Source organism: Chamaea fasciata, unplaced genomic scaffold (assembly GCF_029207755.1).
Source record: "Chamaea fasciata isolate MVZ Bird 193981 ecotype frontalis unplaced genomic scaffold, bChaFas1.0.hap1 SCAF_1, whole genome shotgun sequence".
NCBI lineage: Eukaryota > Metazoa > Chordata > Aves > Passeriformes > Sylviidae > Chamaea > Chamaea fasciata.
Window position 1 is genome coordinate 47,328,843 of NW_027094086.1, and position 142,663 is coordinate 47,471,505.

The 142,663-nt window shown below is 40.6% G+C and overlaps 5 protein-coding genes across 12 annotated transcripts in view; 3 read left to right on the plus strand and 2 right to left on the minus strand.

Annotated features, from left to right (window-relative positions):
• Window positions 1-323: 323 nt before the first annotated feature.
• Window positions 324-28,423, plus strand: ANKRD29 (ankyrin repeat domain 29). 2 transcript variants are annotated; one of them, XM_066205428.1, is made up of 10 exons: window positions 324-344; window positions 5,997-6,107; window positions 7,822-7,920; window positions 9,847-9,945; window positions 16,239-16,337; window positions 19,191-19,289; window positions 25,046-25,144; window positions 25,601-25,696; window positions 26,750-26,848; window positions 28,098-28,423. In XM_066205428.1, the coding sequence occupies exons 1-10, from the start codon at window positions 324-326 to the stop codon at window positions 28,179-28,181; spliced, it is 906 nt and encodes a 301-aa protein (XP_066061525.1). In that variant the 3' UTR covers window positions 28,182-28,423. The 2 variants fall into 2 exon arrangements, with proteins under 2 accessions (XP_066061525.1, XP_066061535.1); XM_066205438.1 differs by lacking the exon at window positions 26,750-26,848.
• Window positions 28,424-39,225: 10,802 nt separating this feature from the next.
• NPC1 (NPC intracellular cholesterol transporter 1) lies at window positions 39,226-66,078 on the plus strand. The gene is made up of 25 exons (XM_066182437.1): window positions 39,226-39,402; window positions 46,077-46,199; window positions 47,430-47,536; window positions 48,128-48,303; window positions 49,209-49,376; window positions 49,969-50,218; window positions 51,453-51,529; window positions 52,183-52,553; window positions 52,903-53,129; window positions 53,498-53,598; window positions 54,515-54,617; window positions 55,569-55,758; window positions 56,159-56,341; window positions 57,025-57,139; window positions 57,944-58,071; window positions 58,161-58,301; window positions 58,878-58,967; window positions 59,081-59,271; window positions 60,062-60,177; window positions 60,707-60,836; window positions 61,522-61,722; window positions 62,464-62,695; window positions 63,756-63,869; window positions 64,641-64,803; window positions 65,453-66,078. Exons 1-25 carry the CDS (start codon window positions 39,325-39,327, stop codon window positions 65,533-65,535), a joined length of 3,858 nt encoding a protein of 1,285 aa, XP_066038534.1. The 5' UTR covers window positions 39,226-39,324; the 3' UTR covers window positions 65,536-66,078.
• Window positions 66,079-66,083: 5 nt separating this feature from the next.
• RMC1 (regulator of MON1-CCZ1) lies at window positions 66,084-82,013 on the minus strand. Of its 2 annotated transcripts, XM_066182448.1 has the most exons (20): window positions 81,745-82,013; window positions 79,029-79,105; window positions 78,153-78,237; window positions 77,738-77,794; window positions 76,555-76,641; window positions 75,222-75,362; window positions 73,529-73,632; window positions 72,960-73,049; window positions 72,218-72,323; window positions 71,235-71,346; window positions 70,176-70,220; window positions 69,711-69,764; window positions 69,271-69,399; window positions 68,812-68,918; window positions 67,984-68,103; window positions 67,726-67,803; window positions 67,458-67,562; window positions 67,305-67,373; window positions 66,940-67,165; window positions 66,084-66,171 (listed from the first exon to the last, which is right to left on the minus strand). In XM_066182448.1, the coding sequence occupies exons 1-20, from the start codon at window positions 81,958-81,960 to the stop codon at window positions 66,092-66,094; spliced, it is 2,088 nt and encodes a 695-aa protein (XP_066038545.1). In that variant the 5' UTR covers window positions 81,961-82,013; the 3' UTR covers window positions 66,084-66,091. The 2 variants fall into 2 exon arrangements, with proteins under 2 accessions (XP_066038545.1, XP_066038551.1); XM_066182454.1 differs by lacking the exon at window positions 79,029-79,105 and having other exon boundaries at window positions 81,745-81,826.
• A 2,486-nt stretch (window positions 82,014-84,499) lies between these two features.
• On the minus strand, window positions 84,500-95,096 carry RIOK3 (RIO kinase 3). 3 transcript variants are annotated; one of them, XM_066182464.1, is made up of 13 exons: window positions 94,927-95,096; window positions 94,046-94,167; window positions 93,078-93,223; window positions 92,845-92,949; window positions 92,183-92,292; window positions 91,328-91,471; window positions 90,318-90,445; window positions 89,229-89,414; window positions 88,602-88,761; window positions 87,519-87,599; window positions 87,341-87,430; window positions 86,927-87,034; window positions 84,500-85,829 (listed from the first exon to the last, which is right to left on the minus strand). In XM_066182464.1, the coding sequence occupies exons 1-13, from the start codon at window positions 94,990-94,992 to the stop codon at window positions 85,728-85,730; spliced, it is 1,548 nt and encodes a 515-aa protein (XP_066038561.1). In that variant the 5' UTR covers window positions 94,993-95,096; the 3' UTR covers window positions 84,500-85,727. The 3 variants fall into 3 exon arrangements, with proteins under 3 accessions (XP_066038561.1, XP_066038569.1, XP_066038574.1); XM_066182472.1 differs by lacking the exon at window positions 94,927-95,096 and adding an exon at window positions 94,659-94,682; XM_066182477.1 differs by lacking the exon at window positions 94,927-95,096 and adding an exon at window positions 94,594-94,610.
• Window positions 95,097-99,870: 4,774 nt separating this feature from the next.
• The window catches only part of TMEM241 (transmembrane protein 241), a 55,662-nt gene continuing 12,869 nt past the window's right edge, over window positions 99,871-142,663 (plus strand). For 2 of the 4 annotated variants that reach the window (XR_010720701.1, XM_066182498.1), the window contains exons 1-12: window positions 99,871-99,980; window positions 103,479-103,525; window positions 105,276-105,353; window positions 109,637-109,718; window positions 112,885-112,962; window positions 114,337-114,362; window positions 116,063-116,114; window positions 117,257-117,305; window positions 119,351-119,396; window positions 120,333-120,368; window positions 126,632-126,666; window positions 127,930-127,999. Coding sequence is in view for 3 of the 4 variants with exons in the window: in XM_066182498.1 (XP_066038595.1) it covers window positions 99,909-99,980; window positions 103,479-103,525; window positions 105,276-105,353; window positions 109,637-109,718; window positions 112,885-112,962; window positions 114,337-114,362; window positions 116,063-116,114; window positions 117,257-117,305; window positions 119,351-119,396; window positions 120,333-120,368; window positions 126,632-126,666; window positions 127,930-127,999 (671 nt within the window). In the remaining variant the exon portion in view is untranslated. Of the gene's footprint in view, window positions 99,981-103,478; window positions 103,526-105,275; window positions 105,354-109,636; window positions 109,719-112,884; window positions 112,963-114,336; window positions 114,363-116,062; window positions 116,115-117,256; window positions 117,306-119,350; window positions 119,397-120,332; window positions 120,369-126,631; window positions 126,667-127,929; window positions 128,000-130,710; window positions 130,805-142,663 lie in introns of all 4 variants that reach the window. The other 2 variants (XM_066182487.1, XM_066182493.1) reach the window with 2 other exon arrangements.

The window sequence follows — 142,663 nt, forward strand, 5'->3', positions numbered from 1 at the left end:
ATGCTGATATAATAAGTATGTGTTTGACTATAATTAATTCTATTCGGCTAAATAATAATAATAATAATAATAATAATAATAATAATAATAATAATAATAATGATAATATGAATGATAAGAATAATACTAATAATATACCAAACACTCCCTTCCCGCCCCAAAAAGAACCTTTAAAGAGCAATAGTAGTCGGAGCCCCATGAGCACAAAGTGCTGCGGGAGGGAGGCGCCGGCCCCGCGCCCCGCCCCGGCCCCGCAGCCCCGGGCGCGGAGCGGTGCGGACCGAGCTGCGCGGGCGGGCGCGGGGCGGAGGCGGAGCGCGGCGATGTGCAGGATGTCGTTCAAGGTGAGCCGGGCGCCTCAAGGGGAGAGGGGCGGGGGGATGCGCCTCTGGGTTCCCGCTCTGCGCTTGTCATGATGCCGGCAGCCCGTGGAGTGCTCGGCCGTATCCGTGGATTTGGGGATTGATTTATTTTAAATTTTTTTTAGGAAAAACGAGGGTAGTGTAGGGCGGAAGGAAAGAAAACAGTCCCTCTCGGGCTGTGGGGTGCCCCGGGAGTGCTGCGGTGGCAGATGATAGAGCGGGCGCTTTTCACAGCTGGCAGCCCCCAAAGGGTGCGTGCCTTGTGTTACATAAACTGCGAGCCCCCGTGCAGCTTTACGCTGGCTCTGGGGTGGCCGGGCTCCGTGCTGTGGGTTTTGGTGCAGTCAGGAACCTCCTCACTTTTACGACCACCTCTGCTGGTGCCGGTTGTGTAATAGTTGGGAGGCAGTCTTTATCCGTGCTCTTCCTTTCAGGCTGTGGTGGCCGCTGAAGCCACACTGGTTCGTTCCCTTTGCCAGCTGTGATTCCTGACACTTTTTGTACTCCTTCCATCCAAACCCACACAAGAGCAGTCATTTCAAAAGATTGCCTTAAAGAAGTTTTTTAATCTAAGGACAGGATTAATAAGATTATTTGGCAAAGAGGGAAGCAAGCAACAATTTACTAACGATGTTAACAGATAATATTTATGATGGATGTACATATTCTCTGTTATGCACTTCCTGGATGCTGTGCTAGCCCTTTTCTTATTGATCAGCAGCTCAGTGCCAGTCCTTTGCCATACTGCTTGTGTTGCATTTTTTGATCTGGTGAATTCTTCCCTGTACTTGCCTCACTCCTGTCAGGGTATCTACCCCCTGGAATGCAGGTGCTTCAGTGGCACCATGTCAGTTCAGTGGTGGCTCAGCAGGTGGTTCCCACCTGCAGGTAAAGCCCTCCCGTGGCAGGCAGCAGAGAACCTTTGCTCCAAGGGCAGCTCAGTCTTACACTTGGTGGTGAAATCATAGAATGCCTTGGGTTGGAAAGCACCTTAAAGATCATCATGTTCCAGTCCCCTGCCATAAGCAAGGACACCTTCTACTAGACCAGGCGTCTCAGAGCTCCATCCAGCCTGACCATGGACACTTCTAGGGATGGGACATCCACAGCTTCTCTGAGCAACCTGTTCCAGTACTTCACCTTCACAGTAAAGAATGTCTTCCTAATATCCACTCTAAACCTACCCCCTTTCAGTTTAAAGCCATTTGTCCTTGTCCTATCACTACATGCCCTTATAAAAAGTCTGCATCTCTCTTGCAGGTCCTGTTTAGCCGCTGGAAGGCTGCTCTAAGGTCTCCTCGGGGCCTTCTCTTCTCCAGCCTGAACAACCTCAATTCCCTCAGCTTGTCTTCATAGGAGAGGTGCTCTAGCCCTCTGATCATCTACATGGTCCTCTTCTGGATTTGCTCCAGCAGGTCCACATCTTTATGTTGGAGGCCCTAGAGCTGAACATAGTACTCCAGGTGTGGTCTTACCAGAGCAGAATTGAGGGAGAGAATCACTTTCCTCAACTTGCTGGTCTTGATTCTTTTGATGTAGTCCAGGATATGCTTGGATTTCTGGACTGCAGTCTCTGTGGTCATCCTATTTTTGGTCCTACATTGGTCTCACACCTCATTTCTTTCTTTTCTTAGTTTTTCTGTCCCTTCATTCTGTCTCTGAGTATTTTCCCATCTTCATTACTCACAAGCATCCATCCTAACAGCCCCATGTTCCTAGTGATGTCAGATTTTTCTTGCTTTCTTATCCTTTATTGGCCTCCTTGTTTATTTAACTTGTTCTTCAGGTCTTACTTTCTGTTCTGTCCCTATCAGCTCCTTTCCTGTGCCCTATTTCTCACATTGTATTCCCTCAAGTATTCCTGTTCAAAGTAGCTCACTGCTTTCCCCTCCCTCTGAGGAATTGCAGACCATACCTTCCTCTCTCCATTTTCTCTTCCTTTTCTGTGACATTTTGTTTGGCATTTTCTCTTTCTCTCAGGAGATCATAAACTTGGATTCTTACTATCTGTTTGCCACTGGCTGTTCACATTTTCTGTCTTATTATCCATCTTACCCATGGCATGGCATTTATCTTTCTTTCTCACACAAATATCCTCTCTTCTACCACATTTTGCCTGACTAAACTTTTATATATTGAACTACCTTTCCTTTTTATCAGGATCCATCATGTAGGATATATCGCTGATTAAGAACTCTGCTCCTAAGTTGCACTAGCCTTTTCCATCATGCTTGATCCTGATTTCCAGTTCTTCTTCTTCAAACTTTTTACTCAATTTCTCCTTCCTATTAGGATTGGTTTGGAAACTAAGAAAGAAAAGGGAATTTTCCTGTGTTTTGCCAGCCCAAGGAACAAGCCAGGGTGAACTAGCATTCTCTTTCTCCTTTCTTTCCTTTCTCTTTGTCTATTGCCTCTTTTCTTTCATCTGCAAGGACCCTGTTTAAGAACTGCACTCTTCTTCCTCCACAGCACTCACCCCACTGTCACCTGCCCTTTCTCTGCAAACAGCAACTCAAAGGCAGGGCAGGGAGCAGGAGCTGGTGGTCACAGCATTTAAATTATACCTTCCCCCTCAATATTCCTGTAATGACAAAGATACATTAGCACAAATCATTTTTTTCTGTATCCCTGAAGAGAAACAGTTTTGTCAGATATATAATATGTATTTTCCTCTAGGCCATTTTTGTAAAAGTGTTTTTTCTAATGTCAATACAGCATGAATATAACGCCAGCTTTTCATCTTTGGGCTCTCAAAAATGCATACAAACAATCAAAATTATTAGCACAGCTATATTTTAAAATAAAGCTTTAGAGAACTTGATGAAGTGAAGGAATTTTTATCCTGAAAGTTGCTTATGCTGGCACAAGTGACATAGTGAAACAAGCAATTTTCATGGAAGCTATTAGCTAATCATTTTCAAATGTTTATTACATTCTGCTCCCAGACTGTCAGTGCTGAGGATCAGTTGTTTACTTAGAGGATGCTCTGGGAGCAGACTAGCTTTTATCATAAGAATTACATGAAAATTTTGTCCAACTAATCTCCTGAAATTCAACATTACCTCTCTCTGGGAAGTATCTGATGAGACAAGGCTGAGTTCATAACCGAATGACAGCAAACACATCCTGCAGCTATAAACCTATTTATTGCTCAAAAATAATTCAATTAATTGGATTATTATCCCCAAAGTGCTGTCTTACAATTTGCCTACCAGTGATGTAAATTTCATTGCTGATGAAAATGAGGAGCACAGAGCTATAGATCCGGAAATATAAACTGCCACATGGTACACAATGAGGCTGTTCTTGTAAGGTGCCCAGATCATCTATACAATTTTGCACTATCATTCACCTTAGCAGGTAAAATAGCTCAGATTTGCATCTGATTTTTTAATCTAATCACTGAATGGTTGATGGTCTGGGTGTGCTGTATACTCTACTTTCAGACAAGGAATCCCAAGCAATGCAGGGGCACAATGGGTAGTAAAAGTGCTTAATAGGAGTCAGTACAAATGGAAAAAAACTTTGTTTTGTGTCCTTGGTGCACTGAAGAGTTCTTCCATTCCTTGGGTCTGATCCAAAGTATAAGGACAACTCTGCTGGACAGCTACTGTAGGACTTACAGGGGAGAAAAAAGAGATAGGAATTTATGACTCATAAGGCCAAAGCCTTTGAATTTCTTCTTCCCATCCAGGGTCACACTGGACATTTAGTTCTTTTCTCACATGAACTGGTGAAGGCAGGTAAGGAATTCCTGAATATGGATTCCAGTTCCTGCATACTTGACCAGTGGAAGTAGTGGTATATGATGAACCATAATAAAATTCAGTCTGCTACTGTGCCCTTGTAGTGAAAAGTGCGGTGTATTAAATAAATCTTCCCCTTTATGGATGTATTGCAATACCTCTAAACTTTCTAAAACTTTAAGGGATAGTTTGGGACAATAAAAGCTAAGGAATTTGATTGTCCATTCTGTAAGGGCTAAACATAATTATTTTGCAATAGCTTTCCAGTGAATATCATCATAACAAAGCCGGTAAGACAATATTCCTAACTGCCAGCTCTATAAACAAATATCTATCTAATAAATCAGGGCAGAAAGGGCAATATGAACTTCTGTGTGTTTCGGTCAATTGTTTGCTTTTATGTAAAATTTTATTGGTTCTAAGGGTAAAGATAGGAACACACTACAGTGTTGCCAGCAAGGAGGGTATAAACTGCTGTTTCTACTTTAATCAACATTATTTACAGATTCTCCAGGGAAATGCAGTAGTTGTGAAAAGAAGATCAGAATTTAGCTTATTGTGCTTGATAAAATTTTCAAACTCCTGCCCCTACGTGTGCTGGTACAAGAAATACCACTATCAATTTAAAGGAAGTGACTTATAATTTATTGAATAGTTGGAACATCTCTTGTCTGAAACGGCTGCCAATTTTCCAACCTATTAATATTAAAAATGCAACCCATGCAAAGTGCTCACTGTGGCAGACCCGAGATAGATTCAGATTCATGATTTTTGTGTCTGCTGGTTTCAGCAGTTTATTGTCTTCATGTCAGTGAAGGAAGCAATTTAAACTGCTGTGTATGTGCATTTTAATTATAAAGCATAAAACTATTGAATCCTGATTCCCTGCCACATTACATGTGTGCATTGACATTTAGACAAGAAGTGCCTATGTCATTTCTGAAGCTGAATGATTGACTTTTATATCCACTTTGCACTCTCTTTGGGTTATCCTGAAGTCAGGGTTTGCTGGAAAGCAACACCCCGGGGTGTTTTTGACTCTGCTTTGGTGTGACTATTGGTGAAGTGATGCTTTACTCCTTTGTACGTGGTTTGGGCCCTCATTAAAAAATCAGCAGCATGAGCCTGCTCTAGGATACGTATCATTGCCATCGCAGTGTTCCCCCCTACACTTCACCCTTGACAGTGTTTACCTGTCAAGGCAGAATATTGGCAGCTGTCTGCATTGATTAGATAAGGAGGGTAGGAGCAAAGTCCATGTCTTTTTCTTTTGTCCTTTTCCTATGCTGGAGCAGTCATCATTCACAGCTACCCAGGAGATATTGCACATGCCCACAGTCATGTGGTGTTAATTCCAGGCAGGATGTAGAACAAGCATCTGGGAGATGCATGAGCAATACTTTTCCTGTATTGGAACTTTGTGTGCAGAAAAGAAGGAGATGACAGAGAGCTAATCTGAAACCCAAGGAGATGTCCTGCAGCAGGACATGGCAGTAGGATGCTTCAGCCTAGCTGTGGCCAGCCCACCACAGAAGCAGACCATACAGACATCCCCGAGTATGTTGTTTTCTGTGATGTTTCCCTGTGGATGTGGCCTAGCATCATCATTTCTCATTACAGAGAAATCTAAGAGACATAGGCTGCTATGGACACAAGGAAGACTTGAAATAACATGAGGAAGCACAGGAAGACTGATGTCTTTAATTCCAAATGGAAATGAAATTAGCTTCCTTCCCATGCTCTGGGTTTGAAAGAACAGCACACTTAGCTGAAACTTGCCTCACTTGAATGCAGAACATATGCAATGTGTATGCTTGTGCAATGTATTTTCCAAAGTGATTTATTTGTGCTTTCTTTTTTTTTTTTCCCTTTTCTTTTTTTCCACCAGAAAGAAACACCACTTGCCAATGCTGCATTTTGGGCTGCAAGAAAAGGAAACCTGGCTCTCCTCCAGCTGCTGCTGAACAGTGGGCGAGTAGATGTGGACTGCAAAGACAGCGTATGCACACAATGCACCTACAGCCACAGCACTCATTCTGCATCACTTTCCATGGCCCACCGTGCAGAGGGTGTAGTAGGGATCTAACATGAAACATATGAATGTCTTATGGTACTTCAGGATGATTTAAAACCTTCTCCTGTCAGTAATCAAGCTTGAAATGTAGGATAAAATAGTGTGATGATTTACATCAGTGGCAAGGGGTTAAGAATTCACCAGCACTCAAAAATGTGTCTTACATTGTTATTTGTGGTGCTGACATTAAAAACACAGATCCTAGAACCTCGGGCTTCTCTTTGCAAAGAAATGTCATTGTAGTAATAGATCACAGTGAAGAGGTGGCTCAACTGAGCCCAGGTAGCAATGATTCTGTCAGCTAACAGACCTTCTCATGATTAGAACAACTGCTGGCCTCCTAAATTCTTCCTCCTCCATCCAATCGCTGGACTGGGCACCAACATGAAGGCTCAAGATTGCCAAGCAAGAGGAGCCCAGACACATGACAAATGTCATGGGAATTTCCTTACTGTAATTGACATGGGTTGAAATTAGTTTTGAGATTAGAAATGGGTTGATAAAAGAGATAATGTTTAGGTCTTTCTATTCTGCCTACAATACATGGTGAGATATTTGATTGTGCTAAGCTGTGTCAAAGAGCAAGGGGAAGAGGAGGTTGAGAAGTTCCAGGTTTCTTTTGTTTGGCATTGGTACTGACTGACATGGAGTCATGCTGGTGTTGGCAAGGATTAATGCCACTTCCAGCCCAAAACATGAACTTGCTGCAGCTTCTCTCACTTTGAATACCTTCAAAGTGTAAGAGATTTTCTAAGCCCATTGACTTTAACCTGTCTTTTCATTTCCATTTCATTTTTGTCCTTTAGGCAAGTATTTGTCCTACAGTAATTCTGGAGCTGGTGTTATGACTGTCCTTCTGACAAGGGTGGGAAGGTTGTTCAAATGGAGGCTTGTAGTAACTGATCAGTGTGAAAAAATAAAGTCACTACTGTTCATTTTTTTTCTCAAAAGAAGGCTAACTTTGGACAAGAACTTTCACACTGCACTGCATTAATAATTGTATCAGACATACACATTTTCTAGACTAAATTATATTTGTACAATGAAGACCGCACATTTGTTTTTGGACTGTCACCCATTCCTTCTTTAAACTGAGCTGTTGTGTGTGAATGGTTTTGAAGGACGTGTTTCATCCTTACGCATGTGGTTTCTGCATATTGTCCATACACTGCATACATATAAATCCTACTTGGTTCACTGGAAGTGACCTTATAGTGTACTTAGGGAGTTGAACACACATTTCTGTACAGAAGGTTCTCTCTTATAATATGAAGAGTCACTGAGTGAGTTTGCTGTCATTATTTGGATAGGGAATTGCTGTTCAAATCACCCAGCCCCTTCTCCTGACTATGACTCAGAGTTCTAAGTGACTCAGCCGAGTCACAGCTCCTGTGTCTGAGGTTATTCTTCTGGAAATGATGCAAACAACTTTGGGATTCTCTGATTAAAAAGAGGGGGGGGGAAAAAGCTGTTTAGAAACAAAACCCATTATTTTTATACTTATTGCACTTATTTTGGGACAATAAGGGATCATAAGCTCCCTCCAGCTTTTTGGAAGAGATGCTGTCTCATCCAGACAGCCTGATTCATTGCTGTAGGTGTCTGTTGAAGGTACTGACTTGTTTTTCCTTACTCCCAGCTTGGCACAACAGCTCTGATGGTAGCATCTTACTATGGCCACATAGATTGTGTACGGGAATTGGTGTTGCAAGGAGCAGATATCAATCTGCAGAGAGAGGTAGGATTCAAACAGGGCTTGTTAAAGTGACTGTTGGTTTGCTACAAATAATAAGAGTGTTGTCTGCTGCTTGTTGCCAATTGTTTCTTTGTCACTTGCTGTATAGTGTATTTATAACAGGTATACCAGGCTCTGTTCTGAGGACATCAGGGAATCAGGTATCTGGAGTTTACAAGAGAAAATCAGATGCCCAAGGTACATTTATAACTCATCAAACATTTTCAGCATATCTGGTTGGTGAGGGTCAGTTACATCTGGGATGTAAGCCTCCAGGTTTATGCCATTTATGTATTTGCAGTTCTACTTTTTGGCACAGCAATTTACAGATCTCCAGAAGGGATAAATCATAAGAAGACCTTTACCTTTTGACTTGGAGCCTGGTTATTAAAACAGAGTGGATGCCATTGCTAGCACAGGGATTATTTTTGACTCTGTATGTTTTGGAGTTTCTGCCTTTTAGTCTGAGCCAACTCACCTCTAGCAGTCACACAGCTTTATCACCCATACCCTTCCCTGCATTGCTGCTTGGCATTCAAGGCATGTCTTACACCATGACATCAGCATGGAAGGGACATCAGCAACTGATTTTTTTGGGAAATTGCCTTTCACTCATACTCCATGCAGGTGGTTGCAAGAATCACAGTTGCTCTGGTCTGCGAGTTGGCTGTGTGAAGAGCAGAATTGCTCTGGGACAACCTCTGGTTTTAAGAGAAGAGCAGTTTAAGGAGGGCATGAAGTTATATGGGATTGTGGCAGGTCATGCAGGATAGCAGTGTGCTCATTGCTCCAACAGTACAAGCCAATGTTTCTTACTTTCCTTGGTTACGTAGAACCAGATCATTAATCTCATTCTGACATCTGCAAGTTACTGATTCAGTGAATGCCATGTTTGATGATGTAGGTGTCTTTGCACTTACTGGCCTAAACTCGCTCTAACCATGATTGTCAGTGTCTTTCAGTGGGGTCCTGTTCTAACAAAGAATGTACTAAAATATGTCCCTTCCCTTAGGTAAACATTGTTTGGAAAGAAGCAACAAAAAAAAAAGTTAAGAACAGCTTTATGGAGCTGCTCTTGATTATCACTCAGGAAATACTGATTCAACAGGCTAACAAAAAGAAAAACAGTGAAAGCCTCCAAAACCACTCTGCTGCAGAAAGGAAGCATAACAGATGATGTTTAACGTAGTTACTCCAACCAGTGCTCTTGTGCTCTGAAGTTGTTGTGAAGCTTGGGGAAGTGAGAGTCCCATAAATGTGCCCAGGAGAGCAGACTCTGAAATGGTCTAAATGAGGCCATGTACTATTGTAAAGGCTTTAGGCACTGGAGTGAATTTCACGTGTAGCTCCCATTTCCTGCAATTTCTGCAGGGGGACAGAGAGCCCTAAGTTAGGAAAGCCTACTCCCCCTTCCCTTCCCTTCCCTTCCCTTCCCTTCCCTTCCCTTCCCTTCCCTTCCCTTCCCTTCCCTTCCCTTCCCTTCCCTTCCCTTCCCTTCCCTTCCCTTCCCTTCCCTTCCCTTCCCTTCCCTTCCCTTCCCTTCCCTTCCCTTCCCTTCCCTTCCCTTCCCTTCCCTTCCCTTCCCTTCCCTTCCCTTCCCTTCCCTTCCCTTCCCTTCCCTTCCCTTCCCTTCCCTTCCCTTCCCTTCCCTTCCCTTCCCTTCCCTTCCCTTCCCTTCCCTTCCCTTCCCTTCCCTTCCCTTCCCTTCCCTTCCCTTCCCCTCAAATGTATGATGCTGGACAGATTTTTCAGTGCAGTGGGAAGAAGATTGAGTTAAGATGCCTGGTGTCCTCTGGAGTCTCCAAATTCATCATGTCTTTTCAGCTGATATCAACTGGTTGAGTTCAATACTTTTTAATTTGAAATGCCTGTATTTCAGTCAAGTGTGTTATGTGTTTGTTATTCTTTTAATCCATTTTTCCTTTACAGTCAGGTGCAACTTCTCTGTTCTTTGCTGCACAGCAAGGCCACAACGACGTAGTGAAGTTTCTCTTTTCATTTGGAGCCTCCACTGAATTTAAGAATAAAGTAAGATGATTGGTCTATTTTTGCATGCTGATACATTCTGACAGTCAAGGCTGGGTTTTTTGTGTTCACGTGAAAAATGACAGGGCAGCGTTAAGATGATGAAATTTCCTCACATGAACATTTTGTGAGTAATATGAGTAATGCAACACATTGTGAAATATTAACTTTGAATGAGCTATGCCTACCTAGACTTAGTGGCGTAAGTTCATCAAGGTCCCTTGACAATGATACCAGTCTTTACTCATAAGCCATCCTTCAATACAAGATCAAAGTGTCTTTTTGTACATAGCAGGTAGGATCCTCATTTAGGTGATAATGTACTCTGGTTGCATAGAACTTACATTTCATCAATGTTGGGATGTCTCTGGATGCCACGATAGGATACAAAAGGGCATAATGCCTTCAGTCCTCCCTAAATTCCCACTTTGCCATCTGGGACAAGAAGATGAAATGCACCTCAGAGCTTTTATTTCTTTGTCTAGGCAGGTCCTTTTCCACAATCTTCTTAGAATAGCCGAAAGCACAAAAGCACAGGCAAGGCCTGGGTTCCTCACCCCTCATGGGGTCAACAGCAGCAAGATCAACAGTTCAGCAATGACAGCAGTACATCAACCCAGTTTCTTTGCCCCAGGCAGTATTAGCACCTCTGCTTTCAGCAAACGGGGGGGAAAGCAAAATATTTATCCTTGACATGCTGGCTACATTTTGAAGCATTGCCATAATCTGGGGAGGAGGACACTTGCCAGTCACTTACCCTGGGATCCCTAGTGATGTCTTTGAAGAAGCAATAATTCTTTACTCTACAGTGATCATTTTCTCAATATATTTTAGTCTATGATTAGAATGATTCTCTCAATCCATACCTGCTTTCTGGAGTCCCTGGAAAGACAGGGTCTAAATACTAAGGGAATTGGTGGAACATCAGAAACTTAGCTCCTTATGCTCCAGGAGCTAAAAATCCAGATTTTTTTGGCCAGAATTCACACATACCCATAGAGTGGGATTCTGATACGCCAGGGAACTGTGCCTGTGGTGAGCCACTCTCTGACCACCGCAGCTATCAGTAATAAAAGCATGAATGAAATTGTGGCTGTTTAACACAACATGGAATGCAGCTGTGAAAGTTGGCAATGCAGGAGGTTGCAGTGTTAAATACAACAGCTGTATCTTAAAGTACTGGATAATCTCATGTGGGACAGATTTATTGGGTAAGGTTGCACATTAAAATAAATGTTGCTTCTCTACCTTTTATTTCAGGGTATGGGGGGGGGGGGTGTTAGCAAGATTCAGAGGGGTCATCTTTCCTTGCATGCAGCTGGCAAGTCAGAGGCTTAGTACCTTATTCTGTCTAGAGGGACAGTTACATCTTCACTCAATCTTTCCACTACCTGTGAACTAGGAGTTTGTGAAGAGGCCAAGATTTGATCCAGGAGATGAACAGCACGCTTGACATTGTCTGATCCTTCACGACAATATACATTGTTCTACGAAGCGTGCAAAATATATTGATGTGAAACACTAGGACAGATAAAAGAGAGTAAAAATCTAAGTTATAAAAGAATATTTGTGTGTTCAGCTGCTCGAAATGGCTTCCATCTTTGGACAAATGCAAGTTTGGGGTCTACTGTTGCTCACCTTGAAACTTCAGTTCTAGCCTCTCTTTTCCTGCCTGCCTCTGCTTCCAAACCCGGAGCTGACTTGCCCCATATGCCAGTCCCAAGTATCTTTTAAGCTGCTAGTTGCTCTTCCTCTCCAGGCCACAGCTTTCTGCTAAGTCCAGACAAGCTGGTTGAAAGATAACACCAGCTCGCCATGGACATAACATGGGAAACTGGCGTGTGATGTGTATGTGAGATGATTTTCCAGCAGCATCACCCAGCATGTGCCTGAGCAGGAGGCACCAGTCAAGTGTGGCCAGTCCACATCTTCCACTGACCTGCTAGTGTGGCTTTGTATCACTTCAATCTTCTGATTTAATAATGTGGTTTTCATAGCTTGGAATAATTCCATCCATCTGCTAACAGGTCGACAGGCTCTACCATCCCTCCCAAACCCCAGAAACAATACAGTTGATAAAATAAACCTGAAAAGGTTAGGGAAAAGGCATTTTCTCACTAAAACACTCATCTGGAGGCAGCACTGGAAAAGATATGGCTGATCCTGTTTTTAAAGGGCAGTGCAAAATTAATCCATTTGCAAAGAATATATATATTTCTATTATAAATTACAACATGGATTTGGAATGAGCATGCAAATTGAATGTATCCCAGAAAACAGAGTCTTTAACTAAGGAAATGCTAAGCCCAACATCTTTTTCATGCACTTATCTGTAAATTGTGATTACTACGTTTGTTACTCATATATAAGAATTCTGGAGAACTATCTTAATACAGGCATGCAATTCTTGTTAAGCCATGCATCATTAGAATTGATACTTGCTATGGCAGGCAAAGTAAAACTATTCTAAAATAGTAATTCTAAAACTATTCTAAAATAAAGTAATTAGCAATAAATGCTGATGTTCTAAAGAGAATAAATAGTTCTATTGATGAGTAATTATTATATCATTATTACATATAATATTAATCATTAATATTATTCTGAATTGTCCCAGTCTGACATCCGTAGAAATATTTAACATAGGTTGAAACTTTTTTTTCTTTTATTCTGATAGATGTGATAAGCATGTGAGTTCTTAAAAAACCTGGTGGCACGTTTTCTGAGCAGTAGTGCAGGTTGAACAGTATGTCAGAGGCTGTTTTTCGACAAGCAGTGATTGCAGAAGATCAGTTCTCCTCCTCTGGTACCATATTTAAGAGACGGAAAACAATGTATAATTCTAAACTACTTTTAGGTGATGATGGCAGAGGAAAGCGGTTGGCAAATAGACAGGAAGTCTACACCACTTAGTGTGGTCTTACCTAGTGCTGCTGGTCCAAGTATTTTCACTGCAGATCTCTTATGTGCTGGCATTGAGGAGGACAGACTCTGGGTAGGGCAGAAAAATGGTTTCAGGGGAAGAATTGCAGCAGTAGCTGAGAAAAGTCCAGCTCCTATCTGAGAAAGGAGTATTTGCAGTGCAGGATTAATAGAGGCTTCATTGTGTCAGGAAAACAGGATATGAGCAAGAAGTGAACCCAAGGCAACGTGCCATCTCTAAGAGGTTGCACAGTGGCCTCCTGCCCACTGCAGAAGGGGTGATAGCCCCAGGAACACCTCAGTGCTTGCTCACAGGTCCAGCTCTCACTTGCTGCCCTCCTCAAAGTTTCCAAGAGGCTTGCCAGTACCAAAGACGCTGCTTCAGCTTTTTACTTATCTCACCTGAAGCCAAAAAGGAAAGAGGTAACCACATGGCTGAAAGGGATGTTAAAACTCTGTCATTTACTTCTTTTTTTTTTTTTATCCCCCACAATTTATCTGCTTTTCCTATGATCTGTAAAATATTGGGGTCTTCAGCTAGAGCTTGCTGGAGTAAAGTGTGAGAGAAAACCAGATGGAAGCTCAATAGAGGCAAGAGGGGGACCGAGTTTTCTCCTACTAATAAATGATGGACCTTCACACTGTTTGACAATTCCTTGATTTAATTAAGTGTTGTTTTATCACATGGTCTGTGGAAAAGTCTCCTGCCCCCAGCTTCCCTTTCTTACAGAACGATGTATATCTGATTTTTCACAGTGGTATCCTCAAATCAGAGCATGCAGAGGAATCCCAATCCCTTCTGTTGAATGGATTCAGCTTCATATATCAGACAAACAGCAGAGCAGGTCTCAGAGCTCAGTTGTCTTTCTGATCAGTGACCAGATCTTTGAGCCCGGGAATTGTTACCCAGTTCTCTCTGGGTAAATATTTGATTCAGAGTGGACAGATGGAACTGGCGCCCATCCAATGCTCCTCTTCTAACCCCTGGACTCTGATCAGATTGATCTAGGAAAACTTGGTCACTTTAGTCTGAAGGATCCAAACGGTGTATTTTGGAATTGTGTTACTCTTTCAAAAAAAATGTATCTGTCTAAAACTGTTCACTGGGTTGAACCAAACACTTGGTCAGGAACCCCTTTTTGAATTAATTAGACCTGTCTTGAGAGAGTGTTGCCATTCTTAAACCCCAAGCTGTCACATCTCCCAAGGTGGGATCACACATTGGGATTCCAAGCTTTGGGCTTCAGCTCTGCTGTGCCATCTGTGGTTAGCTTTGCAGGCCTGCCTTTTATTTGGGACCTGTCACTTGGTTCCTTACAAGAATTATGATAATAACCAAACAATCTTCTAAAAATAACAGGAGTTTGTGGAGAACACAAGAATTTTAGAAAACAAAAGCCAGATCATAAAGCAATAAACAAACTTTTGCCATATGCAACCAATTAAGCATGTCTATAGACCCTCCATACAGAGAACTTTAATAGTTTTAATCTTCCTAAAACTTTTCCTTGCCTGCTTCTCCTCAGAGGACCTTCAGTCTGGATAGCATAGTTTCTCTTCTTAATTCACTAATCTTTCTCTCTCAACTTTGTTCAGGGAAAAAGTCTTTGAAAATTTCTCTGGGGTTTTTTTGTGGGGTTGTTTTTTGGTTTTTTTTGGTCTTTGTTTTTTTTTGGTTGTTGTTGTTGTTTGTAGCCCTTTGATCTGGTAAGTCACCACTTAAGCAAAGTGGCTTTCACCTGGTTGGGGAGAGGAATTAGGTTTAATGAAGCTATTAGCTTTTCCATTGTCTTTTAAGTGTGTATACGGTGCTTATTAATCCAAGCACAACTGTGATTGCTTTTGTGTTTTGTTCAAGCAGTTCCCATTAAATTACAGTAGTTTAATTTGGCAGGAAAGTCTAATTTCTCAAAAGAGGAACTTAACTCCGCTGACCTAATTACACACTGTGTTTGCTCAAATAATCCAGAATTAATAGGCAATTCTTAGACTGTCACACAACAGCCTCACATCCCTGGCTTTGCTGACACCCAAGCCTTCATTTTTTTTCAATGTTGTGGGCAGGAAGGATGAATGTGAAGTTTTGGGGGTAGCCATAAACAGTGCCTCTGGGTTAGTTCAGTCATGTCAGAGCTTGAGTTTTCCAAGGCTATTACAGCCATTAAATTGCACCATTGATTATAAATCTGATTTATACTTCTCATTATAAAAGATCCATTTGGTCACTCAAGCTGTAACTTCTTTTGTGGATATCTGTCTATGTGGAAAATTTCAGACAACTTTGGAGTTGTTTCAGAGAACAAGTCTAGGCCAAAGCAGTCTTGTGTCCACATTAATAACAGCTCTAGAAACCATTTATCTGAAATAGTTTAGATATCGTATCTCATGGAGGAGAGGCTTGAGACTGGGAGAAGGCAGGGGAGGAGAGAGAAGACCTCTGGTGGTGACATTTTGAGGTGTGCATCATCTTTGCACGATGGCATGGTACCATCCCAGGCAGAAGATAAGAACTTCCTCTCCCTAGCTGTGTCTGAAATACTGGTAATTGTTGAGTGGGCCACAGCACATTTAAGATGGCAAGACCCACATTTGCTGTCTCTGTTGTTTCAGCTGGTTTCAAGTCAATCTCAAGTGACACTGAGGTGTTTCCCTTCTCTGTTGGCTCCCAAGGGAAGGTTTCTACAAGCAAGGATTGATGCATGTGCCTAGGTCTCCCTTAAGTGGTGATGTGCAGCAACTCTGGCTGCCTGGGATTGATCCTACCTGCAGGGATTGCTTCTCAAGCAGAACAGCGCTTTCCCTGGGGGTCATGCCTTTGGCCAGACTCACACTTCCACAGTCAGCTAGCACACTTTAAAATACTTCCTCTCTGCTCGGCTTCAGGCCAACAATCCACTGATGAGAGGCAGGACAAAACAGGGCACAAGGTTCTGGCCACAGAAAAGCAGATGATCGATGGACTCTGGAGCAGTGGAAAGGTGTGCTGACCATCCATCAGTGGAGGAGTTTGTCAGGCATGAGGAATTTGGCTGTAAAAGGAAGAGATGTGGAAGAGCTTGGAGTTGTGAAGGGAACAAAGCTTCCTCTAATGGCAAGGCAGAGGATGAGGAAAAAAACCCAGAATTTTCTTAGTTCCTTTCCCTCTCTAAAAAAACTCAGGAGAAAAAATTTATATAGTGATTGAGCCAAGCTGAAAGATTTACATGTCAACACTTGGCATTAAAGTTATGAAAGATTCAGTAGCTACCCATTACAGAACTGCTGTGAGCCAAATTCTGAAAAGTCTTAAAGTTTGGCTTTTTTTCTTTTTTACGGTGATGTTCAGCCCAGCATCTGACCTCTCACCTGACTACCCATTTTTTGCTTTTTCACAGGATGGGGGCACAGCTCTCCTGGCTGCCTGTCAGTACGGGCATGCAAAAGTAGTGGAAACTCTGCTGAAGCACGGCGCCAACATTCACGATCAACTCTATGTGAGTTATTTGACACACACAATATTGACAATGGTGGCGGTGGAACAAATGTGCTGTTGCTTGGACAACAGCAGACACCCTGGCTCCAGCACAGACAGGCATTTGCCAAATGCTGCAGTTTTATAGTACTCTGTTCCTCTAAGATGTAGATTTTGTTAACTGTCTGATTTTCATGATGCTGAGAGAAGTAGCACAGAATCAGAAAACATTCTTTGGCTGCCTTTTGGCTCATGATCTGTATGGAAGATGTGTAGCAAATCTGGAACAGGCTTGTGCTACCTATTAGCCTTGGACAAAAGAGCATATCATGTTCTACCACGATTCGCAGAAGAATTAATAGCTCTACAGCCTCTGAAGTACATTCGTTTTCTGCCAGAAAGAATAGTGAAAATTAAAATCTTTAAATTACTTCAAAGCATTTTTTTAAAATGTCAGTTAAAATTATGTTATTTGGTATTTGTGAATCTCCAGTTTGCCAGTGTTTTGGGCAAAGTAAGGTTAAAATGGCTGAACTGATGTTGTTGAGTTGACTTTTCAGAAAGTTGGATTGAACCGATGAAGCTCTGGATTTAATTTACTCAAACAGAGACACAGATAAGTTGAGTTCTTCAGCATTCAACAGAAACAAGTAGCAGATTTTGCCTCTGCTTCCCACCACTCTTTCCTACCCCAGGGCACTCAAGACTGACAAAGAGGAAGTTGTTTCTCCAAGATACATGAGTTTTTCCAGCTGTTTCTTGGATCTGCAGGATGCTGTTGCACTCCCAGTTCCTACTGGCTTGCAGGGAGCTGAGGGCTGGTGACTGCAGAAACAGTCACAGGGGGATCCCCACTTCAGTGCTGCCTCACCCCTCATTTTTAAAGAAGGTTGTTCCACCCTTGCTGTTGTGCAAATAGGAATTGTCTTTCTGCTCTGAGGGCAGTGATTCATCCCTCTGCAGGGTAATCCCAAGGGCTGCCACTCAGTTTAAAAATAGCTATGCTGCCACACCTGCAGACTCTTACCCAGAGGTCAAGGCAGTAAAATAACTTCCTTGTTGTCTCTCCTGGAAATGAACAACATTAGCAATTGGATTTTAAAATGTACTTTTATTGCTCACAGACATTGGGCAAAGCCAGTCAGAAAGAGTTGTGCAATAAATTAACGATATGATCTCTTGAAAAAAAGTGTTGTCTAGCTCTTTTTGTGGGCCAAGCTGCATTTGTCATGGTACTTGGATGGAAATTTCACCAGCAGCCAGATGAGAGGGGTTTTGAGCACACATTTGGATACTCCTCCCAAAACCATCAAGATCAATGCTGTAATCTAAAATTGACTCATGTGAGGGGTCAGGAGAGCAAGAGACAAAAGAATACCCTAAATAAATAGTATTTCTTGCAGAAATTCGTTATAGCCTCAAATCAGCATTCTCGTTACAGCATCAGTTCAAATCAAATAGGTATCAGTGAATGCAAGGTTCTTCATCTTCATTGATCCTACAATAAAGAGCTTTTTTTAATATTACACAACCTTGTTTACTTTCTAAATTAAAGTGTTCTCTGTCTCTGGAGGAAGCCTGCAAAGGCTCTGGTGCTGCCAGATTTTTTCATATACGCACACAGCAACCAGAGAAAACAGCCCATCAGAAGGCTCAGGAACAGGCATTATTAGTTCCAGCAGACACCTCTTTTGTTTACCAGGACATTTGTCTTGAAATCAATGTCAAACATCCTAAATTCAGTCCCTGGAGCACTATATTCAGCTCATGCTTCACCAAGTCTGAGCTGCATTTTTCAGTTAGAGGAGTAGCTGAGCACACTCTCTCTGCAGATAACAGCATTTAGTCCCAACATAGTGATATGCCAACAAGGTCAACAGCAGGCCTTCACTAAAATGCTCTGTATTTTTTGATAAGCACCTGCCTGAGCTGGCATGAGAGGTGTACTTGCAGATCTGAGGTGCACCAAAGGGGTTAATTCCTGTCTCTGTTTAAACTAAAAGATTCTCACCCCCTGGGAAAACTTGTCCTAGCACATCCTGTGCTTAGTGCTGTGGATGTAGGATGGGTAAACACCTGTCCCACCCTCAAAACAGATTTCTACTTATAGTTGGTTAGATGGATTATAATGCTGTTTGAAAAATTTCCATCAAAAACCTAATCAAATATGACTTTTTTTCCTATGGAAGAGGTTTCTCTGAAGTAAAATTCTGAGAACATCTGCACATGAAAGACATGTCAAAGAAAAACAAAACTCTGTATTTTGTTCACAATTTATTCTTTCACAAGCTTTTTGCAGGAAAATTCTGGTTTCTGATATGGCTACAAAGTACTTTTAGATTACTATATTACAGGTGAAGTCTCTTCTATAAGACATGCCAGAGCAGAGGCATGGTGGTTTTGGGGGTGGCACAGTAGTATGGCACAAGCCTTGCTCCTTCAGCCTCAAAGGCAGACTTTAGCACTGTAGTTTTCAGTCTTGCAAAGTACCTGAAATGTTTCCACCATGTAGCAGAACACTTCTGCATGAACATATAAAAGCTAAATGAAGCTATATTTCTTTACAGGGACTAATTTCCAGTTACGTAGCTCAATGCCTCAATAAACTAGACTCTTAGTATTCCAGACACAGGATTTAATGCTGGATTTGATATATGATGGGAACCAGTATTTGTGCATACCGAATGAAAATGTTGCCACAGTTTATTATGAACTAGACTTGACATTTTGGTAGTTGTTTCTTGAGCATGGCTGTATATCTGCTGTTACAAAGCATAATGACTAAAGACTGAGAACTTAATTCAGTTTGATTTGTTTTTGTGTGGAAAAATGGCAGTACTTCAATGCAGTGTAAGACAGATGTGTTTGTTCTTAGGATGGAGCTTCTGCAATTTTCCTGGCAGCACAAGGAGGATATCTGGATGTCATCCGATTGCTGCTTTCTTCAGGAGCAAAGGTTAACCAGCCACGACAGGTATGATCAACATTTCAGGGCAGAGCTGGAGTCTAATTTTATAGTTACGAAAATTAGCACTGGAATTTTCTCCAGGTATTGGGTTCCTGTGGAGGTGTTTCATTGGAAGGCAATTTGAGGCTGTGAAAACACTCTGTGTTTTAGCTGAGATTGGTAACATGATTTTGAAGTCAATACCTCAGACATTTCTGAAAGAATTGAAACTTGAGAGCTCTGCTCCAGATCTACACGTTACACCCTAAAAGCCACCATCCCTGGAGGTTTTTAAAAGATAGTGTAGATGTGGCACTTCGGCACATGATTTAGTGGTGGACTTGGCAGTGTGGGGTTAACAGTTGGACTCAGAGGTCTTTTCTAGCCTGAATGATTCTATGATTCTAGAGCAGATCAAACCACTGACTGCTCCTCTAAAGCGGTTTGAACCACATGAATGTTTGGGTCAGGCACCAAACTGAATCAAAATAAAACCCTCCAGCTGTATGAAATGTTGATGTAAGGGCCTTGCACTACCTCTTGCAACTACAGATCTGTTTGTTTTGTACCACATTGCTTTTGAGCCTACAACATCCCTGAGTTATTTGAAAATTGTTTGAAAAGCTTTTGAAAATCTGGGATCTCTACGAAGAAGCAGTACTAAAATCTATTTTTTGAAATCTCCAGACCTTTAGAAGTGGTTTTGTTTATCTTTGACAATTTTTTTAGGGTTTTTTTTTTAGTTTTACTTCTGTTTATTTGTTTGTTTTACTTTGGTTCATTCCTGTGCACTGTGAAATTCAAGCATGAGTTTTGCCTTCGTCTCTAGAAGTTCTTGATACATACGGAAAGCTTATCTCCCCATTTCCAGCTAGTCACTCTAATGGGCCTGATATTGCAAACACATACAACCATAGCAGCAGTAAGCATGAAATTAGCTCCTCTACAAGCAGTAGAGCTGCTGTTTGATCATTAAATGGGAAGTGTGAGCTAGCTTTGTGGCTGGTTCAGAGATCCGTGCTAGGGGGTTAGAAGCTGGATCCACTGTGCATTGCTGGATGCTGGAGTTAGGTACGGGTGCAAGAGGCTTTCTAGGTTTTAAACTGACTATGGGATAGGTACATGTTATACAGAGACATGTATGAAAGCTCTCTTGCTTTCCAAATAAAAGAGTTGCTTAATTGTTTAACTGTTTCTTGACTCTAAAATCAGTGCCTAAACAGCCAGAGGTGGAGTTGCACAGCTAGCTTTACACCCAGCACATAGAAATGTCTGGTTTCTCTACCTGCCTTGAGAGACCCTCGCCTGTGGTCTACTGAAACCCTGCAGGCAAGGTTGCTGTCCTGGGTCTTCACTGCACATTTGAAATTGATGGGATAAGGTCTTGTCCCTGTAATTAGCCATGCATGTCAGCCAGGTGGCTGTGATCACTGACTGCAGCAAGTGAAAAAGCAGCAGGCAAGAGCAAAGGAGCGCAAAAACTGTAATAACAATGGACAACATGGCATGGGACAAGCTCTGCCAGGTATTTTCAGTTTTTCCTTTCATCTGCACCAAAAGCCTGACAAATCATAGCCTGGAAACAGACACTGATCTATATGCTTCTGCTCTGTGTGTAGGTTTGTGCACACTCCTAGCTGTGGTGTAAGGGAAAAGGATTAGTATTTTAAGTGCCTTAACTGAAACAGTTTTCCTGCTGCCCCTAGCCCCAACTCTGAGCACCAGAGCTGTACTGGCAGCTACCCTCTGGATTGATGCCTTAGCTGCTCCTAGGTTGCCTCCACACTGTCTCCCTAGAAAAAACTTAAGAAATGCTAAAAGCTATTAATTAAGTCTAAAGTTTCAATGTAGAAGGAGAGACTAAGGTATGCATTAATGCCTTTTAAGTAAGTCAAAATAGGGTTGGGGGGCTTTAGGTCTGGCTGAACTGTGTTGCCATTAAAACTGCATTCTGCTGTCATTATAATGCAGCTAATTCTTTCTGACACTATTTTTTTAGCTCTCTAATTCAATATCTACAACACAGTGTTTCACGAGGCATTTTAAAATCTTAGTTGAGGCAAAGACTTGTCTCTGTGTGAATGTTCCTCCTGGCTCCTCTGTTTCATCTCCAGCAAGACAGACCTTTGCTTGAGGGTACCTCCGATCCCTGCTAAGATTATGCCTGGATAAGTGCATGGCATTTGTATTTGGGCCCACTGTAATCTGAAACATTTCCTTAACAAATGGAACATTTTTAGTGTTTAATTAGTCAAGTAATGGTTGGATGGACTTCAGTCTCTTTCTTACTAACAAATGGATTTGTACTTTGTTAGAAAGTGGTATGTTGGTCATGAGGAATGTAGCTCCAGAAGGGGCAGTTTTGATGCCAGACAACTCTCACTCTCCTTTACAAGCTACATTGCTCTCACTATGGTAGAAAATTTTCCAGGCAACGTCATCTCAAATACAGGGCTGCAGAGTGCCAGGTGTGAGTTCATCTTCTCCTTCCTCGTGGTGTCCAAGTTTTCCTTTCTACCTTGGGAATTTGGTGGCTTAATCCATGGACCTGTGCACATGTGTCTGCCTTCTACAACTCCTGCTGCTGTAGTGGGTACCAGTTCCCCCTCAGTGTGGTGTCCCACCTCCCGTCCCATGGGGGTATTTCTCACACCACAGAGCATTTTGGATGGTGCTGGCTGTTCATGTCCAAGCCCTTCAGCTCAGCTCTCACAAGACCAAATAGTGAAGCTTCCTGGAAGGTTTCTTCCCTGGCAATGTCCTTTCTCTTCGGTTGTAATTGCCTTCTGCTCTTGCCAATGTTGAGGAGCTGGGCAGGAATTCTTTTGTCATCTTTTTGTCTAGACAGAGGTGGGGGCAATGTCTGAAGCCTGCTGCAGGAGATGTTTCTATGCTTCTTGAACTTACAAAACAAAGCTGTAAGATTCTTTGCCAACGCTGTTTTGGCAGTCTATGTCCCAACACAGACCCACAGGCTTTATTCTGGCTGGCTAAGCAGATTCAAAATAATCTGAAAATTAATGAATTTTTTCTTAGTACATGATATGCAATTACACATACATGTAAGCCAGTAAATCTATATAGGGTGCGCTTCAGCAAGCAAGCAATTTGCTCTTTGCAAATTAGGTGAAGTAGTGCAGGTGGACTAATGGGCACAGCAGTGGAGGAGATGACACTGAGTAGCCTGAGAGTAGGGGTTTTCTGCCCCTGGAAATACGGAGTGGAAATTTGAGGGGTCTTTCACCTCCCAGCCTAATCTGGCCTTTTCTAAAACTTCAAACCATAGGCAAAAGTTGAGATTCAAAGCTGCAAAATGAAGTCATTAGTTAATGAGTAAGAGAAAGAGCATTAATAATATCAGTCAGAGTATATTTGGAACTTTTGGCTGCTGGATATAATAAGGTGTTGTCCATATATGCTAGCTTGTAACCAAATGTGGGAAAAAGAACACCTTGCAAACTTATGGGGTATTTAAAATTATTCTAGGAATATAATGATCTGCAGTCTGCTGGGTGGGCAGACGGACAAGAAAAGGAGAGTAGCTTTTGAACCACATCTTTCCCTGTTCTCATTTTTTTCCTCACCCATCTCCAAGCCCTAATATCTAGGGGTTTACACATGAATTCTCATGTGACCTCTTAGTAAAATGTGGCATGTGGTTTGCATCATTCGCCAACATGAAAATGGGCAGAAAGCTCATCTACTCCATATAAATATTACAGATATTTGCATAAACCTGAGTGCTAGATGCTGTTTGCTTAAGAGAAAGAAGCTGACCATAGTTAACGCGAGCTCATCATTATCTTCACTATTTTTCTTCTCTTCAGGCTAAGTCCTTCAATACAGCCACTCTTCCTCATAATGTACTTTTGTCTCTATCCTATAGCTGAAGTGCAGAGGATAATGTCTGACAGCAGTGATATTACCCAACATTTGCATTTGCTATTGCTCCTTTTCATTTAGACCTGAAAATAGGGGTTGTTCCTACAAACTTCATTGTGGGTAAACAAAAGCTGCTTTGTTTCCTATGCTGACCTTGTGTTTTCATTGCTTGTGTAAATACAAGTGTGGATTTGCACAGCATTGGTTCTTCACACAGATTAAATTGTGTAGGCTGCTCTCGGATATTTTCCAAGTTTGACAGGCATTTCAAAGCACCTACTGCTATTTTCTAGAGCCCTCTGGTGGGGGGAGATTAGAAAAATATGAAGTGTCAGCTTGCTGGTAGGGAAAACACTAAAATACATAAATTGGAGAGGGATAGTTTTTGCCATAAAACTAACATCACATACTCTGTATATAAGACAGCCTTTCTTATTTTTGAATCACAAAGAACACTTGTATTAACAGGATATATGCCAGAGTGAGTTCAGTCACTAACTTCCATGAGTTAATTTATAAAGAAGTGATACAAGGGTGGGCGAAGATCATGTTCCTCACCATTTGAGAATACTGAAAAATTCAGTATGTGTATTTATTCCTTCTCAGAATCAGAAAAAGGGGAGTCCAGATTATTATATCAAGGAATAACTTTTCTGTTTCTTTGAAAGGATTAATTCACTAGTCCATGGAAAGCAGAGAACTGATTCAACAATGGTTTTCTGAGTTGCATGAGCAAGTCACAGGAAGCTTCAGCTGGCACTGGGAAGCGAGACTATTTCTTTGATCAAGGTGGCAATATCTTATTTAATGTAATAAGTTGAATTCTCCTGACACTTCTCATTAAGGCTGTTTTTGAAGTCTCAGTTTAGTTTGTCTTCCTCTTTTGAGGCAAGACCTCAGGCTGCAGAGGGTGGTGAGGGGAACTTGCAAGCCCTAAAGGCAGAAGCAGGCACCCTGCTTTGTGGGGCCTCACTTCTGTGTTAACGGCCATACAGGCAAAGCCTTTTTTAAAGATTCATGAGAATCAGTTTGGCACCACATAACTGCTGTTGTCCTCCTGTAGTCTGGGGAATCAGGCCACCTAGAATCAAAGAGAGGAAAAGACACAAAATTAAATTCTACTTGCAATGAGAAATACTTCTAGTGCTTCAACTCACTTTTGCCTTTGGGAGGGAAATCCATCACAAAGTTTAGCTTACTCTGAATGTGCATTTTACTTTCTGAGGTTTTGTGCTCAAATAATGATTGCATAGGACAACTTTTCCAAAGCAGATTGTTTCACGCTGAATCCCTTGATAGCTGCCTTGTTTTCTGGTGGAGTTTTGAAGATAAAATTTGTGAAGAACTCACAAATACTCACCTTCACTGTAAGGCAGAATGTTTTCACCAGATTCCCTGAGGGTGGATAATGTAATTTAATACTGAAAGTTTGTGATCACCTTGCATTGATCCCTAGCTTCTGTAAACAACTTTCACTCCCTATGTGCAGGCACCGAGCTGCAGAATCTGCCTGTGCTTGCTGAGGTTTGTCTGTATCCTCTGTCCCATCTAACCACCTAGAGTTCAAGTACACAAGATACCTTCAGCCCTTACGTTTCAAACTTCTCTGTGTGTTTTAGGCAAGGCTGGTGCCTTGCTGGGCTTTAATTTCAAAGAGCAATGCACATGTCTGGCAAACTATGCAAGAGAAGGAGTAAAGGGGGCTCTGCTCCACAAACTGAAGCAGTTCTAACTTGATACACCAGCCTACCATATGGGTTTGTATACAGCTTTGCATTTGTCTCCCTGTAGGATTTGACTGAGTAATTGAAATACATCGATTCCAGTAGGCTTGGGTAGTAAAATATCAGAGGGCACAGAGCACTGAAGTGAAGCCATCAGCGGTCATACTTTGTTTGCAGGATGGGACAGCTCCCTTGTGGATTGCCTCACAGATGGGTCACAGTGAAGTGGTGCGAGTGATGCTGCTCCGGGGAGCGGAGCGAGACGCCGCACGGGATGTGAGTAGCACTTCCTCCTGCTCTCTGTCTGCAGCTTAATGCCTCATTTGGGGGCTGTAAGTCTGCCTGGATGGAGGCTTGGTATCTCCAGAGTCCATGCTGTTTGTCAAGTTGCAAAGTTCCACCACAGGTTTCATTTTTCCCGATGTGTCTGGGACAGCTTCCTGGAATAAGGGAATAGGAATGTCCACATAGTTGAGAGACAAAGATGGTATACGGTGTCACTGGTTCATTTTATCTTGAATTTTTCACCTGCCAGAGGAACAATCCTCCAGGTACCCTAAAATCAGCAGGACATGCTGTGGAGGTGACCCTCAAAGGTGACGAGCAGAGGAGACTCTCCTCTCAGATGTGTGGGGACAGATGACATTTCCTTCCAGCTTTTTTCTTCTCCTCCAGCTTCCCTGGCAAGGGAAGTGCAGGCAAGGCATTTATGACATTTTTCTTTTTTTAAAGGATGGTACAACTGCTTTGCTGAAGGCTGCCATTAAAGGCTACAACAATGTTATAGAAGAGTTGCTGAAATTCTCTCCCACGCTTGGCCTGCTGAAGGTTAGTAATAAAACACAGAGATTTTTTTAGGCAGAACAAAAGAAGACAAAGGGTCTGATGAAAGACCTGGCATTTATGATTATTCTAGTGGAAGACGGTAGGAGTTTGAGCCAAAAAAAAGTCAAGACAAAAATGAAACTATCTTGTTTAGCCTTGATGCCACTCACAAATCTTTTTAAACAAAACTGTGAATTTAATTCTTGGAATGATGAAGCACATAGTGTCATAGAAGAAATTTTGCTTTTTGTCACTTGATTTTATTTCTACTGTAAGTAGATTACTCTTGACTGTACAGATTTAACGTTATACCCAGCCTTCTATTGCATTTAGTCAGCAAAACAGTGTCCTAAAAGATCTGTTGTGAGCAGATTCTCTACTTGATTTTGTTTTCCTCTGAATTCATGGTGTCTTGAAAAATAACAGCTATTTGGAAGCTGCTTTTTAATGGCCGACCTAATTTTATGTGTCCATAAATCATATACTTTGATAGCCTCTATGCATGCAAATGATTGGCAAACATAATGTACTTGAAAATGTAGGTGGCATCAACTTAGTTATTAATTTTGAGTATGAAATAGCTTCCACACATATTTGAACGGTCAGTTTGCAACCACAAACAAAAGGCCAGCCATAAAACCCCCCCACCAATCAACTGCCTTTCACTGAGGCCATTAATCATCAGTGAGAGAAGATAAAATGCAGAGATGGCTTCCATTACTGCTTGTGCTTCTGTTTCACTTGTTAATGACTGATTTTGCCAGGCAGAATCAAGTTCTGTGTTCATGTCACCTCTGATCTATTGACAAGGGTGATTATTAAAAGGTAATACTGCAATGGTAAAGTGAACTTGACTCTCATTTTTACTAATGCATTTAAAATCACCTCCTTCACATCACACTAGGCTGCCAGCACTCTAAATCAGACCCTATGCTGTTGATGACCCAATCTCTTCCATGCTACTTCTTTCTCACTCATAGGTCTGTTCTTTGTGTTTCACTGCCTTTTGCTTTTCTTCCCATGCATGGTACAAACACCTCCACTGGCATTTCCTAGAATGGGACCTCTGCTCTCCATGCAGCCGTCCTGAGTGGCAACGTGAGGACAGTGGCACTGCTCCTTGAGGCAGGAGCGGATCCATGCCTGAGGAACAAGGTATGTCCTGGCAGACCATCCTCCCAAGTGAGGAGCACAGGGGGAGCACTCAGTGGTACAGTTGTGTGTGCCATCGAGCTGGGGACAGCCCATGTTTCTGTGTAGAATTCAGGGCATTCCTAATAAATAAATAGATAAAAATAAAAAAAATCCCAAATTACACGCATTTCCCCCATATCTTATGTGGATCTGTTAGTTTTTTGAATTAGTTTTGCGTTCTTTTGATAATAGCAACTTTTCTATAGAAAACTTACCATGGTTTTATCCCGTGAAGTGTTTTAACATTACATGTTTGATAATTTCTGTGAATATATCTTCTTCTGACATGTTTCTGAACTATTTGCTGCTGGTTTTGATATGGATTTGTTAAACTGTAAATGAATGGTCTGGCACTGACTTCTGGTTTTTGACTGGGTGAGTGAAAGTTTGTAAACAATCAATCCAGCACATATCTTGTAAATATTTTGGTCATTGAATATAAAATCTGTGGCTGTTAATTTCTGCATCATTCCACTTGATGGCAGCACAGTTAATGCCACTCACACAGTAGTCTCTCTTAATAGACATTTTGGGTTTATACTGTAAACTGAAAATGTACAAGATTTTTCTGCTACTGAAAATGATCTGCAGCAGCACAGTGTGCAGTAGAAGAAAGTGTGTGGCTGAAATCTCTCCTACTGATTTTTTTTTTAATTTTTTTAAATGACATGCCATTTGGCATGACAGAGTATATTTGCAGGACAGAATTACTGAATTTCAGAAGCAGCTTCATCATAAATACTTTGTATTACCAAAATTGTATTCAATAAATAAAAAAACAATAACAAACTCATGTTCTATTACCAACCTTACATCATAAGACTATTTCATAGCAATTTAAATTATCCCATGGAATTTTATGGACATTAGCACATAAGGACCTGCTTCATCTCCCCCGAAAAATCAGCAGCTATGCTCTCCTTTACTTCTGTGGCAGAAACATAGGGGCCCCAAGGGCACTTAGCCTGGGCAGTCAGCACAAAATAAGCTGTCACTCAAATTCCATTCTGGGATTGTTTTGAAGACTTAAGTGAGACTTGAACACTGAAAGATGGTTTCCTAAGGTATCTTCAACAGTGGTGGAGGCAACACTAGAAAAAACCCATGTCACTATAATGACCAGTATGATCCTCTGTAGAGTGTAATGCTTTCAACCATGATTGAGAAATATTCTTTCATTTCCACTAACCTCAAGGGTTTTTTCTTCCAGGCAAATGAATTGCCAGCAGAACTAACAAAAAATGAACGCATCCTCCGACTCCTCCGTGCAAAGGAAAAGCAAAGGAAAAGCTAATGCAGCCCTATGACAGATGCAGTTTGACAGAGATGTGCCCTGACCACAAGTAGCATGACAGTAATCCTAGGTTGGAACAGTTTGCAGAACTGATTAGCCTGTCCAGTACACGCTCCCTGAACGCACCGGGCCCTTCCCACAGGGTCGCCACGGGCTGGGACCTCCGCCCGGCATCGCTGAACGCGGGACCGTGACCAGAGCTGGGGGTGGCTCAGGAGCTGCAAATGCACCGCAGCCCTGCCTGTCCTCCAGGATCCCACCAATCCCAGCACCGACGTTTGCTCCGCATGCATCCCGGCACAGGCAAGCAGGATCCCTGGACCTTGCAGCTGTTCGGATTCAGTAGGTCACGGAGCAGCCCCATGACACCCCTGCCCTCCCTTTGCTGACAGTGACCATTCCTCTCTGCCTCCAAGTGCCACGTGAGACTAGAGATGAGGTGCTGCCTGAGCCATCACAACAGCAAAAGTTCTCCTGTCAGCCCAGGCCTGAGGCAACATTTTTGCTACTACACGAAGCTCCATAAAAATGATCAAGAGTACTACAAATGATGCCAAAAGCTACCAACCAAACAAAAAGCAAGGGGATGTCCTCTCAGTTGCATCATCTTGATCTGCCAATCTGTCCAGCAACAGAAACACTGTGGAGCAGTGATTTGCGATGCTTACGCAGCTTGGGAGGATCCTTCCCCAGCCTTGTGTGCATTTTTGTGGGTAGAGGAGGATTGGTTGCTGAGCAAACCAACCATGCCCAACAGGGTATTTTTTTCCCACAGGTACAAGTACACCAGAAACTCAGCTGTCAGGCACAACAAACTGCACAGATGCTACACAAGTGGTATTTGTATGTTCTGCACCCAGATATGTGACACTATGGTTTAGTACCCACAGCTACTATGCAAAGCGCTCATTCCCCAGGTCTGTGGCAGGAGCTAAGGGAGAAGTGCACAGTGTACAGGTGTTTCAACAGTTGGTGAGAGGGTGAACAGGCCCACTATTTACTGCAGACATGGAAAATGAAGTCTGGACAGTAGTTTTGGCCTTTGTTGTGGTTAAGACACTTAGACATGGTACTAGTGCCTGTGTGGGGAAGGCAGTGCAAATTGCAGATGGTTTGTGAGGAGCTATGTTTTAACCATGTTGTTCTAAGACACCCCATTAAAACCCAGTCATTTCTGCAATATAAACAGTATATACCATGTCCTGTTAGCCACAAAAGCATTAGAGATTAATTTACAGTGAGTTGAGGTAAGTTAGTTCAAGTACATAAATCCAGGCACTTCACTGACTTTCAAACCTTGGCAAATTACGGAAGAATTGCTTTAAAAGTTGAAGACAAGGAAGATTGTAAGGACACAAAACAATTCTTGCTTAAGAAATGTCTGCCTAGGATTCAGCTGAACTGCTGCACTTTTGCTTTGGTGAGTTAAAAGGAAATCTGTAGGTGAACTAACACAAATGAATGTAGTTTATGTATTGCAAATTAGCCATATGAATTATCAAATTATCAATAAGTTATTCTTTTTGTCAGTAAGTTAGGTAAGAAGTCGGTGTTCTGGTGAGGAGAACAGAACCAGGTGTACCTTTTCTTGCATGCTGGAATTCCTATTCAATTTCTATTCTGCATTAAATAGGAAAGTTTTGAGTTTTCAAACAATGTAATAAGAAAAATTTATTTGTTTAAGTAATTTATGCTGCTGTATTTTTAAATTAAAATAATGTTGTGCCTAACAGAAACTTGCAGATGAACTGGTACAGAACCAAAGAATTATGCAAGATGCTTAGAGGATGACTGTATCCAGGGTTAAGTTCTGCAAAAGACTAAAAAATACTGAGCATACAGAAATCTCAAGAGCCTTATTGGGATCTTAAATTGCACAGCATTACAAGGGACTGCACTCTAATTTCTTTAACAAACAACACTGGAGAGGACAGGTTTATTTGGAGCCTCCAGTGGGCTGAAGATGGACATACTATTTTGGAGAACAGTAGAGGGACTCTGGGCAGCCTGGCATCAATTTTGAACTTTCAACCTAAATTTTCTACAAATCAACAACTGGAAACAACCTTACTCTCAAGGTGAAAAGCCCTTTCATATTTGTAAAGGAGGTGAATAATCATTAGAAGGTCTTCAGTAGCTATGCAATAAATGCTCTTAAGATCAGACAGGCTGTAGTAATCACACAGTCCTCCTCAAAATTGTGGAAGCATCTGTTGCTGGTGAGGGTCTCCTATTTTTTCCTGATAGCAGAGGATAGGAGAGAGGACAAGGCAAGCCAACAGTGATCCTGCAACAGCTGAAGTAAGGAAGCTGAGACAACAAATGCAGGTATCCAGTATCTACAGGTGGCCCATCCTTTCTGCTGCGTGTATTTTCTTGGGAGAGTTGTCTTGTCCCAAAAGGAGCAGTTACTCAGCAAAGAGCTTCTTCAACTATGCCTGTCCATGGGAAGATGCATGTCTGCTCCTCACCACTTAGAGTAGGACTCTCCAAGTCCTATGTCCAGCTGCCTCTATGAATGGTCACTGCAGCTGGAGATCTCTTGAAACATGTGAGGAACACCTGGGACCCTGTGTCCCATACAGAGCATCTGCTGACCTTATGAGAGGATGCAGTTACCAGGGGTTTTTTTGGTTGTTTTTTTGGTTTTTTTTGGTTTTTTTTTTTTTTTTGGTTGTTGTTTTTTGTTTTTTGTTTTTTGAGTGATCTTGTGTTATAATGGGTTTTCCTTATTTCTGAACAACATTTGAAATGTGGGGCTAGCACAGGTTGAAGGGAGAGATTTGTTCGTCTCTTCTTGCTCTTGTTAGTGCTGGCTGATACAACACAGGCTGTCTGGGGGATCTGTCATGGAGAACTGGCATTGAAGTCTTTTGCTGCCTGATTCAAGCTGAAGTTGAATCTAGCTTCAGCAAAGACACTATTCAATCAAAATGAGACTTCTGGCATGGAAACATTCTTTTTGGGAGCATTTGTTTCATCTTGGAGCCTTTGGAGAGAGGGATGGTTTCAGTTTTGGGCTCCCTGTAACCCAAAGGTGCTTAAATCTGCCTGTATGTGGGCTCTAAAGTTGCAATACTGTTTATCACCATGCAATTAATGTTTTCACTAAGGAACCTTAATAATTATTAGTATTTATGTAACTGTTGTTATCTTTAAAGTGTTCAGTAGGTACTGCTGTGGTTTGTTTGTTGTATTAAAATGGAAGCCCATTTTCCCTTGGTGGCTGAAGTGATTCACTAATATTGACAGTTGTTCTTTGCATAGTTCTTGTGCCTTTTGTGTAAGGTTTTCCAAGGGCTCTACAGACACTATTATCTTGATAAGTTCCAAAATGCATTGCTGAGGTAAGCAAGGAAGTAAATTATTTCATTCACAGAGCAGTGAACACAGCAGCTCTTCATCAGTTCATGTCAACAGAAAAGAGTAAATTTAGACATTTAGATTTAGAAATTATGGGACACTAAACTAATTTCATAGATGACAGGATGAAGATAGATATAATATAAAGATGTGCAATAGAACTGAGACAGCATAACACAACAAATGTTTCTGAGTTGGGTTTTGGGGTTTCTTTTCCTTTTAAAGTCATCCATATCTCCATCTTAGACCCAAAAAGAATAAGCTCCACTAGCACACTGATTTCAGGTTTGCTTCTCTGCACATTCAGAGTCAGAGGCTCAGCCTGCTGTTCCCTCTACATTTATGCAGGTGCTATTAGCCTGGTGACTTTCCATCAGCTGCAAGTGAGTACAACAGATGTGCAATCAAGCAAGACCACACCAATGAAACAGGGAAAATTATAGGGCATTTTTCTTTTATTTCACTACTATCAAGCCATTGTGTGATAGGGATGAGTGCAAGGAAAAGCCTGCAGGGTCTAGAGTGAAGTGACATCCCAACACAGACATAGTAGTGGTGGAGCCTCAGAGGTTCCAAAATATGTGGAGTTCTTCATTTAGATTATCACTGCAGTGCAGTGTGCAGGGACGTCTATTCAGTAATGATACAAAAGGCAATATTGTTCCACTTGACTTGCACATGCTCTTCTTCTCCTGGTACAAAACCATTTCACTATTGATTCACCCACCTTTGTTTAGCTTAGAAGAGCTGAGAGGATTAGAGCATGAGATCAAATAGCTGCAGGTCATATTTAATGCACTTTACAATGATGATTGTCTGCCTCAAAGTCAGAGTTTATTGCAAGAATAATTCACCCTTCCTTTTTCAGCCGGTCTTAATGACTATTGGAAAATCCACATGTTAACTAAATCTGGTGTCTCAGAAATTTCAGAATTGTAGTACAGAAAATGAGGTAGCACAAACCTCAGCCCATTTGTACTCCATTTGATATGATCACTGAACAGACATGAAATACAGCCCTTGTCTGGAAACCTTGAGTCACTGGTATTAGAATGTTAATGTTTGCTAGGAGCCTAACCAAAGGTAATACACAAGGCTCTTTTTGCCAGCAATGGGATATTGTACTGTACACCTGGGACTAAATGGAGTTGTGCCTTCTCACAGCAGCTCTGCTTTTGGCCCTTAGAAATGTCATGAGAATTTCATACTGTTCTGAATTCCACCTTTTTTTTTTTTTTTTTTTTTGACCTGACCTTTTATGCATTTGATAAAGCATATATAAATTTATGGAACTCCATGAGATACTAATATTCCACAAGAGGAATGTTGCTTTACTAAAATACATTTTTCTATACCATTTTAACAAAAAATATACTACTCAGATAATCTTGTTCTGCATACTTCAATATTTCTTTGCTTTCTTCTGTATTCTACCTTTTTTTCAATATCAGAATTATTTTCCTATGTACACAAAGAGCTCTTTGTTCTATTCCCCTTGATTCATTAGACTGTTATTGTTTTCCAAGTCTTCACAGATGTGATAGCATTCACAAAAGAAAAAAAAATAAAAAAGAAAAAATAAATGGTCTGGCTTGGGAAGAGGAAAACTTAATTTAGCATAACATAACAAGGTTTATTTCAAAGATCCAGACATCACTGACAAACTTCCCTTTACATTAATATCCATTAAGTCAAATCTCTCTGAAGGGAAGATTATAAAAAGTAACCTAGGAACCAAAGGAATAAGACAGTACTTTTAATTAGACAAACATGTCTTGGTGGTTCTGTTGTTCCTAGATGTAAAACTGGCCCTTACACTGATCTGACATATTCCAGCTAAAAAAGTCAAGACCCTGTTTATGTGCTTATTATGGTGTGTGATGGATTATGTGCACTATAAAAAAGAAAAATCTATACTGAAGCCCGTATTTTGACATATTTTGACTGTGTTTGACATCTCAGGTTTTTTGCCTTATTCCTACAATTTTCTATTGTGATGAGCTACATTTTGAGTAAAAAAAAATTCATCAAAAATTCCAATGGCCATAACTCAATAAAGCATCTCACTCTATTCAGAGAATATAAAGGGAAAGTAGTGTGACTTGTTCATGGCCTAAATCACTACAAAGGATGATGTCTGGAAGTGAAAAGCTCCTCAATTTTGCACATGAAAGCATATCAAAAAAATATCAAGAGGCTGAAACTAGACAAATTCAAACTTCAAGCTGGGGATTTTCAAGACTGAGGATAATTATTTCAGAAACAAATTGTTAAGATGGTTCCTTCATCACTTGAGTTAAAAAAAAACAACAATTACTTTTCATTCTGAAAGATGTGTATCAGCTGAAACATTTTGTGTTTGATGCAGGAATTGCTGAATGAAATTATATGACATACAGGAACTCACATTATGTGATCATAATAGTCCCTTTGATCTTAAAATATATGAATCAATACACTTTTTGCTTCACCTCCTCTGTGACTTGGAGAGATGCTAACTCTTATGGGATCAATAACAGGACCATATGCCTAGCAACTGTGGCAAGATGAAATCTGAGACACACCTAAGTTGTCTCTAGATAATCCATTTTGCTCTCACAGTGTTGGGAAGGCATTTTAACTGGACCAATGCTTTAATGTCCTGCTTTTAATGTCAGGTCAGTTGGTTCAAAACTGGCACCAGAGCTGTGTAGTTCTGTACCTTGCCAGGGAACAAGGATCATCAGAGTGATCTGTTGTTGGGGAACATAGCTGTTGGAGAATGTGCTGTTGGGGAACATAGCTAAGTGAGGAAGGAACGTGGGACACAACTTTTTGCTATGGCAAATGGCTTAGATGCACAGATGGAGCATGTCACTAACCTACAGTGCAAACCTGAAGCAGTCTGCAATTTTATATGGGTCGCACAGATGTGTTCTTGTGTGGTATATACATCCACATGTATGCATACATCCAGGATATGGGTATAGGCTCTCATCATCCCCTTGGAAAAGTGATATCACAACCTCATGATCTGCTTGCCTGGAATATATTGCATAAGAGGCAGAAGAATAATCCCACTTTCTGAAGACTCAAGAACAGTTTCCGCAGGTGGTGCCTTGGCCATGGGTACTGCATCAGACCCTACTCACTGGGACAAACAGATACAAAACTGACAAAATATCTTTGAATCAAAATCAGTCTGTTCCCCAAGTGAACTGTAGTTCAGAAACCCATCTCCTGTTCTTCCTTACAAAACAGATTTTGGTAGTGCCCTTAGGCACTCCTCTGTGACAGTTCTGCCCATACTCTCCAATTGGACAGCAAATTGTCACCATGTGGCAGCACGGTGCTATAAGGGCTCAGTAAACTGATGGTAATACAAGCCATACTCAGTTGTTAGTATGTCAAACTTCGAATTTGTCAGCATTTCAGTGCTTATGCACAGGCTCTGGCATGAGGACACACTGCACACATTTGCTCACAGCAATAAGTGCAGAGTGTCTGCAGACTCTGCTGCAATAATGACCTGCACTTTTACAGTGTTTTCCTTCAACAGCTCAGAGGTTGACACCTGGTTTTGGAGCTCTTGGGCCACCTATTGCCATGCAATTGGTACCTCTTTATAGAAGAGGAACTTGCAGTGGCTAGTTTGGGACCTGCCCACTTAATCCAGAAAGTTTGTAACAAAGCTGGAACAAACATTGAGTTGATTCAATTCAAGTCCCAAGCTTTTGCTAGAATGCAATAAATAACTTTGCTTGGTTGTAATAAAAATGAACAAGTTTCAATTACTTCAATGAGAAATGAAGAAAGGATGTGATTTAAGGAGTGACTATAGAACTGTTGAAAGTTAAATAAGGACACACTGGCACAAGCTGGTGGAGCAAAATACACTAGGGCAGATAAAAAGATGAAAAGATGATAAACAGACTTGATTAAGCATCACCTGACACACTACTTGCATGTTTAAGTGAGTACTGGCAGCATCAGACACATTGCTCTCTGCCCCCTCACTCTGATTTGATGTCACATGGTTAATCTGAAGCCAAGAGCATCTGACCAAAATTACAGGTAGATTGAGTTGTGTATAATTTAAAAGCCAAGCAAGCCTCCACAGCTGAGGGAGGCATACAAATGAGAGCTGATCAAAAGAATACCATTAGTTTATAACACCAAAAAGGAAACACCGGGTTTGCTTAGTACTAGCATTATTCTGGTTTAGCTGGAAAAACAGTCTTGGAACAAGCTACAGTGGTTTTGTCTGAGTGAGTCTACAAAAAAACAGAGGTATGAGAAACTGGGTGAAACTTCTCACTCACCTGTTGCAGCTTGTCTGCACACAGATTGCAAGACATCCCCAAGGAGAACATCCTGCTTTCCCATCTGCTTGTGCAGGGTGTTGCTCACCATAGCTCCCAGTCCTTGCAAGTGCCTCTGGGTGTTATTGCAATAGAAATAATTCAGGCTCATTATAAAATATGGAGAATAAACAGCAATCGACATTTTAATTGATTTTGCTACAAAACAGTCACGTACTGTGTTTCCACTGGTAGACACAAGTAACTCTACAGACAGATTGCCATCTAGAAATTGCAAGGTCATTACCACTAGGTGTTCAGTTTCTACTGGAAGTTTTAACACAGGTTTCATTTCTGCATTGAATAAAGGGATGAATACACAGCAAAGCCTACACCTCTGCAGGCAACACCTGAACTTCCATCAAAGACACAGAACACAACAAAGTTATTTCACGTGAGCCTTCTGGCAGGCAACTTTACAGCATTCAGGGTATCCAGTGAGGGAAAGGGCTGATTTGACCCTAATGGAAAATGAAAGGACTTGTTCAATGAATTAGTAGCAGGTTCTTCTTCCAGGCAGGAAAATTTTGTTTAGTATACGCTGCTGAGAACCAGAATAAGTTTGCTTATCCGGTTGCCCATAAACCTTCCAAGTCTGTAACAGTTACGCATAATCCTAGGTTTAAAAGAGAAGCTTATGAAACAGAGCTTGATAAATGACTTTCTGAAGGAGCAGGCAGGAATGGGAATGTTCTCTTTCGGGCCGTGTGTATCACAGGCAAGGCAATGAGCTGTTGTCAGCATGTTGACCCGGGTTAACTATTCAGGGCTACTTTTTCGCTGCCCACAAAGAATGAGATAACCTTAAGGTGACACAGTCAATGGTGCCAGCTTTGTCATTGATAACACTCATGCAACTGTGCTCAAATGCTCATGAGCTGCCAGGTATAGCTCTGCATCCTCATCCCCCAAATCTGGCACAGAACCATGACCAAGACCAATGGCTGCAGCAGGACTGAAGGCATACCCTGCTCTATTCACATGGCTGCCAGGGTACAGAGGCCACATAAAAACAGATACTTGTTTGAGTTTCAGCATCTGCCATTACGCAAGATTTCAGTGTTTGTTAATTGGTCTTCCTACCTTCACCACTTCAGCTTGTGAGTGCAAAAAGGCAGCACTCAGAGGGATTGCACTGAAGTAACGCTGTGAATTTAGTCAGCCATCTAGAGATATTTATAAGAGAGCTAGATAAATATTAAAATACTACCCCTTCTCTCTGTGCTGTAGGTGGTAGACAAGTGATGTTATGGACTTAATTATTTTCTGGTGAAAGTTGTCCTTGTAGTAGCTTCCCTCTTGCTTGTTCCACAACACTCTACATTAGTTCTCTCTCAGCTCTCATTTTTAAATCACATATTCACTATGTAATTTATGAAGAAAGAAAATACCATTTCCGTTCAGTCAGTTTTGCTATCCTTCACTTTTTTTTCCACAAGCTCTGAAACAAGGTTCTTGCATTTTTTTACCTTGCAGCTATGCAAGCTATGCCCACTGAATTCTCTGCTTAAGTGGAGTGCCTGTAAAACGTGGCAACCAGCTCTCCTGCTTCTAGGATCACACTGCATAGGCCTGAATAAATTTATTATTTATGACATGAAAATTAAAACGCAATGTATCTTTAACTACTCTAGCTTTGTTTGGCACTTGCCAAATGCCAAGTCTTGCATTTAGGGTGGAGTAATCCCACAGAAAAATACAAGCTGGGCAGTGGCTAGATGAAAAACAGTTTGGAAGAAAAGAACAGGGTGGTTGGGCGAAATGCTGAACATGAGTCAGCAAGCTGCATCATCAGCAAGAGGGTGGTCAGTAGGTCAAGGGTTAGGGTTCTTTCTTCAGGACATGTCAGACCACAGCTGGAGTGCTGTGTTGAGGTTTAGGCTCCCCAGAACAAACAGGAAAAAACCCCAAAACCAAACAACACACACAGAAAATTAAAAAAAAGAAAAAAGAAAAAAAAGGAAACAAATAAAAAGATACTGATATGCTGTAGTAAAATCTATTTTACTGCCACCACAACAGCCGAGGCTGCTCGAGCTGTGTTTGCTCAGCCCGAAGAAGAAAGCTGTCTCTAGGGACATCTAACTGCAGCTGCAAACGGAAGGATGTGGAGAAAGAGTCGTCACTCTCTTCTCAGTTAGGCACCATGACAGCATCAGAGGCAACAGCTTCCCGGTGGAATAAGAGAAAATCTCTTTAGATGCAGGAAAAACATTTTACTCCAAGTGTGGTCAGTCAGTGGAAGAGTTTGTCCAAAGAAGCTGTGAAATCTCCATCTCTGAAGCTATTCATAGCCGGACAATTCCCTGAGCCACCTGCTCTAACCGGGTTCTGCTCTAAGCGGAAGGTCGCATTGCATGACCGCCAGGAGCTTGCCGTGAGGCTCTGACACCCAGACCAGTCTGCGTTTCCGTCAGCAGATGGCAATATCAGCTAAATTCCAGCAGAGCAATGCGCGTCACCTGTCTGGGAATGCAATAAAGTGTCGGGGAAGGCAATAAAGAGGTGGGGAAATGAGAAACTGCATGCACGGGAATGCCTCACGCCATGCTTTTACTGTGTCTCCTCCCAGCCAGGTCCCGAACTGATCCCAGAGTCCAAACAAGCAGAGCCCAAACACGCAGATAGCTTTGGCAGAGCGCGGCCAGCACTGCCAGAACTGCTGACTGCGACAGCGCTCAGGCCAGCCGGTGGCAGCGCGCCGGGAGCGGACCGGGCGGAGGGCACGGCCCCGGACCGCGGCCCTTGGCCGGGCAGCCCGCGGCTCCCGATCACTGCAGCTGCACGGCCCGCGGGGCTGCCAGACCAGTCCTTAGAAATCACGAATCAGTGACTTTGAAGCCAAATTAAAGCGCTTTTGCCAAATTCAAAGGTTTTTAAAGCGACTTTTGTACATTTACAAACTACGCGATTAACACTCCCGCGCCTGGACGATGCCGCTGCCCGGCTGCGGGTGCAGCTTGGGCGGGATGGTCCATCCCGGAGGGGCACGGCTCTGCTCCCACACCGGGACGAGCTTCCCGCCGGGGCCCCTCAAAGCATCGCCCCTCCGCCCCCAGTGCGGCGCGGAGCAGCCGTGGCGTGATGGGCGCCCCGCCCGGCGCCGCCGGGACAGGCCGTGCTGGGGAGGCGGTGCCGGGGGCGGTGTTTCTGGGCAGGCGGTGCCGGGGGAGGTGGTACCGAGCAGAGTGTTCCTGGTTCGGCCGTGCGGAGTGAGGCGGTGCCGGGGGCGGGCCGGCGGTCGCGGTTGGCGGCGGTGCTGGGGCCGCCCTCGGCCTCTCCTCGAAGGGGCTGGCGACTCCGCCCGGGTAGGCGAGAGCGGTCCTTCCGGACTGCGCTGGCGCGGCTGTCTCGCCGCCCTCCTCCTGCTTCCATCCGCCGCCGCTCGGTGCTGCTGCCCATAGCGCCTGCCGGTCATCCGCGCTCCAGCCTGCCCCGCCATGGGGACCCTTCAAGGCAGCCCCGGGCAAGGCGGCCTCGGCTTCCTCGTCCTCCTCCTGCTTCTGTCGCCCGTGCGGGTGAGTCCGTGGGGTGGAGAATGCCGGGCCTCCTGGCATCGTGGGGAGGAGAGGGATCGGCGGGCGGGCAGCGGGATCCCGCGGGTGTTGCCTGGGGCGGGGGGAGCCGCGGTGTCCCCCCCGCATCCCGCGGCCGGGAGTGCCCCAGGCGGCGGGGCTGGATAAGGCGGCGGCGTCCCGGCTTAGGCCCCGGGCTCGGGGCGGCGCGAAGCTCAAGTGGGGTACCGGGGTGTCCCCTCCTCGCCCCGGTGGGGCTCACCCCCCTTCTGCCGTGCCCCTGGTCCTCGTCGGGACGGGGCTGACAGCCGGGGGCACAGCAGGCCCGCCGGGGAGCACCCGCGAACTTCAGCCGGTGCCCGATCCCCGTCCCCAGCGGTCTCACCCCGCAGCGGCAGCCCCCGGGATGCCGCGTTCCCGTGGCGTGCCCTGGTTATGCAATGCCCAGTGCATGTGAGTGGCCACGCAGTCACATGCTCGGCAGAGGCTTGCAGATGTCCTCGGTGTCTGGTTCGCTTTGCTTGGGGTGTAACTTGCGCTCGGTGACAGCTTCTTGGAAGTAGTGATTTGTGCGGATTGAGAGCTGCTGAGTATTCATGTGCCAGTAGTGAGACAACATATTTCCTTAAAATCGAGGACTAGAGTGTGTTGGACTTCTTGGAAGCTTCAGGAAAAAAAAAGATGGTAAAACATTCACTCAGTCATGTTTTGTTTTGCTGTAGTGCAAGATAGGAGCGGGATACTCCACATTCCTCTGGAGAAACTAGGAGTGTCTTGTAAGCCTTAGTCGTTGGCTTTCACTCCCTCTCTGCCTACTATGAAAACATACTTTCTAGGTCAAGTTTTGTGATTAGCCCTTTATAAACACAGAAGTTTGTCATCTTGTGTATGTACTATTCTCATATCTTCTTCAAAAAAAATTTTAAGAGCTTGAACATAAAACGAGGAATTCATTCTTCTATTACCACTGGAGAAGGTGATTGTTAGTAGTGACTCATGATCCTCAGGTGAGGTAGGTAATGATACTTCACACCTAACCAATGTGCCTTTATGTAATGTTTTTTGGAGGGAGGTATCATCTTGGAGCAATGAGTTGTGTCCCAGGCTGGTAAAGAAATGACAGAATGCTTTCCTTATCAGGCGGATACTGACCTTCAGGAACTTGAAACAAGTTCCCCAAATATTTAGGGAAATCATTGTAGTGGCTTTGTGGTGCTTCGAAGTAAACATTGCAAAATTACTCTAACCGTGCAGGTCTTAGTTGTGTACTGTAAGAAGGCAGAATCTGGTTTTAGTGGGGATTTTTGCCGTTAACTCTTATTTGCAGTGTGACGCTTCACAAAGATGACTCTTGATTTCTTTCAAAGAGAAATTGGTCCTTCAGTTAGACTGAGCCTATATAGCATTAGATGCTTGCTGAAGAGAAGCATTGTGAAGGTAAACTGTTCTCTCTCTCAAGTGTGCTGGTGGTGTAATGGGGGAGTTCGTGCTTTCAGTTGTGATGTTTGTAATCCAGAGAGCCATATGTCATGGGGTTTTTTTCTGTTTCAAAGCAGTCAGTGGACTGGAGTGGCACTTCAGCTCACAGTCCGTCCATTACGTACACAATGAACTTGAAGTGTTCAGCCTGTATCTTTCACTCTGAACTCGTGGTACAAGGTTTCTGCCAGCTCTCCATTACTATTTTATTTTCTTATGAATGTCCTAATGCACTAGATGGTATTTGTGGGCTTAATGGCCACTATTGCAATTGATCTTTGTAAAATTGTACTAAAACACAAGCAGTTAAATCACTGGCTAATCAAGGTTGGATATGGGTTTCCTATCAGCAGCTGGGATCCCAAGCTGTAGGTTATATTTGATTTTCTGAAATCCCATAGGAAAGTGTTAGTGACAAGTGGCCTGTATTGTGGTGTTACCTGACTTTGGACACGAAGTTCTGAAATGTCTGTTTGGAGCAGTTTCATTGTTGGGAATGGCAGTGTAGCTCCAGAGCAAGACAGTAATCACTTCACTTAAATTACTTCCTGGAAAATCAGGAGTGACTTGTTCAGCCTTTCTGGATGGAAAGTTGAGGAAGCTGCCTCGGAAGGGAAGAGATGTCTAAAGGGAGTGACTGGTAGAACTGAGCAGTACCTAGCTGGGCAGTAGCCGAAACAAACCAGGTGTTGTGCAGTATTATTAACCTGCAGGACATCAGAGCTGTTTTTGGTGCAGGTGGACTTAGTTGCAGACAGGTGCTAGCTGGGGCTCTGCATTTCCTGGTCATGCATGCATCCTTGCAGGTAATATCAGCTTGTCCCCACAGATATTGAATTATTACTGTTATTGCAGTTTTCTCTTCCTACTTGACTTTGACTTTCCTGTGACATCTGAAATGAGCTGGGATAACTCCAGAACTGTGGCTTGCTCTGCCTAGCCAGGAGTACTAATGCTTTTGCTGGTGAGCAAAGGAACAGGAGGAGCTTGGCAGATAAGGCATGGCTCTGAACTGGCTGCCTCTAAACAAGTTACTGAAAGAGACAAAGAACTAAACCTGTAAAGCTTCCTTTAGTCCATGGACCTCTTTCCCCCACAGGAAAGGTTGTGAGGTAATATGCAACTTCTGGGGCAGATCTTTGAACTTGACCTGGTCACCTGTTCCCATAAACCAGTCTTCCCATTTATTAAGGATGGTGTAGTGATTCCTTAGAACTCTCAACCTAGTTGGCAATAGCAGATATTAAGGGAGTGCAGGGGAAGAGTGTGCTCTTTCCTGGATTGATCTTCTTGCCCTGCAAGATCCCAGATGCATCATCCTAGATGAGGGAAAGGGAAACAGCTGTATCTGCTGCTCTTGCCTTTTCCATACATTAGTAATCCAAGTCTGAAGAATCAGACAGTGTTCACTTGTCATCTGGTATTTGTAAGATCACAAACAGTTGCTGTTTTTGTGTACAGCATTGTCATTGTTCTTTGTCTCCTTAACAGCTATGTATTCATTGGTGGTGGTGGCAGCAAATGCTGCTGGAAGCATCAAAATTACTGGTTTGTTTCAACTTGCAGTTGAAGAAACTTGGGCTGAAGTAAATGTGTTTATGATCTGTTGGAACACTAGTTCTATTGCAAAGGTCTAACAGAACTTTTGTTGAATGCCTGTACTTGTGCATGTGCAAGTTCTTTGTAGGGCTCCTGGAGCCTTGGCCTGAGCTGAAATTTCTCTTCAAGAAGACTAAACTTGACGGAAATAGGAATGCAGTTTTCTGAACTCTGAGGATATACTGAGGACTAGTGTACTGACAAGTGGTTTCTAAGATATGCTAGAGGAAGGAAGGAACAGCCTTAATCTAAGGTTGTGTTGCTGTTGCTTTATGAAGTACTTAGGAAAGTCCCATTTTAATAGATGAAGTACTTAGTCATGTGATCTTAAAAGGAAAACACACAGAAAAAACCCAAAAAACATTAACCAAAACCATGACCCCTGTGTTACTTATGGAGTATTTTAAGTATTTTGCCTTGTTTAGAAGACAGTTGGGTTCAACACAGCTTTTCTCTGTTACTTTTGGGGCTAGGCTTTCACCCACTTAAGAAACTTAGTACCTAGGTAAGCAATTATCTGACCTAAAAGTCTGACTCTGCAAGCAGCAGCTTTGTTAACTATGACTTATTTACAACTACACTTACTCATCCCTATCTCACCCTGCCCTCACAGGAGCGTTCTTCTGAAAGAATGGAAAGAGCAAAGTGCCAGTCTTACTCTGTAACTTAATCTAGCTTTTACTAGAGGGTTTTCAGGGGGAAGAGCTGTCAGCTCTCTTATCTGTGATAGTGGAGTAGTTACTTGTATCCCTGAATGTTGCCTCAACCGTAGGAGACCAGCCCTGTCCCATATTTTGGGGCTGACTCAATGGTAAGTAGGCTGTTAACTTGTTAATGTTCAGGAGCTGTGTTGTTCAATTTAGGCTGTTGATGTCTAATGATTGGGTGTTTTTTAGGCTTATTGACTTGGTTCAACCACTGTAAATCAGGTATCCCCAAAGCTCACTGGTTCAGGGAACAAACTCACACTTTTGTTAGGGAAATCCTGCTTGGTCATGGCATAAATGTGAAATCTTCAGCTGTTTCTGAAGCTGCGTTCTTGGTGTTAACACTGAAACAGAGTATTCAGATTTGTAGTTCTAGGCCTAAGTGCTCTTCTCATAGTTTGAAGCACCTGACCTGTTCAGTTTTTCTTAAACAGGCTGAAAGTTTGAGTGACATTGTTTTTTCCATTGTATGTTTTATTGCTGTGGAACTTCAGGAGTGTGATTTGAAATACTTTATCCACAAATTCAAATGTAAAGGCCAAATTTTGTCTTGCTATATTTTGCTTTTGTGTTTAGCTGGATACCTTTTGGTACATTACCAAGTGTCATGTGCAAGTAAGTTGTTTTATGTTCTGTCCTGAAAATGATGACAGCCTTGTAGGTAAATTTATAGGCATAAGAGAGATTGTATTTTGTTTTGTATCCATGTAGCTATAACCAAGGAATTGCTGCCTTAAAACACAGATAATGTTTTTAAAACAATTGAACTATCAGTCAGACTGGCATGATAGCTGAAATTTACTCAAGTTTTTCTATGCAAGAGGTGCCCTGATAAGTTTTTTGTAACTGTTGACTGCATTACTAGTTTTCCCACACGTTCCACTCTAGAAGAAGCTAAGTCTTTCTCTAAAGAGTAGGTTGATGAATTTGTGTATTTGAAAAATAAGAAGTGCTAGATAACAAGATGTAATGAAGCACAGAAAGTGTTTTTTTAGGAAGGATGATTACAAACCATTCTAGACTAAACACAGAAGCCAGCCTGATAATGAAGAAAAAACTCATCCTTTTCTCACGGGCAGTGCGAAGCAGCTCCAAATTCCTTGCACTTTTGCAAGAATAGTGGTGAATCTGTGCTTCCTCTTGAAGAGACAATTCACTTCTGATGCTGCTACAAACAGTAGAACAATTTTCACGGCTAGTAGATTGTTTGCTATTAAAACTGGGGCATATAGATGTGAGGAAGCAGAGTTGAAGATGATGACTTCTAAATATGCGTCAAAGTAGTATTAACTTCTTAGATTGACTTGATGCATGAACAAATTTAGTTTGTGCATAAACAAACTAGTTTTGAGAAATAGTCTACAAGTTATGGAAGTTTGACTTTTTGGCTTATGCTGGTGTTAAACATTTCATGTTTAAAAGTGCAGTCTTAAGGGGTGTTTTCCAGCTTGTATCATAGAATATGATAATACTTAACAGCTGGTTGTGGGTTTAACTAGAAGATGTGCTAGAATAGACAAATGAAATGGTGATCTAGATGAGTGGCACTTAAATTGACTTTTAGACGTGCCTTGCAGTGAGTAACTTTGAATTGGCCTGTATTGTCCTGGTTAGGTTAAAGAGGAAACAACTCTTGGTCTGTGTAAATTGGTTATTATACCTGATAAAAAACTACTGATGTACTTTTTGAAGAACTGTCAGTGGTTTTCAGCACAAAAATGGATGTTATGGAGGCACTGTGTTTCTGGGTAGCTCTTGGATATTGTCAGGACAACCATTCAGGGGCCTCTCTGGTCAGTAAATACTATTCATGGTCAGGCAGAAAGCACAGCAGTCTGTCCTTGCAGCAACAACATATGGTGTCTCTAAAATGCTAAGTCAAGGTTGTTCAGGACATCAAAATAGGTCAGTTATCTCTCAAACTGTACTAAGCAAACTCCTAATCAAAGCTGGCAGAAATGTAATAAATGTTTGTGCAGTCTGCTTTCTGCTTGCAGCCCAGGTGGCAGGAAAACTTTGGAGCTGTATTAAAACTTTTCATGTAAATAACTTGTTATTGCATTAAATGTTTTAATTTTCAGAATAAATATTTTGGCTTGGTATCTCAGATGTCTCTGTGTCAGTACCACTGAACAAAAATAAAAGGCTTTCAAGGTGCTACTGCCCTTTTTCATTTTTTCATGCACACAATAAAAAAAACCCAACAAAAATCTGAATTTTTAATAGTTGCTTATATTAAAACATCTTTAAATTAGGCTTTTTTTTCTTAATGCTGTAATCCCATTTAAATGTTCCATGCTGAGGCTTGAAAGTGGTGATGGAGGGCATCCTTTGAGATGGTGACAGTATATGTATGGCAGATGCAGAGCTATGAAGTTCTGTTTCAGAATACTCAGAATTGCTGTAATGAGTTTTCAGGAAGGATCGAAAGGTGGCAGGAGGAAGTGAAATTGCACATGAGCAATGAGTTTCTCTCTGTGCACTGACTCATGTGCTCTAATGTGACAGTTTAACCCACCAATTATTTTGTTGTCTTGCTTGAACAAACTATCTTCTAGTTCACCTTGTACTTGAAGATGCTTTTCAGGTATTGATTTAGGTTTTTCTTAAGTAACTCTTGTACTTGATCTTAACTGTAGGCAGTGCACATCCTGTTTCTGTAATGAACAGAGGAGAGTGGGGAGCTGAGCTGAAGATCAGTGGTGATGTACACCATGTCAAAAACACCTGCTTTTGTTAATGGGTGCTTTATGTAGTACACACTGATGTTTTAATTAGCAGGAAGCTATCTTATCTGGACTGCAAGTGGCTTTTGGAGTAGTAGCACACAAATTCTACAATAGCTGAGATATCTGGTAACTATTGCTGTTAATAATTTATTTTGTTGATTAGGTACTTTCACAAACGTGTGTCTGGTATGGAGAATGTGGAGTTGCTTCTGGAGACAAGAGGTACAACTGTGCTTATGATGGGCCACCAATAGCACTACCAGAAGATGGCTATGACTTAATGCAGGTGAGCTTCCCTTGTAGGTTTGCTGCTAAAAAAAAAGTCTCCAACACTAGAATTTTATATTGGGTTCTGTTGGACCTGTGCTATGACCTCTCATCCTAACCTGATGAGAAAGTAGGCAGATTGTCTGATTTCTCAGGCCCAACTAAGTTAAGGTAATTTACCTCAGTTTCTTTTCAGAAATATGAGAAGTCTCCAAAATATGATTAGAGGCTGTCACAGACAAAACTTTAAATATAGGATTTGTTCACTTTCTTGCATATTTTCCTCACTGGTTTGACTACTCTTTACTAGATAGCTTTTTTGAAGAACCTCCCAAAAAACGTGTTCCAGAGTTATTCCCTTCTGATCTCTAAAGGACAAGACTAAACTATTTTCCTTCAGATGATCATTCCTCATAAAGGAAGGTGCTAACTGATAGTTGTTCAAACGGAGTAAATTTGGACAAAATCAGCTCTGCCTCGTGTGAGACTGTATTTCCTTATTGGGCTTCAGCTGCAAAAGTGAATGAAACCATAGTCAAAATAGAGTTTGTATGTTCCATGCACAGCATAGGATATTGCCAGATTTGCCATAGTTCAAAGCTTTAAAGAGTGAAATAACTAGAGAGTTAAACAATGGTTAGACTGGTGACAGAAGTGACTTCAATAAATATATAGGTGAGCTAACTACTGTTGTGTATTTTTTCTGAAGACTTAATGTACAGTTCTTGTATGTTACTATCAGTTATACTTGTGTTAAATGCATTTGTCTCTTTTATAAACTGAACATGAAGTAGCTCTTCCAGGTAATCAGTGATTTTATTGTTAGTGGATTGCCTTCTGAGACTTTAAAATCTGATACTATTCAGAAGGAGTACTAGAGGATAAGCTGCAGGAATACTTTCAACTTGGATAACATGTGTTGTCCTCTTACCAATAGGCTCTCAAATGCCATTATCATTCTATATATAGGCCCTGGTGACTAAGGATCATCTGAAGGAGCTTTTCAAAAGGAAGTGCTGCCTTGAATAAAAGAAGTGAAAAAAGTAATTCTTCTCTCCGGTCTCTAAACAAAAATCTTGTTTGCTGGACTGTTTTTCTCTTATGCATCTCCCACAGCAACAGCTACTGTGTTCTGAAATATGCTGACGCAGAGCCCGTGATTGTAATGAGTTCTGAAGTCTTAAACATTCTTTTTCTTCCTTTCCTCTTGAACTCAATGTTGTTTGTTTTTGATTTTTTTTTCATTAAGGAACTCTGTCCAGGTTTATTCTTTGGCAATGTTAGCACTTGCTGTGATGTTCATCAGCTTCAGACTTTGAAAAATAACTTGCAGCTGCCTCTGCAGTTTCTTTCCAGGTATGCTTATAAATGGCACAGCAACTAGTTTTGTAACAGAGTAACAAAGCACTTGCCTTCAAGTAGACTGTAGAAAAAGTGGTGATTTCATTTAAAGGATTATTGGAGCAATCTTCTGAAATGACTTTCTTATCCATAGCAGCAGGTTGTAATGTCATGAGACATCTACTTGCAGTCTGGATTGACTTAGCTGGTAGAATAAACATTCCCTGAGCTTGTCTCAAGCTACTTTATCTAATGAAACCTTCAGAAGAGCGTGACATAAAGTAGCATTTGGTCTTGTTCTAAGTAAGACATTAAGAAGTCTAAGAAGTCTTCCTGCTAGCAACATTTAAGTTTTTCTTCAAATTCTAATAAAATTGTTTGAATCTGCTATTTGAGGCAGGCAATTTTATTAGTGATTTATGGTGTTTATAGTTCATCTGTAGCATCAACAACAATTGTCATATTGCTGATTAAAGTGTTACAGAATTTAAATCCTTTGTTCTGTCACTCTGAGCAGAATGTTTGTTTGCAAGGCATATCTGACTTGACCTACATAGCACCTTTACCTCTTTAATCTGATTGCTGTTCATTGGCTTTTCTACCTAGATGTCCATCGTGTTTTTACAACTTGATAAACCTCTTCTGTGAGCTGACTTGTAGTCCAAATCAGTCTGACTTTTTGAATGTTACAAGCACCATACCTTATTATGATCCCGTTTCAAAAGAGAACAGAAGTAGCATTACAGAGCTGCAGTACTTTATTGGAGATCGGTTTGCAAATGGTGAGTAAACAGTGTATTAGTTGACCTTGGCTTTTGTCCAGGTAACAAGACGAGTGCTTTTTCAGAAAGAATTTGGAGGGGGAAACATCTCTTTGACTGTCTTTTTGAAGTTTGAGTCATCACATGGCTAACAGTAGGTCCTGCTTGAAACTTACGGAACACTTAACTACTCCCTGGGCAGGGGTTATTATGCTGACATTGTTAAATAACACTGTTTCAAAGGTTCAGCTGAGGATGAACATCTATATAAACGGTTAATAGCTGATAACCCTGATGACTTTAAGTTCAGAAAAATAAAGTTGTTGCCAAGAATTCAATGTCCAAAGCCTACCTGAAACTGAAATAATCTGGCTAGCATGGTAGTAAAGTTTGTACACCGTGTACTATGGCTCTCTAAGAGGCACTCAGTCTTGAAATGGACTGTCTAGTCCTTTGTCAAAATCAGATGTTTTTAGAGAACAATGCATTTGTTCTCTAAAAACTTGTATTTTGATTTTGTAGCAAGCTTAAAGCATTAGTTCAATCTTTTTATTCTTTTTGCAGTAACCTTTAGTAAAATTGAGGCACTTGAAAGTCATATACAGCCTACAAGTTGAAAGTACCTTAAACGCTTTTTTATAGCATTCCCTGAAAATAATAGATAATATTAGATAATGTTTCCTGTCTAGCAGAAAAGTAGGTTCTAACATAATGCAGATTTGGATGACTTTCTCAGAGCAAGGTAGCTGTAACAAAGCATTGCTACCTTGAATACTATAAATACAACTGAAAGCATTAGTTCACTATCCTAAGATGTTTCTACTTGAAAACTCTAAGTATGTTCCTGGAACTTGGGGAGTCTGTAATATTGGAAATACTTGGAATGCTTACTCAAATTATGACATGGGTGTAATGACTCTTCCCAGCAATGTACAATGCCTGCAAAGATGTGGAGGCTCCATCGAGCAATGTTAAAGCACTGGGGTTGCTGTGTGGGAAGGATGTCAAGGACTGCAATGCAACCAACTGGATTGAGTACATGTTTAGTAAAGACAATGGACAAACTCCTTTCAGCATAATTCCAATCTTTTCAGGTAAGAAACTGGATAGTCCTTGCCTTTGAAGCTCCTGTCAAAGGCTGGCTGCTATGGCTAGAGCATTGATTTGTATACAGCTGCCCAGCAATGAAAGCCTGCAATATGAGATTAACTTAATTTTTTAAAATTTCTGCTTGGAAACCATACTTTGTGCTTTTTTCTATACAGCTTCTTCCTGTAGAAATCTCTAAAACTCAATGATGAACTGAGCCTAGGCAACTGGCTACTTTTATTCCTTGGGAAATGGGCAGTACCCTCATCCTTGAGGATTTCTTTAACAGGAGATTATTGTTACACATTTCACAATCTGAATAGATAAGAGGGATGACAAATCATTGCTGGGATGGTAGAAGTATGTGCTTATTTCTTTTACAGACTGAAGTGTTATAGACATGACCAGTCATTTAATTATTGGATGACTGTAAATAGTTGGTACCTGCTGTGGAAAAGGCAGTGGATTCTTCATCTGTAAGACCAAGAAATGCTGCTCTACATAGGGGCTTTCATATAACGTGTTAACTCACTTAACTGGGAAGGTCTGAATTTTTCCTGGTAGTAAACTGGCTCTGCAATTTGTGATTTGCTGTAGATGTTCCTGTCCATGGAATGAACCCTATGAATAACGCTACCAAAGGCTGTAATGAGTCCATGGATGATTCAACAGGACCATGCAGCTGTCAGGACTGTTCAATTGTTTGTGGTCCAAAACCTCAGCCCCCTCCACTGCCTCCTCCTTGGCTACTGTTTGGTTTGGATGCGGTATATGTCATCATGTGGATCTCATACATGGGCTTTCTACTCATATTTTTTGCGCTAGTTTTTGGAGTCTGGTGTTACAGGTAAAGCATTCTAAATACTGAGCTCTGCAAGTCACTTGTTTGTCCTGAGAACTTCTTTGTCCTGGTCAGATGCTTATGTCATGACTACTTCAGCCAGCCAAAAGTCATGTTCTGTGGCAGATACTACATATACTTAGAGGAAGTGTTCTAACAGCTAAAACCACCTGGTAAAAAGTGATTTCAGTAGTTGGTTTAGTTGATGCACATCTGTTGTAGCATTCCTAACTACAGAATCACATACTGTTCTTCAACTTTCATAACTAAGTATGCAGAAGTCTGGGAAAATATACATTCATAACAAAACAGTCCCTATTGCAAATTACATCATGAATACTTTTTCCTAGTCTCCTATTTTGAAAAAAACTAAATGAAATCTGAGCTTCCAGTAATGTTACCATATAACCCTTGATCACATGACTGGAGCACCTCTCCTATGAAGACAGGCTGAGAGAGTTGGGGCTGTCCAGCCTGGAGAAGAAAAGGCTCTAGGGATTCCTTACAGCACCTTTCAGTACCTAAAGGGGGCCTCCAAGTGAGCTGGAGAGGGACTTTTTACAAGGACATGTAGTGACAGGACAAGGGACAATGGTCTTAAGCTGAGGGAGAGTAGATGTGACTTAGATATTAAAAAGAAATTCTGTACTGTAAGGACGGTGAGTCAGTGGAAGAGGTTGCCCAGAGAAGTTGTGGACTCCCACACCTGGGGTTGTTCAAGGCCAGACTTGATGGGGCACTAAGTAAACTGATTTAGTGAAAGGTGTCCCTGCTCATGGCAGGGGAGTTGGAATTAGATGATCTTTAATGTTTGTGCCCAACCCAAACCACTCTGATTCTATAATTGTTCAGTTATGACCAGAAAACTGAAATTGCTCTATAATTAAGGGTGTGTGGAAAAGGATAGTGGATATGATAATTTATGACATGTTCAGCAGCCTTACCTTAGTGGTCAACATGAAATGGTAAGTGTGTTTGAGATGCTTGGTTCATATTTCTAATGCAAAAATCTCCTGCAAATATCAACTTGGGATAAATTTAAAGAGATTCTCTGTGTTGTTAATGCTAGTGATCTTCTAAATGTGCACAAAGAACCTGTGCTTTATGTAAGCTGGAAAAGTTTATTAAGACAGCTGACAGCTGTATGTTGTTCCAAAGGATCACAAAGTTGGAGATTGTTATACTAACAGTCCAGATGCCTTTTTGGACAAGCAGGATAACACAGCTTCTTGCCTTGCAGGAGGCGGCACTTTGTCTCGGAGTACACCCCAATTGACAGCAATGTAGCCTTTTCTGGAAATTCCCACCGTGACAATGGTATGTCTTGGATAAGAGTAATAGGTTTATTACAAACTTGGCTGAAGTGCATCCCCTTTCCTATGGATGGGCTCTGGAGTTTCAGCTTTATTAGACTAAAAGTCCATTCTTAGAGGGCCCTCAGCCTTTTGGCCAGCATTTCTCTTTTTGGGTAGTACTTACCCCTATTTTACTGGATGCTGAAAGCCCTGGGTAAACCCTTCATGGATCTAGCTAAGCTCCAAGGAAGTTTTGGAGGGCTTTGTTGTAGCGGTAAAGGGAGGGCAACATGATGCTAAAATCAGTTTGATCATGTTTTGAGTCATCCATGTATCCATTTAAAGCATGCTAGGAAAAAGCTGTAGTTAAACTTGTGTACCAGCTGAGGCAGCTTGTTTTATTGCTTACATATCTTTTAGCTTCTTCCTTTATTTGGTAGACCTGCTGTTGTCAAAGACAGCCTTACATTACAAGGGGCAGTGTAGGTACAAGCTGTTTTCTGCCCCTTGACCTCAGTCAGGCATTGGTCCCAGGGTCTGATTGTCAGTGGAGACATAGCTTCTGGTGCTTCCTGAAAACAGAGCTAGAATAAAATTTCATCTTTGAGAGGACTCCAAGAAAATGCCGCTTAACTGACTTCTCAAACATTTACTGTTTGCTTCTTGCTCTTGCAGGAAACATTACCTGTGGTGAAAGGCTTGGTGAAAGGTTTGAGAATGGCCTGAGGATGACATTTACATCATGGGGGGCTTTCTGTGTCAGAAATCCACGTCCTGTTATCCTCTTCTCTGTTGTGTTTGTTGCAATGTGCTGCTCAGGCTTTGTCTATATTAAAGCAACTACAAATCCCGTGGATCTCTGGTCAGCCCCAAGCAGCCAAGCCCGCAAGGAGAAGGAATACTTTGACACGCACTTTGGGCCTTTCTTCCGTACTGAACAAGTTATTATTCAAGCACCAAAGAGCCACCCAGACACCTATTCACCTTACCCATCAGGAGAAGATGTACCTTTTGGGCCTCCTCTTACCAAAGATATTCTCCATCAGGTAATTGAGACTTTCCAAGAGCAAAGACCTATGCATACTTAACAGGTATAGCCACATGGAGCTGGCTTCCACCTGGAATGTATCCATCAAAACAGTCACTAGATATTCATATTAAAAATCATAGCCTTACTATAAAAGCTTTTTGCTGAAAACCTTTTTGTTCGACACTTGCAAGCTGAGTCTCAGTTCATAGTATGAACACAGAAATAATGTTTTTGTAGTGTGCTTCTATCGACATGTGCCTCTTGTCTCTGGAAGCTGGCAAGAATATAGTGTTCACTTAAGTTCTGTCTTGCAAGGGAAATGCTTTCTTGTGCTGCTCTTAAACTACGGTTTGTTTTTTTTGAAGGTACTGGATTTGCAGGATGCTATTGTCAACATAACTGCTTCTTATGACAATGAGACTGTAATGCTGAAGGACATTTGCCTGGCTCCTCTTGCTCCCTACAATAACAACTGCACAATCCTGAGTGTACTCAACTACTTTCAGAACAGTCATTCCGTTCTGGATCACAGTGTTGGGGATGAGTTCTATGTCTATGCTGATTACCACACTCACTTCTTGTATTGTGTTCGGTGAGCAGTACAATTGCATGGTTTATAATCAAGCTGCCAGTTCAGCTCGGTTTGGTGTGGATGCTGGCTCTGGTTTACCTTAAACATGTTTTCAATGCTTCTGGAGAGTTCTGAACAGATGACCAGTTTCTAAGCCTTCTCTTTAGTTTACAGTTCAGTTGGTTAGAAGGTATTCCTTGTCCTAAAGCCCATAAGGCAGACACCTTTAAAACTGTATTTAAATTCAAAGCAAATGTAGCACAAGGGCAGTGTACCACTAGCAGTCTTGTATTGTTTGTCTTGATTTTCAGTTATAACACAACAGCTTTTTTGTGCTGTGCCTCAGCTGTCGAGCAGGAGCTAACAATAATTGCTGGTGATCTCTTTAGGGCTCCAGCATCACTGAATGACACAAGCTTGCTTCACGATCCCTGCTTAGGAACGTTTGGTGGACCTGTATTTCCATGGCTGGTGTTGGGAGGATATGATGGTGAGTGGCAAAACAATATTGCAGTATAAGTCTGAGAGTACATACTTGTGTGCTGTTCTTGGTGTTAAATGTACATTCTCATTTAACACAGGTGTTTAATTGCAGTCCAGAGAAACTGGAGTTTTGTTAAACTTTCAGTAAGTAAGGGTGTTCTAAGTAAGTTTTCAGTTAGACCAGTGCTGGGATTGGAGGCAGTCTACTCTGGAACTGCAAAATGCAAGCAATCTGTAATTGGAATATACTTGTCAACAGAACAAATGTTTGGTCTGCTTTGGGCCTGGTAACAGAAAAAGACATGAAATAGCTCAGGTTGATATGCTGAGATGTGTATGTATTTTGCCTTGAGTTAGAATAAAGTTTTGTCACTGATCTGACCAAACAGTTAAGAAGTAGATAAAAGTGTTCACAAAGGAAATTCTCTCATAATTACTCTGAGGCCAGGATTTCATTCAAGCAATATATCTAATTAAACCTAACTTGGTAGTATATTTGTGTTTAATATATCTAAAACAGTGTTAAAGGCAAGTACTTCTTTATTAAGCTGTAGGGGATTTGTATTTGCTTTGAGTAAAATCTAAATATGCAAGAGGTACAGTACTTAAGAAGCCACATTTCTCATTAGTTGGAAAATCATAAGCAGTGTTTATTTGGTAGCTCTTTGTCTAACCATGCAACAGTTTAATGTTGGGGTGTCATGGGCATGTTAAACAATGAATAATTACTCTGGAATGTAATCTGGAGTACTTATCAGCTTCAGTTCTTATTTCAGTAGTGTGTTTGAGAACTCAGTGGTGTTCAGTGGAGTTGTAGGGATGGGATTGCTCTGGGCAATGCTGATTTTACACTTACTTGTATCTGCTATACTAGAAGGTAAGTTACATTTTTTTAATGCCAAACTTTTGTTTTTCTTCTATAGATGATAACTACAATAATGCTACAGCTCTTGTTATTACTTTTCCTGTCAACAATTACTACAATGACTCAAAAAAGCTGATGAAAGCCTTGGCATGGGAAAAAGAGTAAGTAGTCTGTGTTCTGAAATGCATACATGACTTAATGCAGCTTTAAATGTAGATAAAAAAGAAACACTTGAGCTGTACTGACAGTTTTTCAGTGTAACTAGAGGGATGTTTTGAGAGGCAGCAAAACTGGTTAAAACTAGATTGTGCTGGTCGTAAGACTTTCACTTTGTCTGGCTTACTTGATTTGCTTTGACACATAGGTTGTAGTCCTTTTAGTGACCATCTAGCCCAGTAGTATTTGCCAATAAGTAACTTCAGAAAGGATTTGGTATATTTTATTGTGGCTAGAATTACCCAGGTAGACTCTTTAATTTACTGGACCATTATCCATGAGTGGAAAAGTCGAGCCTGATGCTGTTGTTCTTTACCTTTAATTTTTAAAAATGTCATCCAGATGAGCTTCTAAGGCTTTCATTGCCTTTACCACTTTGAAGAGCTAGCTTACACATCTGGCTGTCAGCTCAGATAAAACTCCTGTACTAGAAAGTTTGTGACAAAATAAAAGTATGACTAGCATCTGCCTGTGTCACAAGCACCTCTCAAATTGGGGAACTGAAACAAGGGCTAATAAATTGTTCCAGTACTATGACTAAGCTGCAGTCATCTTTCATGTGTGTATTTCTAGGTTTGGCTTTGAGGAAAATTGTACTTAGAGTTTAAAATAGTTGATGCGAGATACCTGTTTATCTTCAAACTCTTGAGAGAACATGGGAAGTATTGCAGCATAGTGTATTTCTCGTGCCTAGAGTAGAGTTCTAGGTATGTGTAGCCATCACCTCTCTTTTATGACTGAGAGTGGTCATTCAATGTACTGTCTGGCCACAGTACACTCTTGTACCACACAGATGGTGTAAATTTGCCATCAACTGACTTTCAAGTATTTCTAGTGGAAGATGTTTCATCCTTTAAAGTGTGATCAACCTCTTGGTTTGGGGTTTTTTTTTTTAGATTTATTAACTTTCTGAAGAACTATAATAATTCAAACTTGACTATATCATTCTCTGCTGAACGGAGTATTGAAGATGAGATCGACCGCGAAAGCAACAGTGATATCAGCGTTGTGTTGATAAGCTATATTGTGATGTTTGTGTACATCTCAATAGCTTTGGGACATATCCAGAGCTGTAGAAGACTGCTGGTATGTGTATAGTCTTCATTGCTATAAAGACTGAAGCTAGAGCTTGTTGATAGCTGTAAGTGACTTAACTATTTTTGCAGAATGCTGATGTTCAGTTTTTTATTAGAGCATTGAGTCATCCTTGGGCTGGAGTTATGGGGAGCATTGTTCTTGTACTAGACAATTCATGTGTGTTTCATAGTCTCAGCTAAGTTCTTTCACTTGATGTTCAGTTAACATCAGCTTTAAGACTTGTAGCTTCAAAGTTTAGGTTTTTTTCTTTAATATTTGGATCTTCAAAAAAACCCTGAAAAGTTTCCCACTACCTAGACTAAATGTTAGAGTATGGCTTTTGCCTTTGCAATAATCTATTCTGTAGGATGATGTTTGTTTGGCTGACGTTCAGTACAACTTTTTTTAGGTGGATTCAAAGATCTCTCTGGGCATTGCAGGCATCCTGATTGTACTAAGCTCAGTAGCATGTTCTATAGGCATTTTCAGCTACTTTGGAATCCCACTGACACTGATTGTGATAGAAGTAATTCCTTTCTTGGTGCTGGCTATTGGAGTGGACAACATCTTCATTATGGTTCAGACACTTCAGGTATTTATTCTTTCATACAAACCATTCTGAAAGTGCCTGTCGTTTTTGAAGGTTGTAAACTTGGTGCAGGAAGTCTTCTGCATTCCAGTGCTCAGCTCAATGTGAGCAGCTCTGGAATCTCAAAAGATATCTAATGGAAGAGAGCAGAGAATCTGTGTACATTCTACCTTCACAAAAAAAAAAAAAAAAAAAAAAAACCAAAAACAAAACAACAATTTATGTCTCTGCATTTTCTTACTGCTACTTGATATTAAAGTAGTTGTAGAACTCAACTGGTGTTTTGATCACTTGTAATTTTAGCATATTGTAAGCAGTAGTCATGAACTTAACTACATGCTTAAGACTAGGGACTTCTGACACTAAGTGTTAGTGGGTAATCAGCTTTTTAATATGACAGGTCCAATAACCCACTGAAACTGGCACTGCTTCTGTCAAATGTGTAGTTTTATCTGAAGTACTGAACTTAGTACTATATTTTAAATTTGAAGCAAGACAAGAAGTTATGTTCAGGCTACTCCTGTTTTAGAGAGTCTCAGCTGTTTTTTATCTAACTGTTGTTAATGCAGTGAAAACAACAAAAGATAGTTTAGGATATTTTAAACTTTTGGGTTTTTTAAAGCCACATGAAATAGCTTTATAAGTTGCATGATTCCTAATAGTAATAAATTATTGCCTTTAAACAGAGAGATGAACGCCTTCAGGGTGAAACTCTGGATAAACAGATTGGCAGAGTCTTGGGAGATGTGGCACCCAGTATGTTTCTCTCATCCTTTTCGGAGACTGTGGCATTCTTTCTTGGTAAGACTCCTTTAATATTTGAAGCTAAGGGCCTTACTGTAACTGTGTATTGCAAGAATTAATGCAGTAATAAAATACAAAAGCAAAGTAAGAGTTTGTAGAGGCAGTTTAGTTTAGTTGTTCATTGTTACTATCAAGTTAAACTTCTGCTGAGGATAGGCATTGGCATAGTTAGAAAGATCCAATTCTGAATCTGTCAAGCTTTTCAGCCTGAAAGACTGGAGGTTTTTACTGACTTATAATGACTGACAAGTTTAAATTTGACCTTAGGAATAGATCAAATACCAGGGTGTATGAACTCTTGTATTGCATTTAGTCATCTTGCCAAAATGCCCCGTGGTTGGAAAAATGCCCCTACGACAGATTTGTGTTTGAAGCTCATTTTACAATGTTCTAGAGGTAAATCTTTTGTTACCCTACAAGTATAATTCGGCCTTCTTTCATAATGGCTTTGTTTACCTGCAGTGTAATTTGTCATTGGATCAACTTGCATTGGAATAGCTTAATATTGAAGCAAGATGTTCCCTGACAGCACTCCTTAACTGCACTGTTATACAGTCTGCACCTAAATTTGGAATTGAGAAATGGCTTACAAATAGTCACTCCTTTTCACAGCCTCAGTGCTGTTAAACAGGTCAGACAGCAGTTTTAGCCAGGCTTGTATGGGCTGTTTCCTTTGCTCTGGAAAGAAAGGCTCTTTGTGCTGCTATAAGGCTACCACTTAAACTGGATGTTTGTCTAGAAAATGCCTGTGCATTTCTAGGAGAAGGGAGCTCTCTTAACAAGCTGGGTCACTTCCTCCAGGGACACTGTCTACGATGCCAGCGGTTCGCACGTTCTCCTTGTTTGCTGGAATGGCTGTGCTCATAGACTTCATTCTCCAAGTCACTTGCTTCGTGAGTCTCCTGGGCTTAGACATTAAGCGTCAAGAGGTGAGTATGAGTGCACCTGTAACTGCAGTGTAATGGGGATGTTGGCATCTGCAGAACTGCTCTAACTCTGGCTTTTAATCCATTTTCAGAGTAATAGACTGGATATTCTGTGTTGCATCAAAAGCAGTGAAGAAATGGGTGGAGTCCAGCGTTCTGAGAGCATGTTGTTTCTGTTCTTCAAAAATCTGTTTTCTCCATATCTGCTTAAGGATTGGATGAGACCAATAGTAGTATGTATAATCTATTTCAAGTAAGCAGTCATCTAAACTTGAGCAAAAGAGCAGTGAGCCTGAAGGCCTAAATAGGGAAGAAAAATCGTCAATACAGTGAAACAAATGAAGCTTCTAGTATTTTTATTCTCAGCATAAGAATAAAAATAAGCTTTTGTAACTGCAAAAGTATTTCAGTAAATAGAGGCTTGGTCATGGATTGTCCAAAGCCCAGCTTTAAGAGTTGCATTGCAGACAATCAAATTACTTTAGCCTAGGTAGAAAAATTGGCATGTGTTGGCTTCTACACTGCATTAATCCAGAGTGTTATTGCTGAATCTGTGACTCAGTTTAAGGTTACCATGCTTATTTACAGAAGGTGTTTGTAACTTTCACTGCTGACTTCTAAGAAAAAATTTCCTTACAGTTCCAAAGGGACCTCTGAGTAGCTATGTTTTACTACCATTGTTGTATTAAGCCTGGGTAGCATATTTAAACTGGAGCCTCTTTGCATGGTTCCTATTAGCTTAACAAATGAGTCCTATTGCCTGTTGTTTCTGTACAGTTCTCACTTCCATGGATTTGCTTTTTCTGCAGATAGCAGTGTTTGTGGGTATCCTGTCATTCAGTGCAGCAGTTATGCACAATGTAGAGATTGGACTGGATCAGTCTCTCTCAATGCCAGATGTAAGTCTTATGATCGTGTCACTGTTCAGCAGTTTGTGGCTGAATTGAAACCTTGATAACTTGTTGTGCTACCTCAACATTCCATAGTAGTAACTCAAAATTTTCCCTTGAAGGACTCCTATGTAATAGATTACTTCAGCCACATCAGCAAGTACCTGCATGCAGGTCCCCCTGTCTACTTTGTCCTAGAAGAAGGACACAACTACACCTCTTTGGAAGGGCAGAACATGGTGTGTGGTGGAATGGGATGTAATAATGATTCACTTGTCCAGCAAGTCTTCAATGCTGCAGAAATTGGTAGCTAGTAAGTCTTTTATGTTTGTCTCTGCATAGTTGCATGGAAGAGATGTAGCTGAGCAGTGTGTCCTCCTGATTTAGCTCAGCCTCATCTGTTGGTCATAAACTGACATTCTATTTTATTTGCTCTATATTGTGGGTTTGAGAGGGAGGGGGTTGGAAGCAGCTGTGATAGTCTTCCAGAGTGAGGATAAGACCTGTCTGGACTGGTGGGATACATTGATGTACTTGGGTTTCGAAAAGGGGCTTGATCCTTCAAGGAATCTTGGAATGGAAGTAAGAAACTCGTGAAAACCTCTCAGCTGGGTTGTAATGTTCTGGAAAATAGCTGCATGCTCGGCTTCTAAACCTGGTGAATAAACTAGGCTAGCCTAGGGAGGCTAAGCAGGAATTTTATCTGCAGCTGACAGCTCAAGGAAGTCTTTCCTTGAAGTCCCACTTCCTTCCACTGTAGTTCATTTCAGCCTAAGTGAAGGAGGAGCTTTGCTTGAAAACTGAGGCAACAGAGTGTGGAATAGAACGGGGAACCAAGTCAGCAGGAGAACAGAAAGCTGAGCTTGGCATAGAACAGGATGTTGTGAAAGAGCTCCTGTTGTTTTCTAGCTGCAGTGTTCTGGGCTACCTGAGCATTATGGCTCTTGGATGGGGTACTGGAGCATGGGACTATATGAAGAGCTGAGTAGATTTTACAACAATGAGTTGTCACAGCATAAGTTGGTACTGGAGAGGTCAAGTGAAGTGTTTTTGAATTAAACATAAAATTACTGATAATGGATTTGTTGTGTTATTTGTATTAGCACGAGGATAGGCTATGCCCCATCGTCCTGGATTGATGACTACTTTGACTGGGTGAAGCCACAGTCATCCTGTTGCAGAGTCTACAATACCACTGGACAGTTTTGCAATGCTTCAGGTATTGGCATCCATCTTATTACTAGTGGATTAGCTTGGTTTATAAGTTTCACAGCAAAACATTCTCATGGTATGAGTCAAGTGAATACCTTTTCTTACTCTAAGTAGGAACCTCTTGAGTTGTCCTCAAGAGTGAGCTTAAATATTTTACTGGAATGCTGCAGGCTGAAAACAGCCTACCTAGATAGCCAATGTAACTTGCTGTAAAAACTCTCATCCTCCTGTTGGTTTTCTTGGAGCCCAGAAACTTGGTGCTCTGCTTTTGTTCAGGACCTTCAGCTGGCTGTAGTTCTCAGCAGATCTAATGGAGATAAATGCACAAGTAAGAGTTCTTTGATAGCCCTTGCTTTAGTAGCAATAAATGAAATTAAGGACTACAAATCTTATATGGACTTTCAGGATGGATCAGTTAGTTCATCAGTAAAAATGCTTTTTATGGAATTGCATCCTATAGTAATGCAAGTCAGAAATTACTAGTGTTAGGAAAGAGAATACTAGATCCTGTAGATGACCTTCCTGTATTTCTTTAGTCATCGATCCATCCTGCACTCGTTGTCGACCACTGACTCAAGAAGGCAAGCAGAGACCACAGGGTGAAGACTTCATGACCTTTTTGCCAATGTTCCTGTCGGACAACCCTAATCCTAAATGTGGCAAAGGGTAAGAGCCTTATTCTATAGACCAATGTGTCAAAGATACTTGCTCCGGATTTTGTCTGGAGGTTAGATATGTCCTCCTAAAAGCCGTATAAACGTTGACATCTCACAAGTTCTGTACTATTTTCTGAAAAAAATCCAAATGCATGATCAACTAAATGGAACAGCAGCTTTCCCCTATACAAAGAGAGGCAATGTCTACGGTCAGTCTGTTCTAGAATATCCTGTGCAATCTTGAAATGTATTGTGCTCTGAAGCTTTTATAGTTTTGGAAACTCTGCAAACAACTACCAGCTGTTAGCCCTCTAAAGGGCACCCACAAGAGAGCTGGAGAGGGACTTTTCACAAGGGGGTGTAGTGATAAACAAGGAGGTATGGCTTTAAAATGAAAGGGGGTAGGTTTACATTAGATATTAAGAATAAATTTTTTACTCTGAGGGTGGTGAGCCACTGGAACAGATTGCCCAGAGAAGCTGTGCCCCATTCCTAGAAGTGTTGAAGGCCAGGTGGGATGGAATGTGAGCAACTGTAGTCTAGTGGAAGGTGTTCCTACTTTTGGCAGAGGTGGAACTAGATGATCTTCATGCTCCCTTCCAACTCAAACCATTCTATGATTCCATAAGATTATATGTTGTAAAAACTAATAAATTTGAATGGTTCTGACATCTGATACATGCCTGTTTTTATAGAGGACATGCTGCATATAACTCTGCTGTCACCTTTATAAACAACAAAACTGAGGTTGGAGCCACTTATTTTATGACTTACCATACTGTACTGAAAACATCATCTGATTTTATTGATGCTATGAGGAAAGCTCGGATTATAGCAGACAACATTACTGAAACCATGGGCATCAAAGATAAGAACTACCGGGTGTTTCCTTACAGGTATGGTTAGATCTTTCTCGCCTTGAGCAATGCAGAAAAGTTGCTAGCTAATAACATATTAGAAACCTGAGTTTTGTCTAATAGAAGGTAATGCTTGGGGATTTCTAGTAAAACTAGGAAGATATAATTTGTATCTATAGCACTGGCCTCTTTCTACTGTCATTGATAACTAACTTAAACCCTTCACTACAAAGGTAAATCTGACTCCATTTTTGGGCATTTCCTAGCTTTCATGGGAGGGTTTAACACCTCAAATGTAAGCATGTGTTGACATGGGTAGTTGCAAGCTGTGACGTATTGACTTCAAATAAGTTATTTAAATGTAATGCAAATGTAGTAGTAGTAATGTCAAGTATAGGAGTACCACACTAAAATTGAATTGGAATTGGTATCTGTACATCTGAAATACTGATCTCTGCATCAAAGAACCCTACCTGTACTTACGGTCCGCTTAGCTCCTGCAGTTATCACAATGGATCTGAGCACCTACCTTCTGGTGTCTACTGTAGTTGTTTATATTGAAATGTGGGAATTACACTGATTTTGAGACCATGATCTTTATTTGAAGTGTTAGTGAGGAGTTAACTCCTACAGAATGCTGGCTGTTACATGACATTCCACCGATACAAGGAAGCCAGTTTCTGTTGGGGGGAACTACTTTATCCTTAACACAGAAGCTAATCTTATATTAGCATATAAAAGGGAAGATGACTAATGACAACCTTTTTTTTTTTTCTACAGTGTGTTTTATGTCTTCTATGAGCAATACTTGACAATTGTGCACGATGCTATCTTTAACCTCTGCATCTCTTTGGGATCAATATTTCTGGTGACAACTGTGCTTCTTGGTTTTGAAGTATGGGCTGCTGTTGTGGTTTCGATAACTATTGCTATGATAATTGTCAACATGTTTGGAGTGATGTGGCTCTGGGGCATCAGCTTGAATGCAGTTTCATTAGTAAATCTTGTCATGGTAAGTCAACAAGACCTCTCTTTGCTTCTGTTTTCAAGTTTTGAACAGTTCTATGTGGTACATTATTACTTGTGATACCAAGCTGTATTCTGCTACTAAACTTTGACAGGCCTTTGAACAGTAGTGGAACTATCTTAACACATCTAGAAGAAGAGAAGACAAGTTTATTCTGACAACTAGTCCTAGTACTAACAAGATTCAGCAATTGAACTGAAGCTATACTGCATCTGTTGGAGGTCACTCTTGTTTTGCAGCAATGGCTGCATTGCTGCTGTCTAGGCTAGGTGCTGCTCCACATCAACACAGGTGGCTTGTGCTGAAGGGGAGGATGCATAGCCTTGTCTTAAGGCTTCTGCTGTAATTACGTTCCACAGAGTAGATCTGGGATGTGCTAGCACCAGTATTGTTCCTGCGTAAGCGGATGAAATCATTTGGCTGGAGAGCCTTGGTAAACCACTCCAGAACTAGCTCCAGCAAGCAGCTATTGGTTGCACTGGCTTACCATCTTCTCTAGAGGTTTGTGGCAGGTCTGAGGGTTAGTGTAAACTGTTTGGGCCATGTTACAATTAGACCTATGTTCAAGCAAGTCTATCTACTAGGTAAGGCTAAGATTAGCCAAGTGTTCAGTTAGTGTTGTAAATAACTGATCGGCTGATTCGTCACAGTATCAAATCAGGATGTATATTCAGTGTTATTCTAAAGCAATGTTATTGCAGCTAATAGCTGTAAACTGATTGTAATGTTCAGTGTTCACTGTGTGCACTGATCAAAGCCATCTTGCTTCAACCTCAGGAAACTTGACCTCTGAAACAATCTCATGTTCCACTTCCTGTCTGATTGTCTGTCAGTAATGACTGGTGGTAAAACACCACACAGTGCCAGCAACAGCCTCTGGGAAGCTAAGACACTAAGCTTGTAACTTCCCGTGGTACTTTAACCCCAGGGGCTGATGACAGCTGCTAGGAATCTTTCTAGCCCATCCAGATTTCTGAGTAGAGACCTTGCCATCAAAGTGCTCATCTAACTGATGTTTTCATGTGCGTTTCCTTTCACTCTCCAGTGCTGTGGTATCGCTGTGGAGTTCTGCAGTCATGTGACAAGAGCGTTCACCATCAGTACCAAGGGCAGCAGAGTGGAGCGTGCAGAAGAAGCTCTGTCTCACATGGGCAGCTCAGTGAGTGTCTGCTGGGTGGGGAGGGGAAAAGGAGTAGCCAAGTAACAGCTTTACTATTTAAAGAAATGTTATAGGTGACAGTCTTAAGTCCATAAAGATGCCCTTGCTTTTTCTTTTTGGAATGCTTGAAGCTCTTAAGGTCAACATAGGCTTCTACTAGTAATAGGAGTGACAAAGACTCATTTTTAATCTGATGTTACTACTCCCTAATAGTAGAGGAGAGCTAAATGCTTTAGCTTCACTAGTCGTTTAGATAAACCTCAAATTATCCCATTAAAATTCAAGTGTTTCTCTTCCAGATAGTCAGAGATGACTAGGAAAGGTGGTTGTGAATATGGGATGCAGTTAGAGCTTGTAGAGAACGAGCAGGGCTCTGTTTAGGCAGTACTGTCATGTCAATTATCTTAGACGAAGTGACCTGTATGGGGTTGGAATGGACAGCTCTTGTCATTTGTGTACCACACCCAGGTACAGAACTTCACTGGAATGTGAGTTAAATTAAGTAATGGTTTTCACTTGTATCTGCCTGAAGCAAAAATTAATTAGATGACTGCACAAATCAGAGTGCATTTTTAATCATACTGAGCCTGTCCTGTGGGACCAAAAAGTCCTGTGGGACTCTTCTTGATTTGGTTCTAGACTGGCAGGGCAAGAGGTATATTGCATATAGGAGCCTTAGATTACACAGAAATGTTGCCAAATGCCAAATACTTGAAGGAAACAGATTACCTAAACCCTTACTTATCACTTAAACACTTTTTTCATTGCCAGGTTTTCAGTGGTATCACGCTGACCAAATTTGGAGGAATTGTAGTATTGGCTTTTTCCAAATCTCAAATCTTCAAGATATTCTACTTCAGGATGTATCTAGCTATGGTTGTGCTGGGAGCAACACATGGACTGATATTTCTTCCAGTTCTGCTTAGTTACATAGGTAAGATGTGACAGTCTGCTCTATACCATACTTCAAACGAAAATAGCTGTGGACTTCCCATGACATGGGAAGGTTTGCAGAGATGAAAAGCAGCACTTGAATGTGCCTCTCTCATCCAAGTGCCTGGTCCTTTGGAAAGCAAAGGCTGACTGGTGGCACTGCAGGCTCACTGTTGTGGGCTTGCTGAACTGAAGCAAGCACAGCCTGGCCCACGTGGTTGCACTTTGCTGTGCTTTGTGAAGGTGGCTGCTGGGCCCCTGTGGTCCCCAGAGAGCAGCATGATTAGTATGTTTCAACCTGGGGACAGGATTGTGGGTGGAAGCAACAAACCTCCTGTGGGTCACTGTTTCTGCATTCGCAGAAACAATCAGTGAGGATGGTCCAAGCACTGTCCTCTTGAATTTGAAAATGCATGTGTATAGCGTAGTCCTTCTTAGAGTCAGACTTAAACTAAGCCTTACTTAATGGGCTTAAGACTGATGGGGATTCATCTACCACTGCCTTTGTTGGGGCTGACAGCTATTAACAGCTGAGCAGAACGTTTCTGAATGTTAAGCTGGCCCTAGGCAGTAAGATTGTGCATGCATGCTTCCTGATGACTGATCAGCTGGAATGTGGAGCCTTTGGATAACTGTGTTCTCTCACTCAGGCCCATCAGTAAATAAAGCTAAAACTCGTGCTGCACAAGAGAGGACCAGAGGTACAGAACGGGAGAGACTCCTCTACTTCTAGTTTTTAACAGTGTTCAGTGGACTGCTTGAACTGCGGCTTAGGCCCAACTCCTAAGAACTGAAGCGCAGCAATATTCTATGACTATCACACTGTAACCACCACAGACTTGACTCGTGCACAGATTCAACTAGAAGATACCAGCTGCAGCTTTGGACATAGCTTTAAACTCAGGAAATGCTAAGTGTGGCGCAAGTAACAGTATTACTAAAACTAGATGTGTTAATACGATTACTAAAACACTTCTGTTTTCAAGAGGTTGCATCTTTTTCCTCCAGAAACCTAAACCAGCTGTAGTGAGAGTTGAATACCATTTTGTCAATGAAATTGAGGTGATGTGTATGAGAATGGACTGCTGAACTACTGACACTAATTTTAAATGCAGGTCAATGCAATTTTTGTCTCTATTTTTAGAGGGAAGCCATCACAAGTTGTAATATTTTTAGTACTATTTGCCAAAATGTCTTGTATATACTTTATTATAAAATAGCAATTTTGTAGTTCAAAAATCTACTTAAATGCAATAAATTAAGTTTATACATTTCAGTGGAAGAGTCTTTCAGAATGTTGTGGGTTTCATGAGCGCTTGTTCTCCAAAAACTTGTTTGAAGAAGGTGACATGCTCTTCACAGTGCTCACCTAAGGGAGACAAAATAAAAGTTCATGTTCACGTTACAACTCAGAAATCAAGAACCAAGATTGTGTAGTTTCACTTACCTTCATTTATTGGTACTAATTCTTATCTTTAATGTATTTGAGGACTGGAGTTGAACAAACAGAATGCATTGGAATACCTGAGGTATTTCCAGTCCTCTAACTGGTATTCTTAAGGTGAAGCAGATGTTTGATCTAGTTCCTGTATTTAACCAGCAGATTCACAGCCATGAGAGCCCTTTACTGTCAAGATACAAGAGCGTGGGGTGGGATTCTGTGCCTACAGGATGTCTGGTGATTACATGTTGCTGGTCCAAGTGATGTCTAGAGAGGCTGACCTAGCTAGTTTGGCTTGGCCTTTAAAGGAAGAACTGTAGCATAAAACAGGCCTTGAATTTTTGCAGTTAGTGGAAATAGATTATTGAACTCAAAGGCTTCCCAGCCTGGTTGCTGACTTCAGGAGAAAGCACTAATTGGAGATAATGGCTCTGCTACGCTAAGCAGTGAGAGCAACTGCAAGTTAAACAGGTTCATCTGCAAGTTTATGTTTAGCTCAGCCTCTTTACTCCTGGGTGCAGAGGACAAAGGAGTAAGACAAGTTAATTTGGAACTGTTTTTCAAGGTGAGTATAAAAGATAGGCTAAAATGTGCCAAGAGTTTTATCATCTAATACAGACTCAACTGGACTGGAAGTAAAGCAAGTCTGAGTTGTTTGCACAACTGAGTGTCTTGGTCAAACTGCTTATTGCCTACCTGGTGTGAAGCTGGGGTTTCCTCGTAACCGCTGGTTTCTCTGTTCAAAGAACCGGAATATGGTGTAGAAAAGCATCTCATCCTCTGCTTGTTTTGCTGCATCAAGGAATTTGCGGGCTGAAATGCTGTCATGTCCTCCAATACCCCTGATGAATCTCAAGGCAGCCAAAACTTGGTGTTTGGACAACAGAACTTCCACTATTTCATCATTTGCTGTGGAAAGTCTCTGTGAAGTCAACCACAGGTGTAAGAAAATGCTTCTAATGCATGCAAATGACCGATGCTAATTAATGACTTCAAGCCTGGTCAGGGAAGCTGTTTGAGCAGTCTAACCCACATGGGACATAAGAGTCAGAAATGCTTACTTTTAACATGTCCAGTGAGAGCTGATGTGCAGGAGGGTAAATGCTTTCCAGGGACAGTAAGAGACAAGCCTAGGGCAAAAGTAGAAAAACCTTAACATTCTGAAGACTTCCCACCTCCCTGACTAGCTTATTGGGGCTACTTGTCTTACATACCAAGGGCTTTGAGTCACTGAGCACGTGGTACTGCAGAAACTGATGGAGCATGTAGAACAAGTTGTGTTGAACAAGGGTTTTGATGACCAGCTCGTACAAGTAATGCTGTGAATGTAGGAAGAAGACAATCAAAGGTATGTCTCTATATGTGTTTTTACAATCTAAAAGTGTACTGTACACTGTAACTTACACGTGTGACCAAGACTGGACTAAATCTGCATGTACTTTCATGGAGTGGGACAATGTACTTAGCACATAAGTGATTTACCTGAACTGCAATCTGGAACTGGTTGAGAGAGCGAATGTATTCCATCAAGACAGCTATAGTGAACTTGTGAGGTGCTTCCTGGACAAAGAACCAAGTGTTAGGTGGAACTTGCACAGCTTCTGTTAATAACCCCATAAGAATAGGCATCTAAACACCCTAATCCTGACAAAGCTTCCTGCAGCCAATTTCAAGGTGCCAACTTAACTGCTGCCAAATTAGCCCTTAAATTTATTTCATTAGCCCTTAAAATTGACTGACCTTTTTCTCTGTAAATACAGATAAAACATGTGTGTACATATCAGACTGGTCAATAACTGCTTGAGTGCGGACAGGACGTTTCAGGAGTGGATTACTTCTACTCAGGCCTGTTTCTACCACCTAGGAGAAAAAAAAAGTCTTTTAAAAAGAAAACTAGTGTAGTACAGTTCTGAGTCAGTCTCAGTTGTACAGACTGTTTACTGTTTCAAACACAACCATAAACTTGTTTTGTTGACAAGGAAATTTGTATCTGTGGTCATATTATATTAGATGCATCTTGTTCAGTGGGGCTTTCATATTAAATTTAAAGCTGCTTTTAAAAGTTATATAAATACAGCTGCTCTTATATACCTCAAAGCCAGGAGATTAACTAACTACACTGATACAGGCCCTCAGGCTTAGAAGACTTTTGTGACTGTACTCTGAGTTAGTGCTTGAATTTGGTACTTTAATAGAAGTAACTGAAATGTATCAGGACTGCCTGTTATGCCATGATACAGTGTGCAGTGAAATCAGTGCTTGGAAACCAAGGTATTAGGTATTGATTCAGAGTTGGTTTTTCAGCTTCTACCTTCTCTCTGCTTTCAAGCACTGGGGTATGTTAACTCATCACTCTGGAGATGAGCTATGCAGCACCTCCCACACAAGTGTCAAGAGGGGTTTTTAGTGCATTTTGCATGGTAGACTTGTGAACCTAAGGCAATCAGGACCTTTTGGGTTAAGCCCAAATTTCCTAAGTAGAAAGGAACATGCCTTCACTTTGTTGCCACCTGAAAAGCAAACAGCATTGTCCTGTCTCTGTAAGCTGCTATTGCCAACATGGTTTACCATTGTATAGCTTTGCTCAGCTTCCAAGTACTTCTTATATTCATGATTCAGTTTGTCAAAAACAGTTGCAATCACAGACAGTGATCCTCTTTCTGGCTCACTGAGCACTGAAAAGATAAAAAGAAAGAACTATGAGGAGAAATAACCAGGCACCTGAATGTTGCCTTTTTCAAAAGGTGATCTCTATTCTCTACCTGATTTTTAACTTTTAAGAAACACTTTAAATCATGTCAGGTGTATTTGAATTGAAGTGGGGGAGACTTGAATTTTTCATGCTGTTAAATTACTTCAGAATAGTGACTGAGGGCAGTTGAGGCAAATGACATCCTAATGACAATCAAGGACATCCAAGGCAGCTTCAGAGGTGATCTCAAATCTAAGAACAGCTGAGCTAACTTTGGGTATTTATGAATAAGCAGTATTGTACTTTCAAGATACAGAAAACACACTTGAACTTACTTTGAGAGCATACAGACAGGATAACCATTTTGCATTCTTTTCTTTGGAGAAGGAAATCCATTAGTTTTCCTTTATCTAGCAAAAGGTTAACTACAGGTTCAAGTTTCACCTGAAGACTCCAGAGGTAACCTTGATTTGAAGGAGAAAACAAAGTGAATTGCCTTAAACGGTATAGCCTAGACACACAACTTTTCCACCCTTAAATGAAAACACATTGACACTGTTCATTTGCCTTTCTAAGCCTATATTTTAGAGCAGCATTATCCTGGAAAAGTTGTAGCAAAGATAGTTAATCCTCTATTAACTATCACTACCAAGAGCAGTCAACTCAGCCGATGTACCTCTTAAGTCATTTCAGTACTAAGCTGCTTTGTGCACTGGAAGTGTAAACTAGCCATCCTGCTATTGAATATTGTAGAGTCCAAGAGCTCACCACGTACCTTCACTTGCACTGATGATAATATCAGGTTGAAAGACAATCCAAGAAGAAGAATCTACATGTTAAGGTTTTAACATCTATTTCAACATTGATGCTAAACTTTCTCCTGAATTTACATTACTGCAGAGAAGCAGATTCCATTAACATACTTTCATTTACCGTCACTTCTACTTCTGAAGTTTTGAACCATGTTTTTGGAACAGTATCTTCAATTTCATGGTGTACCTCTTCCAAAGTTTCATACACATGTCTCAATCAGGAACTGTGGTATTATACTAGACTTCAGTATGTACAACTCTGTGAAAGCATTACGAGGCTATTATGAAGAATATTATTTTGTCTTGAAGTACATGTGCATCATCAGCTAAAACTGCTCAGTTAAAGAGTCAAGGTAACAAATGCCACCTTCTTCCCTGCTTGATACATAGAATGAGGTTCTTACTTTTTGAGAGGATTTAAAGGATACAAAGTTTACAGGGAACAGGAGCCTGACTTGTCACAGACGCAGGGCCTGCAGGAAAAATAACATCAGGTGAAGAATAGTAGCATGCTGGCAGCTCCCCTAAGCCAAGTGTTTTATACCAAAAAGGTAAATATTGATTGCAACACTCTAGCATGCAGTCAAAAAGAAAGCTTCATTTGTGTAGCCAGATCTACAAAGAAAATCTGACAATGAGAAGGCAAACAAATCCTTCAAAACATGGTGGTTTTATTTTTCAGTCGAGTGAAATAATGCATGAAGAAATATTCCAGCTCCAGTACTGTAATTCTAAATACACAGGCTCCATTTATTGTATTTAAATGTACACTCTTTAAAAGGAAGAGTGGGTTGTACATTCTGATCCTAACGTTTGTTTAATACAAATCCCCATCTCCAAATTTATCATACTTGCTACCAGATCTTAGAGCTTTTAATGTGCAATCTTTTTGTATTAGAAGCACCTTTCTCTTCTACAAAGAGAACCTCACTGCTTTATCACCTGCTAGTGAAACTATGCTCAGGCTATTTCTATACTCCCAGCTTGAGGGTAACTTCTTGTCACACTTCTTGGACTGGAGAACAGAAAGGTAATCCAAGAAGAATCTAAGCATTTAAGTCCTAACACTGATTGTAGCATTACTTCTAAACTGGTCCCAAACTTGATTCTGAGCTTGTATTGTCTTTCAGCCGCTAACTTCACATAGTCCTGATTTAAGCCAGAAAAGCATGAAGTGCTTTTGAGTACCCACAAGCTTTGAGAGCCATGGCCAAAAAACTCCCGGAACCCAACACTTTTCAAGTGTAAAAGCAAAGTACTATAGGAAGCATGCACCTTAAACAGCAACTCTTCTGTAGTTGGCACACATTTGGAACACCAACTTCTGCTCAATTGCTTCTTACCTTCTTCCTTCCTCACCCTCTCAAATATGTATAACTGAAGTGTTAGTAACCAGCCTCCTAAAACCTGAAGCACTCCTGTGTGTGAGCTGCTACATTTAAGTACTCTTCCTAAGTGTTAGGTTATTCATTATATAGTGGTTCTACCTGCTACAGGTATTTGATAGGGTTGTATTGATCGAGGTGGAAGTACAAACTGATGGATGGTCGTGGACCCATCAAATTCTCCTTTAAGCTTGATGTCAAATATAACTGAAGTCTGGAATTAAAAAGAGAAAGTTAGTATTGACCAATGTGAATCACCACCCATTTACAGGCATTTGGTCTGCTTTTCACATTTCCATCTATTATCGTCTGTTAGAATCATTGAATGGTTGGGGTGCTGGGGTTGATGACATTTTCCACTGATCAGGCTCCTCAAGGCCCCCTCTAACCTGGCATTGAACCCTTTCAGCAATGGGGCATCCTGTTCCAGGGTTTCACCACCCTCACTGTAAAAAGCCACATCCCATCTAAATCTATCTCCCTTTGGTCTAAAACCACTGCCCCTAGAACTGTCACTACATGCCCTAGAAAAAAAGTCTCTCTCAGTCTTTCTTGCACAACACATGACTTTGACACTGCAGAGTTAAGGATGCTAGAAACTCTGAGGAAAATTGTCTATCTTCCTCTGATATCCTCTTACTTCTACCATTCAGTATTGTTAACTCAAGTCACAAACACTTCTACCCTGTATGGACCACCAGGGAGAGCAGCTTTGCTTTCAGTGCCAGTGAAACTTCAATTACTGGTGTCTCCCAAGGGCAAAGTGAGGAATGTTTTCTGGCTTTCTATAGTCATGTTTGTAGCTTGACCAAAACGCTGAGGAGGAAGTGCTCTGGGTAAAATGCTAATGTGTAGAATTTACATGAAATATAACTGAAACATCAACTAATCCTCCTAAAGGGGTAACGTGCCCCAGTTCTTGAAGTTGTCCAAGAGAATTATTATGGTTTTGTTCCTGCAAATACTCTGGCTTCTGGCTAAGCTAAGCCCAAAGGAAAGTAATTTCTAAATTAAATTACTAGGTTATTAAAACCTGCCCCTAACTTCTCAAAGTTACAGCACAACACAATATAAATAAATCAGACCTCAGTATCCTGATGATGTACTACCACCAAGTTATCCACTACGTTCAGTGCAAACTTCCCAGTTCTGTTCAGCTTTAAAATATGTGTCTTCTTACAGGAGCCCTCTCTGTGGAAACAAAGAGAAATGAGAACTGGTCAACAAGTCTGTTTAGACTACAAAAGATGGCTTTTTGTCCTGGTTTTGCTGGGACTCCATTTATTTTCTTCCTAGGAACTGGCACAGTGCTGTATTTTGGATTTAGTATGAGAATAACATTGATAAGACACCGATGTTTTAGTTGTTGCTAAACAGTGCTTACTCTAAGTCAAGGACTTTTTGGTTTCCCATGCTCTGCCAGTGAGCAGGTGTGCAAGAAGCTGGGCCAGGACAGCAGACCTGAACAGGTCAAAGGAATATTCCATACCCTAGGACATCATGCTTGGCATATAAAGTGGGGGAAGTTGGCCAGGAGGCACAAATCAGTGCTTGGGACAGGCTGGGCAGTGAGCAATTGTTATTGTGTCACTTACTTTGCATGGGTTTTATTCCCTCCTCCATGCACTTTTCATTACGACTACTAGTTTTTACTTTACTTCATTTATTAAACCGTTCTTATCTCAATCCATGAGTTTTTCTGATTCTCCTGCTCCTCCCACCAAGGGTTTGGGGGAGCAGCTGGTGGTACTTAGTTGCCAGTTGGGGTTAAACCACAACGCTGACACAGATGTGAACTGCAACTGACGTTCTTCATTCTGTTCTTACCTGGGTAAGTGATAGAGCACTACTTCTGCTCCTGTACTGTTGGAAGTCCTTGAGTGATGCCTCAAATAGAGAACATAAAGCTGCCCATATCTAACAAGACAACAGGATTAAAGTATTATTTTCAATTAAGAGCTCTAACAGTCTCCTAGAGCCAAACATTTTATCCTAAAAGAAGAGCTGAGACTCCCTAAATCAGGTAATTATTTAATTAAAAGTGAAAGATGAAACAGTACTTGATAAATCACAATGCATGGACTATACTCATGCAAGTTAGGCATCTATGAACGATTCCTCTATCAAAGTATCAACTAAAAAAATGAAACATTCTCCAAAATGTCTGTGGTAATCCAAAACAATTTCATGTAAGAATTCTCCATTTGCTTCCCCTCCCCACCTTGCCCCAAGAGGGTTGTTTAGATGCTTTGTTCAAGGCAGTAACTGAAGTGCTTCAAAGCAACAGCACTGCTAAAACAAGAAACAAGTGCAACCATTGTACTGTCCTTGTCTTCTCCCAGCATTCCCAAACTATCACACCTTCCTGAGAAAGGCCTGATGCATGAGATACGTACATTGTAGCCATAGCAATATCTCTTTCAGAAAGGCTGAGCTTGGATGACTTGGGTGCTGCAGGTAACTCAATTTCAAATTTTGATAGCTTTGACATGGTCCCACCCTGTTAAACAGCAAAACAAGAACTGTCACGACCTGCACCAGGAAGGGACGAGACGCCTTTGCCCGAACGCTGTATCACCAGCGCCCCCACGAGGCGACGGGCGGTCATAGTCCAAAAGAAAGGGGTTTGCGCTTTCTTTCCTAAAAAAACCTCCAGTGATTCTTAACACACACTTCGGTAACTCCAGAAGCTTTATCGTCCTGATCTTATTACTTCAGCTACAAAAGTGTTTCTATTTTAATTCAGTCAAGACAAATTTGTATGCAAATCCAATGTACATTTGGTCTGGAGATCTCAAACAGCAGTTTTCTTCCCTCTTCCAGAAAAGTATACACTCCAACACTTTAATAACTGCTTCCTGGGAAGGAAAAAATATCACTGCCTCCTACCAGTCACAGTCTCCTTTAGTTTCTGCCTTACACTTACAGCATATCCCTTCTCCTGCCCAAGGCTTCTGCTCTCCTCTTCCTCTTTTCTATGGAATTTATTTTTAAGCAAGTTTTCACAGTTCTCAAAGCTTCTACTGAAATTCACTTCCTATTCTTACTGATTCGTTCTTGAGTGTGAAGTGTGAATACTACAGAACTACCTCCTTTGCAATGTCTCTCTTTGCAAGTATTACTGTAGTACAGGACCTTTCTCAGGAGATCTTTAAAGATTACCTTCTGAATACAAGATAAAAATTATTCAGCTTCAAGCTACAACTACCAATGTGAAGGAGGGGGAACCATAACCTAAGTTGTTAAAAAGAAAACTGAAAGGCTAGTAGGTTCCTCCCAGCCACCTAAGGGAGCATCATTTCAGGATGCAGTACAGACCCTACACATGATTAACACAAACCAGGAAACCCATGTGAATAAGATGCTTTTTAATCTCTTCCTTTAAACTGCCACAGAAATCTTCCTAATCCACTGACAGGAGCAAGACAAATGCTGTTGCTCTTCTCCTCATTTTTAAAATCGCCTGATTGCGTCATTAACTGAAAACAGATTCTGGTTTTCGCAACACACTTTTTCCAAGATTAAAAGAAAAATATTTTCCCAGTAACAATAAGCGTTGCTCACAGGGAAGAACACCAAAAGAAGTAACTACTCTAGACAAAGCCCTCTCTGGCTTGGGAGAACAGTTGTTTCTTAAGTGCTACCTTTTTTATCTCTTTTTCATCCAGTCATATTTGGAAGGTTATAATTATTATCACAAGAGAAAGGCCCTTATGTTTTCTTTATCATACTGCAAAGACCAAATGTTCATATGAAAAGTAAATCATAAATACCTATTTAAGTGAAAAAAAAAAATCTTCAAAGACATTTAAGTTATAAAATATTTAGACACCATCAATTTTTTCTTTCCTTTCTCAAGGTCAACTGTCCAGCCTTGTCTGGACACACACCTTTCCAAAGAGCACATAAGAAAGAGTGAATTTCCTAATTCTAAGCCATCACCTAGGAGCTACCTTATAAATTTGCTTATTGTCATACAAGGATACGAACACAGAAGCCTCTGGGAAGAAATTCAAGCAATAGAATATGTAGATGAAGAAGCAATTTAGGAAAAAATGAAAATGACAAGTTTGGAACATATCCCTTTACCTTGAAATAGAATGGCTGCAGGACATTGCCAAGGACAGTGGTTGAAAGGAGGATAACAGAGCTCTCTGGACAATACATGTACCAATTGACATTAATACTCTGATTCTTCAGAAGCTTTAAACTTCGTTTCTCTGGCAATACCTGGAAACACAGAATATTAGCATTATGTTACCACCAGGATGCCAGCTGCATAAATGGTAATGCACAGGAGCAAGGAATGTTAAGCAAGAAACAGTTAAGTGTAAAGACATTTACCATCCTAGAATCAAAAAAAAAAAATAAAAAATCAGAAACTTGACAATTAGAGCTGAGGCCCCACTTTACTGTAGCTAAGGAAATAATACACATCAAATCCTAATGAGTTCCAAGGCACTGTGTTTTCCCTCTCATCCAGATCTGGGTATAAGTTCTGTGCACAGTGGAGAAAACACCCAGCTTGATATAACTAGTGAAATTTTATTAAAAAGTTCTTTTTACAATATTCTTGCTGCCTTCATCCCCAGCTTCTTTGATCTTTTTTTATTTTGAGAACTAAGTATATAAATCAACTCTATTCATTTCAAAGGCTTAAATATCCTCACTTTAAAGACACTTACTTGATTTGGTCCTTTTACCTGCAGGGTTGATATCCATAATCCTTTCAGGTGCTAAATTCATATTTTCCCCCTCAATCAGCAGAAAATAAAGCTGCTTTTTCAGATACTTTCTTTAGTAGTAGTTCTTAGTAACAGTAATGAGAAACATTGTGTCTCAGCTCCAGGACTGAAACTACTGGGAAGGGCACTTTTTTTTTTTAGGAAGTGTTTAAATATCTCTCATAATGAATGCTAGAAAGGGTTATTTAATTACCAGACATCTTTAAAAACACATGCAAAGGAAATTACACAGAGGAACTCAATGAGGTCAACAGAGGAGAGAGCTGCAAGTTGCAGAAGGGTACTAGCTAGTCAATTATTAGCTCTTTGCCACCTTTTAAGCATTTACATGTCTTCCCCAATGCTGATTTGTTTTGCATGAAGTGGTGTTTCACATTAGATTTAAATACTCATTTCCATGCAAGTCGAGAGCATCTCTTAATCTAGAGTTCCCGAGGCTTAGTTGAGTATTCTTTTATACAAAGTCTTAAAACCTGTAAATGATAAATTTGCCCTGCCCTAAAAATGTTTTCTTCTTAAAAAAATTTAAAAATTTAGTCTGCAAACCAAATGGCAGAAATTGTTTTTTTAGCAGTACACTTTCTCAGTTACAGAGACAAGAAAAGAATTCAAATATACTGTTACAAATTTACATTTTCAAATCTGTAAGCATGTCCTACATGAGTTATTTGTATTACCTGGTAGAATTCAATTCCTTGATCTGTGATGAAGACAATTTCTGTAGAACTCGTCCAGCAGAATCCTAGAATATTGGCATTCTTTGTCTTTTAACAAACAAGCAAACAAACACTCTTTTAATTGGAAAAATTAACTACTCAGGTAAGCTAATATTACTAAATGAAGAACAGAAGACCAAAAGCAATTTAGGTATCCAATATCTGAAGTTAAGACTTTTGGCCAACCAGACACCCAGCATGCATCAGTCACTTTTATAAAGGATTCCCAAACTATACATGAACACAATTACTGTAGGGCCTGGATTTTTGGCAGCATGTAAGATTTACAAGTTTATTATACAATCAAATTTTCTTTTTAACCTAGATAAAACTAAGTTCCTCGGCTTCAAACTCTACTGCCACTTCAACCAGTTCCTGACATGAAAAGCAGGAAGAGATCTTGCGAGAAACTAAAATTTAGGTGGAAAAATTTGCCATGACTTCACTCAGAACCTATTACACTCAGAAGTGTATTACTATTACACTCAGAAGTTTCATTATCATAAAGGTTTTGCTAGAATGGTTTAAGTAAACTCATAATCCTAAAAAATGAAGCAGACAGTTTTTCAGCTTTAAAGACTACAAGGATAAAAGGATCTGTGCAAATCAGATGTATAAAAATTTACTTTACCATTCTATTACCCAAAAATGCAATTTGTTTTAGTTAAAAGTTGGAAAACACCAAACAATGATAATGGTACTTGTTTCTGGTAAATAATCATCAAAAATTAGAAGGATTATTAAAAAATAGCAAACATAATATGAAAACTAGTAATAGCTTACTATTACTTATTAGTGACATTAGGAAAGAACATCCACATCAACATATCTGGCACTAATATAATCACAGTCCGCTGTTTCTGTACCATCAGCACTTTGTCTTTTCTCCTTACCAAACCTTGATATTTGTTAGCCCCACAGCACTTCTGCTCCCTCTAGGAAACAATTACATTCACAAGACAGGAAAGTTTTTTCTGGTATTGTTAACACCTGTTTGTTCACTCAATTTCAGTAGACAGCAGTACCTACATATCTCATTTCCTTTATGTTAGTGTTTTGAAAGGTACCTCAATTAGTTGTAGCCACCAGTCAAACTAACATCAGAGTTTCACTTAAGCATATAAGCTTGGGACATTTAACTCACCTTACATTCCTGTGTATATTCTAGCTGAGGGCTATCTGGAATAAAATTCAAAAAATCCTGCAAAAACACCCATTAAGTGTATCAGCAATTATGAAGCACGGACAAGATACATACACAGATACCAAAGAACAGATAATTGTTTCTCAAATTGTTTTGGATGCGATATACACACAGAAGAAAAACTTATGTTCCACCTCACCCTTGCCAGAGTTGGTTCCCCCTGACACTTTTTCTTTAAATGATGATACTAGCAGGACAACAATGCTGCCTGAGCAGCCTCTCAGGATAACAGAGGAATTTTCACTACAGCTTTTGTTAGCCAACAGGCCTCTTGAACATTTGTCTCAAAGAATTTTACTCTGGAAGTAGGGAATTCCAGCTCCAATTCCCTAGCTGCAAGGTGTAGCTTTCTTACCACACTCTTCAAAGTTCTCTGCACAGCCAGGATCTTGTTCCCCAAGGAAAATTTGATGCACTTCACTTCTCCTTTGTCCTCCATCCTATATAGAAAGAAACAGAAGTTATGGAAATACAATCTAAAATAGCGTCTTAAAGAATATACCCTAAAAAAAGACAATGACAGAGAAAAAAGTGTAATGTAAATGCTTTTGACCACTGATTATTACTCTTGTCTGACTAATAGATTCAAGATCCAGACTGAAAGAAAATGGCAGTTCACTCTTCAGAAGTCCTGAACACATCAATTACAGAATCATGGCAAATTAGCACCTGAAATCACTGCAAATGCTCAGCTCTGCTGGCTATGATGTGGAACTGGAAGACTTGTGCGACTATCCAAACCTGCATCCTCAGTTCTGTGACACTCACTCTTTAACAGAGACATATATAAAATAGTTTACTGTTGTCAAATTCTGCAAAAATGTTTCCACAAGGAATGGAAAACACAGAAGAAGCCAATTCAGATGAAACAAGGAACAGAACATGAGAAACCTACATCTAGGTTTGGACATTGCACTTCAATCACAGACATCACTTGCTAAACTGCATCCCTGGGTAAGTCATTGCTGTAGGAATCACTCTCTCATATGTACAGCACGTTTTAATAAAAGACTATTGTTTAAAAAAAAGAAGCCACAGCCTAATTACCTTTTCCCCCCAGAAGACCATAGAGAGGGAAAAGCATACCTTCTTAATTGCAAGACTATATCTAAGAACAAATCAAAATATGATCACTACTTGTAAGTTTTATGCCTGAACTACAGTAGACCAGGACTAAGCACCACATAATTTGAAGATTGCATCATTCTATCCCAAGATAAAGGTGCCTTACCTGAAGGAAATGGGATTTCTATCCTCCAAACCTTTAACAACAACTCCTGTAGCTCCACCTGATCGAACAGCAAAAACCTACAAAAAAAGTTTTGAACATATACTTAACTCCTTCAAAGCCATAATCTTCACCTGCTTCCCCTTCTATATGCCTCTAATATAACCTTTTCTTTTTTTTTTTTTTTTTTACTAGACACAATTTTTGGTCTCCTGCAGATCTGCCAGTTCATACTGAGACAATCTGGAATTCCAAGTCTACTTAGAGTTGCCAGATTGCATGGTACTGCAACAGTCTTGTAGGCATATTCTTAACTACTGGGCAAGTTAAATCAGGAAAAATCTTTATAAGCCTTTATCTTGGTTTTGTTTCTTCTATATTCTCCTAAGTCATGTACTAGTAAAAGTATCTAAGACATCAGGGCATTGTTTAAAACAAAAAGGAACTCAGCTTGGGGATTGGGAAGAGATGTAACTCAATGACCCAGAACCTTGATCCTGTCAGAACACGTAATTAAACAGGAATAGTTTAATAATAACCTGTAGATTTTCATGTACCTAAGGAGTTTCAGCCAACATGCCCTAGCAACTGAGAATTCCTTTAGCCTAACTTTACATATACATGTACAAAACCTGCTAGAGATATGACATGTATTGAACTGGAATAAGATAATTTAAAAAAAAAAAAAAAAAAAATAAGAGTCATGCTGTTACAAACTTCACCGAGCTTGGAAAAAGAAAGTCAGGCAAATGCCTTATTGGTACTTGTTGTATGTGCAGCAGCATTAGCCACACAGACCAGGGCTCAGGGTGACAGGGACATTGTCCTGTAATATCAGCCATGCTGCCAGTCTGTAATGCCCAGGCAGGAAATACAGGTGTCGAGATTATAAACTGCAAGCAAGTCCACAGCCTCACTAGAATGATAAATACTTAGTTTAACTCTTCTTAGTATTATGGAGATAGAAAATGAAGGCAACACTCTTAATCTCTGCAAGATGAGAAGATTGCACAGACACGTCTCTCACCTGGGAAACTGTCATTGAAATGCTGGTGACAAATGATTCAGAGACACACTGGAAATCAAACTATTTTAGATAGCAAGAAAACACAGAGGAATAAATTTACACTGGAAAATATGAATCTTTCAAGTGAGCTCTCAACAACCAGCTTCTGTGTAGTTATATCACATCCACACTGATACAGTGTCTCCTGATAGGGTATGTCAACTGGCCCTCAATGATAATGGCTTATAAGAAAAAATATCTGGAAAGTCACCCAGTGGAAAAGGACCTGGAAGGGCTGGATGACAGCAGCTGAACAAGAGCCAGTGTGTGCCCAGGTGGCCAAGAAACTAATGGCATTCTGGCCTGTGTCATCCATAGTGTGGCCAGCAGAGCCAGGGCAGTGATTGTCCCCTTGTACTCAGCACTGGTGAGGCCACACCTCGAGTGCTGTGTCCAGTTCAGGGCTCCTCAGTTCAGGAAGGACATCGAGGGGCTGGAGCATGTTCAGAGAAGAGCAACAGAGCTGGGGAAGGGTCTGGAGCACAAGTCGTGCAAGGAGCAGCTGTGGGAGCTGGGTTTTTTTACCCTGGAGAAAAGGAGGCTTAGGGATGACCTTATTGCTCCCTAAAGTACTCCCTGAAAGAAGGCTGTACGCAGCTGGGGGTTGGCCTCTTCTTCTAGCAAACAGTGATAGAACCAGAGGACATAGCCTTAAGCTGCACTGGGGGAGGTTTAGGTTGAACATTAGGAAAAATTCCTTCCCTGAAAGGGTGATTAGACACTGGAATGGGCTGCCCAGAGAGTTACCACGCCTGGAGGTGTTTTAAGAAAGACTGGATTTGGGACTCAGTGCCCTGGTCTAGTTGACAAGGTGTTCGGTGAAAGGTTGGACTCAATGATCTCAGAGACCTTTTCCAACCTAAATGACTCTGTAATCATTCAGAACAGGGTGCAACAACAAGCAACACACCCCAGAAATACTGCTCCCTCTCCAAACATGCCACTGATCATGTCCACACATGGGGAAATGCATGCCAGCTATATGGGGAAGAAAGCTTGAAGGTTCTGACTCCATGAATGCCCAGGTCAAAGAATGGTTACAGGAATTAGGCACCAGAATGTATCCACATCTGTACATGCCCCATGACAGCCTGTGGATCTTTTAGCTATACTGAGCTGAACTCTCAGAAGGCCATACAGATATTAAGGAGAGTTTGCTTAAAAGCACTAAAGCAAAGAAACGGCCACTTGGGTCTGTGCCACAAGGAAAGCTGCAATTTTTATTTTTTTTTAAAGATTATGTTGACTTTCAGGAATTGAAAGAGGTGTGAAAAATTCAGGGGTGTGAAAAATTGAGAGTGACAAAGTTTCATGCGGCCAGTCATGTGGGGACACTCGGAACAGAAAGGAAAAGTGCTGACTCTGATGAATTCCAGAAAGACCTTACGGCAGTGAGAGTACGGCAAGTGAAATCCCACCTAATAAATCAGTAAAGGGGAAAAAAGGGGTAAAAAAAAAAAAAATCTACCGCCTCTAGCACGATGACATGTCCTGAAGGCGAACAACCGGGCTCACGCCCGGCAGCCGCGGGACGGGAGGAAACCAAAGCCGGGCAGGGAACCAAAGCCAAGCGGGCGAGCAGCAGCGGGCCGGGCTGAGCCCACAGGCCCGGCTGCGCAGCCCCGGCCCGCGGCAGGGCCCCGCCGCCCCCACCTGCTTGTTGGCCTCGTCGAAGAACACGCAGTTCACGGGGTTCGCCTTCTCGAAGTGCACGGGCCGCGCGCACAGCGCCAGGTAGCAGCCGCCGCCCTCCGCTCGCTCCTCGCTTTCTCCTCCTCCTCCTTCTCCTGCTGCTGCTGCTGCTGCTGCTCCCACCGCTGCCAGCGCCTCGTCCCCGGCCGGCGGCTGGTAGCTCCCGGCGGCGGCCATTGCAGACCCCCCGCTCCCGGCGGCCGCTTCCTGTTTACACTCCCCTGGCGTGTGACGCGGCACGCTCCCGCCTTAAAGGGGCCGCGGCCCGGGACAGGCATCGGGGACTGACGGCAGAGACCGGGATCGTGTCCTGCACATTCCTCAACACCAATGCGTGAAAGGTATCAGTGAGCTTAACGAATGAAAACAGAAACCTGGGAAGCTGCGAAATCTGCTTCAGGAAAGGTGTGAATGCTGGCAAGGTGGTAAAAAAGAAACGCGTGGAATGAGCGTGGAGTTACAATGCAGGACCATATTGCAAATATTTAGGAGGGCGCATGTTAGAGGAGGCGAATAAGGGGCCAGGGTAAAGCTCTGACTCTAACCAGTGTCACTTATCGAGGCACCGCTCCAGCTGGGAGGATTTATTCTGCTTTTAAAAGCAAAGCTAGTGGACTTTAAAATGGTTAGGCAAGCAAAAACACTGTATTTCTTAACCAAGTATGGGGGCCGCAGCAGCAGGATTTGGGGGTTTTGGCCCAATCTTTTATAGCGATTTTAAAACCAACCAACAACAAACCCAAAACTTTTATGTGGAGGGAAAAAAGGAAACAAGTGCTTCTGAGATCTGCCTTTATTTGCCCACAATTACTGCACCATTACCGTCACCATTGATCCTGTTCCTCGGCAGGAAACTGCTTTTTAGTGGCTTGTAAAATAGTTCAGGAAAAACATGAATAAAGCATTATTGAAGTCAAAGTCTGGCTTTGTCCTCAGCATTTATACTGAGCATGTATTTTAGTTTGGACAACAAAACAGCAATGGGATTTTTTTTTTTTGTTGGTGCACTGGCTAATGCCTTAGCTCACTACCTGTAAGCCCTACATTATAATCTACAAATTGTGTGAGAATATCAATTATGTGTTTGCTTATTAGTTTAGAAAGGAAAATTTAAAAAGAGGGGGGAAGAAAAAGACTAAGATCGTAACATTTTTTAAAATTTCTGATGAAAACGGTAGCACAGTTTAGTACGTGAGAAATAGAAATTTAAGTACCAAATACTAATACAGTATCATGTAAACAACTGTTGGATGACTTGTGACCGACCCAGTTAGTCCACCTGCACTGATTTCACATCAGACTAGAGATACTTAAGTCACAACTAAGAATTACAACAAGCTGCTTGTTCTGCAGAACCCTCCTGCAATATCAAACAATTCTGTTAACTGGAGATGACAAGTATATCCAAAGCTTTTAAAGTACCTTAAAGTTTATAATTTTTTACAAAGTAACAAAATTTACTGCTTGTTAGCCAGAAATTTAGTTAATCCAGGGTGAAAATTTAAGAATTTCTACTGACATTTTGCCTTCTCCTGCTTCTGTAAAAAACAGCATGGACTTCCTACAATTGCACTAGAAACTGAGGTAACTTTGAGGGGAAATCGGCAGACAAGTAAATAAAACTTGAAACTCATCTGATAGAAATAAATCTTATTGGCCAATTTCAAAACTAAGATTCTATTTGCCCAAAAGTAATCCTGGAACCTTTTATTTCAAAGGAATCCAGGAAAATGCTTATTTTAGCAAATTCTTGTTTTCAACTACTTGAAAACATGCCCAGGTATGTTATTAAAACCACAGCAAATTCCTGAGCCAATTTTACTGCTGGAAGTGAAAATATATTAATATATAAAATATAGTATATATCATGTATTTGGGCCCAGTAGCTTTAAATTAGTCTCAATAAAAATTGCTTCATTTATTTGGGGTGTGTTTAGGGTTTTAACCCTGTGCTAGACAGATTTTAGCAAGAAATGTAAAATGACGGTAACAACTGAGGCTTTGGTCGAAGCACAGAGATACAAGCAGGGACCTATTTCAAAAAGTAGCTCAAAAAACACCCTCCCCTCACTTCCTGTTATTTCTGCCTTCTTCCTCTCACTAGATGCAAATAGCTGTAGCAGAATCTTCCTTATACAAGAACATTTTAAGGCATTAGCAACTGCTCTGAGGTTTTTTTTTCCCCCTAAGAAATGTTAAGAATATTAAAACTAGTTATAAACCAAGAATAGGAGTAGCCTTTCTTTAAAAAAAAAAAAAAAAAAAAAAAAAAAAAAAAAAAAAAAAAAAAGCCTTCTCCTCTGACTGAAATTTGGCTGTCTTTGACAACAGCAGCTTGTAGTCTTCCTGAAGATGTTAGCACTTCCCTTGCAGTACCTAGTCTGGTCTTTCCCAGATACCATTATTTTGGGAAACTGTTTCACTGAGAAATTCAGCACAGACTTAAGTATCTGAAAGATACAAGTTCCTTTATTTCAAAAGAAGGGTTAAATGCAAGATACTTGTCTGATTTAGAAAAAGGAAGAGGATCCAAGTGTTGGGATGAAACCGGCAAGAACAAGGTTGTTTACTGTTCATGTTGCACCCACCCAAACAGTCATTTTTATATTGTTGTAAGGAATAGGTGTTGTCCTGCCCTAAGATTGCTCTAGTGAAGCACCAAAGATCAATGAAGGCAAAGAACCGTGATGCAAAGAACCATGCAAGAATACCACCATAAGATGTTAAGATTTTACTTCACCACCAGTTTTCCAACAAAAAGAGATAAAAAAGTCACTTTCACAGCACACTGTGAGGTCACATGTAGCATCACTATATTCCGCTTGATAAAGAGCAGCATCAGAAACTAGAAACCAGAAATCAGTTAAAAAGAGGTTGATTAGAATTCCATAATTTCAAACTATCCCACCTCAGTTCATCTTTAAATGTGTTTTTTGGAGAGAAACATCAGTAGATTTTTAGAAGTTGCTTAAAAAAAAAAAAAAAAAGACTGACATTAAGAATAAATAAACTGTGAAAACCAGTATCAGTCATCATTATTTCTAAATAGAGCTTTTTTTGCTTACAGGTGCAAAAAGAATACTCAGATTTGTCTAGGATTATCTTTAGGGCAAGAACATTTGATGCTCCAAACTGATATCCTAGGTAGAGACAGAATTATTATAGTTTTAGTTTTGGCTTGCAGTAAGTTCTTGGAACCATTTGTGTACTAAGAATGAAGCTACCTGAACTGACTATTATACATCATTGACTCACAATTTCCTGACATGTCACCAAGAAAGTCCTCTGCTGGTTGGATTCAAATCCGTTTCCCATGTAATACCCAACAGTATTTACAGAGATAATTAGAGCCACATTCCCTGTACTTCAAATGAAAAAGTCCAGACTTTTACATTTATAAATATATTACTTTGCTAAATTTACATTTTCATATGATTGGAGTGCACAGTTTGCCTTTTCATTTTGCCCTTGGTGGAGATGGATGAAAGACATTGTGTCTATACACAATTTTTCATTAGTTTTTCAAGTTGCATTAGGAAAAAAAAAAAGGGACTCTTTAAAGTGTGCTTTCCCACTAAATACTGTGGACAATATAGATGATTTTTAAATTTTTTTTTTTAGACTAAAAGATATGTAAGCTCTGAATCATGCAAAATATGACCATCTGAGCTGCATTACTCTAATGTAACTGGGCAATTGGTGAAGTTGTCAGTCTGTTAAAAGTGGTAGTGACAGTCCATTCTCACAGTGCCAGCCTGATGTGTGGGACAAGTTAAAAAAAAAAGCAAACCACTGAGGCATCACCATATGCTTGCTGTGTTTTCCATTTTGGTATTCCCAGCCAACCACTCTCTTGACATTGGCAGTTGACATTTATCACTGCACCAACATAGTTAGAAGCAGTAAATTTGTGTTTTGTTTCATCAGCTGCTATAAACTCAGTGCTATTCATCATATATAGGTGGGTCTCCATCACTGGAAAACGTTGACAGTTTCTTTCCATGATTCTGCACATGATCTTCATTCATCTTCTCCAAAGCTTCAATCTAGAGAGCCAAAAACAAAATCATGCTGAAATCATAAAACCATGCTAGCTGCAGAAGCCTTCTGAACAGCATTGAAAAGTAGCTTTTGAGGCCAGAGCAGGTATGTAAAATTTTGCTATTTCAAAGATTCAGTCACATGTAACAGCTCAAATACAGCCAGGGACACCTTGAAACATCTGTTCTCAGAAAGTTAATAAAATGGGCAGGACTCCTTCACAGTTTGAAGCTACACAACTAAAATGCACAAGTTGCAGGGAGGACTGGGTGATTTCTTAAGACTTAAGTTGTGTTCTTCAAAGCACAGAAGTGTGCCTTTATCCAATGACACAGAGCCTGTGGAACTGTGACACTGTGTTCCCTTTATCTCTTTCTTACGTTCACCACCTGTCCCAGGAGTCACCTAATTTCCAGCTCCCACATACTCCATGCTGGACTAGCACAAACCTACAATGTCATTAGCAATTAGGGAGAGTACAATTGCCACATTGCCCTTACTTTAATTAGAAAATATGGAACGTTTGACAACTCGTTTTTTTTAAATCTGATATCAGGATGCAGGCCTTGAGGAGTTACAGCCAAAGGTTGAAAATTAAAAGCCAACAGTGACCAAAGATTCCTGAGTCCATATTTACATTAGCATGATTTTCAGCTTCAAAATTAAAAATGCTAGCCTAAACTTTAAATTCAAATAAATTAACATCTAAACCATGAAAAATAAGTGGTAGAGTAATTATTTTTAACCCAACTTCCCTTTTGCTGTACAACCTTTAATGTATGTAAGGTAAGACAACAGCTTTTAAGCTAAAACAGATCACTAAATTTGCCTTAATGCTGGAATGAGGTAACTATATTCAACATGAAGTCTTTTCTGCCTAGGAGCTGCAGGATCAGGAAAGAGGGTGGAGATGATGTCTGTCAATATGAGTTTCTGTAAACATTTGTACTGGGTTGAAATACTCAAAGTTTTAAAAAGAGATGCAGAATGACTGCTGAAATTTTGCTCACACCAATCACACAAACTAAATGTGAAAAGTTAAGCTATTATAACAGCTACCATAGCTAACAAAATTGAAATTGTTAGACAGAGAAAGCTATACCTCTGCTTGGAAGTCTACTTCATTGTCAGCTGTAATATTTAAACCTGAGACAGCATTGAAGAGTTCACGCTCATTAAGTGCTTCTGCCACGCCTCCTTTCTGGAAGAACTAGTCAATATAAAGAACACACATTAAACACTTTACTACAGAGAACAAAATATTCCTTTGACTTTCCCCAGTTACTACATTTACCCAAAATTACATTTTTGTTTTTGTTGACCCACAGATAAATGTAACTGAAAGAAGTTTGAGTTCTAGTGGGGTAATTTTACTTTTCTACATTTCTTTTCACTTTCAGAGGAGGAAGCTATCAGCATGGAAAATGTGTAAGAGTAATCTTCCATATATCTACGATATGTTGTATCTTTGAAAACATGCAGCATAACAGAAGACTGTCATACAAAGAGGTCCTACCTGTGAAACATTCCTACAGTCTCTGAACAAAAACTCAAGTCCATGAGGATGGGTTGGCTCCACAGATTGACTGACATCAATGAGCCAGACCTGTAGTCACAGAGAAATAGCAATTCACTTTGTATTAGTATTTCACGGTAGATTAAACATTTTCCCCCCAAATTAAGAACAAACTCACCTTCCCATCATGCCAAAGCATGTTGTATTCACTCAGATCTGCATGGACCAGGTTGCACTCCCTATACAGCTGCTGCATCATCTGCAAGGAACCAAATTGATGAAGGAAGTAGGCTATACTTCAAATAATTATTGCTAGCATGATTATATTAAAAAAAAAAAAAAAGCCAAAACAACCCCACCTTTCCCTAATCACCCACATAATTTACGTAACTTTTACCCAGTCTTCAATACACTTCCATTCAGGGAATTGCAGTTTTGGCAAACTGCCAGAAAACTGAGCTTTTATCACTGAGCTTTGGCAAAGTCAGAAGAGCTACTCTGGTAAACTCAGGTCAGTTCTGCCAAGAAATCCAAGTGCAGCAGACAGATAAGCACATTCTCTAAATACATGCCATTTTCACTTCTATCGCATAGGAAAGAAGTATCACAGTTATAGAGACTGAATCCTAACCAGTACACAAATTCACTTAAAATACAGCTGTGTTGCTCACAGCTGTATTTATTTGAGACCTAGACCATTCCAATTACCAAGCTGTGGGGCTGGTTGCTGGGTTGGGTTTTTTAATAACGTAATAGTGAGTGGACAGTTAGCAGGTGTGTGTTTGAACCAAGAGATAATAGGAAATTAAAGCATTCACTATGCAATATTCTAATTAATTCTCCAGTTTCTAGGTTTGCTGAAAAGGGGGCAGGCCATCCACTGGAGAGTGCTTAAGAATTGTAAATTAAGTGTTTGATAAGCCCAGAAAGACTTTGGAGAATTTTCTAAACCACATACTGCTTCTATAAAAGGAGGACTACTTGCTCACAATTCCTCTGCTGCAAAACATCTGTTTGTCATCAAACTCCAGTATGTTTTCCACTCAGATTAAGATTAAATTTAATTATATTTTTTTCAGTGCATAATTTCTTATTGATTCTAAGTCACACATTAAACAGCAGCAAAATAAGACTTTGGACTTTGTATCTTGAAAATTATGTAAGCATCCTGAAAAGTAAATAAGTGCTCATTTGTCCTTACAGTTATTCCCTTAAAAGAAAATACAACCCAGAATTGGAGGAGAAATCAGCATCATCTTACATTAAGAATCTGATAGTAGGCCTTTTTCATATCTTCACTACTAAGTGTTACATCCTTTAGTTTAGGAGCTGGGACTTGATCCTGGCCAATGAAAGACATAACCAAGACGTGTTTCTTAAGGATAACCACTTGAGGACAAGGAATTCCTGCATTTTGCATTCTGTGGATCAGAAAATAGATACTGATTAAGAAAAACAGAACAAAAGCTTCGAAGTCCCCGAAGTTCTAGTTCCTGCTATCTCATTTGCAATCTGAGAGACTTGATCCAGAGTAAACAAAGTCTTTGAGAGAACTGAAAACTAAATTTTTATATATATTTCACAGTATTTTACACAGGAAAATTCAGATTCTGAAGTTATAAGTGAATCTAAAAGTGCTCCCTGAATACTAATCACTTTTACAACTAGAACCTGTTAAGTTCATGAGCCTGTAAATTCTGCCGCAAAATCACTGAAGATGCAGACAGCTTATTAAACTGTAAAAAACCCAGAGGCTTATACAATCTGTACCAGGTTGTGTATTATGTTGGCCTAAAAGTCAAATACCCAGACATACAGCATCTTCCTTAAACAGAGAATAGGAAACTGACAGGCATTTGGCAACTACACTTCCTTTTTCTTTCTTTACCTTGTTAAGTTATGCATTTCTTTCTCAGCCCACATACGAATAATTTTCCGTGGATTCAATTTACTGAAGCGGTCTTTAAATCTGTAGTCATCCTTAATGTATTTGTCACGGTTCTTGAATTCATTAAGAGTTGTTTTAAACACTTTGATGGCACATTCTGGAGGAATAACTTTATCTTCAGTTGCACTGCTCATGGAAAAAGACAAATATATAACCAAGTTAACTATTCACATATTTACAAGCAAATGCATGGGTTTAGGTTTTTATACATTGCAACATACAGCAATTTTTAATAGAAGAGAGGATTTAATTTTCTATTACATTTAGAAACCAACTTGAGTTTATAACAATTCTATGATTAAACTTACATATGAATGTTTGGGTTTTGGCATTTTGATTATAAATTGCTTATGAAATAGGTTACCTCTCCAAATTTGTTAAGGCACATCTTTTCTCCCCAACTTTAACTTTCTGTCTTGACATCTCTAAATACATTATCTCTATTTGAGTTTTATTAGTTCTTTCTCAAACATCACTGGTTTAAAGTCAGTTAAACACAATACAATCGCCATAATGCACTCTAATCCTCCCAGTATGGCAGGAAGGATTCAAGAAGTGAGCAGCATCCCAACGGTATTCCCAAGTTAACCTGAAAGTAACAAACAGCACCTCCACCAAGCTGCCAATACAAAGCTGACAACAGAGCAATCTCTATGGAAAGACAACCTTCAGGTAGCCTAAGATCCTCACAACAGCTCTTTGGTCTGTGGTCTGGGGCAGGCCAGTGGAAAGAGTTTCTCAAAAATCTCAAGATTTCTTTTTTATAAAAGGAGTACATATTTTTCCACAGAAAGGCACAGTGGATTTGTCCCTATTCATTAATAGCCTCCAAGGAGGAAAGTGGGGATTTTTTTTACTTTATGGTTGGTATCATTTGTTTTTCATATTTTATTATTATCTGCATATACACAAATACAGCCTGTAAGTCTCAGAAATAAAAAAGATGCAGAAGTTTAAATCTTTTTGTGTTTTCTGCTTTTTAAATCATCTCTTGTACTTAAAGCTATCAGTAATAAACAATATACTCACTTTCCTCCATAGGCATGAAAAACAACAGATTCTTTTCCTGTGCTGATGCAACCTGTGATGGTCTCAAGCATCCCAGAATTGACCATCTTGTACAGAAGTAAACGTGTCTTAGGATCCACTGCTTTCTCCTACAGGAGATGAATAGAATGAATAGGCAAGATATGAATACTCAAATCAATAAAACAATTCTTTGCTTTACCATAAGTTTAGAATATTTATGTATCACAAGAATTCAACTAAATGGTAAGAATAATGTATTAATAAAATTTCTCTCAACTGACAGAGGGGAGAAAAAAAAGCCAAACCAAAATAAGCATCTGAAGCAATGCAAAGCTGCTTCAGGACTGATTTAATACTCTTAGTTTCCCATCAGCTGAGCAGCACATAGAGTATTTTACTAATTGCACATATAGACTGTGGCTCAACAGCACTTTCTACAGTGTTTTCAAGAAGCCTTTACAAATAATGAATCACAGTATCTCAAGTATTATATTTCTTTGATATAAGTAACAATAAAGCAAAACACACAAATTTGAAGAAGTCCACATCCGGAATTACCAAAGGCCCTACTCCAAACTCACCAATACAGTCTATCAAGTAAATTCCTACATTATTAGGTCAGTTGGTCACCTCGTGTTCCTGACACTTGTTATGGAGACAGATATTTGGAGCCATATGGTTCCACTGCAGAGGATTAGTCCTCTGGATGTTTCTAGAAATAACTTCCAGGCAGTTTATTCATCGTAGCTGATTAAGAGACAAGTTTAGAAAGACAAAGAGAAAAAAACAGTAGCTGCTTGCTCTTACTTCAACATGGCTCTCACAGTAATGCAGCTCAAACAAAGAGCCTTTTTCTAGTAGGAGCTGGCTGATATAATTTCCTTCAGCAACGTTAACATAACGTTGCTTAGCTGTTTTACTAAAAATGGCATGTTGCAAGAAGTTACCCAGCAGCGTTTAGCTATTACACAAGATAAGGAGTAGATAGAGAGACTTTATTAAAAACATACAGCAGTGGAGTGCTCCTTTTTCTCGTGGAGCCTTGCACTTCGACGTTCCTCAGAGTATGCATGCTGTTTTAAGGCATTGAAGACTTGATTTGACAGCTTTAAGTCCATCCCAATTCCATCCCCAACTTGGAACTCAGGTGCAAACTACAAGCAGAAATAATATGAATTTAAGCATTGTTACTAGCAGATGCCAGAACTTGGCACAAACAGAAACTTCTCATTCTGATTTGGAAAAACTTGGCATAGATTTGGACCTATGTGAAACCCACTTTGTGCAATGTTGCCAACATGTTAAGAAACACAGATTTAAAGTCAGAACTCAAAGTTCTGCCCAAACTGATAAGAGACTACGTAACATTCTGCAAAAATAGCACTTGCAGCATTTCCTTATTTACAGAAGTTGCACCAGTTACTTTAAAGAAAATGAAAGGTACGTACTACAGATGAACAGACTGAAAAGCTGTAAGTTGAACACTTCACTGAAAATAAGTTATTTGGCTTATCAGACAAAATTAATTAGAAGAAAGATTACACAATATCTATGCTTTTCAAAAATAGCTTTCGTGTTTTATATGCTTGTGTGCAAAACTTGCTGCTAGTTTTGTTTTGCCAAAACAGTTCTGTGCAAATTCTTGAACTGCTCAATAACAAACTATTATTAAACAGAAAACCCACAAAACTTGAACTGCCAATGTGAATAACCAATAAAGCAAAGACTGCATTGCTTTCATCCAATGGGGAAAAACTAAAAGTCAGCACCCTTCCCAGCAGCACTGGTGGACAAGCATTAGTTTTGGTTGAATTGCAGCTCTCCAGTTTTACACACAAAATAAGTTTCCCCAACTTTTCACTTACATTTTCCATGCGAGCAGTGTTTTTTCTTCCACATACCACTTCATCATGTTTTGTAGTAATATCTTTTCCTTTTCCTATAAAACCCCTTCTTGGTGTAGTAGTAGGTTTATCTGCCAGCAGTGAGAATAATAAACCGAACTTTACAACTAAACAAACATAACCAGTGCTTATAGAAGTCCCACAATATCCACAAAAGTAACGTAATTTTATTTATAAAACAGAATAAGTGACTTCAATTGTATGATCTTAATACAGTCTTGTCTTATGCTAAGCATGACAGCTTCTTTGGCTATGTTACAACTTACTTCTCTGTCTTCTCTGGAGTGTCAGACATTTCTGGCATGCTATGACAGGAGTATTCAGTATCATGTGCAGATGATATGTAACTATATCATCCAAACGTAGATGCCATATAAGCACATCCCACAAGACTTCCCATGTTCACCGGTTATTTTGCCAGATTCAGCCACTGAAGCAAATATACTGGCAGACAGAAGCCTGAAGTTACCCACCCAACCTCCTGCTGACACCTCCCATTGAGGTGACCTGATTTTAAATGCAGCTGGTGTCTCTCCTCACATTAAAACCAGACCTAATTTAACTCAGTCATAGTCTCAGGTCTATTGGCTGAAGAGATTGTATTGTTTAAGGCTGTCGCATACCTGCTCTGTATGGATCATGACGGGTATCCTGCCAATCAACCTCGTCCTCTGAGCTGTCACTGTCATAGGGATGCACCTTCCGGTAATTTTCAAAGGATATGGAGACTTGAGAAACAAAACAAATAGGCATGTCTGTGATTATCAGGGATTTGCTACTTCCTCACAGCTCTGTCAATTTAAGCTAAGTGCCAAGAATAGCTCCAAAGCAAAAATATTCCTTCTGATGAAGGTACCTTTGCTATCTCCATTGATCTTCTTCTCTTCACGCCGAAGCTGTGCATCGTATTCCCGGTCAAATTCCATCTGCAGCATCTGAGCTAGCATTAGATCACTAGAAGTGTCAATATTTTCTCCTGTAATAAATGGTCCTTCAGCAGCACTACATAAGACGAAAACAGGAATTTTTAAAAAATTACACATAGCAATCTAAGCAGAAACAGTTTTATACCACTTTCCCACTCTATACAACAGACTTCAGCCAGAGCTGCTGCACAGAAAGGAATGGATCTCAGCTGTCTGTTTCCTCTCTAAGTCAACACCAAATATTAATAGATCATGACTTCATTTCTCTATGCCACTCATTTACAATGCAAATTTTACTTAAGCTTTTGCTTGTTTAGCATTCTGCAAGAAGCATTAAGCTCTATTTTTAAGATGTCCTTCAAGGAAAAAAAGAAGGCATACAGGTGTATGCATGTGTATACTTATTTACATATTTAAAACATCCCGAACAGTGTTGTTTTGTTCTGCTTTACAGGAAAGACAGGAAAAAATTGTACCATTTAAGAACTAGCAAGCTCTTGGCCTTTGTTTAGAGCTTTCAGGTACTGGGAGGATACAGGTGATATACCTGTAGATAGTTCTCAAAATAACATACACTGTTGACAGGAGTTCCTAGAAGGGTAGAAAAAAAACATTTCTGAAATATCTCTAAATATAGCTTACAGACTGTGTTAACACCCCCAAAAAAATGCAAAGAAAACAAAAATAAGGAAGGAAGAGCAACAGAAAAGAGAATCTAAGGAAGACTTTTAGCTGAGGAAGCCATCTTCACTGAAGAAGATCTAAAGAAGCAGAGTTTGGGGCAACAGGCAAATCATTTACTATATTGCTGTGCACTGAGCACATTGTAATAAAATGCACAAGAGAGAGAAGATGGCATCACACGTATGGAGAGCACTAATCCAGGACTTAAACTTACGCAACCACTTCAGGAAAAGCAGCATTTTCTTCTTCTAGCTGCAATTCTTTTGCCAGCTGTTCACTCATTACATCAGCAAGAGAACATGATATTGATGTTGTGCTAGGGGCTCCCCACGGACACTGTAAGTAAACATTTTATTCAAGTCAGCAATACCTGCACAGTGGCAACACAATAATCAGGATAATTAGCTATCGCTGGCTCCAAAATAAGCTCACGTAATCTTGTAAGGGCTTTTCTACAGATACTCGGGGAACTATTCAAAGCGTAGTTTCATAAACTCAATAGGGAAAACTGGCGTTGAAAAACTGTTGATAGTCACTTACGAATGAAGGAAAAAAGTCAGTCTGTCAGTGTCGCTACCCTCTGGAGACAGGGGTAAAGCCTTCCCAGGAAGTTTACATACAAGCAGACATACAACCTACGTAACACTTCTTTTCGAATAACCCAACAGCAATGGCTTACGCACAGCTTCCTCCCCCGCTCCTAGAGCCCTGACAGGTCAGCCATGGTAAAGCAAGCCCTCAAAACCGCAGCGGGACACACACACCTCGCTCGGGGAGGCGGGGACTGGGGAACGACAAATCCGGGCAAGCTGGGACTCGCTGCCTACCGCCGACATAGCCGAGCTCACTCAGCTCCAGCTCCCTCGGAGGGAAGCGCCTCAGTTATCAGGCTGTCACAACACCTCTCACCACCAAGGAGATAATTCCCGGTAACCGCAAACCACGCTAGGGTCGCTCTGCCGACTGCCCGTGACCCTGGTGGTGCTGGCACCACCTCGCAGCGCCCTCTCCACGCCCTCGATGCTTCTGCTCCCCCGGCTCCCCAGAGCCCGGACAGCGGCGACCGCGGGCCCTCGGTGCCGGCACAGCGCTCACCTTGCTCTGCCAGGCGGGGCCCGGCCCGGCGTCGGGCGCGGCGGCGGCGACTCCCACCGAGTCCATCGGGCACGCAGGGGCGGGCGGGCGACAGGAGCTGGGTTTCTCCGCGGGGCAGCAACGCTACGACTGCGAAACCTTCCGGGTCCTCCCCGGTTCTCGGCGGCCGTCAGGCGGCCCATTGGCCGCGGGTGACCCGCCTTTCCGGTGATGTCACCGGGGCGGCCGCGGCCCCGCCGGCGGCGTGCGGAGCCTGCCGGGGCCGCCTGCGGGGTGAGGCGGCGGAGCCCCCGGCCGGCCCCCCTGCCCGGGGGCTGAGGGACAGCGCCGGGCTGCGCTGGGCTGGCGGTAACGCGAAAGGGAGAAATTAAATATCTGGCGTTTGTTTTTATCTCGGGGAGTAACCAAGGGAACGCTGGGAGGGAAAAAAAAACCAAAACAAAAAACAAAACAAAACAAAACAAACAAAAAACCCCAACAAACAAACCAAACAGTAAGCCAGCGGCAAAATAAATGGATGAAATGGAGTCCAGAGAAGGGATACGGAACTGGTGGAGGGTCTGGAGCGCATGTCCTATGAGGAGCGGCTGAGGGGGCTGGGGGTGTTTAGCCTGGAGAAAAGAAGGCTTAGGCGTGACTTTATCGCTCTCTACAACCACCTGAAGGGATGCTGTGGCCAGCTGGGGTCGGCCTCTTCTCCCAGGCAGCAAGGGACAGGACCAGAGGACGTAGCCTTAAGCTGCGCCAGGGGAGGTTTAGATTGGGCATTAGGAAGAGTTTCTGCCCAGAAAGGGTGATTAGACACTGGAACAGACTGCCCAGGGAGGTGATGGAGTCACGGTCCCTTGGAGGTGTTTAAGGAAAGACTGGATGTGGCAGTCAGTGCCATTGTCCAGTCGGCTTGGTGTTTGGTCACAGATTGGACTCCATCTCAGAGGTCTTTTCCAAATTGATTCTGTGAAATGAAATAGTTTTTATTTCAGGAAGTAACTGAAGGAACAGGTGAAAAAACTCAACAAATTAACCAAACCATAAGCAAATAAATGAATTTGATCCCAATCCTGTAAGTTATTGTAGATACAAATTTAAATACTTTATGTGTGACCTGCTGCCTTTTACATCTCAATTTCATATGTAATGTTTATCTGGAAAATAGTATTGTGACTAAAATGCCCTATTTCCAGGACTGCAGCAACAGGATAGTGTTTTGCTAGGACACATTTGGTCTACTTGTGCAAGTTTCCTTAAAGGAAGGAAGCAATTCCTAAGAAATCTTCTCTGGCTTGGCTCATCACAAGCTCTTGAAGGTATCTCTCTGCAGTCAGACAAATGCACCATCACAGTCACTGTTGATAATCTGAAAACCAGCCTAGGAAAGCTGGGTGGCTGCAAGGGCAGAAGTGGTAAGGGATTCTGTAGCCTCTGTGGCATCCCTCAGCCTGCTGGGGGATGATGTAAATATTGGGTCTGCCTGGCAGTATGGGCTTTGCTAGATGTAACTTCCCCGTTTTACATCTAGCAAACCCTGTACTGCCAGGCAGTCCCACTAAAAGCCATTCATATCAATTCTCAGCCATGCAAGAATCAGCTTTGTCGGCCAAAGTTCCTCTTATTTGCCCTTAGCAACCTGCAATGACGTAACACATTACAATCTCCATTACCCCAGGAAGTTCCCAACTAAAAGACAAACCATTTGGAAGAGGGTAGGGACCCAGGTTGTAACACAAAACCTGCAGGCATGACACAGGCTTTTGCCACGAAAGCATTATAGGTCATAGAATCACTGAGATTGTAAAAGACCTTTAGGATCATCAGGTTCAATGGTTACCACAGCACTGCCAAATGCTGGCAAGAGTGGCTTTGTCTGGTGATGCAGTACCAGCATGTTTCTTACCCTCTCTGCGCTTAGCCCTGGTGAGAAAGAGATTATTTCTTTCCCTTTGGAGCTGCCTTTGGGGGTATGATGATTACTGCCATGCTCCCTTCTATCTTCTTTGTCTAAAATCAACAGTTTTATTTGTGAGCAGAATATCAAAGCAATGTCCTGCTGCCCTGGGAAAAATACTTTTTCTTGCACAGCTTTACAAGTACTGATTAAGAAAATGGGTTTTGGTAGGTTTTGATTCAGAAAGACATGAACAGTGACTGAATATATCTATGTCTTGTTATTAAGTTTTTAATTTTCAAAAATAAGTCTTCTATTTTAGTCTCTTAAATATTTCCTGATTAGGCCTTCATTCCGTGGCCTCTTATATGAATGGATCAAGCTTTGAACTGAATTGTGTTAAGAAGAAACATTCTGTGAAATGATGTGTAAACAAAATCATTTGCGACACAATCATACCTCCCAATAAAAATAGTTAAAAATCTAGATAGAGCGGAAACTTCCTTTCATATTATCAAAATAATTGCAAAGCTCCATAGTGACTACTTTGTATGTAATTCAAGCCAGTCTTGATAAACATTAGCAGAAATTTACACCTTCATTCTTAATCCCTCTCTGTAAGTGGTTTACAAGAATTCAAGCCTTCCTCTGTATTTGGCTGTAAGAAAGTAAATAATTTGTGCCCAAGTCTCCCACTTGTACTAAGAAATACTGCTAAAAGCTCAGATATCACTGTAATAATATTTTGCATGAAAATGATACCCCACTGTATTAAAAAGTCAAAAGTACTCTTACTGCATGTTTATGTTAGTCTTTGTAGATATCCATAAACTTTACTTACTCTTTTTTAAAGCTTTACAGGCTGAATTCGTGCCACAATGCAAAGTGTGCCTTTGCCTGCCAAATACACATTTGACATTTGTACATAAACAGGTGCTCTGCAAAGTGGAAATGCTGTATCACTTACCCTGCCATCTGTGACACATCCATTACAGTGGCTCATCAGTGATCTCTGTGAGCCTGGATGGACCAAACATTTCAGCTCTGGAAATCAATGTCTGTGTTGGGCCACTGCTTTACAAACCAGATAGGATCACACCTGATGCCCCCAAATACTTGAATTTGTCTTGGTGCAGGTCAGCTGTTCAGCTGTTGAACTCTGTTGACCTTGTCTTCTGAGGCTAAACGTAGCAGGTTAGACAGGCTCATTTTATGGCTTGGATTTGACCACTTAGTGCCTCCGTCTCTAGATTAAGCCATGCTCATAAATAAGGTCCCTTATTTAGCTGCTTTGCTCTGTCCTCTAAGAAGAAGGTGTACATGTACAGAGAGGGCACTGTACTTTGTGTTGCCTGAGCAAAGTCAAGGTAAGAACTGCAAAGATAGGGCTTTCCTAATACCAGGACTGGGAAAAACAAGGCTTACTAGGCCATAATTAAAGATCACCCAGTAACCATGACCTGACAGGGCGTGTCTCACTGCTTCTCACCCGCTTGGCATATTTATAGTTCACACGTCACCAGTGAACCATAGGATCATAGAATAGTAAGTTGGAAGGGGCCTTTAAAGGTAGCCATCTAGTCCAGCCCCCTGCAATAAATAAGCAAGGATTCTTGTCATGGGTGGGAGTGGGAGCTTCAAAGTTTATTGGTGAAGCCCTCCCATTGAGCTATGAGGTGCAGAAAGGACCCCCTTGTTTTCTAAACTCCTTCTCAGAGAGGAGCCAAGGTGCTGCTGGATCCAATCTTAGCCTCAGACTGTCAGGGGTTTAAGAAATTATAGAGGTGTGATTGAACTTTTGTACAACTTTGTCCTGTAGGATAAATGATGGCAAACCAGGTCTGTTTATATAAAGATGAATTATTCATTATGATAAATTATTAGAAAAAGAGATCTTAATCAGAATTATTTACTACCTGCTATAGAAGATAAAACTACTAAGATAGGATGGTACAGTGCACTTTAACAAAGCAACTATATTAAAGCAACTCTATTAAAACTGACAAAAAGAAATAGTTATTAAAGCAGAGATTGGTGTTACTCACCCATACAAATGACCATGGGCGAAATTTCTCACTCAGCCTTGAGGACTAACTCTGAGGGGTGTCCCACCCAAAGGAGGAATCTTCATACACCAAGAAAGGATATGTTAGAAGAACTAAACCATATGAAAATGGACTGGACTTGTATAGTGTAAAGCGACTGACTGCCAGTCATATATCTCCAGGTCAGCTTAGCAGCTTGTCTGCCAAATCTTTACCTCACTGTCAGGATGTAAATTCGGGGTTGATGTGTCAGACTGGTGTTATCATAATTCAACACCAAAACCAGCTTGATGCCCTCTCTCAGTCCATCACTGGACTGATAGCCTTGTAAACAGGGCATTGTCCAAGTCGCTTGACCACACTCCAGGGCAGAGCATCCTGCTAAACATCTTCAACTAAATCAGGTTGCTTAGAGCCCTGTCCAGCCTGGTCTTGAGCACTTCTAGGGATAGTGTATGCGCCACTTGTTCCAGCATCTCACCACCTGCACCATAGAAAAATATCTTCCTTACACGTAGTCTAAATCTGTCCTCTTTCAGTTTAAAGCTATTCCCCCTACCACTACATGCCCATGTGAAAAGTCCCTTTGCAGCTTTCTTTACAGGTCCCTTTTGGTACTAAAAGGCTGGTGTAAGGTCCCTCCAGGGCGTTCTCTTCTCCGGGCTGAACATCCCGAAGTCTTTCAACCTGTCTTTACAGGAGAGGTTCTCCAGCCCTCTGCTGATCTGTGTATCCCTCCTCTGGACTTGCTTCAACAGGTCTTTTCCCGTGCCGAGTGCTTCGGGGCTGGACGTCGCACTCCAGGTGGGGCCTCGCGAGGGCAGAAGAGAGGGGACAGTGTCATCCCTGCCCTGCCGGGCACGGTTCGGCTGTGCCCGGGCCGCAGCGCTGCCAGCCGCTCCGGCCGCCCTGAGCCCGGCACGGCCGCCCTGGACCCCGCACGGCCGCCGGGCGGCAGCAGCGGTCCCGCAGAGGCGGCGCCGCTGAGGCGACGTGTCCCTGCCCCGGCCGATGGCCGCCGCCCGCCGCCGGCTCCGCGCCCGCGCTGACTGATGTATTTGAAGAGGCCGGCGGGCGGCCTCGCCTTCTGCCTCTTCTACCTGGCCTCCAGCTTCACCAACAAGGTGAGCGCGGGCGCGGGGCCGCCCCGGTCTCGGACGGGCCGGGCGGGGCGCAGGGAGGCGCGGGGGCGCTGGCTGCCGGTCCGCAGCTGGGGGAGCGGGGAGCGAGGGAAGTGCGGGGATCCAGGAGCAGGAGGAGGAGAAAGAAGAGACACGGTGCGCTCTGCTTTCCCTGCCCTGCTCAGGGAGAGCCGGAGGACCAGCCCTTCCCGGACGGGACTACCCCACGAGTGAAGAAGTCCGCGGCACTCCAGCCCGCCGCCCATCCCAGTGTGCTCCCGAAACTGCGGATAGGGTGCCGGTTTCGTTTTGCTCAGTGTGTGACATCTTTGTCTTTCCACGACAGATAAGTTCCCTTATTGTCTTGTTTAGGAGAGCAAGGAGGTTGACATCACGTCATTCCAATGAATGAAGTGTTACAGACCCAGAAGTTATGCTGCACTGAAAGTATCGCTGATGCTGTATATATTTCATTGTTGGGTGTCTGGCAACTGCACTTATTCCCAAAAGAATAAATGGAACAATGATATTAACTGTCTAAGGGAAAATGTGAAATATTCAAACTATTATTTTAGTGGTTGAGCAAATATTAACTTCCATGGCGACTTTGTTCCTTTGACAACTTAATTAACCTAAAAATTAAGGACAAAAATTTTGTTTTCCACTGTGTAGCAATTTCTTATTGGAAGTGCTGAAGTGTCTAAGCAGAAGGAGCTGGCGGAAGATGGCCACACTGTGAATAAAATTGTATCATTTAAGCATAATTTGAAAGTAGTTTTTTCACTCTGAGAGGAGATAGAGTAACTGCTCCGTGGTATCCTATTTGTCAGGAAACGTGTCTGTAGTCTGTATTTCTGGTGCAGATTTCTGAAAGAAAAAAATATTGCTGAAGCAATCAGGGTATGAATATTCTGAGGGAGGACTAGAGAAAAGCAGCATTTCAGAGGTGAAAGCAAAATCTTTTCTGGGCATTGGCCAGTGGTTTCTGTTCCAAGATACATTTGCCATTAAGGATGCCCAGAAGTAGACTGAAGTCCAGACATGAAGTGAAGTTGTGGGGAGAGATAATGCATCTGATTTGTCAGACTGCTGGGAGCAGTGATTGGTTAAACAGAAAGGCGCTTAAAGCGCTGCCAGGTTGCATCATGGATTGGGAAGGGTATTTTTTTGGCTGAACTGTGCTTGAGGGGAAGTCATAGGGACATTGACATAGGGCCTCCATTTTCAAACCTGAATGTAGGTTTTAGTGTAATAAAGTTAAAAATAACCAGAATATAGACTTTTCAGTTGTGGCAGGTGGTGCACAAATGCAAGCAGGAGTACAGACATGTAGGTAGATTGTCCTGATTTAAAATGCACGTGGCGGTTCTGGCAGGTGTATGTGTAAAAGGACCTGTTGTGAATCAACGTGTCTTGTCTCTGTATACTGATGCCAACTTCTTAGTGACACCCCACAAACCTGAAAACTGGACCTTGCAAGGTGCTCAGCCCATTTTTCTCTCTACTGAAAGCTTCCAGCTTCTCCTTTTGCCCTTGACAGCTTCTGCTGGCTCCTGGAAGGAACAGCAGGTACCTTTAATTTTCTCTGAGGAAGCTTCAATCATTCTTCTCCTTTGCAGAAGTGGTATTTATATACTTCATTACGGGAAGTTGTTAGACCTGGAAGACATGTATTTATGCCTCACATTTGCATATATACATATTTAGTGTGAAGAGACTCTAGCATCCATATGTGCAGGCCTAGACAAAGCAGGCTAAAGCAATGACACAGATTTTAGTTTTTACCCCTATGTATTACATCTCTGATGGGCTTTCTGACTGCTTAATATTTTACACAAAGTAGTGTGTAAGCAGAATGTTAAGTCTGTAAGATACATTAGTCATAAGGAGACAATTGTATTAAGATTATTGCTCTTGGTTCTGCCAAAGATTTCCTCTTTGGTACAATATGATTTTAATTGACTGGTGCTAATGACTTTTTGTTCCTGTTAATCCTTTTCCATTCAGTGTGATGTGTGGACTGTGTTCAGAAAGTAAAGTGCAATTCAGATGACAGCCTCCTCCATTGTTCAATGTGTCCACCCCATGCCTCATGTACTTTAGTGTCTGTTACCTTCCACAGTGTCTGAGGCAGCATCCAGCAGTTCTGGCATGGGAAGTGTCACAAATGAGTGGTTTAGGTTACTCAGAGAATCACCAGCAAACGGATGGGCAAAAGCAGATTTAATATTGAAGTGAAATCATGATAAAGTTTGTTGACAAGGTTCACTCTACTGCCATCAGTACTACATTATGACATCATTACATCATTATTATATTACTGCATCATTACATCTACAACATCATTATTAGATGGTTAAAGCAGAGAAAAATCGCACTAGAATTAATCACTCTAAAAATCAATCAACCTAAAATTATCTACATGGAAGTAAGAACAGGAAAGGGTAAGAATAAAAGGGAAAAAGACACTCACATTGAGTCACAGCATTCATAGTGGACCCCCTTGCCAAACTTAACCCCATATTTGATCAGTGGTTTAGTCTAAAGGCTTTAACAGCACTTAAACATAGCAGCTCTTAATCAAAAGCTTAATTTAAACAATTTACAAAAGATTCATATAGAATTTAGTATAGGCACGACAGGCCTATCATACTTACAAACCTAATGTACTTAAGAATCAAAGAGAGCAATATTCATGATGAAGTTGCTATAGCATATTCACATTCACATACACTCAGATCTAACGGAACACGTACAAGGTATACCCAGGAATAATTCCCCTCAAATTCAGTGAAGTACTCGCTTTGGATGTCCTTGCGTTTTCTTCATGGGCAAAGGGTTGAGTCTTGAGGAGTGGATGGTATCAGCCCAGGATCCATCATCGTCCTTCAGAGATCTTCCAAGTGGAGCAAACTTGGGAGTTTGCTGGCTCTGAGAGGTGTCCCACTCAGAGGGAGGTTGCTGGTTGCATCCTGCTGTGGTCCGGGAGAGCTCAAAGGGTCTCACTCAGGACTGCTGTTTATAGGGTCACAAGAGAGTTGGGTTTAGATAAAGTCATTTTCCTTCCTGGCCTCAATGTGGGTTGGTAACTTTCTTTGAAAGTTCAATAACAAAAATGTTGTTCCACTTGGGTTATTATGCAGGCAAAAAAAAAAAAAAAAAAGTCTCTAAGGCTGTTTGTTAAAAAGCAGGAGTTCACTGGACAGCATTAAGTTCCTGGCAGCAGACAGTGTTTCTGATAAGCTGAAGTGGAATTTAGCCCAGATGCTGTTCATCAAGATTGAGGCCTATCAAGCATTTCAGAGATCATAGTGCAGCCCGATTAGGGAAGGGGGAAGAAATACACCATAACAAGCAAAATTACTAAATAGGTTTTTTGTCTTTTCTACCAAACTAAAGCAAAATGAAAACTTTTTGTGTATGTTTTATTGCTTGTGATTGTTTGTTAGTATTATAAACTGTAGGTGTTTGATGTCCGTAAATCTGCTATTTGTTTTCCAGTATGTTCTGTCTGTCCTGCAATTTACCTACCCTACCCTTTTTCAAGGGTAAGTATGGTTTTAAGAATTGTTGTTTGAAAAATGACTTTAACATCTTGCTGTTCCATGCTGAAGCTAACTTTGCTACCTCTTGTCCTTACTGGCTTTTGCTGTCTAGAGAACATGCTGCATGAAGCCTTAAAAATGCGTACATTATTGAGCCCTTGTTAAATTTTAAAAATCATGGAGGTTATGTCATTGAGATGTAAAGAGTTCATAATTTCTCATTTTCCTTAAAGTCCTAAGCTTCAGCATAGAAAAGTAGCAATTACTGTACTACCTCTCCGTTTTGGAAGAGAGGAAAATGTGGAAAATGTGTAATTACAGTGCATTCTTTTGCTATGCTAGAGAAAACCAACATTAAATCCATCTTTAGGCATTCACAAATACCATGTTGCTTCTTTTCATGCATATCCTTGGTTGTAAGTCTGCATCACAAGTCACTATCATACCTTAATGACTGTAATGAGAAATTTAATGTTTTGGTAAGTGTCCATAAATACCATCAATGCTGTTGTTGAGACATTTAGTGAAAATCTGGCCTCTTAGACCCAAGACTTCCCCCATTTTTGAGATTATGTTAAAACCTGCAGACACTGGATATCTTTACTTCCTTTTCTGCTGCTTAGCATGGCTTACGTTTTTGCCTGAATTGCTGTCCCAGGACTGCAGTCACCTCTAGGAATAATTGCCTTGGGAATCTTCACTTACTTTGAATGTATTCAGCTCAATTAGATATGCTTTCTTCAGTTTTGGCACACACACACAGAGTGTCTTTTGCACAAGGCTTTTGTCATGTGGGGAGAGGGTTTTGAGTCATTTGTGTAAAATAGATTTAAATCAACAGAAAAGCATATTTCAGTGGCAAACAACTGCCTTATGGCATCTGTGTTACCACAGTTACTTTCTTTTTCTATTATTTGGAAATGCATTTCAGCATCTTAATATTTTTCCATAACTTCTGGCTTTTAAACATTACCTTTCCTTGCAATTTTTTATGTGGCTCAGATGCACTTTCATTTAGACCTTTGACAGATGTGCAAAGAGGAAAAGAATACAATTCTCAGTTCATGCTGTCACTGTTCATTGTCCTTGGTTTTGTTCCCTGTATAATCTAAGATGAACTGCATAGTCCTAAGCATCTGAAACTGTCACAAACTTCTGTCCTTAAAACCAGAGACAAGAGGAAATTCTTCACAATAAAGTTGATGGGATTTCACCACTGGCTTGGATAGAGCATAGTGAAACCTGCAGCAAAATCAAGGAAACCTAGCTTTTAAGCTCTCATATGCTCCTCATTCAAAAAAAAGGAGAAGTGAGCTGGGATAGTGTTATTGAATATTTACCACATCCATGAAAATGAGCTCATTCTTCTCTGACAGTGTCCAACTGCACTAGTACTGCATAGAGTAAATATTTGTTTATTTGTGTATGTGTGAGAAAGGTTTTAAATAATTGCTTAAATGCATTGCAATTAATGGGAATAATAAATAAGCCCACTTCTATACCTGTTATGGATGTTAATGTCATTTAATGTTGTAATACAATATCTCTGTCTGAACTGTGCTAGATATTCAAGGAGTTTCACCCAAGAAACATGGAACACCTCTCTGAAAACCACTAGCTTAAGGAAGAAGAAAGCTGATAATTTATTTTAAAGTGCAAAAGAAATCAGTGTGTGTTACTTGTTACTTATTCTAAGTTATCTCACATAGTCCCTAGGTCTCACATATTATTTCCTAGTGTCATTCTATTTCAGGTGGCAAACATTGGTGGGTGGACTTCTGCTTCACATCTCCTGGAAGCTGGGCTGGGTGGAGATAAACTTGTGTTCAAGGTATTGTAGGTTTTTTGGTATCTACCAAACACTTATTTTCTGTAACTGGATTGCAACATAGTTAACTTGGTCATGGATGTTATTAACTAGCTAAAATAGAGTTTGATGTGTGTGGGGGTGTGGGTGGTCTGCTTCACAGATGTAGAAGAGAACTCACATTTTAGTTAAATGGGTGTTTAATGACACACAGTTAAACCAACTAGTAATATAAAATGAATTGACTCTAACCTTGGTAAGACAATCAAAAAGCCCTTAGTGAAAACAATAAGGATGTCTTATCCAAACATCTGTCCATATCTCTTCCCTGGATTGTTTCTTACTATTGTAAGAGAAATCTTGACGCAACCTTCCACAAAACCCTCAGGGCTGTGAAGTCTACAAATATGATCTGCCTTTTTCTGAAGCTGTGTCTTATAAATGGGGCTTATTTGCCTTTTCCTAACTGATGTTAGCCATAAAATGCCAAATTAAATGGTGCTTGTAGACCAGGATCATCAGCTTGAACTGAGTGTGACATCACAAGAGTTGTCATACTGTACTCTGCTGAGGTGGATCCATTCTGCAGTATGGAATGCAGCATCTATTTTATTGTGCAAAATGGTTTCATTTAGAAGATCTATGCCCATAGCAACCCTTGGATCTTCATCTCAGGAGATACTAAAAACCTGCCTGGGCAATGACCTGAGTAATGTGACTTTGAAGCTGGGAGAATTTGGACTAAATGACTGCCAGACATCCCTTCTAATGTAGCTTTTTCTCAGTGATTCTGTATTAGCAAGTGACAACTGATGAACTTTTTGTCTGAGATTCATAGAGTTGGCTTGAAAAATTGAATCTCCTCACTTGGAATGAAATCCTGTGAATATGTCAGAAAAACTAGGCTGTGTTCTGTTTTCATGTCCATAAAAGTGATTACATCACCAGAGAAATATAAGTGAGGTCGTAAATGAGAACAGAATTCAGTTTCGTATTTTATAGCTGCAATAAACTGAGGATATCGTAAAAGCTGTCAGTGACTTTGGCAGAGACAGGATTAGGGTCCAAACCTTGCTTTACTGGCAGTTGCTGATATATATATATATATAACTATCAAATTTATTTTTTTATGCAGATTTTGTCTTCACAAAACAGTCTAGAAGAATTCAGCCATCAGTAATGTCCTTTTATAGTTCAGCTTTTCATCAATATGATTACTTCTACTTCAAATCATGAAATTGAAGAAGTTGAATCTTTTTTTCCCAGCTTGGAAAAGATATTTTCATCTTTTCCAAACCTGGGAAGACATTAAAGAAAATAGAGGACAAGAACCACTCGCTGATGTTGAAGAGATTTTTTTTAATTTAAAAAAGCCTGGGATGAACAAATAGTTTTGACTCTGGAGACTTGAGGCCACTAGATGTCAGTACACTGTAGGGAAAGGGTTTGAAATCCCTCCTGAGAAACCTCTTCATTAGCTTGGTTAGTACAGAATACCTGTTCTAGAATACACTGAATGGAGCAACCAGAATTAATTGAGATGTTCTGGCTATAAATAATCCAGCTATTTAGGCATGAGTTTAAACCTACCTTCCTTCACAAAGATTAGGCACATGTTTTAATGCTTTGCAGAGGTGGGTCTGTAACACTTATCTCCTGTATTAAAAAAAAACCCAAATCAAAGCCAAAACAAAAAACCAGCCTGAAAACCCAAACATGCAAACCTTCTAAACCGCCAAAGCACTACCAACCAAAAAAACTCACCAGCAAACAAACAAACATAATGTGCAAAGGTGATTTTAAGGCTACCACTGGGCTATGGACATTTCCATCCCTCCCATACAAAATATCTATCTGTTGGTTTGAGGGGAGGGTTTTGTCTATCTGCAGGAAACTTAGGAATATCATAGCCAGTCTTCAGTCTCTTCATGCTTCAAGTAATAGACTGCCATCCATTTGTTTGTTTATGTCCACAAAGTCTCAATTTTTCTGTCACATAGACTGATCTCATATACTTTCTAAGCCAGTTCAGGTTATCCCAAAGTTTCTCAGCAGAATTAAATTATTACATAGAGATTATTGCCCTTTTGTCTAAAGTCCAGCATACTAACCTTGCTGTAAAGAATGTATTATTTAGAGTTATCTCATCGGGTTTTGTGGATAACCTGCTTTGCCTCTGCTTCCCCCCAGGACATACTGTAAGGGACTTTCCGTCATTGCTTCTGAGCAGCAAATGTTGACTGTCTGCAAAGCTTTTATCCAAAATAAGGGCTCTAAGGAGCACAGCGGAACACACAGCATCTGCATAATGCTTCCAGTCTGCTGCCCAGCTTCTGCCTAACCTTTGTAGGCACATAAGTCTGATGTGTTCTGATTGGCATTTCTTGTAGTGCTGCATTTCACCCACAGCTAAGCAGCAGCTTAGAGCCTTTCTTTAAGTGTTTTTTGGGGGAAGCTACCCATTGCTTATTGTGGGATTTGGATTTAGCCCTACAACAACCACAAATTCATCAGTTCTTTTCCTATTTTGCATGTACATCACTGTATTGCCAACATGAGACGCTGCTAATTGGTTTACATATGAGACAGATTGTTGATGCTGACACGTTACATCAAACATCCGTGCATTCTTTTTCAGTCCTGAAATTCCCACTTGGCAGCATAAAATTCTACCCTTACATCATGGAAAAAGCATCTGAAGTCCTTTTCCATTGCACTTCGCAGAATTGCTTTGGAGATGAAGACATATTTGGGATTCCTACAATTTAGTGGTGGGGAACATGAAAGAGTGATATTTTTATGTTCTAAATGGAAATTTGGTTTTCATCATGTGTTCGTTTTATCTTCCCAGACCCACTTTCTTTTCTTCCCTCCCCCTTTCTTCAATCTGTTGCTGTTACAAGAATGTAGGGGTATTTTTGTTGGTGTCTGATGTGAATTCATTGGTAATGAGGTATGACAGTATTAGATCTTGGTCTTGATGAAATTCCAGTGGAAGTCAATAACCACAAAAGAAGCAGTGTTTTTATAAAAATTTATGGTGACTAGTCAAGAAAGCCCAGAGCAAATATTTATGTCAATGAAAGGATCTAAAGATTATTTTTGTGACCCTGGGTCTTTTCTTTTATTATCTTGGAAAATTATATATATGTTACAGAGGAAATGTGGTATTTATGGTTTTTCCCTTGTCTGTGATTACATGAATCTTTGTGCATGTTTTATCTTCATTCATGCTGTTCTGATTTCATTATTTAATGATTTGTTTTCTTGTGTTCTGTGAAGTGTGATGGTGTTCCAGTATCTAAAATTACATTTCATGTCTTACATATTAATTGGAAGTGGAATGCAAACTAAGGTACTACAAGCAGTTTGGTTTTGTTTTGAGAAAAGGCACTGCCCACTAACATTTTCTCCACTTTCATTCAAAGCTTGAGAAGATTGAATGGGGCGGCCATGTCTTCAGTCCTGGGAGGTCCTTGATTCAGGCCTTTCCCTCACAGCTACTCCTTTCTTCCTTTGCTCAAAATCTTACATTATTCTCTCTGAAATTTACCACCTGCCTGATCCCTTTTTTTCCCTTAAGTAACAAGATCAAAAAATAGGAAAAGTGCAAGTTTTGAAGCCCCTGCTCAGGACTGAAACCTGACCCTACTGCAGTAACCATGGCTAAAAAAAAATTAATCTGATCAATCTGATGACTTCATTCCTCCATTAGTTGTCAAACTGCCTTAGGAGTTTGGCTCAGTCAAAGGAATATCGTTAGGAAATCCCAAGAGATAGGCTTCCACAGAGACAATCTGATCTTTAGGAAGAATCTCTGTAAATCTGGCTGAGAAATGAATGTGTGGGTGCCCAAGTGTATTTGTACATACTGAAAATGTGTGCTGTCTGTGCAAGTGAGCCATTTTATGCCTTCATTTGTCGGGTTTCATTCCTTTCACAGAATATCAAGGAAATTAGTTGAAATGTCTCTCCTTTAGTACCAATGGGAGTAATTTCTAAGGGAGAAAAAAAAAAAACCCAAAAAACAAAACACGATTTTGGAGGCAGAGGAGCCACGGAAAGAATAAAACAAAGAAAATGTATCTGCAGATAGTTCCTTGCTTGGATTAGACAAATGAATATTTTATGACTTGGACTCCTTAGTAAATGGGGGGAATACTGAGCAAGCAGACACTGACTTTAATTTGCACGTGTTTGAAATTAATGTACATATATACATATTATTACATTCCTTGCAAGGAACTGTTGCTTTCTGTATGTAAACAGAATGTGGTGAAATAATGGGATTTTAATTGTTTTCACAGGTCTGAAATCCTGTCATGGCTTCCTGCATCAGTACTTTTTGTAGGCATTATTTATGCTGGCTCCAGGGCACTGTCTAGATTGGTAAGAAATGAACCAGTAGAAGTCAGTTCTTTATTACCTCTACTTTGTAAACAAAGAACATTCCCTTCATACGTGGTATTTAATGCTGTTCCTGGGTTGAGGGAGAAGGAGGGAGGAGAGGTTTAAATAATAGATCCATTGTTAATGCAGCAGTCCAATCCTACTAAGTATCAAAAAGCATCTCTGTGACAGTCTGAAGCACTCACCATCTCTCTAGAGTACTGTGCTTTTCTTAACAGATCCTCAGTGGTCTGAATTGTATAGGTAGGGAAGAAGCTGAAGAAATCAGTAGCTGTAACTTTGCAAAGGGAGGAATGGGGTTGTGGGATCTCTGGGAAATCCTTCCAGGAAACTGATGAAGACCATTTCAATGAGAAGGTTTTGATTCTTTGCAGGATTTGAAAAAATAAACAGAAAGTTGGAAAGAGATTATGGGAAGGGTTAGATTACTCCATTTTGGGGTTCATTTGCATCACAGTAATTTACCAAATGTTTACAGACTGTCAAATCTGCTTCCTTGAAACTTGAGTGAGTTATGCTTAAATTATATATTCTTCCTTTAAAAACAGTAAAATAAATAAGTGGCATTTATTTTTTAAAAATAACAGTATTTTGTTGTTGTTGTGCAGTCTGCAGGCTCAGATCCTGCACTAGTTCCCTTCTGCATTCTATCAATGCATCTTAATGTAACTCCAGAGCCAGCTTGCTCCTGTCACCTCCTCAGCCCTAAGAAGGATCAAAAGGGACATTTTTAAACCAAATTCTGATTGTAGTGATCCCTTGAAAATCCCAGCCAAGAGACAGAGCAGAAAAGGAGGTTTCTGTCCTGGTAAGCAAGGTTGGAGGCCTTATCTTGGACACAAATAATCTTGGGAAAGCACAGGCATGTGCTCAGAAGCCCCATGCTCCCAGATCAGTTCTGTCTCAGTGTGATTGCATTTACTTCCTCTTGCTTCCTTGGAAGTTCCATTTGGCTTCTTTGGTGCAAGGCAAGCAAAGTTCCCTAAGGAGAGCCCTGTCTAGAAGCACCAATAAAGCCTTGGCAGCAGCATCTTTTCTGCTTGCTCACCTGGGTGCTGGAGGAGTTAAGAATCACATGCTCTGTGTTATTTCTCCTTACTTCCTGGTAATCCTGAAAGTTACTGTATTTACCTCCTGTTCCTGCTCTGGTCACTCATGAGTGAACTGCACTGGAGTGGCAGAAGGGCTGTGAAGGGTTTTGATTTGCATCCCAAACTTTTCTTAAGGTGCATCTCACATTTCTTAATGGCTTTTGTTGTACATGATTGGGGATTTAGAGATCTAATTCTGTGACCATTTTACAAAGCAAGACAAAAGAATAAGCAGTCTTAGGCCATAATTATTATATGCTGCCTTGTAGTGGAGCTGAATTGAATCCTACATAGAAGCTCTGCTTACAATAACTTTGTGTATAACAATTTTATGCCATAGTGGGAATGAAAGTGGACTCTCCCAAACTCATAGCTGAACTGGCTCATCTCAACAGCATACTTTAATTGTGGATTTACTCCTAAAGCAGAAATTATGTACTTTTATTATCATCAAATCCAAGGGGACCCACTTTCAAACACTCCTGTATACTGGCAAAGCTATGACTTTAACCTCTGTGCCTCTTCCTAGAGGTGCTGGCAATCTCCCCAGACCAAGGATTCAGGGCTAGAACTGGAGGAGGACTGCTTAGCTCTGGACTGTACAACTCTGGATGATTAAAAAAAGTATACAGAGCCATGAGGGGAGATTTTTGCAGAGTCTATTCCCCCTGCCTGCCCAACCAGTAAACCTTTTCCTTAAGTTCACTCACAAATTTAAGGAATTCTTGCATCAAAGGCAATAGACATATGGAGAAGGTTAACTGGGCTAGGCAAACTGGAGCCATTGTTGGCTCCAAAACACATTTGGAAGAGCCAAAAGCAGAAGGGAGGAAAGAAAAACCCAACAAATTGGCTTTCACAAAAGGAAAAATGTAAATTCTGCTGTCAACTTTCCTTGTTTATGGGTATTTCTTCTATTTCCTATTACTAAGTCAAGCTCAGAGTACTTTTATGTTAAATATTTCTGGGTTTATGTTCTCAGTTATTCAGCAATGGGGTTGAGAATTGGTTTTCAGTACCGGTGAAGCCAGGTCCAACAACTACATGCCAGTTGTGTTTGTGTAATTTTCATTCTTGTTTAGGTGCAACTGTTGTGGCTATGGATCCACGCCAGTTGTCATTATGACTTAAAATGTTTAATGAGTAATGCTTGTCTGGCTTTATGTTAAAGAAAAGAAAATTACAGAAAATACGCAAAATCACATTTGAGAGATATTTGCTGCTTATATCACCTCATACTTGAAAGTTTGGATATCACTGAAAAATCAATTCATTCTCTGCTACTGTGATTTAAATACCATACATGACTGGGGAAATACTACTTCCTAAAATGGCTTAGTCTTTAGATTATCTTAATCAGAGCAGAGAGCTGCTTCTGTTTCAGCTGTCTGAGACCATGGATCTGATTTGGAGGAAGTCTTATGAACCACAAATTCTGGTTGGGTTTGCCCAGGGCAATGGGTGTTTGATTCATTATTGTTATCACTGGGGTTTGTTTCTTAATGATTTCATGTTGGGATGGTGTCCAGATACTTCAGTGGGTATAATTTCAACATCATTTGTGTATGAACTATTGCATTTCTATCCTAATTTTGGGCAGCTCTTCCTAGCAGTAACTGAAAGCAATCACCTAAAATCATCTTGCCCACGATTCTGTTGCTAGGAGTCACACTGTATTCTTAGTACCAGCAGACAGAGATGGGACAACAAATGAGAACTGTTTACTGTGGAGGCTCAAGATCCTGGATCAGAGAGGGAAAAATAGAGGCAGAAACCTGGAGCAAATCTCTGTGGGGTAGCTGGGTACAAACAAACCAACTGAGCACTCAGCAGTGGGAGACACAGCAAGCAGGTCTGCATTTAAAGATGCCTGTGCCCATGTACTAGTGATGGGAATGGGTTAAGTCTCTTTTAGGTGATGTGGCATGGGTTTACAACTTCAAAAACAAAACCCCACATACATGTGGGACAGCTGTCTCTCAGAGGAGTGCCCCTTCCTATGTGTGTGACTGCTCTGGGTTGATTTGGGCATTTTTGTTCTCTCTCTGTGGCAGCCAATCCCGGTGTTCCTCACTGTGCACAACGCGGCAGAAGTCATAACCTGCGGGTTCCAGAAGTTTGTGCAGAAAGAGGTAATTGATCTATTAGTCAAGGCAAATCCTGTGATAGAACTGCCCCAGGACAAGATACCTGATTTCTCTTAATACAGGCATTAGTGCCACGTACTTTTCTAGACTCACTATAATAGCTACTCATTAATGATACCCAGAGAGAGCTTTTTGCTGTAGACAAGTGTCTATACTGATGTTTCCTTTCCCCCTTTAGTTGATGAAACACTGCAAATACATATCACCAGTCTGATCTGCATTTTTCAGACTGGCTTGGTCCTGCTTATTTTTTCCTTTTGAAAATTAATATTCCCTCTCTCTCACGGCCCACATAAAAATCTCTTTGTTTGAGCTGAGAGGAATGAAGACTATGCCCTTACATCTAATCAGTATCACAGATCTTGTCTATTGTATGATTACAGAGAGGTCACACCTCCACATAAAATGCAGGAGGAATGATGCACTTTAGAATTTGTTTTGAATGCTTGAGATTCTGCCCTTCTGAAAGTCAGAATAACTCCTGTACCCTTTTGTAAGAGTGAGGGTTTTTTTCCTCACAAAATGCATCGAGGAGCCTTCTTTTTAGGCTTTTTTAAAAATGTTTTTCTAACTGACTACAGAGTTGCTGTGTGAGTTAATACTGGGAAATCATTCATCACGAAGTTGTTTCTACAGTGGCCTCTGGCTTGCTGTGAAAGGCATCTTCCATTCATTATAACTGTTTTCTGTATAGAAGACAGATAAATGAGTGTTTACTTCATCTAACAAACAGAAGAGGTCACTAAGATTATGCCTAAGGGGCATAGCAGTGTGTACCATGGCATGTCCCTGTGTCATTGTCCTCTGATTAGTGCCTTTGTCAAAGTGTTTCATATTTTCCTTCTATGTCACAGGCTTATGACTCCTCTCTCTAAAAACAAAAGCACTACAGACAAGGATAGTGCAAACACAGGCCTAACTGGAAGCTTCTCAGGAATAATATAATATCAAAGAAGTGGGAAAATTTAATGAGTTTAGATCAAGACTGATTTGTATGAGTAGTACCTAGTTAGAAAAACTCAATATTTAAGTACATACGTTACACAATTTTGGTATAATTCAAGTCAAGTTTGAGGAGCAGATATAAAGTTCATGCCTGGTTTTAGGTTTACTTGCTGGTAAGTAATCTGAAAATATAAATCAAGGTGAAGTAGGCTGATCCATAATCCTAATTCTTCTTTATCAAAATAAATTTGCTAAGCAGTGCTCAAATTTTGAATGTTGCACATTGAAGTTTTAATGTGTGTGGTGCAGTAAGATCAGCTGTCATCACTTTACAGATTTTTGGAAGGAGAAAACACTATTTTACCATTTTTATCATTAAATTTTAATGTTTGAATCATACTTTCTTTTTTACAGCAGACCTCTCATCTGAAAGTCTGTAGGTAAGCTTTAAAAACTACTCATATTCTGATTCAGACTTGTTTTGGCTCCAGCTTCTGTATTTACTTCAGATAATGGCACACCAAAACAATGAGGAATGTAAGTCACATTCCTGTGGGCGGTGAGCCTAAATTGCAACATAGGAGTAATTAAATAATTTTTTAACAATTGCTTGAGTAGTTTGATATGTTTTTTTCTCCTTTTCTCCTCTCATTTAAAATTAAATGAATGAAAAAACAGTGCCCATAACAATGCTTTTGGAAAGGTTTGGAAGTTTTGAAGTTCCAGTAGGTAATCGAAAACAGTAAGTAAAATATAATTAGTGTGTTAGAAAGTAGCTAAAAATTCTCTTCCTTAGAAATGAAAGGTAAATGAGATCCATTTCTGCTGGAAAATTCATAACATAGAGGTGGGGGTCAGTCTTTTCTGCCATGTCTCAAATGAAGGGACAAGAGGAAGAGGCCTTTAATTGCATCAGAGGAGGTTCTGCTCAGATATTAGGAAGAAAGTTCACTAGAAGAGTGTTTCAGCATTGGAATAAATTGCCCAGGGCAACGGTGGAGTCACTATCTCTGGAAGTCTTAAAGAGTTGTGTGGATGTGGCACTTGGGGATATGGTTTAGGGTGGTTATGGTGATGCTGGGTTGACGGTTGGGCAGATCCTGAAGGTCTCTTCCAACCTTGATAATTCTGTGATATTAAATTGCACAACTACCAACCCTTGTTGGCCCTGGTTGTTTAGGCTTCAAAAAGGAGATGTAAAGGGACAAACAGAAGTCAACCAGTTATATATTAAAATTTTGATTCTATGCCCCCACATCCCCTTGAAGGATGGGTATTTGCTGTCCTCCACATTCTGTAATCTTTTAGCTATACTTAACAATAGATAATGTTGGGCTATTATTTCATGTACTTAGAGGTATTATCTTCCTAATTTCTTCCTGTTGTTCCATTATCTGACTTACTGTAGCCTTGTCTTAACCACCAGATTATTGTCAAGGATACCATTTTTAAAATAATCTTTATTCTGTCTTTTCCCATGCCCTTAGAGAGTAGGAAAATAAACTGCAAAACCAAGTGAATGTTAACATTAATAGTGACAGTCCGCAGAAATTCCGTACCAGTGTATTCCATGTAGCTTGAAGAAGTGCTGATTCAGCCACAGGTAAAGAATTTATTTAGCCTAAGTCAGTGGTCTAGGAGAGGACTTGTGCTGTCCTTCAGACATTTCCAGTGTAATACCAGTCTCTTCCACCTTGCTCTGTGCCCTGCAATAACAATGTCGCTTGTAATGGTGTCACGTCTGCTGGAATTCTCGTAACAGGCAATTCATCTTAAAGAAATAAGGTTTTGGTAGCCATTCAGACAGAAATCGGCTGATTTTGACTTTCTGAGAAAGCCTAGGGAAGCCAGATGGCTAGTGAAGAAAAATATTCTCTACCAAAAGAACTTATTTTTATCACTTCTGAGGTGTTTTGTGCTGCTTCTCTTCTCATAAAACTTTGCTGTGTACAATTGTGGAGAGTGCATGATATAAAAATTTTGATAGCAGAAGCTACTTTTTAAATATGGAATAAGAAAACTAAGCAAGTGAAGTGTCAGTGTAAAATTGACTGGAATTGCCTCTATTTTGCAGAGAGTACAAATGCAGGTTGAAAGCTTTTGGTCTTGCGGGTTTATTTTTTCTTTCTCTTCTCCACAGTGTGCTGTTCCTCCTGGCAGCAGCAGTATGCCTTCCTTTGTGTGACACACAGGTGAGCTCTGCTTTGCAAAGCAGCTCTAGCTAGCCCTTGATGCTTGGCATCTTGTTAGCTTATGGGGGATGCAGCTTTTACTGGTAAGCTAGAGTAGGATTCCTGCAAGGCAATTGTAAATGTTTCCTGTTGCTGTGTTATAGTCTCGCTGGGTGTACTGTGTTTACCTCGTGGTAAAACCTCTGAGCAGTGTGGACATACAGCTTCTTGGTGAAGGTGGTGGCTGAGGAAACCACAATTTTACTTCTTAATAGGGCCTGCAGCAAATCACTTAGGTTTGAATTAATTGTAGGTACTTTCAGGAAGTTCCTGAAATAGGTTTGTATTCACTTTACACACTTTCTGTAGCTACCTGAGAAAGAAGGGAAGTTCCTCCAGAGACTGCTCCATCCAGCAAAGATCAATTCATTGGAGATTCTCTTTTGGAGACTTAGGAAAGCTACTTTCTTGCTTTAGATACCCCTGAAGTCAGATGAGTCTGGAACTTGTCTGGATACATCTGATCAAATGTAGCTATTGGAAATGCTGCACCTGCACTAGCTCTCGTCATAGTTCATGGTGCAGAGCAGGATCCCCTGGTGCATAACTCACCTCACCTGACTGCAGACATTGAAAATATGCCAGGTGAATTCCTCTCAAAAATGCTTGGTTTTCCCTTACTGATTGTGAAGAGGACCTACTTTGCTCAGACAAATGTTCATTTGAAGTCCTCTTGGGTACTCTGTTTACTTGGAGCCTTGGGGAGAGACTGCTTAGCATCTGCAGAGGCTCAGAGGGGACAAGAGACAAGACAAAAATCTTTGTGATGGTCCTCTGCTTGTCTTGCTTGTCCCTGATTGCCAATACAAGACTAAATAGTCTGGGGTCCATATGCTCAGACTGTTTAAATTGGTGTACACAGCTGAAGGAAATAGAATTACACTTGCTGAGACGAGCTGAGAGCCTGTGTAATTGGCATATGCCAGGTTTCTAAGTGTGAGAGGAAGAATTTCAGTCTTCCTAGTCTTCTTTAGTCATCTTCCCTTTCTTTGTAGCACAGCTCCCACTCACTGTACTTGCTCTGCAAAGCTAACTGCAGGGAAATTGCAATATGTATGTTTACGTGATCGTGCTTTTATTTATGTAGATGTTCTTTATTGCAGTTTGATCCAAACGGATATTTATGGGCTCTAATTCACTTGATCTGTGTTGGTAAGTAATTTTCTTCCAGAAAAAGAATTAGGAAGAGTAAATGTGTTGGAGAAACCAGCTTTATTATGGAGTTACTGATATATGAGACTCTATATATAAGAAACACTTGGAAAGAATGAAGATCAGTAAATATAAGAAAGTGCATTCTTTTTATAGCTTTTATGTTGACAACAACAACAGAACAAACTGCATATTGCAGTCTGTTAACAGTGGATGAGAAAATGCACATACAATTTTAATCAGCAGTAAGTTTTTCTGGTTGTTTTTTGATGGTTGCCTACTGAGAGAGACTTCTTTCTGAGGGGAGAAGAAACATGAAAAAAAAACCAAACAATAACTTGTACTTGGAGCTTTGTTGCACACACAGATTTTATTTAAAAACTGACAAAAATGTACTAAAATATCATGGACTACGGTCCCAGAGGAAGGATGTTGAAATGTTGGGGTTTTTTAGGCAATCATATAATTTTTTAAAAAATTTTAACTATGAATTGCATAACCTATCAGGTTTTCTTTTGTCTTTTTTTTTTCAGACCAAACGATGATTTGGATAAATCATAGTTGTTCCCTTAAAAGCTAGAAACAGTCAGACCCAGAAAATCTGAAGAAAACATGAGTAGTGATATTTAACCAGGAGATTTCTGTCTTTTGGTTTTGTTGCTTTATCCAGTTTTGGTAGATAATAAGGGACTTGTATTTGATTTTTATCTCTCCTATATATTGAGTGACTCCTATATATTGAGTGACTCATTCATATGTTAAGTCTTGTCTGTAGATTAGGGGTGATCCCTTCTTTATTTCTTCTATCCATACTGTAAAATTTACAGGGCAGAGGTAATGTGTTTATATGTATTCCTGTCTAGGGAGGGCTAGAGATCCCCATCTGAAATGTTAACATACAAAAAAGAAATAGTTTTAGGAGGATTTTTTGAGAAATATTATATGGGAAATGTTTGCTCATTGATATAAAAGTAAAAGCTATGGATTTTCCACTTCAAATTGTTGTTTGCTGTGATGAGTGATGTTCTTGCTTTCTCAAAGCCAAGGGGTCTCATTTGTAAAGCTGTGCTTGGTCATGGAGGTGGAAAATTTCATAGAGAGTCTTCAGAATGCTTCTTTTGTGTGTTTGAAATGTGTAGGAAGTGCCAACATAATGTTTATGCTCAAAATATAGCTGCCTTCCATTTCTCTCGCTTTTGAGAGTTGTTGATATGGCTATTGGGAGTTATTTGTGTAATTAGATTTCCTATCAACTGAAATGAAGATGCTACAAGAAAGGGCAAACAGATAACTAACTTACTGCATAGTAAATCAAGACAGAACATTACAGAAAGGATGTGTGCTCTAGCCTTCAACTTGTCTAATGGAGGCAGGATTTAGGACATCTATTTATTTCATAGTGTTCTACTGGATTTACCTTTCCGTATCCGGGTTTTCTCTGTGGATCAAAAACATTATCCCAAAGCCTTGAAGAAAGGGTCTGAAAAAATACAGCCTGAAGCTCTGTCATTTCCTCCTTGAGTGCTCAAATCTTTACCCAGAACAGAAATGGAAGCTAACAAGAGGTAGATGGGTGGGTCAAGAATGTAAAGGACTTGGAAACCCTAGAGCCGAGAGAACTTCAAATAAGAAAGATGGCTCAGAGCCAACAGCTCTATGTAGATGAACATATACATCATAGTACTTACCCCCAAAATGGTGTGGGCTGAAGAACCCATTCTGTGGCACTTCTCTGTATGTATTTTTACACAAAACCACACACACACACACACACAGAGTCTCTCCTTTGTTGTTGCTGTAAGTTAGATGTCCTCAGAAGGACTAGCAGAACCACAAAGCATGATTGTGCTCAGAGCTGACAACACTTTGAAAACCATTAATTTGAAGCAGTAGGTTCGTTTTACTCATGGTTTAGGAATCCTTTGTGCTGTGTTGCTAAACTGTAATTCAGAGGGGTTCCATGTCTGCTAGTACCATGGCCAATCAAGCTGTTGTTTGTCAGAATGATTGCACGAGATGGCAATTACACGTCATTTCAATTACAGGGGCTTACAAAGTGTTTCACAAGTTGTGGAAACCTGGATCTTTAAGGTAATGTGTTTTCTTATTTTTTTATGAAGAGAGATGACTGTGATGCAGGGAGCTCTGCATGATCATTAGGAGCTGGGCCACTCTTGGTTAATCATTAATGACTTGCAAGATGAGCCTTATTTATTGTTGGTAACAACAGCATGTGGTTATTGATAGTTATACTGCTAACTGGAACATTGAATTAGTTTTAAACAGTATTATCCAAGGGTGATGATTCAGCCCTGGAAAAAGAACCCCTAATTACTGGCACAGGTGCTAAGAGGAAGTGTTAGTCTGTGTTCAAGTGGAAAGCTGCATGGTATGAATCTGTCAGTATCTCCCTTTGTGACAGTCTCTGAAGTATTAAGCAACTGGTGACTTTCCACAGGATGGGAATGGCTGAGTACCTTTAACACCTTGAAACCTTGCACTAATACCATGTACATGTTAGAATTGCATCCACACAATAGAAGTCTTGGAATTAGGTGGCATTGCATGTTCACAGAATCTGTAATCTGCAGTTTTCTTTAGGGATGGAGATGGGTATGTTGACACTGCATATGATGTATAAAATACATGCATGGAAAAGGTTATTTATTTCAAAACCGTTTTCCTTCTCTAGTTAAATGGTCTAAATTTTAATCAGGCTCACTTTATCTTCACTTTAAATGAAACTCCTACTGACAGTAACAACAGAAATAATGTGTGGATCCTGTGTAAATCATTATGTTGGTTTATTGATGATTAATTGATTTGAGTTGATAAAATTATTACTATATTTTGTTTATAATGTATATAATTATAATATAATGTTAGTATTACCCAATACTTACCTTATTATATATTGTATAAATTAATATAATGAAATATTACAGCACTACTGTATATTACTGATCTGTTACACCAAATGAAGTGCGTTGCTAAAAAAACCCTTTTTTTCTTTCCCTCCTCTCCCAGTGATCTGGACCAACAGTACATCAACTATGTATTCAGGTAAAATGAATAAGTCTTTGATACACCATAGCTGGTTTTATGTGGTATATGTTTTCATTTTCAACTGTGCCTTGTTGAAGAAACTTACAGCTACCACTGTTTAAATGTATTTATTTAGCAGGACATTCACTGAAAAAACAGTGCTAAGCTGAATGTCTTAGCAGCTGAATTTTTTTGGCTCCAGTTGTAGATAGACATGCCAATATACACCTGAGGAGGTATTGAGGTGTTAATTATGAATTTTTAAATCACCACGTGCACAAGTGATCTGTCCCTTCCAGAAATAATATTTACTGAGTAACTCCCTGGTAATACCCCACTCCAGAAAATAAAACTTGTACAAAATTGCCAGAAGAGGAGGTAGTGATTACAAAAGTACTGTGTGCAAAGAACATGAGCAGTAATTGATTTTTCAGAGTGCCATTAGTGGGATTGAGTAATTCTGACTTTCAGTTGTTTTTCTGATTTGGAGATATAAGAGTGACTTGTTACTTTGTAGCTAGTGAAAGAGTCTGAGTCACTGACCAGATTCTCCTGCTTTTTTAAATCCAGTCTTTTCTTCAAAGAGCCACAAACCAGGACATTCAATGTGCATGGCTTCTGCTCGGTTTTTGTGAGGCTTTATTTAGAGTAAGGCATCTAGAGACTTGATTCAATTCTCCTCCATCCAGAATCACGTCTAATATATTTTGGCCTCTTTTCTTGGGTTCATACCTAAAGTAATTTGGGAACACTATGAAGTATGAAAAATAAATTCAAAGAAATTCCCTCTGTGGTCAGAAGGAATGAGAGAGCATAAGCTGGGAATAAGCATAACAAAAGTGAAGTTGTGCTGGTCTATTTGATTAGATGGATATATGCTCTTATCTGACCACATGAAAGATCCTTGATAGAAGTACTTCGGGGACACCAGTGTAGGACAGTTGCTTCCCTTCAATTCCCATTTATCTTGTGAGCATCATCAATATGATAACACTGTGTATGTCTTTCTGTCTTAGTTCAATCAAATCTCCTATTTCCATAAATAAGTAATGCAGGCCTCTGCTTTGCCTTTATGATTCACCAGGGTCCCATTAATGGACAATACCTGCATATCAGTTTGTTTGAAGTAGGCTCTTGTTTAAGTCAGTTGTTGTTTTCCATCTACTATGAAATGCAAAGCAAATCAATTTCACACAAAGAAGGTAGGTGTGTTCATTGAAACTTTGGAAGAATTAGTCATGGAATTTGCAAATATGCTGCCACATGCAGAAATAACCTATGAAGTCTGGAATGAGATGTAGCTACTTCTCTGTGCTGAAGGGAAGTCATGAACCAAGCAGTAAAATCAATTGATTTTTCATTTGGCAGCTGCCCAATTGTCTCTCAGTTGTCATTTTAGTTGAAAATTGCATCTAGACCTGAACCTTTAAATTCAGATTTTGGCCAAAGGTCTTAATTTTTCAGCTTTGATTGAAAAGTCAGGGCTAGGCTGCTTCTCTGTTAGTTCATGATCTTGGTCCTTTGAAGTCTGTGAACTTGTGTCCAGCAGAGAGCAGGAGTCCCACATTACATGGAAAGTATGATAATTTATTTGGAAGCTTTTGAAAGGGAGAAACTTCTCGCTAAGGAGCTGTGTGGTGCAGTGGTGTATGTATTTTAAACTGTTCTTTTTACAGAAAGCAAACTCACAAACAGTCCAACAATAGATTTATGCAAATTGGAAGATGGCTATTTTCAACATCTGTTTAAGAGCAAAAATTTGTTGTCAAAGTTTTTCCCCAAGAAGAGGCTTAAAGGTCAGCACAGCTTACAAGATGATGGTGCAAAGCAACTTGCTGGAAAACAGGTGGCTTAAGGGAGGTAGCAAACAGAATGCTTATTTGCTTGGTTTGGGTCTGTGTATATCTATATGTTTATGTATCTGTATGTGTATATACTTCTGTGTGTTAGAGAAGCTCAGAATTCATAGCATTTGGCTCTCATCTTGCCTAGGGAAACCAAGCAGTACCATGGACAATGGGAGAAGTGACATCTGAATTCTTTTAGAGTTTTGTTTATACAAAAAAACCAAAATGCTAATGATGTTTGGAAGGGTGTAAAATTTGGCAGAAATTCTCTCCTTGTCTCCTCTATGGTACGTCACCTCCAGTGTCTAATAGGGCTGAAATCCTTCTGGCAGGAGCCACTGGCAGTGTTTGTCTCCATGTGAGACCTCTGCGCACAGTTATCTCAGAGATCACTGCTGCTTCCCAAATCCAGATGAAGATGTTCAGTATGTTTGAGAGCCACGTGGAGCTGTGTAGACACAGCTTACTGCACAGACCTAATTTCTCTAGAAAACAATCAGAGCTACTTTTAAATATCACTGACTAAAGGAATGTTCCCTGAATGAGCACTAACTCCTCACAGGCAGTTCTGGCTCAAAAGAACTGTAGACGTGGATTGTCTCTGTCAGAGGGTGCCCAGCACTTAAGTTTGTGATTTAGAAGGTGTTAAGGTATATGCTGCTTCCTCTTCTCAGGTCTTCTCAAGGAATGTTCTGGCCATAACAGGATCCCAGTTCCACCTCCAGGACAGGACAATTTAATATGTACCGCAGGTCTTGTCTATACAAGCATGATTGTATGATTCCATGATTTATGAAGGCTAATGTGGTATCAGTGCAACTTTCTACTCTTAACACTATTATCAATAGGTCGTTAAAGCTCCTTATTTCTAACCTAGATCAGACAGCTGACATGCAGCTGTGTGGGCACAGCCAGATAGTGTTTAGAATCATCCCATCTTTTAGTTTGGAGAAGATAAGGCCATTGAGTTCATTAACCAAGCACTACCAAGCCCACCACTGAACCTTGTCCCTAAGCACTACATGTCTTAAATACCGCTAAGAATGGTGACTCAGACATTGCCCTGGGTAACCTATTCCAATGCTTGATTCCAAAGCCTTTTAGTGAAGAAATTTTTCCTAATAACTAAGAAAAATACATAGGATTATTGTAATAGAAGCTGTTCAAAGTGTTTCTTAGTTCAGTATGAAAGCACAGTTGTCTTCTACTGCAGTGTACAGACTACCTGCATGGAGCAGATTAAAAGATCTGCCACAAATTACTGGATGTTAGAATCCACCAATATGTTAGAGTATAAATAAATAAATAAACATATATATATATATATATATGTAAGAGAAGGCTCTGTTGGATGCTTCCAGAAGTGCAACTGAAATGAGCAGTTTCCTAACATATGCTGTCCTTACACACCATGCACTGTTTCTTGTTTTAAAATCTGGAACAGTTTGGGTGAAAAGAACACCCTAAGTAAATGTAGATGAATGGGAACTTCCCAGAATCAAACAGATCTGAAGAAATATTTGCTGATGTTGAAAGTCTGGTGTTCTTCTCACTTCATCACTTCCAACACGATTATTCAGTGGCTTTTAAAAAAGGAGCCAGCCCAGGAACAAGTGTAGGAGGGAAAGCAGAGCTGTGCTATGCAGAGAAGGGAGGGGTAATGTTGCTTCTCAGTGCCCAACCCCATCCAGTTCATCCCTCTCCCTTGCGCTTGAGCATCTGGGTCAGGGAGGAAGAGAAGAAGGTCAATGTACTTCCAAGATCCTGCCTCTAATCCTCCAATCCTCTTGATCCCACCCCTTTTTTTATACTGCAGTACTGTATTTCTCTGCACTCTGACTTCTGCATTAATGTTCTACTTTCTAGTGTTTTTTTCTCGTAATCTTACATTTTCTTTTATTCCTTTCTGTTCCCCCACTTTTTATCAAAGGAGAAGCCAGATTTCTCCCCCTTAGCTGATGAGGGATAGCATGAGGGGAGAGGTAGTAGTGCCTGTTTGGCATGTTGAGGGAGACATAAATGTCTTAGAAGCAGGTTGTACCTCCTCCTTTTGGGCTTTCTCCTGTGCTGAGGCAGGTAGAGATATTTTACTTCTTGTGAAGAGCCTGCAAAAAAGTTTCAGTACATCCCAATATCTGTCCCTGTTTGAAATTTGTTCACAAAGGCATACTCACATGGCCTAGCAGACACTGGTGAGGAGAAAACAGATACAGGAGAATTTCAAATGCTGAATAAAGAGCACTGACAAAGGTATGAGGTAAAGACTCTACTCTATGCAGCAAAACTTTATCTGGCTTCTGGAAGAGCTGCTAATCTGTCACTTTTGTGAATTAAAAATGCTAAAGGAGATTTTCTGCAGTAGGCAAGGGCAGCTTTGCCGGCATAAATTACTGTTCTTGCTGACAAAACATCTTTTTAGCCAGAAGGGAAACCATGAGTGACCCAGCCCTCAGTATTGAGTACAGGGGGAAAAAGAGGAGCAGAGAAATCCGGCACAGGGAATTTGGTTTTGCTGCAGCCTCATATCCAGGCTGTCCTGCTAGAACCCTCTGAATCCCTAATCTGGTTTTACAGCATCATCGTGTCTTTTTTACTGATGCTTCATTCAGAGCAGAGCTACAGAGCAGCTGTAATGCCATCTAATCCATTTGCTTTAACCTGCCCTGCACTTCACAATTAAGGTTTTGTTTTCTCCTGTTGTTTTGTTTGGGCCAAAACCTGGGGTGTCTGTTAGGGTTATCAATTCCTCTTGGTTGCAGAAGGAAGTTCCTCTCTGACTATTTCCCAGTCTCAGTGGGTTCTTGTTTAAAATATAATAATTCAAAAAGCAAGTGGAGAAACATGGTTTAGCCCTACTTCCCATCACTGTTGATACAGTTTCACTTGCCCTGTCAGTCTCCTGTTTTCTCTGTTATTCAGTCAAAAGCAGTAGACCTTTGCTTCCTTTTTTCTCTTTACCAGGAAACTGAGGAATTGGGCCTGTTTATTGTGAATTACTCTTGGCATCCCTTTACAGGGAGGGCACCCATGTGTGGAGGGAAGGGGTAGGGCAAATTACCTATTGTAAGTGATCTGCTTTGCCTGGTTGAATACCTTTGTGGCAACATCTTTTTAAAAACATATCTAAATATTGAGAATGTGAAGATACTGTACCATATGATGCATTTCAAAGACTTATGAAATGTGAAGCTCAAACACCTGCCTGTCTGGCCCTCATAAACACTTTCCTCCTTCAGCCTACTGTGTTCCATGGCTGATTTCAGTGACGAGCTTCCCCCCAGAGCTTCCTTGGCTGTGGGATTTCTGTGCTCTTAGTAGTTCCTTTTGCTGCAGGTGACTCTGAATGATGCTGAATTTCACCAAAGCTTGCCAAGGGCAGGTCACCAAGCATGGAAGCTTGGTCATGGAGAGAGCTGGGAGCAGCTGTGAGTGAACAGGTTTAAAAACAGTAGCTGTGTTAACTGGAAAAGGGAGTTAGCCTGGAATGCTTGAGCATTCATAACATTAATGAACGTCTTTTTACCACTGCAAGTGCAGTGCTTGCTGCTTATCAAGAAGCAAACTCTCGCGATGCTATTTTCTTCTTCCACTGACCAGTGGAAGTGTTTGTCATGGATGTATGTTGTTGGTAACTGGAAGAAGCTATAGCTCTACAGATATGCATGATTATCCCATCTCACAGCACTGCAGAATGTAGATGAATGGGAACTTTTCAGAATCAAACAGATCTGTAGTCTGATAGCCTTAGAAGCAATTTGGAAAGAAAAATTTGGAAAAAAAAGAAGAAGAGAAATTTACAAGAAGAATCAGTAACACTAAAAAAGGTGCTATACAACCTATACTGCAAATTCAAAAGGGTGAGGTCTTTGTAAGGCCTCAGAAAACTTAAGTGATAATACTTCAGATAAAGTACTGGTCACAGCTGGTTTTCTTGTTCACTTTTATCTGAAAAGTGTGACATTCTGGCTGGTACTTGGTTTTATTTTCATGCGTTTTTAAACTTGTCTAAATGCAATATTCAGCATAATATGGAACAACCACCATACATTGCAACTTTGGTGGTTTAAAAATGGAACAGTAGGAAAAGCTTCTTTGCTAGGAGGGTAGAGCGGCCCTGGGACAAGTTACCCAGAGTGGTGTGAAATCTCTATGCTGGCAGGTTTTTGAGACAGGCCTTTTTGAGGTAGAACCAGAGGGCATGATCAAATATTTGTGATAGTCCTGCTTCAGGCCAGAAATTTTATTAGGTGACCCTAGACATTCCTTTCCAATCAACTTTTGTTTTCCTTTATTTGATACTTGTGCCTCAGTTATTCTATTTAACTGGAATAAGTTTCACCATGAAAAAACAAACACAAAACCGAATATTTATAGCCTTCAGCCCATGTCATATGTTCTGTAGTACCCAATTAATATATGTATTTTTTTTTTTAGTGTAGTGCTGTTGGCCTCTGCATCGCATCCAGCAGGTAAAGTGGACTGAGTTCTTCGAGTTCTTCTTTTTTTAGGTTTCCATGTTGCTTTTGCTTTCTATGCATGTTTTGAGAGACCAAACCCTTAGGATTTTAGCCCTGAGTATGACCAATAGTACATTATCATGTAGGAAGAGGAGAGAAGGGTATATACCTTGGTGTATGTTGCATATTTCCCGATACCATTCTTAGCTGTCCTTTGCAAACAAGCAGTATGGGACAGACAACAAAGAACAGTTTTTGAGGTGGTGCATGGTAAAGAACAATGATTCCCTATGTCAACATGTCCTTTTCAGAGCAATGTCCCAGCAGTCCATATAGAAGTGAGTTTCCTTCTCTGCATTGTCCTCAGTGCTATGCAGAGTTTTTGTTTTGTTGCTTTCATAACACGGATCCAATTGCTTGGGCCCATGGCAGGATTTGAAGTTGCAGCACATCAGGTGGTAAAAATGGAGAAATTTAATATTTTATGGTGGCTAATATTCCTACCTTCTGATGTGTTCATAATTAGAAGGGTAAAGATGATCATCTGTTGCTTTCATTAGACATTTGTTCAGCCAGAACAGCAAAGAAGGAGGCATTTGAAGAAACGTAAATTCCCCTTTTTTCCTGGTGGTGCAGATTGTGTATATAAGAAACCCCCACCAGGACAGACACACATGTTAAGCAAAACAGTCCTGTATTTCAAAAAGTGGAAAGATGGAGCTTCATGCAAATCTGTAGAGCCTGAGGGTCAGAGAACTCCTGGAATTGCCACGAAGAGCAACCAAGACCCAGGTTCCTAGGAATGCAAGTACTCAAGAGCTCTGCTTAGACCTAGGAGAACTATTTAAACCTCTCAACATGCTCTGTGTTGCAGAGTTCGAATGCCAGAGGGGGAAACAGCCACCATATATCTGTGTTTCCTGTTGTTTCAGTAAGAGCTATCACATGCTGTGTAATAAAAGAAGTGGATATGATACATGTCTGTCCACTGGCAACTGTTGCTTACGCAGGACCTTCTGAATACTGGCAAAGAATACTTTTAGGTATCCCTTTTCCCTTTTTCAAACAAAGGCAAGAACTAGCTAGAAGCAAGGTCAGAAAGAAATCATTAAACACACCAGAAATGTGGAAAGCATCATAAATGAAAAGTCAGCCAGCTGTAAAGGCTCAAAGGAATGTTAAACCAGTAATGTTCATGTAATTGCTGTTGCATTGCTTGTAACCATGGGTAATTTTTTTCCCACCATGTACTGAGTGTATTGCTTTGTCCCTCAGGTGATCTCTTCAGTGCCTTGGATTTTCCATTCCTGTATTTCTATAGGTTTCATAGCAGCTGCTGTGCCAGGTAACCTCTCTATAACAAGTCATGTAGATGTTTTCAAAAGAAGAGATTCAATTGACTTCCAGCCTGTACTCTCAGTTAAAATTTTTGTAGCATGTAAAGCCTTACTTATACTAGTTTCTGCTGCCATAAGCCAGTAGAATTGCAAAGAATAAATCTTTGGATGTCTGTGCATATGCATTTCATGGCATGAAATTCAAATGTGCTGAAAGTATATGTGTGTCCTTGAGTGAGTGCATTCTGATCGTGAGAATTCCCGGTCACCAGTAAAATGATGTTTACCCAATGTAGCAAAGCTTTGATACATAGCATCTCTCAAACACCTCTGAAGTCAGATTAGCCCCTACTTGCTGCTTGCAGCGATTACTAAGTATTAGTCTTCCGCAGTATATGGGTGTCCATGGGTTTATTTGCCTGTACATCTTGTTATTTGGCAGAATGCTGGTTTGGGTAAAAAGGAAAAGCTTTAACAAGTGTTCCATTATTTTCAGTAACAAAACTTCATTGCATATTGGCATAATTCCCACAGGAGAATATAAATATGTTCCCCCTAGATTCTAATTTTTTAAATTAATTTTAAAAATCCTGTCTTTCCCCCAGTCTTTTACCAAATTAAAGTATTTTTAAGACAGCAAAAAAAAAAAAATATATATTTTCATGCTAACTAATGGCAAAAATGTTTCCTGATAACAATTTTCTGACTTGTATATGCATTTTCTGTTGAAAGGGGATATTGAGAATGATTGTTAAGTAATTTCCAATGTACATAGGTTTTCGTTATGTTTTTCAAGTGTGGTCTATCCACACTACAATTGCTCTCAATTAGGAATTCTGTAGGTAGGTGAAATCGATTGTTCTTGAAGGTGAGGTATGTCTGCAGGCACTAATAGATATCTTTCTAGCCCAGATTTTCTTCTCATTCACTTCATTAGAACTTTGCCTCTGTGGTAGCTTTCCACTTCTGTTTCCATGGGCCCACCTTCAGTACATGTGTAGTAGATAGCACTGCACACTACAGGAAGAAGAAAGGAATGGTTAGATGGAGAAACAAACATCTCAATTGTTCTCTTACATTTTATAATCTAGTGTCTTTATAGATATGTGGGATTTGGAGGAAAACCTATGCAATGTAAGGTAAGGGCAATTGATGCAGCTAAATCTACTGCCTCTGCAGAGTGTCTGAAGCATCAGCAGTAAGGTGCAAAGTGCTCAATTTATTTAATGAAATAAATTGGTGTTAATCGTGGCATCAATATTTTAGGGATTATAATTTGCTGTTTCACATTTTTATCTCTTGAGTTGCACTAAATATCTTCAAATCTTCATGACTGAAAGCCCTTCACAGCAGGGCAGAAGATTTGGAATAAACTTAAGCTGTTGGACTCTTAAAAGTATGGGCAATGTTGGTTCATTGAACTCACTCATTTCTCAGAGTGGAATGCTCTACTGCTCAGCACTTAATCCTCTGCAACAAGTTGCTGAGTTTAGGCCTATCTGTTCTCATTGAAGCAGCATCTGCATCCTTGGCTTCAGACTTCACACACATTCTAAAGGATCTTGTGTTATGGCTCAGTGCAAAAATTCCTAATGCCTTCTACTCCTGGGAAGTTATCTTACCCTGCTCTTTGGTGCCTGTATGGACATGCAGCTGAGATGGAACTTGGCCACATGTATTGCACAGGGTACAGCACCTGGCGGATATAGTGAAGCCCAGCACAGAACTTCTGACCTGAGGAGCCACCATTTTCCACCCTTCCTGCTGCTGTAGAGAAGGGACAAACTGCATGGCATCACTATCCAGAACAGCATACCCTCTGTGAATACCAAGGCACTTCTTGCTTCACCACCTGTCTGCTGTGTTGACCCTATCTCCTTTCCCATGCAGCTTCCCACAGCACTTAGTAATTTCTTATGCCTCACAGTAATTTGTGCCTTACATATTTTGAAGTCCCTTTCTGTTGCCTGCTTGCTGGTTTACACTGTTCCACTGGTTCACAACCAGTGAGTTGCACATTTGTCACAAGTGAGACAAAATCCAGAGCCAAGCCTCATAAACTCCATGAAGTCTGGTGAGATGTGGAACAGAATTTCCTTAAGGGTAGTCTTGGTACAGGAGTGCTGGGGACTGCTGTCCTATAAGACTTGAGAATCAAAATTCTGTTAATTGTCAGCAGAAAACTTTGAAGTATCCTGTTCCCAGCACTACTGAACCATCTATTTGTTAGACAGTAGAGATGTATTTGACTTCCTAATTGGAATTTAGGCTTCATGAAGTTTAAACAGCTTGAAAGCTTCAGGCAAAAACTTTCCAGTGGTTATTTTTTTTTCAGTTTGAGGCTCTGTGGAGGTTGAAGTGAGTTAGTTGCCAAATATGTGTGGTTCCTGCTGAAATTAACATTGCTGTTATTCAGAGCCATTTCAGTGCCTGAAGTTAACATTTCACCTCATGTTTTCAATAATCTCTACTTTTCTTATTATGCAAGTGCATTAGAGACCAGCCATAAGAATGTCAGACTTTATTCAGATTCTAGTCACTGACTGAACAAAACCCTAGATGTACTGGGCATAATGTAAGCTTCTTGTCCACTTGGAGCTTTCTTTCTCCAAATGGGATTAACACTGCAGTTCTTCATTAGGAAACCCAAGATGCCTGTAAGAGGTTGTTTAGTTGAAATTAAGAGATTTTATTAACAAGCTTTCCCCATCCCTTGCAGTGGACTGTTGGGATTCTTTCTGATGTTGCACACAGTGAAGCTAAAAAGCAGCACAACCTCAGGGCAATATGCAGCCTGGAGTTTCCTTGCAAAGGTAAGAGAAAGACCTCATAGAAACACAGTGGATCTGTACATCTTCCAGGCGAACTGAGGAATTTCTGCATCTCTCTTGCTATTCCTTCTTGATGCTTCCTTGGACCTGTCTGTGCAACCTGCATGTAGAGCTTAGGCCACAAATATCAGGTGTGTAATATCCCAGGATAATTATCTGAGATGAAACACTGTGTGTAGACTGAGTCTAATGGAACTGGGATGATGATTGCAGCTAAGGATTTGGACTACTGAATCCCAGTAATACAACCCTATACTTTCCAAAGTGTTTTGGAGAATACTCCTTCTGTGAGTATGTGCACCAGCCATTGTTTCCAGTGTGTCTTTCCTGAGCCAAGAGTTACAACTAATTCCCTGAAGTTCAATACCAAAACTATCACTGTTTTTGTTGCAGAAGAGAGCTGAGGATGTCATTTGCCTTGACATTACCAGGGCTTTTGATGGTATGTCCCACAATATTATTATATAGAAATTAGGGTACTACAGTCTGGATGGGCAGACAACTAGATGGGTAAAAAATATGGTTGGAGGATCAGGTTCAGAAGGTAGAAGTTAATGATTCCTGCTCTAACTGGAGTCTTGTGACAATCGGAATGGCACGGGGATCTGTCCTGGGTCCTTTCCTATTTAGCATCTTTATTGAAGAATGAGAAGTAAGAGTGCACTCACATTTCCAAGGCACACCAAATTGGGAGGACCTGTCAATAACACTGGAGGATAGGATTGCCTTCCAGAGGGATGTGGACAGGCTGGAGGAATGGGCCAACAGAAATCTTAGAAAATTCATCAAGGGCAGATGTGAAGCCCTGCACATGGGAAGGAAGAATCGGTGGCAATAATAGAACCTGAGGACTGCACAGTTGGGAAGCAACTCCGTGGGAAAGGACCTGGGAGTTTGGTAGACAGCAAGGAGGAAATGATGCAGCAGTGTGCCCTAGCAGCTAAAAAACCCCAAAGTGTCCTGGGCTGTACTTATAATAGGATATACAATAAATTCGTGGTAGTGATCATGACCCTCTCCTCAGTACTTGTTAGTCAACATCTGGAATAGGGAGCTTTGTTTTAGGCACCTTAGTACAGGGAAGATACTGATAAACTGGAAGGAGTTTGGCAGAGGGTTGCCAGGATAGTCAGGGGACTGGATCACTTGCATTTTGGGGAGTAGCTGCTGGACCAACCTTGCTCAGCCTGGAAGAGGGTCCTCTTTGGGAGCACCTAAGAAAGAGCAGCCACGCAGTAGCTATGGAGAAACCATCCAAAAGACAGATCCAGGCTATTCACAGTGCTGTGTAGGGGTGTACAGTAAACAAAGAGGTTCTGATTAGGTACAAGGGAAATTTTTTTCACCCCAAAGACAAGTCAGGCAAGGGCAGAGGTTGCCCAGGGAGGCTGTGCTGCTTCCGTCTTTGAAGGTTTACAAGACCTGACTGGATAAAGCCCTTAGCAATCCAGTCTGACCTCCTGAGGTCCATTCCTTTTGGAATTATCCTATGATCTGTGGATCTGAGGTCTGGCTGTACATGATTTAAGATATTAACAACTCAGTTTGTAAATTCTCTGTGGTGAATGCAGTCAAAAGAGTGTGTCAGACTCCTTTTCCCTGGTTAGATTTTACTTAGTTTTGTCACTTTCAGCTAGGTTGTCTTGAAAACCACAACCTTCCGATGTGGTTTGTGATCTCACCTTTCCTACTGCAGTGAATGAAATTGTTACATTATCAACCCCCCCTCCCCCACAAACCATAGATTTGCATAATATGCTTCTCTAGAAACTGTAGTCAAATGAGTCTGTTTTTTCTGGGGATAACTAGAGTGAAGTGATATGACTTGGTTTGTGCTTTGCAAGCTGTTCCCCACTGTACAAGTCACATGGCGTTTCTCACTAGTTTGAAGTTCTTCCAAACATTCTGACTGTTCAGATTTTAGCACCTTAGCTTTCTTCTTGCTCCTTGGTAGCAAAGCCAACTGATCTAAAACTTGCTCTTGAGTATTTTTGGTTTTGTTTTTGTTTTTTTGGTTTTGGCAGGTTTTTTTGGTGGTAGGGTGGTTTGTTTCTTTGTTGTCACTGGGATTTTTTTCTGTTGGGTTTTTTTTTATTTTGGGGACGGTTATTTTTTGGTTTGTTTTGGTGTTTTTTGTTGGTTGTTGGGGGCTTTTTTGTTGGTTTTTGTTTAATATTCTGGGTTGGAGATTGGAATAGCTGGCTCTGCTAATAGGTGTTGTGAATGAGGGTAAATGGTTTTACATGTGGTATTTGTGACCTATTGGAAAAAAATGCAGGCAAAGTTGTGTTGTGAAATATATTTTAAGCAGATTTGTGTCCATCCCAGCTGAAGTGGATCAGAGCCATAAAGTCTGGACTGGATCAAAGTTTTCCCGTAGTTCAAGTGTTTCTAGATCTGTGGGGGTTTGGCCACCTCTAGACATAAGTGATACAAAATTTGTTCTAGCCACCACTGTCAATGAAATTATATGCCTTCATAGCAATTAAAAATTTGTCCTTGTGTCACTGGGAGAATTTCTGTTCTTCAGCCTTAAAAGTGTGTGCTTTTTAGTGGACATGGTTTAATTATCTTGCTTGGAAGGTTTTTGTAACAGCAATTTGTCCTTTTCCTGTTGTAGCTTCTAACCCAGTGCTCAAATTATATGTCTTATCTTGAGTTTGAAGAGGGCAATAATAATGAAGACATGAGATCTGTGTGTAGCACTAAAAAATTTATCAGCACTAGCAGTTTCCCTAATGTCTTCCACTAGTGTTTTAAAGCTTGCTATGTGACTTATTTTAGGGTTGTACCATACCCATCTAAGGATGAATGAGGAGCATGGAGGAACTGCTGCTCCAAGTACTGAAATGCAGCTGATTTGGGGTTAGAAATCAGTGAATGCTTGAAAAGTTTGGAAGCACCATACTGTCGGTGTTAGAACAAGGATCAAAGCAGAGACAGACACAGACAGGCAGAAAGCAAGAGTTGAACTGGAGCTTGCCTTAAGAGTAGGGTTGATCTACCAGCTCCCAAAAAACTCTCGCAAGGAACTGTGTATCTACAAGGAACTATTAATTTATGTACTGTGGAGTTAAGATTTGAGTTCCATCTGTCAGATCAATACTACATTCTGCAGGTGTTTGAAAATGTTAAAACTACATACTGATCCAGCTCATTGCTCAGGGTATAAGGGCTGTGTCAGTCACATCTTAAATCATCGTAAGTGCAGAAAAGCAGCATTTAACTAGCACTGTAAAAATTTGTTTAAGTCTAAGTGTCTGGCTCCCTTTAAAAAAAAAAAATGAAAAGGAAGGAAGTTAATGTGGATAAAGCATAAAGATAGAAAGTATTTGTATCTGGACTTGCAGAATGGGATCCAGTGAAAAAAAAAAAATAAACCGCCTCTGGTCACAACAACAGCTTTGCGTTCCCACATGAGCATTTTTCTTGGATTGAGTAGTGCCCTAGATCATCCTCTTAATCTCTCAGACTGACTGGAGTTTTCACCAGCAGTTGGGAAGGAGCAGCGTTTGAGGTCAGAATATGTTTATCTTGCAAATGAGCCAAGAAAGGAGAATGCTGTAGTCCTCAGACAGCAGCACGGGCCTCTAGGGAGGTGCAGAGAATCGGAAAATCTGTTTTCCATTTGGATGCTTTGTACCTATGTGACGGATGAGCTGGGGCTGAGATCGTTGTCACAGCTTCATTTCCAATAAATTAACCATGAGATCTGATCGGCTTGGGTTTGCACATCCGAGCACACATTCTTTGTGAAGCCCACATATTTGGCCTCCCTGCTCTCTAATTTTTCATTCACTTAAAAACTGGAGCTGGGTTGTAACTTGCTGTTATGATCTTTACTTTGGCTGCAGCAACTTAATCAATGCATGAGGGTTTTAAATTCTTCCCTGTAATGATTTCTGACAGCTTTCATGTCAGAGCATTGCTTTGTACAGAGTCAGATAAAGCACAAGTTTCATTTGTGTACAAAGTCCTGTGTGATAATTATAGTGAAAAATGCTCTCTGCACTTTTTCTGTGAAAGCAGATAGTGTATGTGTTAGTCATATCTGTACACATTCCTGAGAAATGCAAAAAAAAAAAAAAATCAGTGATCTGTATAAGAAAATGTTTTTAAGAAGTCCAAGCAATATGAAATGCTTTGTCATAACCTTGCACAGATTTAATCCCCAGAAGAGCAAGGATTTGAAGCTGTACTGAGATTTCTTGTTTTAATTTGGACTGTGCTAGTATCATGGGTCATGTACTGGAAAGAAAAAACTGGAGATGCTCATATATACAGACAGAAGCATCTGGTGAGAATGCTAATGAGCTCTAACAGTGCTGTCAGTGAATTTGTTTTGATTAAGGTTACCAATCTATGTCTGGTGATGAAGCCTGTTAGGGTCTCTAAAAGTTAAGCAGCAGAAATAATTTAAATCATTAATAGAATGGAAAAATGGAACAAGATACTGGGTACTTCTGAATTCATATTCCCATATCATGTTTAGTGTTATCCTAACAAACTTGTAGTAGGGAATTCAGCTTGTTTCCAGGAGGAACCTATTGAAGCAGCTTGTTGTAACAGACAGAACAAATGGGAAGGTCAGTGGATTTTCAATTCTCTTTTTCTTCCTCCCTCACCTGAAGAAAGTAAATTGAATAACTGAAATTAAGTTGCATTGAGGTTTACTGATTTTCCTATGCATGGGTTGGAATGAAATACAGAATAATTGGATCAGGAGTATGCAACTATTTTCTATATAAACATCCCAGGCACTATTATGTAACCTATAATTTATCTGAACAGTGTTGGAGGCTCCCTAATACATAAAAGCATTCTCTGACAGCTGCTTTGGTTCCTTGTTTGTTAACTTGAGATGTGTATGCCCCAGGTCATCCTGTGTTTAGTGCTGGCTGCCAGACATTACGAAAGCAGCTTTGCAGGAGTGTCTGAAAGCATCTCTTATCTGTGGGTTCTGTGTACTAACTGTACTTATACCCCAGCAGGTTTAGTCTTCCCCCCCCCAATATATAGTGGCTGTTCAGAATCCCTCCTGCTATTCAGAATGACTCCTATAGTCTTGGATTTTATATTTTGTGTCTGTGGTTTTGCTTCTTTGCTCCCCATGGTGTCTTGAAGAGAATGGATAGACTAGATCTCTCTTCATGTCAGTGCAAAAATAATTGATGATATCCATCCTAATGGTTGGAAAAGTACTGATGTTTTTATTAAAGCAGAAATTCTCTTTTTTCTGCTTCTCATAAAATGGCGAGGCCACAACTGCAGGTCATCTGGGGCTTCTAGCCTTCTTATACTCACTGCACCAGTCATCACATACAGCATTTCACATGAGGATTTTATCTGCTGTAATTCCAGGGGCAAACCAACCAAGAGAAATAAAAAAGAATTCATGCTTTTCCACATTGTTGCAATCTTAAAACCCCTGCCAAAACATGTGCTTCAATTTGTATACATCTTAATTCCTCTCTCACTGCTGCTTAGCATGCAAGTGCTAGAAAACACTCCGCTGGGGGCTATTTACTTGCAGGAAATTTATAAGAGTCCTACCATGGGTACCTTCTGAACTAAATGTCTCTCCCTTGTTCTTCTCTGCCTTAATGGAACAGGATTCTGGAATTTAAAAATCTGTTTAAAAAATTTATATGTATGTCATAACCAGAACAAGAATGTATTTGGTTTTCTGGCAATTGCTCACTTGGTTATATTGTAGACTGAAGTAGTGTCTTCTTTGCATGCTACTGGCTCAGGCAAAAGTGACAGTGAGATTGTTGGCTGGAAATTCCATTGCCTTCTTGGCTTGGACCTCATAAAGCTTTAGGCAAAAATGTCATAAACTCCCATTGAAGTTCCATAAACACAGTGCATTTTCCTGCAGCAAAGATCCTGCACTTTGTGCAAGACTGTCTCAAGATCTCTGCTCACCCAACCTGGAAAAACTGTGCAGCCGCAAGCCAAAACCCTGGGAGAGAGGGAGAATTGTGTCCTAGGCCCATCTGGACTCTACTGGTAGGAGCTCTTTTTGGCAGCAGTGTGGTTAGAAGTACATCTCTAATCTGAGAGAGGGAGGTTTTGTGACCCTGAAGTTTTCAAGGATTGCAAAAAGTGGTTCATAAAAGTAGAAGTGAACTTGCTTCATCTACACACCTTGTCCACCGTCATGCATGTGGATGTGTACACATATATGGATAAAGATGATTAAAAATTGTAAAAATCCTTATTGCTTTGTGATTGGTCCTCACTGTATGAAATATGTACATTTATTCTTGCTACACATAGTTGATTCCTGTGAGTCACCACGGGGACTATGCAAATACCTTGGAAAAGAAAATGTGTTTCTAAGTTGAGCTTCAAGCAGAGAAGGCAATCAGTGTGAACTTCGCTGCATTGTAAGGGTCTCTAAAAAAGACTAGGTGTTGAAACCTTAAAAATACAGGTTTTTGGGTAGTTTCCATGGAGACAGCTTCATGGTTATATTGTAGCAGCCAAGCTAATTACACCATATAATTGCTGGGGAGACATCAGTCTCCATAACAACCTCATTGTATGCTAGGTGGCCACTAAGCTAAGTGACACAGGCTCCCTGGGGCACTGTTGCAATTTAAGGAAGCTGTCTGGTAAGAACAGCTGAGACTTGTTGGAGATTTTGAATTGCCAGGTAATGGAAGATTTTAATATTGTGAGGGTAGTGTAAATGTCTACAATTGTGTATCCACTGAAGAAGCCAGCTACACAGCTTTTGGGTGTGACATGGTCACACAAAGTTGTGTGTTGTGACTTGGGGTATTGCAGCACAATTTTCAGCTGTGCTTAATATAATAAATCCAGTCTCAGCAGACATTAACTTTGAGCCCTAAGAGGTGCTCCAAAATAGTTTGTTTCCTTTTGTCTATTATGATATGCATTTGAAGTGTGTGTTCGGTACTGACATGTTGTTTAATGTAAAGCTAAAGGCAGAACCGTCAGCTTGGAGTATGTCTTTGGAAGATAATTTTTCATTCCTAGCCTTGACAAACCATCTCTATATGCTTGACAGTACAAAACTAGAGTTCAAAAGTAAATTCTTTTTCAAATCTTGCAGAATTTTAAATTGCAGAGAATGCAGGTTTATTTGTTCCTTTGCATAATAGATTCCTATTCTCCCATGTTTTTATTTAGTCTCCTGGAGTTACTAGCATATGGAGAGCTGAGGCTGGGAGATGAATCATTATTGTGACAAAGAGAAGTCGAAAGAATGAGAACTGCTTTGGAAGTCATTTCCGTTGCTAATGCACTGATGTAAATGCCAAAATTACATGGGAGAACTGTGCACTCTGTAACATGCTAATGTAGAACTCTCCAAAGCTAGCTAAAGCTGGGCTGCTAGAAACAAGAAAGATATAGGCACATTCTTCTGCTTTGCTGGTTCTCTGTTCTTTTCAGAATGTCCCCTGTTGATTTTTAAATACCTTCATGGGAGAAATGTCTCCAGGCTGTCACACAGATCTTGAGCCTTGACCTTTATGACAGGCACTGGGTGTCCCACTTCAGGTGGCTTCCTTCAGAAACTTCAGCTGCTGCTCTCTGAAGCAGGTCTCCGTGTCTTTCTTTTGCTCCCCAACTCAAAACAACTCTTTGCCAAACCTCAAGTGCATTCATTTCTCAGTCCAACTCTGTACACCTGTTTAAGGAATTAGATTTTGACTTTCAATAGAAGTCAGCAAACAGCCATAGAGCTCTAGGGAAGGCAGACGAAATGAGTTATGTTCTGTTCCTGAAATATGTGGTACTCAGGGAAGTCACATAGGTTTCAGTCAATCTCAGGAGATGACTCTGGGCTGTTCTTGACCTACACGCAGCCAGCATGGAGAGGAAGAGGACAGAGTCCAGCTTTCTCTCTATGCATGTTGCTGTGGATGGTTGTTCTAAGGGACCAGAAAGGAATGGGTCTGCCTTGCAGATTCCCCAACTCTTTTCAAAGGAAATGGGAGGCCAAGAGTATAGTCACCTATAGTCACTTCTGTCACTGTCATCCCATGCATGGGATACACAGAGACTGCTGAGGCCCACAGTGTGTAACCTTGTGACATTGCTCATAAAAAGCATTGCTCAAAATTGATCAGATGTATAAATGTTTTTAAAAAAACATTTTTTCAAGTATCACATTTTTTTAAGTTTCTGATGGAATATTTTGACCTTTTGTAACAATTAATGGTTAGAAAGCCCTGGAAAGGCTGTCATTTTTAAATGGAAAAATAAAACCTTAAAGAAAACCAATTCTTCTTTGTAGTCCTCAGCATAATAATAGTAATAATAGCTTGTCACTTTCTTTCCATTACATCATTACTAAAACAGTATAAACACAACCAAAGAATGGCAACACAGAGACTGTGCCTCTGTTATTATTGTTGGGTAGTATGGAAAGGGATCATTAGGGAGATTTAGTTATCATCTCTGGGAATTGTTTGTTTATGAATTAGGTTTTCCCAAAGGAGCTGTGAGATGGGAAATACAATAGGAAATGGACTTTATACATGCATATAAATACCAAAACTGTAAGTGTCATCTGGGAGAGAGGTTGATGGAAACTTGCTATTTTTACTAACAGATTTTTTTAAAAAAACTTTGATTACGCATTCCAAAGTTTCCTATGCTATTTTGATACTGCTGATATCCTCCACAGACTTCTGAATTAGTCATGACAGAAAAATGTTTTACATCTGATAATGTTGACAAGGAACATAGGCACTTCAGGTGTGTCTATAGATTTTAACAAAGGAAAATTGCATTGCATTTCTTTTCGCTAAAATATTCCCCTTAAGCTGGGCATCCTCATTGGTTCTCACAGTCCACTTGAACCCTTTCAGCAGCATTTGGGCTTTCCCTGCATAAGAAAAGCAGCATGCACAAGGTCTGTTCTCTTATAGCAGTGACACTGGAGGCAAGGAGGGATTTGAAGATGCACTCAAGAAATGCACAGATCTTGAGCTGACAACAGCCTCAGTCTGCAGTGTTTAGGATGAGACCTTCTGGCAATCTAGCATGGAAAGAGGAATCTCCGAGTATGTGTGCATAATCCCACTCAACACCCCCCACAAAGGCAAAGGGCTCCAGATGTGATCAGTCTTGGGCTTGTCCTCTTCTGTGTCTTTGGGCGTTATGGCAGTGGCTTCAAGAGTGCACTTCAGCTGTGTGGGTGTTGACTTGCCTGAGGCCTATGTGGAAAAGAAAATTTGTTGTTGGATTCCCAGGTTGCTCAGAGGGCATTTACTGTTCTCAGGCTTCTGGTCTGTGTTGTGAAGGTATTATCTAGTGTACATGCTGGTACCAGCTTTTTCTTTTCTCCTGCATGCCAGCTAAGCTGCTGCTATGGAGGTCATGGTTCACCTCTGAGGAGTTTGAAGTGCATTCTCTTCTGCAAGGCAGTTAGAGTAACCATTCCTGATTGATGCCCACTCATGTGCATCCAGTACTTGGGAAGAAGATAGGCATAGGCAGATGCTGAGCTCATTCCTTCCCAAGGAGCCAGCTCCTTTCTTGCCAGATATACACAGCAAGCTGTCAGTTTGGCTGTTAAATTCACCACTTAAATGTGACAACGAAAATCATGGTTGTTTTATCTGAGTTACCTTCATAATCTCATGAGATGAAGAATAACTTGGAATGCCAGAAGGCTAGCTCTTGCTGAGCTTAACATAAAATGAAGGTATTTTATTGTGGTATTTTGTGGCAGCAGAGGGTTAGTACAGCTGACTGCTGCCCAAAACTGAAAATCAATACTTCTCTAAACAGATAGAAAAAGTAATTGTTTTATGCAGTGCACCATATTTCTGGTCAGTAAAATTCAGTGTCTCGAAGAGAAGATAATACTGAGACTGAGTAAAAGTGAAGAGAGGTATATATTTTTACAGGTTTGGATCTGCTTGAAAGATTCCAGGGACTGAACAATTTCAGCAGTAGTATACATTATATGGATTTTTTTCTAGGACAAAAAAGGAAAGATTAATATACTGCATGCCATGAGATGTAACTTTTGTATCAACTAAGTCAAGATACAAATACCTCCTTTTCTCTGATGTGCACATTGATGCCAGGCTTGCTGCGTTAGGGGAGGATCATAAATTCTCCCAAATTCTCTGCCATAATCCAATACTTGATTAAACCTTATCTTAGTCCAATCCAGTTTTTGCCTGTGGTCCTAGTTGGTAGAACACTTTACAGTTGTTTTTGTTGCTGTTGAAATGCTTATTCCATTGCAGAAGTATTTAATAATTCATAAAATATGAACAAGATGATGAATCATATTGCCCAGTCAGCTTCTGAACTTAGAGGTTTCAGGGGAGAGGCTAAATGTCAGAAGCCATTTAAGGCCTTTGCAGTAATGAGGCAGCATATAAGCAAAAGAGAAACCTTGACAGGCTGAAAAGATACAGGAAAAGTACAGTTAAGCATTATAATGCATGAAACATCTACAGGAAGGAGGGGGTGTTGGGTCTTAAGTTTGGTGAAATAGCAAGAATAGGCAAAATGCTTCTCAGCAAATTCAAAGAAAATTGAATTTATTTGGTATAAAGAAGCCTTCTTGTATCCCCTGTTAAATGACTTCAGTTGTCCTCACTTGACAGAGCTTCAGCTGAGTGGATTGTGCCTCTTGTTTGCAGAACTGACCTGAACAGATGCTGTTAGGCTGGTGCATGTGCACACTCCTGTTTGAATCATGATTGGTTGTGTTTCCATATCAGCAAAGCACGCTTAGGGACAGTGATTACAAGGATTGTGCGGACTGTTCTCTTTGTGTCCTTTGAACTGGAACTCTGAAAGTCATAATAGTGTCTGGATTTTACAGATGGGCACATTTAAGAGAAATATTTAAAATATGAGCAGAGGTACTGTCAAAGATGGGTTCCGTACTACAGCTACTTTATAGGCTGAAGACTGGTGTCACTGCTTGAGCTCTTAGTCTTAGAAGGGGAAATGGATGTTTTGGCCATTATCTCCAATAGTAGAAGGCAAATGATTCTTCTTTTTGCTTTGTCTTTGATCAGAAAGTCTGATCTTTATGTCTGAATGAATGAAGGTAGTGTGAAGGGGCTATTTGATGTTCAGAAAGAAAGCTCTACCATAATTTTCAACCCAATGTGGTATTTTCCAAGGGGCAAAGAGTTTTGATTTTCTTTAAATGTCTCAGGCTTTTTGAGGAAAGCAGAATAAATTCTAATGTGCTTGTAATAGTTCAGTCCTATCTCTTCAGTCATGTGTATTTATGTATTTCTGTGGTGTGTATATACATAGTACAGGTTTTTATATAAATGCATATATAGATACATTTATACATTGATAGATGTAGGTCTTGCTGGAAAAGAAAAATCTTGTCTTGCCTTGTTCCTCTTTGATCATTGTAAATGTGACTGCAATATCCCATTTCTCATAAGAGAATTTTCTTACATAGATTCTATTAATTATACTCCCTAATCCACATATCCTTCTTTCCTTACTATACTTTAACATTGTAAGATGTTTCTTCAACATAAAATAATCATCTTATCTTTGTGGTGGCTGTTGTAAAGTTTAAAAAAGGGAGCTACAGTGGAGAGACAAGAAAATTAGGGCCAAGAGTGAAAATGGCTATCTGTGAGCTATACTTAAAGTCTCGGTATGGCTGAGAGCTGTAAGACAGGTGCCACGTACCTCGAAGAGGTGAAGGCAGAGTATCCTCTAGAAGTGATTCAAAGGCAAGAAATTAAACCTTAATGGTTCATTTTCTCCTGCAGCCAAACTGCTGATGAGATGCATATGGTGCAAGCACAATAGCTTGGCCACTTCTTTGTTATATGGAATTAAAAAATGATGAAGTTACAC

What these genes read in the sequence shown, in the direction of transcription:
- NPC1 (XM_066182437.1), top strand. Translation starts at nt 39,325, where the DNA reads ATGGGGACCCTTCAAGGCAGCCCCGGGCAAGGCGGCCTCGGCTTCCTC. An exon ending in GCCTTGGCATGGGAAAAAGA is followed by an intron (nt 54,618 to 55,568) that starts GTAAGTAGTCTG and finishes TTTTTTTTTTAG; the next exon opens with ATTTATTAACTTTCTGAAGA. An exon ending in TGTCTCACATGGGCAGCTCA is followed by an intron (nt 63,870 to 64,640) that starts GTGAGTGTCTGC and finishes TTTCATTGCCAG; the next exon opens with GTTTTCAGTGGTATCACGCT.
- ANKRD29 (XM_066205428.1), top strand. Translation starts at nt 324, where the DNA reads ATGTGCAGGATGTCGTTCAAG. An exon ending in ACATTCACGATCAACTCTAT is followed by an intron (nt 16,338 to 19,190) that starts GTGAGTTATTTG and finishes GTTTGTTCTTAG; the next exon opens with GATGGAGCTTCTGCAATTTT. An exon ending in CCACGCTTGGCCTGCTGAAG is followed by an intron (nt 25,697 to 26,749) that starts GTTAGTAATAAA and finishes GGCATTTCCTAG; the next exon opens with AATGGGACCTCTGCTCTCCA.
- RIOK3 (XM_066182464.1), bottom strand. Translation starts at nt 94,992, where the DNA reads ATGGACTCGGTGGGAGTCGCCGCCGCCGCGCCCGACGCCGGGCCGGGC. An exon ending in GCTTTTCCTGAAGTGGTTGC is followed by an intron (nt 93,224 to 94,045) that starts GTAAGTTTAAGT and finishes CGTCTTATGTAG; the next exon opens with TGCTGCTGAAGGACCATTTA. An exon ending in GATCAATGGAGATAGCAAAG is followed by an intron (nt 92,950 to 93,077) that starts GTACCTTCATCA and finishes TTGTTTCTCAAG; the next exon opens with TCTCCATATCCTTTGAAAAT.
- RMC1 (XM_066182448.1), bottom strand. Translation starts at nt 81,960, where the DNA reads ATGGCCGCCGCCGGGAGCTACCAGCCGCCGGCCGGGGACGAGGCGCTG. An exon ending in AATATACACAGGAATGTAAG is followed by an intron (nt 76,642 to 77,737) that starts GTGAGTTAAATG and finishes GTTTGTTAAAAG; the next exon opens with ACAAAGAATGCCAATATTCT. An exon ending in CCTGTCTGTATGCTCTCAAA is followed by an intron (nt 68,919 to 69,270) that starts GTAAGTTCAAGT and finishes TTATCTTTTCAG; the next exon opens with TGCTCAGTGAGCCAGAAAGA.